Raw genomic sequence first — 123,693 nt, 5'->3', positions numbered from 1 at the left:
AGATGTTTCCAGGGGAACACTGCTGTGTGCTGTTCCAGCTCTTGTCTCTCTCAGGAACACGATCCTGGTTGCTTTCAGGACCAAAGTAACACTGAGACAAACAAGCTGTGCTATTCTTGCATCAAAATCCATATTGCTTTGGCTGTGGGCTGACTTGAAGGAAGAGATCATCCCTAATTTCCAGAATACTCGATGATTAGTCCATTGGAGTCCAATGGATGATAGTCCTTATGTTCCTGTCAAACATATGCAGAAATAGTAATTAAGACAACAACAAAAACACTGTTAAAGAATATGATGACTTTGGACACTGCTGAAGAGCTTGGCCAAGCAGTTGCCACTCAGCCTTGCAGCACCCCCACTCAAGATGGAGTATCAAGTTTTTATGTCACTGAATGTGCTAAGATGGATGGGTATAGACTTTTCAGGACCCGTAGGCAGAGAAGGCAAAGAGGTGGAGTAGCCTTCCACATGAGGGAAGGTCTTGATTTTATGGAGCATACTTATAGTGATGAAAGGGTTGAATGCCTTTGGGTAAATCGGGAGAAAGGCCAACAAGGGAGATATTGTGGTAGAAGGATGTTATAGACCACCCAACCAGGATGAAATATTTTATAAGCAGCTAGAAGTTTTGCAATTGCTAGCACTCATTCCCATGGGAGACTTCAACTTTAAGTGCAGGAAGTTCTGGCTGAATATGAGGGAGCACTTCTTTACTGTGAGGGTGACAACACTGGAACAGGTTGCCCAGAGAGGCTGTGCAGTCTTCTTCTCTGGAGATATTCAAAACTTGCCTGGATACCATCCTGCGCAATGTGCTCCAGGTGATCCTGCTCTGTGGGGGGCTGGACTAGATGATCTTCAAAGGTCCCTTCCAACCTCAGCTATTCTGTGATTCTGTGATTCCCAGTTGTCTTCTAGAAATACAATACAGAGGAGAAGAAACAGACTAAGCGATTCCTGGAATGTGTGTCGGTAACTTCCTGACACAGGTGGTCAGAGAACTGACTTGGGAAGATGTCCTACTAGACCTGTTGTTTACAGGGAAGGTTGATGTGGTTGATATGTTGGTTGGAGGCTCTCGGGCATAATGATCTCAAGATGATAGAGTTCTTGATTCTTTGGGAATCAAGGAGGCAGTCTCATTCTCATGGCTTGGACAGATCTACTGTTTGCTGTGTAGAAAACTATCTGGATGGCCAGGCTCAAAGGGTTGTTGTGAATGGAGCTAAATCCAGCTGTCGGTCAGTCACAAGTGGCGTTCCCCAGGGCTCAGTATTTGGGCCTGTTTTGTTTAATGTCTTTGCCAATGATCTTTATGAGGGGATTGAGTACATCCTCAGTGAGTTTGCAGATGACACCAACTTGGGTGGGCATGTTGATCTACTTGAGTGAAGGAAGGTTCTACGGAGGGATCTAGATAGGCTGCGTCAATGGGATGAGTCCAATTGCATAACTTTCAAGAAGACTAAGTGTGAGGTCTTGCACTTGAGCTATAACAACCACACGGAGTGGTACAGGCTTGGGGAAGAGTGGTTGGAAGCTGCCTGTCAGAAAAGGAACCTGGGGCTGCTGGTCAACAGCTGGCTGAACAGGAGCCAACTGTGTGCCCAGGTAGCCAATGAGGCTAATACCATCCTGGCCTGCATCAGAAATACCATGGCCAGCGGGAACAGGGGAGTGATTATCCCTCTGTGCTCAGCACAGGCAAGACTGTATCTCAAGTATTGTGTTCAATTTTGGGCCCCTCACTGCAAGAAAGTTACTCATTTGCTGGAACATGCTCAAAGAAGAGCAATAAGAGTGACGAAGGAACTGGAAAAGAAGACGCATGAGGAGTGGCTGATGGAACTGCGGCAGCTGAGTCTAGAGTAAAGGTGGCTGAGGAGAAAACTCATGGCTCTGTACAACTACCTGAAAGGTTGCAGCAGGCAGGGTGTTGGTCTCTTTTTTTCAGGTAATAAGTGGTAGGATGGGAGGAAACAGTCTCAAGTTGCACCAGAGAGGTTTAGATTGGATACTGGGAAGAATTTCTTCATGGAAAGGGTGCCCAGGGAAGTGGTGGAGTTCCCATGCTTTGTGGTATTTAAAACACATGGAAGTGATGCTTAGGGACATGGTTTAGAGGTGGAGTTGGTAGTGTTAGGTGATGCTTGAGCTTGATAATATTAAGGGTCTTTTCCAACCTAAATGGTTCCAAGATAATGGTGAATTAACCTTTTGACTGCAAGTTTTCCTTTCAGTATTAAAATTAGAAACAATAAATAGAGAGTAAGAGAAATTAAACAGAACTAAAAGTAGTGAACTTCACCATGGAAACATTAAAGCTCTTAGTCTACTTAGCACATTGAAACAAACGCTAAGACTGATTACAGTGTGCAAGTGTAAAAACAAGGAGAAAATACTATCGCACTAGAGGCTACCTAATCTGGAAGAGAAAGACCTGAAAAGTATAAATGGGACAGAGCTGACATTCCAGCAATTCCATCAGAACAAAACACAAAAATTTATCAATATTTTTAATTTCTTAGAAAGCATAAGGAAAAAAAAAATCAAAGAAAAAGCAGTAAATTCTCCATTGCTCACTGTTTTAACATCATGCTGCAATATATGGCAGGGGGTGCACAAATGGAGAGCAACTTAGCTGTAAAGGACCTGGGGATCGTGGTAGACAACAGGTCAAACATGAGCCAACAATGTGCACTTGCCACAAAGAAGGCTAACAACATCATTGGGCTGCATTAGGCAAAGTATTGCCAGAAGGTCGAGGGAGGTGATCCTGCTCCTCTACTCAACACTGAGGAGGCCACACCTTGAGTGCTGGGTCTGGTTCTGGGCTCCCCAGTACAAGAGAGACATGGACATGCTGGAGAGAGTCTAATGAAAGGACTCAACCATGATGAAGGGACTGGAACCTTTCACTTATGAGGAGACTCTAAGAGAGCTGGGACTGTTCATCCTGGAGAAGGCTGGAAGGGGATATCTGAAGGGAGGGTGCAAAGAGGACAGAGCCAAGCTCCTTCCATTGGTGCCCAGTGACAGGACAAGAGGAAATGGGTGCAAACTGGAACACAGGTGGTGCCATCAAGAAACTTTTTCTCACTGTGTGGGTGACCAGGCACAGGTTGCCCAGAGAAACTGTGGAGTCTCTCTTGTTGGAGATCTTCAAAAGCTATTTGTACATGATCCTGGGTAAGCAGCTCTGGGTAGCCCTGGTTGAATAGATGGCCCTAGTTGGGCAAGAAGATCTCCAGAGGTCCCTTCCAAACTCAGCATTCTGTGATTCTGTGTTATGTGCTTTGGACAGAGAAATTAAAAACGTATAAATGAATGTTAAGCAAGGAATTATGCCTGAAATAATTTAATCATGTTATTATAGTGAAGAGACAGGACAATTGTAATCAGTTGCTAAAAATGTCTTTGAAGAGAAATGGATTTTGTGTGTGTGTGTGGCATATTCACTTTGGCCTTGTATAATGGCAATGGAACCCTGAATAAGCATCAGGAAATTTCTCTAATGTTCACTAAATTGAGAGTGACAGGAACTGACTGATAGCTTGGGGACATTGCTGAATCCTGATCACAGGAGATTTGTCAGAGAAGATCGAATTGTTATCCATGAGGAAAAGCTTCTCACAGATACCCTGTACAGATGCAGGGAGGCAGACATGATGGCATCTTGTTTTGAAGTGTACAGTTTCCATGTCAGAATAGCAGAGAACTACTTCCTTGAGTTTAATTATGTGCAGTACCCCGCCTTGCACTCCAGCCATACCTGGTACTGTCAGTGAAAACCAGTCCAGAACCCAGCAGCAGCTAGAGTTCCTGGCAAAGACATGCTCAGTGATGGTTGCTACACTGGCCAGTTACCTTATTCTCTGATTCAAGAATATTATAGAGCACTAACATAGAATCATATCATAGACTGGCTCAGGTTGTAAGGGACCTTAAAGAAGTAGGGAATTGTGGGGTCACCATAAGTGCAAACAGGAGAAAAAGAAAGACATGCTGGGTCTTCTTCAATGCAGTGGGTGAACCAAGGAAGTGTAGGTTAGTCAGGATGTGCAGTGGTCATGGTTTCTCCTGTGTGACTCTTGCAGTCAGGTCACCAACACTGAATAACACATCTATTGACTGTAAAATGCCACTGTCTGAAATACCTGTATGGGAGGCTTTCGACCGTTAAGGAGATAGGACTAAAGCCATCATACCAGTGAAAGCCTTGCTTTGTGGGTGGGTGTGCACCAGTCCTGTGGCTCACAATCTCCACCTCTTCCCAGTGCTCTTTTCTGCCTGCAGACCAAACCAGCTGGCCCCATGGCAGGAGAGAACCAGACTCGGGTGACAGAGTTCATGCTCCTGGGCTTTTCTCATGGCCAGCCCTTCCTCTTCGTCCTTTTTCTGGTTGTTTACCTGGTCACGCTTCTGGGGAATTTTGCAATACTTGCCCTTGTATCCCTGGATCCCCATCTCCACAACCCTATGTACTTCTTCCTCAGCCATCTGTCCTTCTTGGACATCTGCTACTCATCAGTGACAGTACCCAAGATCTTGTCAAATGTGCTGCGCTCACAGGCAACCATCTCCTACTGCGGGTGTCTGGCACAAATGTTCTTCCTGATGGCGTGCGCAGGAGCCGAGTGTGCACTCCTAGCTGTCATGGCCTATGATCGCTATGCAGCGATATGCCAGCCCCTGCACTATGCCCACACCATGAGCTGGGGTGTCTGCACAGTGGCAGCTGCGGGCTGCTGGCTCTGGGGTATGCTGGATTCAGCTGTGCACACACTTCTGGCTTCTAAGCTGTCCTTCTGCGGGGCTGCCCGTCTCCAGCACATCTTCTGTGATGCTCCCCCGCTACTGAGGGCAGCATGCAGCAACACCCACCCTGTTGAAGTGGCTCTCCATGCTGCTAGTGTTTTTGTGGGCCTCAGCCCCTTCCTGTTTGTCATCATCTCCTACCTCCGCATACTGGCTGCTGTCCTTGGGATGCCTGTGGCTTCTGGCCTGCACAAAGCCTTCTCCACTTGCTCTGCCCACCTGCTTGTGGTCACTCTGTACTTCGTGACAGCCAACCTGAACTACAACCGACCGAGCACTGGCTACTCGCCAGTGGCTGACACAGTGGTCTCTGCCCTCTACTGCATCGTCACCCCCATGCTGAATCCTCTCATCTACAGCCTCCGCAACCAGGAGGTGCAGAGGGCCCTGCAGAAAGCCCTGCGGGGATGGGGTGTGTGGGGCTCCCCAGGCAGCAATGCCGGTGTGGTGTTGGCCCCTCACCAGCTAGCTGTAGGAAATCTGTGATGGCAGCAGTAGGCTTGGGACTGCCTGGGAAAGCAGGGGGTGCTTATGGTATACTGTCATCATGTGTCTGACCCTTGGCATATCACTGATAACAAAAAGGCAAAATCAAGTCGGGATCAAGGCTATAGGATCCAGGTTCCAGGATTATGTACCACATGCTGAGCTCAGAGAAGGACCCACCGCAGCCACATTATCATGGAATCTTAGAATCATAGAATGGCCTGTGTTGGAAGGGACCTCAAGGATCATTTAGTTCCAACTACCCTGCCATAGCCAGCGATGCCATCCACTAGATCAGGTTGCTCATGGCCTCCAGCCACCTACACAAGGTCTGCATGATGAGGGAAGCTGTCACAAGCTGTACATGCAGATGCATGCCTGCAGGCATGGCAATGCTTCTGCATCTGTGCCACAGAGGTGCACAGTGGCTGGAAGAGACCAAAACATGATCATCTATACCTTGGTTAACAAACAGACACAGCAAAATTGGGGTGGAGTGTGTGTGGGGGGAGAGATTAACAAACAAAATTTTGAATTAAAAACGACATCTCACCTAAAACATAGTGTGTCTTTCCCATGATTGGCAGACAGAGACTGTGATTTTTTTCCAGTCTCAAACAGTAAGCAGGGATGCTGTACTGCCCTCCAGGAGCTCATGTTTTTTTTTCTTGTCCAGGTGCAGGATGGGCCACAACAAACCTGTGAGCTATACTGGAAGCCAAAGGTGCCATAATGGGGTCCTCCACAACCCTGCTGCTGGCATTTGGCACTGTATTGGGATATGTTTCTGCAGCTTCTCACAGGCTGCAAGGCTCAGCAAGTCCTTGATTTATTCCTGATGTGATGGTACTCACATATCAACAGCCAACTCCTATAGTGGCATGTTGAGCATCTAACCTGGAACACACTGGGTTAGAGGAGGGCTTCAGTTTTCATCAGGTTGTCACCTGAATGCTGCTTTAAATATTAAAAATAAATGTCATGCACATTTCCTCTTACCCCGCTTTCAATCCACTCGGCCTTTTCCTCATATCTGCAATAAAGGAGGGCTAGAAAGGAGGACCCTTTTCACTGTGTAAGGAATGGAGCCTACAACAGACACCTGACATGTGGTGGCATGAAAAACAGGACACAAATTTGATCATGTCAGAACAGAAGCAGTTTATTATTAGTGCAGTGCAGCAGAAGGACAGACTCTGCTCACATGAACTTAGTCCAAATGAGGCAGTTACAGAATTTATATACCTTTAGGTTATGCAACTTGTTCTTTTCCAACCTGTGCCAGCGAAGCAGGATAGGGTAAATAGCAACAAAAGATGCCCCTAGCCTGTACATGAATAATTCACTCCCTTGTTAATTAAATCATGCTGGCTGGTGAGATAATTAGCTTCAAATAGTCCTTAACTAGTGAGGCCTGCAAGGACCTATGAGGAATAACTATTTCACTTCCATGGTAGGAAGTGGTGGCCTGACTTCAGCACAGAGAGGCAAACCACCCACCAGTACAGGGAAGCTGAACCAAATACTAGATGGAGGAACTCACCTTTATCACTGACTGTAGAACATGCTAGTCTTTAGGCTAGAGAAAAGCTGTGAGTCTGTTTATCCTGCACATGTGTGCTTATTTATACTGTCAGAACTGTTAATAGGAAAAATGGAACTCAAAAATATACCATTGGCTGTATCCAGCAGCACTTATTCTGATTCATTTTCCAGAAGGAAAGGATCTCCCTAGAAGAACATTCCTCTGCTGGAATGCCTGGATGGCGACCAAAACAGTTAACATATTCCTTATTAAGTGAAGCGTTTTGGTATTTTTCTGTTGCTCCAAGACATATTTACCTAAGTCATTGTTCTCAGAAAATAATCTAAATTTTATATTTCCTTTTTCAAAGTTTACCCCAGAAATAACATAGCTCCCAACAATGTTCTTGGCACACAGGGGAAAAACAAACAAGTAATCTACTACCTTAGCAATATTATGCTTCATATTCATCGACCAACACACACTTGTCTTGTTTAATGGAACAGCTCATTACATCGAAGCTTATGTTTGTTTGCAGACAAACTCAGCAGTGTTCACTGTGAGGATCAGCTGCTCCTAGGTGCCAGCCCTGAATCTGCCCAGATAGCCCCAGCTCACATTTCTATACTCTGCACTGCAAACATACTGTGTCTTGCAAGTGGAAACTTCTTGGGAAAAAAGGCAAGTTCAGCCTTCACTGTGCTGTTTTCCCTTGACAACTGGGTAGGATGAAGACCAGGGCCATAGCTCAGGGCAGTATCTCTTTTTCTACAGCTGTATTCTGGACTTAGTCCTATGAAGAAAGAAGGCCTGTCAGATAGAGGTGACAAATGGCAATTCAAAAATAAAATGTCCCTTCAGCCCTGACAAGATTAGTTATTTTTTCTTGCTGTGAATCGCCCTGATGAAACAGAAATGGACACACTTCTCCTGCAAGCTTTCCAGTTGACATATGGGACAGTCTAGACAGAAAAGATGTCATATCACATCCACATGTTCTGAAAACTGTCCCATATAGGACTGGATGGGAAACAGAATATAAATATCTGAGTGTGGGTGTCAAGAGGATGAAGCTGGTCTCTTTTCAGTTGTGCCCAGCAATAGGACGGGAGGCAGTGGGCACAGGAGATTCTGGCTGAATATGAGGGAGCACTTCTTTACTGTGAGGGTGACAACACTGGAACAGGTTGCCCAGAGAGGCTGTGCAGTCTCCTTCTCTGGAGATATTCAAAACTCGCCTGGATACCATCCTGCGCAATATGCTCCAGGTGATCCTGCTCTGTGGGGGGTTGGACTAGATGATCTTCAAAGGTCCCTTCCAACCTTGGCCTTATTGTGATTCAGAATCCATCTTGGGCACAGGCCAAACATCTTGTTAGAAACTGCCAGTTTGCTCACTGGTACTTCTTGCACGTAGACATGCCAGGCTGAGCCAAATTAAGCTAACAATATGTAGAAGGCTGAAGCAGACAGAGGCAGAAGTTTGGAATAAGGCAGCTTGGACAATGTTGGTCTCACTGCAGAAGCTTCACATAATTTGCTGGGAAGAGGCCTACTTTTCCCCGGCACTGACCCCGCCACCAGCCTTCATCTACCATCTCGATGTGTGTGATTGTGTCATCAGGATCAAAAGAAATTTCATCATCTCCATCTGCAAGAATTGATCAGAAAACAAAGTCACAGTGTAAAGATAACCCCAGAGTGAACTGTTTTTAAACCCTCCCTTAACTCTGCCCAGGAGAATACAGAACAAGCAGGTTGATAAATCCCGGAGTTCATCTTATCCCATCTATTTCTACAAACAGCACAGATAGAACAGAGAAGGAGCAGGACTTCACAGATGATAGATGAAGTGTCTATGTTCCAAAGTAAGGTCTCATTCTATTTTTCCATGAGGAAGAAATTGAAACAACCAACTCAAAATCCTTTTACTACTGTTGATGGTGTGAACAACCATCTCCCCACCCCACCTTGGCCAAACTCCCAGTGCCTCTCCTGTCAGGATGATTGCCTTTCCCACATCCTGGATGGCACACCTACCTCCTTGGTAATCATAGAGAGCCACAGCACAGGTCCCAGGGCTCTCCACCTCATAAACATTGTCCATTTCCCCTGCAGAAGACAGGATGGGTAAATAAGAAAGAGGCTGAAAGCAACCAAAAAGATCTGTTCAGTGCCACCCTCCACCCATCTGTAAGCCTTGGTGAGAACCATATCCAAACCCCATCAACAGGTAGAGGTGTTTTATGGTTCAAGGCATGGTGCAATTTGCCTCCGCTTCTGGAATGGGAGAGGAGAGGATCATAATGCTTCCTGTTCCTCCTTCCAAAAAAAACCCAAAAACTGATGTAACTCCAGTTTGCCTCCTTTGCCATTTACAGTACCGGTAAATTTGAGATGGAAATATCAACAGTAGCCTATGCAATTTGCTCAGGTGCTTGGAGAAAGTCTACCTTGCTGCCTCCCCCCTTCACACCCAGGAGACCAGATCAGGTCTCATGAGCACCAGCATTTTGAGTGACAAACTGTGAATAAACAGGGATCCCCGTATCCTCAACACAGCACTGGCAATCAATTGCCAAGACACACTGCATCAAGTTAAAGAGCGTCAGTCCAGGTGCAGCTTCTTCAGAGCCCATGGCAGCCATCCTGCCCTCTTGCCTGAATCCTTCTTCAGCAAAGATACCTGCTGCCTGACACAGCATCCCATGCAGCTGATTTTGCATCTAGGAGCAGGGCAAGGGGCTAGGAGACATAAAGTCTCTATCAGCATGGATTGTTAACTTGACCACAGAAGATTTCAGGACACAAAAGCCCTCTGGAGTCTGTCCCATACACCCTCTGATGCAAACAGACAGATACACTCTCCAAGATTCTTCTCTCTGTACTCACCCACACAGGGCTGGCTGGACGCCTCAGGAAGGATCTCCTCATAGTCCTCACCTCCGTCTTCTCCATGGTTGATGATGGTATCTGGCTTTCCCAAGGGTGCTGGCAGTTCCTCATAGTCAGCACTTGCACTGATGCCATCACAGTAGTCAGAGTGCTCTAGCAGCTCCTCATAGTCTCCACTGACATCCAAACTCTCGCTGTAGATGGGTTGATCCTGGCTGGGAAACTTGCACAGCTCTTCAGCCAGATCTGCTGGCCTTGGTGGCAAAGTGGGGGGTGTTTCCTCATCCTCCCCTTTTGCCTCCTGCCAGGAGGTAAGAAAGTGACAAGAAAGTCAACTGGAAAGCATTCACTACAGGCAGCTCTACCATGACTGCACAGCACCCAATGCAAGCGAGCCCACTCCACTGCATGTGTTTAGTACTACCATGACACAAATAGAACATCATCCACAAAAGGAACTCAGCCACTAGGTCTGGGCTGAACTAGAACCTGGAAGTGCTGAACACACTTTGATGACTCATGTTTTTGAGCCTATCTCACATGCATAGCTACAGTTCACTCTACTGTTGCTGCAGTGACCCCACTCCAAGAGCCTGTTTTGCATGGTAAAAGGTGCTGTGCAGCCATATCCCATCACTATCCCAATATTTCCCCCTTACTCTTTGCAAAGCCTCTTCCATGATGTGGCTGCACCCTTCTTCTTTGTGCATGTCTACCTGTGAATCACAGTCCCCTCATAGGCTCGATCCCCTCTGCTCCCCTTTCTGGCTCCCCCCAGCCTGCCTCAGCACCTGCTCTCCTTGTGACACAGGCCTGTCTTGGACAGCTCTCTCAGGGACCCTTGCTGTCACAGTGGCAGGAACTGTCTCTCTGTGGTCCTTCTCTCTCTGTGGGATTTCCTGCTGGAGAAAAGTCATCACAGCTCCTCAGTCTCTTTCAAACAGGTCCATTCCCAACCAAGCAACTCTCAAGACAATTTTTCTCACACTGAAATCTGTTCCAGCTGCCATAAACCTGCTGTACAGACTGGACACCAGCAGGCCTGTAACTACTACTGGGTCTGCAGGAAGCAGACTCAAGGAGGAAATACATTAGAGAGTGTTATATTGAAGAAACCTTATCTGCACATCAAACATAGCAACAGCGCAATGCAGAAGGAGGTCTTTTAAATATGAAGGTTTGGGTACAATCTCCAGTTTGGAAAACCTTGAGTACATACTGCTGGGATGGCAGTACCAAGAAGGTGCATATTGCATTGTGCTTGCCTGGCACTAGAGGCAAGGAGACTAGACCAAACTGCAGGGTGACATGGTTGGGTGCTCACACATCCTGATCTGTGTGCTGAACCAGGAAAAACTGAATAGCATGGCATTCAATGGCAGTCTCTGGCAGTTACAGGGAAGCTGTTTAGGCAAGAGGTCACTGTAACAAGATTTGGTAGAAGCAGATGGACCTATGTGGTCCTGAGGAAAAGCCTGTTTCACAAGCATTGGGGGACATGGGAAGATGGTCATTTCTCACCTTCTGCCGAGCTGCCTGGCACTCCCGAGCTTGACGCCTCACCCGGTCTTCTTCTGCCTGCCTTTTGCTCTCCTCGTCTGCCAATTTAGCCAGGTTTTCAAATCTTGACCGCAGGCTGCTGGTGCTGCTGGAAGCTGCTGTGGAGATGACAGCTGCTCAAGCCTTCCCAATGGCTTGTTAGACATTGGAACAGGCTGCTCAGGGAAGTGGTGGAGTCACCATCCCTGGAAGTCTTTAAAAGACGTTTAGATGTAGAGCTTAGGGATATGGTTTAGTGGGGACTGTTAGCGTTAGGTCAGAGGTTGGACTCGATGATCTTGAGGTCTCTTCCAACCTAGAAATTCTGTGATTCTGTGATTCTGTGATTCCTTTCCACCACCCCAAGCACCCAGGGGACACCTGGACCTCTGCCTCTGCCAGAGAAACTTGCAATACAGTCACCTTCTTCGGTTTTTCAACACAGGCTAAATCCACAGCCCACCACAGCCCCTGCCTGCCAGTGTGCTGCCACAAAGGGACCATGAGATTCACAGCTTCCCACCAAGCCCAGGACTGGTACACAATTATCTCACCTGCCTCCACTGGTTTTGTTTTCTCATATGAGGAAGTTGGACTTGCCATCTCGTTAAAGCCAGCAGCACTCTGCAAAAGGAAGTGTCCAGCTTGTTAGGCAAGGCCAGTACTGAGATTCCACCAGATGGGTTTGGCTGTTGGTGACCACAAACAAGTCACAGCTTTGTTCCCAGCTATGTCTGCCTTCACCAGTAAAACTGCCACAGCTCTGTGGGAAGGGAGGCTGCTGACTGCAGTCCTGCTCTCCAGTGCCTCCCTGCACTGCCAGAAGTATCTGCTGATCTCCAGGCAAAGGCAAGGGCTGTTCCTATAGAGAGGCAATGCTCCAAAAACTTCTAAAGGCTATGTGGAGCCAAGCCAAGGAGGTTTAACAGTGGCAAGAGGACTCCTGTATGGGACAGGAAGGCTGGGCACTCAAGGCATGAACACTCACATATAATGCTGCAAACAACTGGGGTGATGCCTGACAGTCCACCTCTTCCTGAGGTCCAGTAAGTGGTGAACCAGTCCCCTGCACCCCCAGAGGTATGTGGCATGGAAGCACTTCCCTGTTGAATGCACAACCGCAGCTGCACAACCATGAAAATGGCACTGCCCTTCAGCAGGTCATTGCCTGCAGTATATGTACGCAACAGCTGGGGCTGGAAAACTTTAAGGAAAAAATGTGTGTGTGACTATCTGAGATCCTGATGGCTTTATGAGGCGTGAAGAGATGGCTAAACTGTTAATTAGATGTACAGTACAGTTTAATTCTCTTAGAGAGTTCTTCACTGGTTCTACTCATAGTCACATCACTAAATACTGCCACAAGAGAAAGCAGGTGTGTGACTGGTCAGTCTGAGAGTGGAATGATTCAAAAGCAACTGAGAATGGAAAATATTCTTCCCTTCCTCCCTGTCTCCCCAGGCTGCATCCCTCTATGCCCTCTGGCATTTACAGTTCCCTCATGCGTCCAATGGTTGTGCAGTGACCAGTGGGACCTCATCTCCATCTGGGAATTCTAAACTCCTGCAGCAGTGCAAAGAGCACTGACTAGCAGGAGGCAATAGTAAACTCCTGCATGCAGAGACTTACCTTATCTACCCTGTCCTTCTGGACCCCGTAGCGGCCTCCAAATCCTTTGGCATAGTCTGTATGGAAAAAAATGAGGCTAATTTATATTTTATATTTTATAGGCTCCTCTGACTTCAGCATGCTGTGACTAGTGAAACAAGTTAGTTTTGTCTTAAATTGAATGGCACAATGTCTGGTAGCTAGCTACCTGCATCTCATCACACGAGGAACTATGTAAATGAGGCAAAATGCTCTACATGGAAGATTTTAAGACTAATTTTTTCATTCCTTTCAGTGAAGTGCACAGCTGTTCACTACTGTATGATGGCAAATCTCCTTCCAAGTCACTGGGTCACTTCCAAGTGACTGGGCCAGTCATGCCATTTGAGTGCAGTGTGGCCTTGTTCACTGAAGTTAGACATACAGTGCTAGAAGCATTCAAGCCATTTCCTTCCCATGTGCTCATTTTTTTTTCATGAGCTTATAATCAGGACTGTACCTGACAAGAGAAAGCATAGCACAGTTGGAGAAGCCTGATTCAGGCACTTGTATTCACATCTGTCACTGATCCAACCAAACAAGCTGCACTCTAAACCCTACTCTGGCAGAGTTTATCCTTGTGCTTTGGGAGTTCACAGTGTCTCAGCTGCTCCACCTGCCTGCAATTCCACAATATGCTATACACATTCAGTTTATATCAGCTGGATCTCTGTCAAGTACGAACAGGTAGCTCTACACCTACATGTGCTTCAAGGAAATTATGCTGCCACCTCTGGCAGCATTGCTATACCTGTTTGGGATGCATGGGGTTGTACTTCCTCCTGATGGTCCCAGCCAAGAGCACTCTTGTCCTGTCGATCCCTCTGGACCCCAAACTTCCCACCAAAGCCCGCAGAATAGTCTTCAGTCATGGGGATCCAGACCATGGAATGGAGGCGAACAGAGAATGGAGGGAAAGAGAGTAGTGGTAGAACTGTGAGCACAGGCTGTTCTCACAGAAGCAAGTAGTTTTTCCTGCCCAGGACTTGGAGAGAGATGACGACAGACAGGGAGCAAGGCCAGAGCTCTCCACTGGTGTATACATCAGTAACCCTCCCTCCTCCTGGAGACACAACACCTGCAATCAGCATCTCAGCATAATCAGCATCGGACACGCAACAGTTCCCTTAGCATTCCACCACACATACAGCAGGTTGCAAGCACCAAGTACAGAACTACATGGCCCCAACAGGGATAGTCCCAAGCCCCAGTCCTGACACGGCTGCTGCAACTGGCTTCCCAAGCTCACCTTTCTGAGAGTCATGCTTCTCCACCTGGCTCTTGTAGTCGAACCCCACCGCTGCTTTGTCCACCTTGTCCTTCTCCACACCATAACGGCCACCAAAACCCTTGGAGTAATCTGGGGGGGGGGCGGAAATGACTGAGATTCTACCTCAGGTATGGGACTGGTGAAGGAAAGACTGAAGATGGGGAGGAGCATCAGGGAGAAGGACAAGTAGCAAAGATGGTGGACAACACTAGAAACAGCAGGCACTCAGAGAGAATAGAGTGGAGGACAGGGAGTACCGAGGGCCATTGAGGATGAGGGTCCTTAAGAATGGGTGTATGAGAGAAGACTGGGTCATACCAGCAAGAGCCCAAGAGCAATGGGCAGCAGGAGACATGTCATGCACAGAGGGCAAAGAAGGAAGGTAACATGCCAAATGCAGATAGGGAAGCAGTAGGAGCTCCAGCCATCAGAAGATGCAAAGCCAAGACATGACTTAGGGGCCCTGAGTGCCTGGGTATCCACTCACTCACGCATCTGCACAGCAAGCATCTCAACTTGTGGTCTGCCTGAACAGGTCTTTGAGTAAGCCTTTGAAATCACAGAAGAAATGGCAAACTTTTGTTGTATGGCTTATATTTGCCATAGTGTAGTCTCAACATCTACAAGAAAACCACTGAGTCTGGATGCTGCAGCAAAGGCCGAAAGCCACATTTCTGGAGACATGCTACAGATCCTCTCAGTCTGTCTCTGTCTCTTCTAGAGAAGCCTAGCAAATTCAGCCTTATCAATCCATGAAGATTTTGCCCTAGAGAAACATGCATGAAAACATTTTGGATTCATGAATGGCTCTCAGAATAATATTCACTCAATTTCATAGAAGCTCAGTCACTTAAGGTTGAATAAGACCAGAAAGTAATTATTAAAATCTGTAATTCTGAGAAATTTCTTAAATTTCTCTCACTTCAACTATTATTTACTGATTAGACCATCATAAAACACACCTTTTAGGAAGTTGTCTTCAGCAAATATAGATTTTAAGACTGTTACCTTGATGCTAGAGTTTTCAACATTGAAACATTTTTATGAAAAATAAAGCAAATACGCAGCTGTTCAGTGTAACTTCTCCTTGCCTTGCTTCAAACATTTTCATTTTGTCCTGAGTGATTTCTGTGGTTTTATACTGCCTGACGTTTTATGCCTACAATTTACTACGAGGCCTCTTATACAAGAATGTGTTAATATAACACAATTTTGCTTGAGTTATTACTTTAAGATCAGCTAAGAATGCCTCAAATCTTTTTCCTTCTTTTATAATTTCCTCTGAAAAATAATTACAACAGTCTTCTTTTCTTGGTAATGCAGCATTCTCCACATTTATGTGAAACAGTAACAGGCCTTGTCCTCTCTTCTTCTCTTGTCTGCAGAATATTTAACCTTTCATTTCAATTCTTGCAACATTCTTTCAGAATATAGCTGCTTTTATGTATATGTCAAAGTTTGATTGAATGATCTCCAGAACTCTGCAAGAGTTCGAGTGATGTAAAAGCTTTTGTTTCCTTATCTATTGTTGTGCCTTTTCTTATATACCATTTTTTCAGAAATCATTTCTTATATCCTACAGTGATTGGGTACTCGCTGTAGCAGTTTCTCAGAAGGACTTTTAAAGGAATGGGATAATCAGCCATTTGTCACCAGGTGTGTGTAGGGGTGTCCTCTCTGCTCAGTCAGGACACAGCAAAGCATAACAGAGAGGCAAGAGGGATATACAGCAGAAAGGTGGTTACAGGACAGCAGGCAATGGAGCCACAGTGCTGAATGACTGAGAATAGGAATCTGCAGACAGGAGGATAATAAAGGAGGTTGTTCCACAGCAGACAGCACAGGATATCAGGAGAAGAGAAAATGGGTAAGCATTAAGGGACCAAACATGCCCATGGACTTGCCTTTCTGGGATGAGTGTTTCTCCACCTCACCCTTGTATTCAAAACCCAGTGCTGACTGGAACAAGAAGAGGGAGGAATGTCAGTCATCCTGGGGGCCAAGCCAGATTTCATCCACCCTCATCCAGCGCCCTGGGGCCTGCCTGGGACCCTGCTCCCAGTCCTGTGCTCAACATGCAGATACATGGCCACTCCTCGTCTGGCAAAGACCTCCTCAGACTTGTATTCCCATTGTCCCTGTGGCAGAATGCCCAGGAATGCAACTCAGGTAAAAGGGCCATAATCCTGACCCCACACCCTGTTAACTGGCAAAGCCTCTGGGCAGTGTCTGCATGATATGCACACAATGGAGGGCATCCTGCTGTCACTGGCCAGTCCTGCTGTGGCTAATCACTGCCCATGGCAAAGCTTGTGGGTTTGGAGATGAGAAACACCCCCGGCTCCCAAGAGCAGCGATGTCCATGACACAAACATAGTGCTGCCTAGATAGGACACTGCAGGCATATTAATACACACCAGAGAGCCAATCTGCATAAGTACACTGCAAGTTATCAGCTATTGTCCTGCACACAAGAGGTGAGCTATGTTACAGTGGAGACCATGGTGCACAGCATACCTAGACCTACTCCCATCAGCACATTGAAAACTGCAGCAACAATTCTAAATGTAGTAATCCAAATTTTAGCAGCAGCACTCAGCGTAGGCTGCAAAAACATACTTCAGTTGCTCCATTCAGCACACCTTATCAATCCGGTCCCGCTGGATTCCAAACTTCCCACCAAAGCCCTGTGCTGCATCTGTCTGTGAGGAATGCTTCCCGACATCAGCGACATACTCATGGCCCATGGCACACTAAGGAGAGAGAAAACATGGCATGAGCTCCTTGACACTCAGTCCAGTGGGCTAACAGAGACATGGGCACCAAGTTGTTATGCCCTGCTGACAAAACGCTTGCGGCCATAAGGAGACAGGTCCAAACTGACCACAAGGCAGGAAGGTCCGGGTACGACTGCTCCCTTTTGGCCTGCTGGAAACTCCGCTTCTCACCCTGTCATGCTGGTACCATGCAAATCTACATTGACCCCACAGACTGAATACTATTGCAGTCTTATCATTTCACTTCAGACAAAAAGGTATTAAAAGCTGAAAGCTACAGAGAGAATTATGATGATGATTAGCAGAAAACATAAAACATTTGATATGAGAACAAAGATAACAAAGACTATGGACCAGGGCTTCATCTGGGGGAGGTATGAGAGAGGTCTGTAACAGAGAATGTGAGTGGGGGATTATTATTCATTATTTCTCCAAGCACAAGTAGGAAAGCACCTAATTGTTATGCAGCAGTTTTGAAACAAGCAGTATAAAGTCCTTCTTCACAGAGTAGTTAACTAAGGGGAATGTTGCAAGGAAGCTGTAGAGACAAATTATACAAATAGGTTCAAACACATTGTGGAGACAGACTATGGGCTAGATGGACATGTGTGAATCATGCCAGCTTTCCATTCCTTCCCTTCAGGGTCAGGCCAGAAGACAGGGATGCTGTCTCCTTGATGCAAAAAAGCCTCTTCCAATAAGCCCAGGGAAGTCCTCTACAACTGTTACCTTATCCATTCGGTCCTGCTCTGTTCCAAATTTGCCCCCATAGCCATAGGAGGCCTTGGGGCCAGTCTCCAGCTCCTTCTTCTTGATGACTTCATGTTCCTCTGACACCTTGCTCCTCAGCTGGTGGATGCTGGCAAGACAGTGTCAAGGCAAGTCACTGTGGGATTCTGCAGACCTGTGCATTCAGCTGGAGCAGCCCTGTGCCACTATGCCACACAGAGCCCCATGCACATAAGCACACTGTCAGCAGCCACCATGTGCCCTCAGTGGGCCCTTCTGTGTGGCAGTCACACCTGCAGCCACTGCCCAGTAGCCGGGAGGTGATGTTACCGTGGGGCCTGGCAAAGGACCCAGAGAAGCAGGATCAGTAGATGCACCCAGTCCCTAACCTGCAGTCCCATTCAGGACTTTCACAGGAACCCAAGCTTTCCTTCTGTGTGCTGCAGTACTTCACAATGCACAAGGCAGTACCAAATGTCCCAAGGGAGCTGCTAGATAGGGGTGGCTTTGGAGAGGAGCAGGATGTCTTTACGATCTTAGGAAGAACTTTACCGAAAGGGTTGTTAGACATTGGAACAGGCTGCCCAGGGAAGTGGTGGAGTCACCATCCCTGGAAGTCTTCAAAAGACGTTTAGATGTAGAGCTTAGGGATATGGTTTAGTGGGGACTGTTAGCGTTAGGTCAGAGGTTGGACTCGATGATCTTGAGATCTCTTCCAACCTAGAAATTCTGTGATTCTGTGATTTTACCACAGCAGAACAGCCTCGGTCTGAAGGTATTTCACAGTTAACCCCCGATGGCATCACCTGCAGGCTGTGAATTTTGCTTCTGGTGCAACACAAGCACCTCAAAACAAGAGCCTGGCTGCAGCCGGCCGAGCCTGGACGGGCAGGCGGCAGTGCGAGTGGCAGCGCAGCTCCACGGCAGCCGGCAGGCCGCTCAGGCCGCTGCGAAACCTCTCTCGGCCCCCTTGTACCCATCGGCCTGGCAGACAGCCCGGGGCGGGCAGCGGGGGAGGCCCTGGGTTCCGCTCCGCCCCCGCTGTGTACAAGCCCTTATTTGGCTGCTTTCGGCCCGCGCGCGAGGCCGCGGCGGCCGCTTCCCCTCAGCGGCCGTGGCCGCGCTGACAGCCCGCCGCAGGCTCCCCGACCCGCCCGGCCGCGCTTACTCGATGTGCTCGGCGCGTCCAGAGCCCGCGATGGTCTTGGCCCCCCAGCGCTGCTCCTTCTCAGAGATGTCGTTCTGCAAAGCGAACCGCAGCCGTCAGCTCCAACCCCCGGCTCCCCGCGCGCCGCCTGCTGTCCTCCCGGAGGGCCGCGCTCGCTGCAGCCTCGCCGGGCCGGGCCGGGCCTGGCTTCGCCCGAGACCGGACGACCGGGGCTGGAGCGAGCAAAGGGGGCCCGGAAGGCTCCCGGGCACGGACAGAACGGGGCAGCGGGCGAGGCATAGCGCGGGTGGGCGAAGGTCGTCTGCTGCCCTGCCGGGCCGGCGCCTGGGGACACCGGGAGCTTCCTTCCCTCCTCTGAGGGAAGACCTAGCAAATAAAGCATTTGCTGTGGAAATCAAATGATTAAGAAAATATTAGAAAAACGCCAAAATTGACATTTTACTCAGGGTCGGCTGTTCTGCTTCAATTCTTATATGACAGCACTTGTTCTGCCTTTTTGTAGGTCAAACTGTATTTGATCAATTGAAGCATGAATAAGCTCTTTCCTAATGTAAAGCTAAAAGAAGTATATACAAAATAGAATACAGGGTCTCATTCTGTTTGGGCTTATTTTAAGTATATTCACAAATGGGTGAATTAAGTAAAACAAAATAATTTTGATGTCACAGATTTTATTTTTTTTTTTAACATTAGTAATTTGAGGCATGTGAGAAGGGGACTTTCTCTTTCATTCCAAGCTAGAATTTCTTATTGGAAATTACTAGGCAAGACTGAATCTTCAACACAGAGGGCACTAGTTGTGTCACTGGAGACTGTCCAGCAAAAAACTCTCTTGGAAAGAAAAAATTCACATAGCTCAGAGAGACTTGTGATAGTAAGGCATGGCTGGCACTCAGTACCACAAGGAGCAGAACTTTTCATGTTCCCAAAAGGTTTAGAAAAAGATTATGAAGAATTGATGTTTTTGTCTTGAGTCATGAGAAGATAGTTTACATTGACCAAATACAGGAGACAACGCAGTGCAGAAAAATCTTGTGATGCCATATCAACAGGTGATAAAATTGTAAATGAAAGCTAGTGTTAATAAGTACTAAAAGCATATGGAAAAAAACAATCCTGTATCTGAACAATGATGGTTCCAAAATATTCATTCAGGAATGAGTATGAAATAGGGAATTGCATGCAGTTATGTAGCAGAGTAGCAAATAAGGAATTGGCCAAAAGGCCAAAGTGTGAGTAACTTATTGGGAAAGAAATAGAGAATTAAAAAGAAAGTAAGTGTCATAACATTTTCTGAATCCATAGGGTTCTCACAGGCTGAGCACTTCTACGCTCTCACCATCTCACCTAGAGAATTACAAAAAATACAAGGGGAGAACAGAGCTATTTAGAAGCATGGAGCTGCACTTGTACTGGGTGACAATAAATACTGGGATTTTTCTATTAGGAGAAAAGACAGAGAAGGACAATGTTGGAATCCTGCGCCAAGCCCTCAAGCACAGCTGACAAGCATGCGTCCAGACACAGCGGGACTCAGTGACATGACTTTCTATACCACACACTCACCACAAAATCGGGGTCAGTGTCCCAGTCGTCTCCCTGAGCCTCAACCTTCACCGACACATCGTGTCCCACGACTGCTTTCCACATCTGCACAGGGAATACATTTTGTCACCTGGGGCCTGGCATGCAGGCCCTGCTGGCTCGCTGCCATGGACCTGTCATATCACATGGACGTTTGGAGGCTACCTGCCTCATTGAGCTCGTGCCTCATACAGCACAGGGCACCCCAAAATAGTTTCTCTTGAGCTCCAGCACCTCTTTCAGCAAAACACACAGTGAATCTAAGAGTAAACCACAGCCTTCTAGCCCACCATCTTCACAGTTAAACTGTACACTTTATTTTAATGCATGAATGCACGTTAGCACTAGCATCCAACTATCAGATTCTTTTTTTTTTTTTTTTTTTTCCCTATCATATATTGATTTTCTGTGCTCTGTGAGGTTCTTCCATGCATTAACTTCCCTTTTGCTAAGCACAGTCACAGCATCCCAGTAGAGGCTATGGCTTCCTCTGCTACCACGATACAAAACATGTAATTGAGATTGAACTCCTGAAGTCTCCTGTTTTTCAAACTTTAAATCACTGCTTAGTGTGCTAAAGACAGTTCAGAGAAAAGTTGCATGTTGGTCTTACAATGCTGGTAGAGTGTGGTGTTTATGTCAGCTGTAGAGTAAAAGCAGGAAATGAGGGCTAAAAGCATTAAGCGTGCATGGTGGGAAAGGCTGAAACTACAGCAGTACAGCTCTTACAAGCTGTCTGAAGAGGCCTGGAGGAAGTGATATACCCGGGAAGAGGAAGTTAAAAAAACTAATGTGAAAGCTAAAACTCCTGAATTTCATTTTCAAGGTGACTGAAAAAAAAAAGATGATGAAAAAGCCCCTCCCAAAAAACACAGTGTCTGCAAAATAAGAAACAGAAGAAAGATTACATGGCTTGCTGGTCCGTATACAACAGCTCATTTTCATCAGAGCTCTCACTTCTCACATCCTATATTTCTGCCTGTGGTGTTGAGGAGCCCTGAATTGTTCTTATGGTAGCCCAAAGAAGCTTTTCATTAGGGTAGAGAGAAAGACTGAACAGGATGTGCACCATTGTGCCTGTGAGCCCTGTTTCACACCACTGCAAACATCCCATAAAATAGTGAACAAACCAACAGGAGGGAAGAGAACTGTGAGGACAGAAAATAAACTAGTACACAAGCTGACCCCATGTGCCCAAGACTGTTGCTTTCTGTGCAAGCAAAATGTTTATCATGAACTGGGAATGTATAGTCACAACAGCTGAATGAATAACCTTCCAGCCCAGCTCATTGCCCTGAGTTAAATTGTCCGGACAGCACTGAGAGATCAGGGAGCAGACAACAGGAAATGAAAGAGCAGAGCAGGGACGAATCTTTCATTTGGTTAAAAAAAGCCAGTCAGGCTAAGCTAAGGCAGAGTATTTAGGACTTAGGTAGGTACTGTGAAGATCTGACTTTAGGCCTTCCCCAGGTTGCACCTCGAGTTTAAAAAAAAAAAAAAAAAAAGTGTAATACTCCAGAAAACAGAAAACAGGAGGCCTGGAGACATACTCTGTGCTTCTGTGCTCTGACAACAATCCTATGACAGAACATAGCTACTAGCAAACAGGTGAAAAAGGAAGGTTGATGTGGCCAACATAGCACAATCTAACAATATATTTCATCTCCTTTTCCTCTGCCTAATTTATTAGCATCTCTCACTCCAAAGACTCTTAAAGTTTGTGGCTCATTTTTGTTTGTGTTAGAACAGCAGCAATAACAAATTAGCACAGGGCTGTTCAACTCAGGGCAGCTAATATGATCAGCCAACTCTAATGCAAGTGGTTTAGGGTTTTAAATCCTGCTGTAAAAGGTTCTTGACCACCTACTCTCCAAAGCCACCCACCAGGCATCTTGGGAACCATAACAAACCACAGTCTGTAATCACACCACAGGACTCCAGGCAACCTCTAAGAGACATACTATCAAGAGCAGAACATCAGTCTGCTAGTTTGTTCCATTCTTCCCCCAGAAGCATCCTCTACAGCACAAATACAGGGCTACCGCTTAGCACAGTTGTACCGGATTTGGAAACTTGTTTCTTTAAAGCCTCAAACACAAAAGCAACAATGATGACAATGAATCTATGATTCTAGGACCAAGGAGCAGAGACGTAAATACTGAGCATAATCAGCTCACACTTGCTGGGTCAGAAATCTGTTCTCTCTGCCCACTGAAGTACTACTTTTGTTGTTGATCACTTTCCACTCCCAAAAGCCAGTCTTACCTTAAAAGGCCCACTAGCTCCTGCTGGCAAACGTGCTTCTTTTTGTCCCAGCACCTGATGCTATTAACAGCTTCTAGACTTCCGTGCGTTCTGGGTTCCTGTTTTAACTTCAGCTAACTTCACTTCCTGTGTCCCAGCCCCCAACTTGCTCAAGTAATGAGCACCAAAACCTGCTCTAGGGTGCTGCAGTTCCCTCACACACTGCCTGTGCTCTGGAAGGCTGACGAGGAGTATACACAGGATACAAATTGCTCCATCCATGTGTAGGGCTTAAGGACGCATGAATTTCTTAGTGTGCAAAAAGAGATTGTGATCTCCAGAGTAACATATACTCCACACACACACACACACACACACACACACACACACACAAATAAATTAAAAAAAAAAATCTGACAGAAAAGTACAAGAAAGAAAAATGACTGAAGCCATGGGCTCGACAATTACAAAGAGATCCCAAGAAAGCAAACTGGTGGTTACAGAACTTGTTACAATGCTTGGATCTGTACTTTACAGCCCTATCAAAAATCCATATAAACATATATCATAGAACTGTATCATAGAATCATAGAATGGCTCAGGTTGGAAGGGACTTTAAAGATCATCTAGTTCCAAACCCTCCCTAACATAGGCAGGAATGCCACCCACTAGATCAGGTTGCTCAGGGCCTCATCTATCCTGGTCTTGAACACCTCCAGGGATGGGGCATCTACATTCTCTCTGGGCAACCTGATCCAGTGCCTCACCACCCTCTGAGTGAAGAATTTCTGCCTAACCTCTAATATAAATCTCTCCTCTTTTAGTTTAAAACCATTCCCCCTTGTCCTGTCAATATCTGATTGAGCCAAGTTGCTCTCTTTTTTATAAAAAGTCCGCCTTCAAGTACTGAAATGCTGTAATGAGGTTACCCCTGGATCCTTCTCTTCTGTAGGCTGAACATCCCCAGCCCTCAGCCTGTCTTCGCAGGAAAGGTACTCCAGCCCCTTGACCATCAGAGATCGGACTGTGCACTTAGTCACATGGTCTGAACTTTTGGGTAGACCTGTGCGGTGTCAAGAGTTGGACTTGATGATCCTTAAGGGTCCCTTCCAACTCAGGATATTCTATGATCTTTGTGGCCCTCTGGACTCGCTCTAGCAGATCAACCCTTCTTGTGCTGGGGGCCCCAAAGCTGTACACAGTACTCCAGGTGGGACCTCACAAGGGCAGAGTAGAAGGGGACAATCACCTCCCTCAACCTACTGGACACTCTTCTTTTAATGCAGCCCAGGATGCAGTTGGCCTTCTGGGCTGCAAGTGCTCATGTCAAGCTTTTCGTCCACCAGAACCCCCAAGTCCTTCTCCACAGGGCTGCTCACAATGAGTTCTTCTCCCAGTCTGTACTCATGTCTCTGATTGCCCTGGCCCAAGTGCAGCATCTTGCACTTAGACTTGTTGAACCTCATTAGGTATGTGCATATATATGTATGCATACACATAAATGAAAGCTCTTCCAGGTCAAAAAATGTAAATACTCTTAAATAGGAATATGGAAAGGATGTAGTTAAAGAATCCTAAGCACTTAAAGACCAAACTCTTCAGTATGTTGCTCAGTGGTGGGAAGTGCACAATTTTGGAATGACTAACACGAATTACACTGGTTCAACACCAAACTTCTCAAACCAAAACTACCTCCTTTCCAAAGTGTCAAGTGATGCAAGTGCTTGCACAGACATTTCTACTTGACACAATTACAAGATACTTGGGGCTTTTTGCTTAATCAAAAGAGTGGTCGGGACACATGCATCCACAATGGGAAGAAACAAAAGGCTGAAACATTCAAAACAGGAATCATCAGGTAAAATTCTCCCTTTCATTAGGTCAAATCACAAATCTATTAGGTCTGTCTATGATTATCAGATTAGGAGATTCTTCTGAGGTTTTATTTTATTTATTTATTTTAAGCTCTAACTGTTACGTCTGAAGGTGTAAGATATTTAAGGTCCCCGAACCAGCAAAACGTTGTTTTATTTCAGTTTACAAGAAAAGCAGGTCCTGAATTTGAGTCATGTGCATCATGGACTTTAAGGAAACATATTTCACTTGTAATTCTTGCTCCTATTAAATGCACCAGAACCATCATATACACATACATATCATATACAGTCTTACAATACCCTATTTACCCTATTACTAACTTTTGTTCTAATGGTAGTTAGATTATAGTAGTGAATATTAACAACTGTACCTGTATTTGGCTACAAAGCTGAAAAAGAACAGTATGTTCTAACTAGTCCCACTTAAGTTAGTGGCATATTTCCATCTTGCTGATGCTAATGCCCCTGACTTTCTTGGGGGTTGTACATCTCTTAACAGGGTGCAGAGCTCAGTTAAATCTACGTAAGCATAAACAGAAGTAAGCCCAAGCAGATCTTCAGATTTATTGGAATTGCTTTCAAAACTAAATGCCTCTTTCCTTCTTTGGTCATTACAGATAAAGTGGAAAAAGGCTGGTAAGTGAGATAGCAGAAAAGGTCATCTCCATGGATGTTCAAATAATATGAAGAAACATATGTTCTGTAAATAACACACAAGCAAGTGCACAAAAAAAGTGACATACAGTTCCATGGTGGTCCTGTAAAAGGCATTCTATAGCAGCACTACACCCTCAGGAGACCTCTGACATTTACATGACAACGTTACACAACTTCCATCTGAAAAATAATCTTTATTATATACAGGAGCACATGCCCTGGGAAGCTATAGGCAAAGTATTTGGTCACGGAATTTTATGTAATTGAGGAAATTCACACAAATCATCAAGGATAGTGCAAAAATGGCTATTTTGTGCCAGTGTTCTGCCAGAGATCTAATTATTTTAGCTACAATGATGAATTCAATCCATCCTTAAACAGGGTTTATTCAGTGACTAGAGACTCTTAGGTTACCAGCAATATCAAAAGAAATCTCTATTTCCCATGTGAAAAAATGCAAACATGAATAGTCCAGCAAAAGGCAGATACAATCCTTCTGGCAAGTACTCTGAACAGAGCGATGGCTTAGTCTTTGAAAAGAAACTGAACTAGCACTATCTTTGCATTCAAAATTCTCCCTTTGGAAGAGGGCACTGTCTCAACTCCAGGACATTTTCAGGAGTTCTTTAGAAAAGCACAGCTTTTCGTGTATCCTATTTAATCAAGTCCATTTACATCAGTTTGCTTTAGTCAAACAAGTCCAATGATCACAATTAGCATTCTACACGCTTTTCTTAAAGCAACGATGCCAAAGACCTCAGAACTCTTCCATTCCCCAGCACATAGGGGAACAGTTATAGTTAAGTTCTTCTGCATTTGATTTGGACCCACATACCACATTATGGAACCCTTCAACACAGCCTCTACAGGTTTAATCTTGTGACAAGGGTACAATGGAGCAGAATGCAAGAGTACGGCTGCTCTCTTTTCAAGAAGTATGCAAGCACTTTCTCTCTTCAGGAAGACGTACACTAATGCTATAAGCAGCAAGGTTATTAACTTGGAGCTAAACAGTTTCTTCCTCCTATTCCTTTTCAATAATTACATCTCTGACATTATTTTACAAGCCTGTCAGAGCAGACATAGAACTGTTTTTAAACTGAGTGCTCAGCAGGTCCAAACATACTAATTTTGTCCCTAGTTCAATAGGCAATACAACTGAGCAGGAAGCATGATTTTGAAATTCATATTCCTTAAAGTGTCCACCACCTCCTTAGCATTTCAAATAGCTGCCTATTCAGACAGCAAGCAACTTGTGTTCAGGTTGCTGGGTGGTGCTGCCCCTTAATGGCTGATTTGGAAAGGGAAGGCTTCTGGGAGGTGTGCTGGTTACAGCTAGCTGGTGGATAGGGAGTACAGGCTCAGGGATTACACAGAGGACCGTGGCTCAAGAAAAGCCTGTTGTTCTGTTCATAGGTGGCCTGTAAAGCACAGGAAGAGCAGGACATGGAGAGCAAGCAGATACATGGCCACTAGCAGAGGCAAGTGGGTCCGGGAACGGAAAAGTGAGCGTAACAAGCGTCGTAGTCCAACAATATTCCGAGTCTGGAAGAGAAAAAGAGAGACCAATCAGTATTAGGAATGGCTAAATCCCTAGCTACCTTCACCAAAAGTTCTCCATACCACAAAGATAAGATTGTTTAATCTAAATAAGCACAAATTTTCCCAAACCCATTCCAATGTCAGATTCGACCTCTAGAGCCAGTCCTCAGTGAAATACTCCCCTTTCCCATTTTCAGGTTTACCCAGAAAACCTGCTCTCTTCAGATTTCTCATGACCTTTCTCTCTCTAATTTCAAACAAGAAAGGACAACAGAATGCAGAATGTTTCCCCCTAACATTTTCTCTCTACAAATTTCTAGCCCTTCCCCATGAAATAGAAACAAATTGATCAATAGTACTTCTCTGCTAGAGACTCAAACTATTAGGAATCCTGATTCACCCATCCTCTGGGCTAAAATAAGAGAATGGTTATTTATTTGATGAGATCTTTCATCCTTGCAGCTGACTTTGCATCCTGTTGAATGCGCTGCCCTATGGCAATCTTCAGATCTACAGAGGCCTTCAAGGAATCCTCAGACAATGTAACATCTGCTGGCAAATTTCCATAACAAAGAGAAAACTGTCTATTCTAGTGACAAACCTCCAGCATTAGTAAAGGGTTCCATCCAGTTGTGGCTCTTGCCCTACTTCCAGCGATGCTGCTCTTGGGAGCACCAACCCCAAATGCTGAAGAGATAAGAGGCCAAGCTCTTCAGCAGGGCTTATTCCTTAGCAAAACTGAACAAGTGGCTGTCAGACTCTTATTCAGTACAGTGAAAAAGCATCTCTCCACTTTGGATCCCAGCCTGACACAGGCTGAAAGATAGTGACTGAGGGAAAACTGAGATGGTTGCTAAAGAAAAGGTCAGGCTCTCCAGACATTGCAGATGCTGGGCCAGTAACATGTATACTTTGTATGTAAGATGTTTGCACAGACTTTGCCTGTTGCTCACCACTGGGGCCTTGACTATGCCACAAAGAACCTGGGACCAGATTCTGGGCACAAACAATGCTGTTCTACATTTCAGTGGCTTCTGAAATTTACTCTGTTTCTGCAGATTGTAGCAGAGAAACAATTAGTATGAGGCTTTTGGCATGGAAAGCAGAGCAAGCCAAGAGCAGAAACCTACCAGACCTTTACAGACCTAAATATGCCTACAGAAGGATTTAGCTGCTATTGATTCACAGTTTTCAGTTCACCTTTTCTTACATCAGCCAAGGCTCACATTATTGACAGCTGTGAATGAAAATTCTTACTTTGCTGAAACTATTATCCATGGAGTCAATCAGCAAGGAATGCTCATGACCTGGAGTCATATCAATGCTACCACTTAAGGAAGATGTCCACTCACTTGACTGCAACCTGCCACAAAAACAAACAAACAAATGTTAAATCAATGAGTACAAGGATTGGGTGATCCAAGTAGCAGCAATCCTCTTTTATTTCATTAAATATGGTTTCAAAATTAAATTATTGCCAGATTTTCTGTAGGCTAGTGAAAATGTAACAGAGTTGGTATATTGTATTATTGTATCCATAATTGTTACACTTGCTCAGTGTAGCCTCTTTCTGTGTCCAAAGTCAGAGAAAAATGGAAAATTCCCATATTGCATGATGCACAGATTACCATTCCTCACCCGTAGAGGGAAGTTCAGTTGTTGGCAGTGAAGTCCTTTCTCTCCTAATTTATGTCCTATAAATTCCGAACTCTTGATTTCTTTTTGGTGCTGCTTTTTCTCTTCGGGAATTTCAATCTCTAACTTAACTGAGGTGCCTGTGTTCTGCATGGGGGCTTTCAAGTGAAATTTAATAGCATGTGATTTGAAAGAAGACAGGGCATATGATTTAATTATCTTAAATTCCATGAAAATATTTTGGAAGCCAGCTTTGATCCCAACAGTGCTGGTTCTTGCTAACTATTTCCCAGTAACAGATCTTCAAGACTGGTAAGATACTATTAAAGGACGAAATGCACAAGCAGCATCATCAAATCTTTGGGCTAGTGTTAGTGAAGTGAAATCAATTGTAGGAGGCTTTCATAGACTTCAATGCTAGAAATAGCAAAGGTTATCTGAGTTGTGGAACAACCAGGAAAATTAATCCAGAATTCTTCTATTTAGACCATTATTTTTTGTCAGAATCAGCATTTGTGTCAGAAAGAAAGCCAATGTTTTGTTGTAAAAGATTCCAACAGTGAGATAAATGAAATAAACCTCTAGGAGATGCATGCAGCTCAAGTATCACAGAATCACAAAATCACAGAATTGTCTAGGTTGGAAGAGACCTCAAGATCATCAAGTCCAACATCTGACCTAACACTAACAAGTCCTCCACTAAACCATATTGCTAAGTTCACCATCTAAGCGTTTTTTAAACACCTCCAGGGATGGTGACTCCACCACCTCCCTGGGCAGCCCATTCCAGTGCCTCACAACCCTCTCAGTAAAGAAGTTCTTCCTAATATCTAACCTAAAACACTACCTACAAACAAGTTAAGTGACAAAAAATACTTTTATAGTCAATGATAAGAAACAGGCATTTGACTCACACTGCCTAATCCTAACATCTAGTCTATGTCAGACTCCTTTTCTCTACTGACTGTAATGGTACCTGTCAAGTAACCTGAGCTAAAGTGGGCATAAACGGCAAGGTTTTGGTAACAGGGAGCTGCAGAGGGAGACTGTGTGGTAGGAAGCCATGAATTGCCCTGTGCCATTGACAGATGTTTTCATCTGGCTTGGCAATGGCTGATGATACCTCACTGCATGCCAAAACATCAGAGGAACATACTGTGTGTTTGCTTATTTATAAAGAAAGGGTGGTAGCTCATAGGGGCAGGAGGAGGACATGTGGGCACAGAAGAAGATACAGGAGGTGGTATGTGGAAAGGAACATTCTGGGCGACACAGAAGGAGATTCACTCTTGTAAGGAGACACTCTATGCTGGAGAAGGTATGTCTAGGACTGTGGCTCAAAGACAGGAACATGCTGGAGTAGCTACATCCCCAAAAGGACAGTGGCCTATGGAGGAAGCTACACTGGAGCAGGTACTCCCCTAAATAGCCTGCAGCCATGGTGGGAGCAGTAATGGGGGTAACCTGACTGCAATAACAAAAGGTCTGACAACTTGAGAGCCAAGCCCAAGAACTTGTCTCTTGGCCTAATTAAATGAGCCTGGGAACCAACATTCTTGAAGTGTGGCTGAATAACTCATAATGGGGAAGCATCCTGAGATACCACTGCGTTGATCAGTACAAAACAAGAAAAGAAGAACAACTTATCATCTGAGAAAGTGCGAATTGATGTGAGAAATAAGCTTTAGTTTAAAGCAAAGTAACAGAAACAAGAAATTTTATTTATTGACTCTCTCAGGAAGAAGACCACTACTAACAGCACCTGTTGATTGCGTAACCATGCTGTCCTACTCCTTCTTATGCCTTAATAGTATAAAATGGGCTTGATTTTCACCCAAGACAGTTTTTCTCTTCGAGAAACTTCTCTTTGTTTCCTTTGTTCCCTTTTCCCTCCTTAAACAGGTTGAAGCTTTACTGGAACTTTAGGTTACCTTTGCGACTTGACCAGGTATACTCCTAAACCCCCTAATACTCCTCAAGTGGTGACACTTCAACTTTGAAGTGTGACTCTGTTACTTTATTCCCTTTCTGGGCCCCTTAGGGTTGTCTGTATTTTGGGAAATTGTTTCGTTTTTGACCTGTTTGGTAGTCAGTCTTGGGAACTGTTTTATTGACATTACCACCAGCCCCTTCCTTTGTCCCCTTTTAGGATCTGTTTGATGCATTCAGTACTGGTAATTATATGAATATGTATGTATATAATCTGTCATAAGTCTGGAGTTGATAAGGGTAACCTATCGTAAATCTGTTTGCTATCAAAGTATTGATAAGTTTGTCATAAGTATTTTCACTGTCACAGTAATACTGATAACTTTGTAAAACCTATAATTACTCCCAAATCATATCTGCTGTTACATTACTGATTTTCTTACCTCAAATTGCATTTCTACTACTCCTAAGTGATATTACTATTAATTGGTACTACATCCTTGACACCTGTTGCATATATATATATCTATGCATGCTTGCTTCCTGGTAATATCTGTAATAGTTTGGTATCTATCTTTCATCTTAGAATCACAGAATCACAGAATATCCTCAGCTGGAAGGGACCCATGAGGACCATTGAGTCCAAATCCTGACTCCACACAGGGCAACCTAACAGTTAAACCATATACCTTAAGAACATTGTCCAAACACTTCTTGAACACCAACAGTATATCTTCAGTACAGAAGGGAAGGTCCAACTAGAGAAGGACGTATTTATTTTTTCCCCCAAAGTGAACATCAATCAGTTTTGTCAGAAATACAATTCCATATGTATTTGCCTGATTAATCATAGCATTCTTGATAGTGGTGATTCACGTTGATTAGTAATAAATAGAAATCCTTAGTGAATAAAGCCTGTGTGTCCTTGTGTATCACAGAATCCTACAAACTCACTGTTATGATCATTATGATCATTGGGTCAGGCAGTTTCCTTCTCCTTTTGGATCACGACAGGTCAGTAAAGGAACCTGCAGCAGAGCAGAGGAAATAAGTAAGAAGCAAGGAGCTGCAGAAAGAAATCATTGCATACTGACTCCAACCTCTTGTGCTGCCTTTTGCCTCACTGAAGGGAATGAGTATAATGTAAGGTGCAAACAGGAGTGAAGACTAGGAAAGGGGGAGAAGTGTCTATACTGAAGTTGAGCTGAGGGTAGGAAGAAGTGTTTACCCTGTATTAGTTGCTTCTCAATACCCAAAGTTTATGTTCATTGGCTATAAATTCAAATTCAGTGAAATTCCTCAAGTTTGTTTTGCCCAAGACAGATCGGTGCTTACTGAAGAGACAAAACCCTTGGAAATATTGGGTCTTGCCCTCTGTGTTAGGGAATGGATTGATTTGGCAAAGTTAAGGACCAGACCAATAAAGAGTACCTTGTGGCTGGGGTCTACTACAAGCCAACTGATCAAGGGGAGCCTGTTGATGAGGACTTCTTGCTTCACCTACAAGAAACATCATGCTCACACACTCTCATCCTGATGGGGGACTTCAACCACTCGGATGTCTGCTGGAAAAGCTACACAGCAGGCTGTAAGTAATCCAGGAGATTCCTAGAGTGCATTGAGCATAACTTCCTGGTTGATGTATTAGACAAATCAACCAGAAGAGAAGTGTTACAGGACCTGGTGCTCAACAATGCAGATGAACTCATTAAAAAGGTTAACACTGGTGGCAGTTTGGGCTGCAGTGACCATGCCCTGGTTGAGTTTGTGATCTTGAGGAATACGGGCCCGGAGAAGAGCAAAGTCAGAACCCTGAATCTCTGAAGAGCAAACTTTGAGCTATGTAAAGATCTAGTGGATGAGATCCCCTGGAACACCGTCCTTAGGGACAAAAGAGCTGAACAGAGCTGGCAACACTTTAAGGATGTTTTTATCAGAGTACAAGAACTCTCCATCCCCCCTGTATGTATAAAAGACCATGCAGCGAGGCACAAACAGTCCAGGAGGTTCCTGCAGCGCACTGATGGTAACTTTTTGATGCAGGTGGTCGAGGAGCCAACAAGGAGAGGTGCGCTGCTGAATACTGTGCTTACAAACAGAGAAGGGCTTGTTGGAGATGTGAAGGCTGGAGGCACTCTTGGCTACAGTGACCATGAGATAGCAGAGTTCAGGGTCTTGCAAGAAGGAAGCTGGGCAAGAAAACGTTAGTGTACATGTATAGGAGAAGAAAAAAGAAAAAAGAAAAAAAAAAGAAAAGATGAAGTTAGAGTGAAGAGCTGGGGGAGGGAGAAGAAATTCTAAACGTAGAAGAGGATGTGACCTTTCTCCTCCACCAAGACAGGGACATCTTCTTGGTAAGCTCTGTGCCTTTACCCTTTGTTGAGGAATAAACAGGATAGAATTTTGCTGGTGCTATTATAATATATTAGCACTATTGCAGTAAGTGTAATTATCAACGGCAATGCCAAATCTGTTATACCTGTCACATTATTAAATACATTAAAAACATTGTTGAATGTCATGTTGAACACATGAATGTAATGAAGTGCAGAAATTAACAAAGAGCTATGATCACCATACAGGTAATACTGCTCATTTGGTCAAGCTCCCTCACCTCCTGATCTGATCCTGTGCTGCAGAGAGTGCTTCCTCTACAGCAATACGACGATCCCGTTCTTCCTCCAGTTGCTCCTCTAAATACCTCAGATCTTGCTTTGTGCTGCTGTGTAAATTTTCAGTTTCAGACAACCTGTCAGAAAATAACCAAGCACATGTGAAAAAATGGTCTAATTCACAGACTATTCTGTTTCTATTCAATAATGCAGTATGTGAACAGATTCCAACTCCCTTCAACTTACACAGAAGATGGGTATTTTTCATGAATATATTTAAATTATTTGGAAATAAAGAGTGAGAATGTAAGTCTCTTAAAGATTCTGTGTCACATCTGGAAGGAGCTTCTTGGCTTTGTCATCCATGACCCCACCTTCTGCTAGCTGTTTTGAAAGGGCACAATGAATCATGTGCTAAGTTTCAACTCCAGACATACTAGCAACAACAGTGAGACCGGGCTAACAACTCACAACACTGATACCAGGCCAAATTAATATACTTTGGCAGCTACTGAGGAACCAGCCCATCAAATCAAAGATGGTAGTTCGGCTGGTGATGGTGAACCAGAATTGCTACTGAACATTGTCTCTTTACTGTTTGAAGTTCTATGCAAAGAAACAACTAAATACAGCTGTCAAGCATGTGACAGTACCTCCACTTCAACAAAGTCTTAGGGTGGAAATGAGCTTTTGAAAGCTCTGACAAATGTAACTCAACTGTGCTCTTTTCAGCCTGAAGATCTCCATCAGGACTAACACTCTTCCTGGCCCCAAAGTTTCTTAGCTTTTCCTTACCTCAGCTGCAACTCCTGTAGTTCAGGTGTGTAACTCCCTCCAGGCTCATTCTTTTCTTGGGGTGCTCCAGGAGCAGCATCTGTTGTAAAAGACTCCTGAGAGATAGCATGAATATATAGCATAGGGCACTGAAAGATGATAGAAACTAGCTACAATGCTGCATGCTGAGTGGAGCCATCTGCAGTAAGTTTTGCACTCTCTTGCACCCAGAGAAGACCCTTACCATGCTCTTGTCTGCAGACTGCAGCTCCTGGAGCTGCCTTTCAAGCACCAAGCAGCGGTTCAGAACCTCATTGTAGTGCTGGTGACTATCACTGATGTTTCGACTGCTACCACGCAGCTGGAGGGAGAGGGCATTTTTCTCTTCAAATACCTGAGAGAGCTGAGAAGAGAAGACAACTGTTGAGTAAAGAACTCAAATGTTTTTGTGAAAGTGAAATTTTCTGTGTAACTGAGGCTAATAATTCTAGTGGGAACATAGGTATTACCACATTGTACATTTCTAAGGTTCATACACCAGTGATCATCTCCAACAGTAGCTTGTGGTTAAAGTTTCCAGCATACCTTTACTTTCTGCAACTTGGTGCAACTTTGCCTGAAGACAGGCAAAAAAGTAATTGAGTACCTTGGTCGCCTTCTCTGTATGCTGGATAACTAGGTCTCCCGTTTCCTTCTGGAGAGGGCCTGAAATTTCCCTAGTCATCATTTTATCACCGACAAATCTATGGAAGCTTTATTGCTGCCTTTCTCACTCTTCCTCCTTCCCCTGCTTCCCTTCACTCCCTCTCCCCTTCCCCCCCTAACCCTTCATCTAGCTATCAGTTAGACAAATGAACTGCTACATAGGCCCAAAATTGGTTGGACTCAAAGGTAGTGGTCAATGGCTTGACAGACAGCAATGGACAGAATACTCCTCTGGCCTGCTTGAGGTACATATTGCTAAGTACTGACAGCAACATAAATTGACACAGTATAGCATCAGGAAATTTGCAGTCAATATTGAATTTGTGGGATTGGCTGACATAACAAAGACTGAAATTTCAATCTAGAGGGACCTTGCACCAACAGAAATCTTTAGTCCAATAAAGGGAAGTGCAAACTTCTGCACCTGAGGCAAAACCCATGCATCAATACAGGATAGGAAGAGCCTGTCAAGGCAACAGCTCTGCTGTGAAAGACAAGGGAATTACAGCAGCTGCCCAGCTGAATACAAGCCAAGAGGACACTCTCACTACGGACCAGGAAAATTGTATCCTGGGTTACATTAGGAGAAGTAAGGCCAGCAGCCTGAAAAATGCTACTACCTGATCTGTTTGGTAACAGTAAGACTGTACCTGGAATATGGTGATTAGTGTTGGGTCCTTGTTTCAAAATGGACAGAAAGTCCAGAAAAAGGCTACAGTGACAGTCAAAGGATTGAAGCATATGATGCCTGTGAGAGCTGAGCTGCTTCATCATGGTAAAAGGAGGCTAAAGGGTGATTTTACAGTCTTTTACAGTTACCTTAAAGGGAGTTGTAAAGCAGGCAGATCAAAACTCTTTTTGGTAGTGGCAAAAAATATAACAACAGACCATAGACTGTGGCTTACAGAAGTCAAGCTGGACATTAAGAAAAAACATTTTCATTAAAATTGTAGATTAGCATTGGACAAGGACTGAGAGAGGTTCTGGAATATCTGTTCTTGGTGATTTTCACCACTTGGCTACGGAAGGGCATGGATGACTTCATATAATGCTCCTGACAGTGCTGCTTTGAGCACCAGAAGGGTGTACTAGATCATCTCCAGAGGTCTCTTCTAACTAATATTTCTGATTCTGTGTTTGCTTCAGTGAATGCCCACAAAACCAGAAAGATCTATTCTTGCTCTCTGAGCCTTATTCAAGCCCACCCTCTTCCTCACATTCCTCAGCCCAAACTCTGTGAATAGAAAATATTATTTGTACCTTACTGTTCAAATGCTGAATTCTGAGCTCTTTTTGGTGCAGTTCTTTCAGGCAGTCACTTAACTGGGCCTGGAGATGTTTTGTCTCTGTTTCTAGGCTTGAAAAGTCCCCTCTCAGAGCTTCTGGAGAAATCTGCCAGGGAAAGTACAATGAAAAACATTGTGCCAATCCATTCTCATATTAGTCCTCTTCACTACTTCAAGGTTAAAGCCCTACATTATTCCTAGGCCTGGAACTTGATGGCAAATGGCAAATAAATAGAAATAACCCAAAAGCCATCTGAAAAGCTAAACAATTAGGAACGATCACTCTACGTGCACATAGGATGAGTCCTTCTCAAAAGCTGTCTCAGGGTTGTCTACAATACAGGAAGTAAAAAAATTATATGAAAGAGAACAGGAAAACAAGAAAAACCACAAAGCAATGACCTGACTACTCTCATTCAGCACAGACTAAAAGGTTAGCACTGAAGCATTCTCCTGGGGAAAAAAAAAATCACATGCACATTGTTCTAGCTTTTTCTTCGCATATATGCATGTGTGTCAAAGGGATAAGGAAGGTTTCCTCCCTACTTCACTAACAGAAAAGCTTTTCACTGGATCGTTACAGATATTGTCAGGAGAGTGGTTTCCTTATTCATAATGTTAAGGTACTGCACATGCAGCAGGAAAGTCTCTTTTCCTAAACGAAGCAAAACAGTCAACTTATTCCGCTCTTAGGACTGCCATATGAAGAAAAGAAGGCAGAAAGTGCAACATTCAATCCTCAACCTCTCTGGGCTTGAGTAAGGATTGTAGATTCCTGTCACAGTATAAACAACAATAAAAATTCTGTAACAGACTTAAAAATTAGAATGTGAAACTACAAAGGACTAAAACAGAAAATAAGATTTCAGACTCAAAAACAGTGCAAGAGGCAACTCTAAATAGCCAGATTGAAAGACCTGAGAAGATCCAAACTGCTCAGGGGAACAAAGGTACCTATGAAGCCCCATCTCTTTGACATAACCATATATGCTCTTCCTATTATTCACTTTTCCTAATGTTTCAAGAAAGAGAGTAAAAGAGTATTTTCTAAAAGTTTTCAACAATTCAAGTTACAACATTGGTATAGCCCTTGAAGGCCACATAACTAAATACAATACTATAGTCTGGAAAACGTTTGACCTCCAAGATCTAAATATAAGCAACACACACTACTTCGGCTGAATTTCAAACCTCACATTTCCATGCAGTACAGAATCTGTATATTTCTACTTACCTTCTTTTGGTACTGCTCCTCTACAGTTTGAAACTTGGTAAGGGGCAGCCTCATTTCTTGCACGATCTTTTGTAAATGGCTCAGCTGCTTGTCTTTTTCTGCTATTACCATCAGGTACTGCTCTTTGATGCTGCAGATCTGCTTTTCCCAAGTAATCTTCTCTTGTCTGCAAATCACCATGCAAAGGAAATTACCAGGAAGTTCCTAGTATTGCTTATGACATCCAGACACCCAGCTTAGAATGAGACAAGAAGGATTATAACTATTTCCTACCACTATTACATGCCAGATAGGAAGTTTTATAATGAAGACAAACTGAAACAAAAACCACTGAAGTATAAGAACCTTAAAAGCAAGTGCTGAAGCGAGTCCAGAGAAGGGCAATGAAGCTGGTGAGTGGCCTGGAGATCAAGTCTTACAAGGAGTGGCTGAGGGAGCTGGGATTGTTCAGCCTGGAAAAGAGAAGGCTCAGGGGCAACCTTATCGCACTCTACAGGCACCTTGAAGGAGGCTGTAGCAAGGTGGGGGGTTGGTCTATTCTCCCACATGCCTCGTGGCAGGACGAGGGGGAATGGGCTAAAGTTGTACCAGGGGAGGTTTAGGTTGGATATTAGGAAGAACTTCTTTACTGAAAGAGTTGCTAGGCATTGGAATAGGTTGCCCAGGGAGGTGGCTGAGTCACCGTCCCTGGATGTCTTTAAAAGACGTTTAGATGTAGAGCTCAGTGATATGGTTCAGTGGAGGACTGGTTAGTGTTAAGTCAGAGGTTGGACTTGGTGATCTTGGAGGTCACTTCCAACCTAGATGATTCTGTGATTCCGTGATTAAGGAAGTGTTCTCCATTTGGCTCAATAGTGCAGATTGTTCAAGGCTCATAGTTTTCGTATTCCAGGACATTGTCTTGTTCTTGCTGAACAAAGAGTTTTTTTTCTAGGATGCTATTAACAATGCCTCTTGTCATTATAACATTAGCACTGCCTCAGTCACATATGCACCAGAACCACAGCATGGATCACAACATGCAGACTTGAGGCCTTAGTATCACTTGTGTTGTAAAAGCTATCCAAGAAATAACCCTTTTCTTCTATCAGGTGATACATAAAATTTGTAAGCTGCTTCACGCTTAATGAGATTTGTTTAGTTTGGAGGTCAGATTTGCGGGGAAGGGAAAATGAGCACTAAAAGCTGTTATATAACTTTGGACAAAGATAAGCCATACATCTTTCTACAAACTGTCCCTGCTCCTCCCCCTCCTTCCCCTTTCACTCCAGGTTCAGTCATTCTTGCAGTCATTCTTCAGGATCACTGAAGTATCTGAAACTTTTTTTTCCCCATTTTTAGCACAGAGCCTATTTGATTAATTTTAGTCCAACGAGAGACAACAACTTATTAGACTTAAATTATAGACATTAATATAAGACGTAAATAAAGTGAAACAAAAGATTAGTCATACAGAATGAGTATTTTCTATACAATGATATCAGAAAGATAATAAAGAGTGTTCATTCTATTATCAGCTTTGACCGGAGAGTGCTATAATTATATATAAATAAATTCCAATATAAGAAACAGCTTAAGTTTCCTCTGAAGCAGATGACATTGGCCACCACTGGAGGAAGGAAATAAAAATTAAAAGGCCATTAACTATTTCACACAGGATCTTCCTTCCAGTATGTCAGGTTGTAAATCTCCACCCTAAGCCTGAAGTAAAATGCAGAACAAGGGAAATGTGTGCCCACTCCTGACTAGGGCAGGTGATTTTGTGACAGTAGACACATGTAAGGCTGAGGAACTCAATGCTCTCTTTGCCTTCTGCCCACAATGGCATTTGGAAAGAAAGAAATGATACATTAACATCTCTGAGACAGTAAGAAGATAATTCTCACCTAAGCTGCTGGAGCTCCTGCTGGTAGAAAATACTTTCTTGCTCCAGCTGCTCTTGGAGATGGTGCTGTTTTTCTGCTTCTTGCTGATATTCCTGTACTTGTGCCTTTAAGCGAGAGTTTTCAGCTGATTCTATCCCAACTAGTATGTATTGCTGCTGCAGATTCTTCAGCTCTCTTACCTTTAATTAAAGGGAAATATCAGTGTGCATGACAACTGAGCAAGCAGCTATGTTTATTATTTCCAAGTGTTTAAGAACATTTGTCACTGTGGCATCTGGAGAAAAAGTCACATTCAAATGACAGATAAACTAGAAATTGACATCAGTGATTACAACAGGCTACTAAGAAATGCTCAGAAAAAAAAAAAAAATCAGAGAATTCTATTGTGAATAACAGCATAGTGAGTTTTGAGACCTTTCATGAAGATTTGACACACATCAACAAAAAGACCCTGGACTATGACATTAATGTACGTATTCAGAGGAAACCATAAAGTGAGATAGAAGGAGCTGGTTAAGAAAAAATCCTGAAGATGGTACTTAGTATAAACTAGGGCACTGAGGAACTAAAATCCTTCCAACAGTCTACTCTGACTGGAATTAGAATAAGTTGTCATTACATTGCAACCAGTTTTTGAGGTTTAGATGACATGACTGAGTCTGGAGACATACATGTAGAAGTACTTAATGAGCCAGATCTCTCTACTAAGGCTCTCTCTTAGTATTAGCAGTACTACACAGGTATGTAAGTTCAACAAAACAGTAGTAGAAGAGAAATAAATCTACAAGTAACTGAGATATTAAATGGACAAAAATGGTCCTTTGTGAGGATTTGTGAGGATCCACGAAGACGATCAGAAGGCTGGAGCACCTCTCCTCCAAAGAAGACAAGCTGAGAGAGCTGGGGATGTTCAGCCTAGAGAAGAAGAGAAGGCTCCGGGCTGACCTCACTGCAGCTTTTCAGTACTTAAGGAGGGCTTATAAAAAAGATGGAGGAAAACTTTTTGCTCAGATAATGGCAAGACAAAGGAGAATGGTTTTAAACTAAAAGAGGGGAGATTTAGATTAGAGGTTAGGAGGAAGCTCTTCACTCAGAAGGTGGTAAGGCACTGGAACAGGTTGCCCAGAGAGGTTGTGGATGCCCCATCCCTGGAGGTGTTCAAGACCAGGTTGGACAAGGCCCTGGGCAACACGATCTAGTGGAAGGCATCCCTGCTCATGGCAGGTGGCTGGAACTAGATGATCTTTAAGGTCCCTTCCAACCTGAGCCATTCTGCAGTTCTATAAAAAAAAGTGTTTAAGACAGTATCACAAAGTACATGTATGTGGTGAATTAACAGAACAAAGAGAAAACTAAGACCAAGCATCAGTCGAAAACGATGGTAAAAGTCTGTCATCTGAGCAGCAACTAGAAGTCTAACCGAGCTGCATTGTGTCAGAGAATACACAAAGACAGACACAATAAGTATGCAAGCAAGGATGTTAAAATGAAGTTGCAATGTCTTGTACCTGTCTTGAGAATCAGAAATCACGAGGAGAAACCAACCCTTGTGTTAGGTTACTAGCAGACTATAGCAAAGACAAATGCACGAGCTTCCACAGATGGAAGACTAACAGGGAACACGTACCTTACTTCCACGGTTCCATGTTTTAAAAGAAACTAGTAAGAGAAATTACTTTGCAAAGTTAACTATGAAATCATAAGTTTCCCTGTGTCAGAAAGGGTAAGATAGATGGCACATACTAATTTAATGGGATCCGATGGAGTGCACCCACAAGCAATGAGGTCATTGGCAATTCTCAATTACCTTTGAAATATCATAGTGATCAGCAGAGGTTTCTGAAGACTGGAAGAAGTATCATCCCTACCTTCACGAAGGGCAAGGAGGAGGATATGGGAAACTGCAGGCTGGTCACCCTCACCTCAATCCCTAGGAAGGTGATGAAGCAAAAAATCCTTGAAACCATTTCCAGATACAAGAAAGAACAGGTTGTCCAGGGGACTTGTGGAATATCCATCACTGGAGATACTCAAAACTCAAGTGGACACTGTTTTGGGCAACCTGTTCTAGCTGACCCTCTTTAAGCAGAGGTGTTGGACTTGATTTCCAGAGGTCCCTTCCAACCTCAGTGATACTGTAGTTCTGCAAGGACAATGATCCATTTTTAACACTGTGAATGACAGATTAAATGTGATGAATTCTGAAGATCCTAATCTCCTACGGAGCTTTAAATAAGAGCAAGAAGAGAAAACAAGGACGTACTAATCTGTCTCTGTCATTCTGCAAGGAGGACAGTGCCTTCTTAAGACTCTGCACTTCTGAAGGACTGGTCAAACTGCTCCCTTCTGCTCGCTGCTTCGCTTCTTCAATCTTACGTGTGCTGTCCAATTCATTCAGCAGACGGTCTCTTTCATCCTGCAGACTTGCCATAGCCTTGGAGAAAGATCTGACTTGGTTGGAAGAGCTCTCCAGTTCTGAAGACAAATGGAGAAGCTCATCATCTTTGGCTCTGAGCTTCTTATAAAGTTTCTCAATCTGGGCCAAGAGACCTCTTTCATCAGCGGCTTTCTGCAGTTCTGTCAGCTCAGATCTCAATGTGTCTCGGTCCCTGGCAGTAGAATTTTGCTCCTCTTGTAACTGAACCATCTTTTTCTGAAGCTCCTGCACTAGACTCTGTTGTTCCTCCAAGTCTGCGGAGTATTTCTGTTTCAAAACTTGAAGCTCTTCATTGGCCTGGTCCCTGCTATCTTGAAGAGAGCTCATGGACTTCCCAAAGGACTGAATTTGGGCTCTCAGATCTTTGTTTTCATCTGTAACTGCAAGGAATTTCTGTTCCATTTCCATCAGGTCCCGTGCCAACTCTGCTACTCTCTCCTCTGCTGTTTCTGTTTCATTCCTCATTATCCCTGCATCATGATGCAGGTACTTTAATTCCTTTTTAAGCCTGTCTTCAACCTCTCCCACTCTTTTGGCTGCATCCCTTTGAACACATACTAGTTCTTCCTCAAGTTCCCTTATTCTTTTCTGTGAGAGGGCAAGCTTATGACTGAGTTCTTGTGCCTCTTCCTCCCTGGCCTTCAGTTGTGCTTGACACTCCATGATAGGACCCCCCTCACATAATGATGCCATCTCACTCTGTACCCGGGACAGAGAGGAAGTAAGGGTTTCAACCTCTTGAGACATACTGACTTTATCCTCTCTCAAGACTTCCATGCACTTCCTGAGATTATCCTGAGCATTTTCAGACTCCTTCAGCTGTGTTTCTACTATTGCCTTCTCCTTTTCCAGAGTCTGGATCCGCTGAAGCTGTGTTTTGAGAAGTTGTTTCTGTTGAGAGTCCTTTATTGAAATTACTTGGTTCAGATCTTCTCTGTACCGCACCAAATCTGCACTCAGCTTGGCATTCTCAGAGTTGAGGTCATCCATCTGGCTATGAAAACTTCTGATTTCTTCCTTGAGTTTATTATTTTCAGCTGCAGCCTCTTGAATTAGCTGGTCTTTTTCCAATATTATAACAAGATGACGTTCCTCAAGTTGCTTGTAGTCTCTCAGTACACGATCTCTATCATCTTGCAAAGATGACATGGATTTGGTGAAGGATTCCAATTGTGCCTTCTGCTGCTTATTTTCTTCTCTGATTATCTTAATCTTTTCAGTGAGATGATCAAGTTTGTCAATAAATTTGTTCTTCTCATTTTCCAATGCTTTTTTATCTTCTTCCTCCTTTGTTAGCCTATCCTCCATCAATGTCATTTCTTCAGAATATTGCTGCCGTAATTCAGATAGAGCTGCTGTAACTGCTTCTTCCTTGGCAGACAGCAAACTAATGATCTTTTGATCTTTGGCACTGGTTTCTTCATGCAGCTTATTTGTTAAGTCCTTGGAAGCCCGCAGATCAGCCTCAAGCTGTTCACAGCTGAATTTAAAATTCTGGATACTGGTCTCTTGCTGCTTGACCATACTCTCCAGCTCTTCTCTGACCAATTCACATCTGGCAAAGGAACTCTGCAAGTCAGCAAGTTGGTCTCTCAGGCTCTGGATTTCTGACTCCAGTTTCTGCTGTTCATTCTGAGACTCCTTGAACAGTTTCTGAGACCCTTCTAGCTGAGTTAAAAGCTCCTTTTTTTCTGCCTGCAGTATTTCGCATGTCTTTTGATGATGCTGAATTTCTTTCTTATATTCAGATTCGCAGTCTTTCTTACTGCATTCCAGCCTGAAAACAGAGAAAAGAAAACCAGTCACAAATCAATGAAGTATCTCAGTATTCAAAACCACACAGAAAAAATACACAATTAGTTTTACTGTAAGAAAATTATCTAGAAATATCCAGATTATTAGCTTCCCTCAATCTAAAATTCAAAGTATCAGGCGCTCTTCTGGACCTCATACACACCAACAAGCAGCTTGTTGGGAATATGATGGTCAAAGGCAGCCTTGACTGCAGTGACCATGAGACAGTGGAATTAAGGATCCTGAGGGCAGGGAAGAGGTGAGAAAAGGAAGCTCACAACTCTTGATTTTCATGTCCCCTCTGCTCAAGCAGGGACACCCAGACCAAATTGCCCAGGGCCATTTCCAGATGGCTTTTGAAGATCTTCAAGGTTGGAGACTCCACAGCCTTTTTGGGCAGCTTTTGCCAATGCCTGGCCACCCACACAGTGAAAAAATGTTTCCTGATGTTTAGATGGCACCTCCTGTGTTCCGGTTTGTGGTCATTGCCTTTTGTCCGGTCACTGGGCACCCTCCAGCATCTTCTGGTGTCTGAAGTCATTCTGGCCTGGGTTCAGGACTTTATACTTTTCTTTGTTGAAATTCATGAGGTTTCTGTCAGCCTGTCCAGGTCCTGCTGGACGGCGGTATGACCTTCTGACAAACATAATCATAGAATGTTACACACCTTAAGTAGCAAACAAAATCTGAGCCTCACTGCACATGGAAATGAATTTCTCCTATAAAAGACTGAAGATGAAACAAGCTGTAGCTTGGAATGAAAAGGGAATAGTATTTGCATGGTCTAGAGAGGACTATTGTGTCTTGGCTAATGTAATTACAGAATCATTTAGAGTCATTTATGTTGGAAGAGACCCTTAAGATCATCAAGTCCAATCATCAACCTAACACTACCAAGTCCACCACTAAACCATGTCCCTAAGTGCCACATCCATGTGTCTCTTAAATACCTCCAGGGATGGTTACTTAAGCACTTCCTTAGGCAGCCTGTTCCAATGCATAGCCTCCTTTTCCATGAAGAAATTTTTCCTGATATAGAACCTAACGCTTGTGCAACTTGAGACCATTTCCTTGCATCCTATCACTTGTCTCCTGATAAATGAGACTGACACTCTCCTTGCTGCAACCTCCTTTCTGGTAGCTTTAGAGAACAATGAGGTCTCCCCACACCCTTGTTTTCTCCATGAAAAGGAGTATCAGCCACTCCTCCCTGTTTTGTGTCATCTGCAAACTTGTTGAGTGTACACTCTGCCCCATCATCTAGCACATCAATAAAGATATTAAATAAGACTGGACCCAGTATTGACCCTTGCGCTACACCACTAGTTACTGTCCTCCAACTGGACTTTGTGCCACTGCTTATCACTCTCTGGCTCAGCCATTTAGCTAGTTTTCAACCCACCTCACTATCTGCTCATCCAGACTGTATATCAAGAGCTTGTCTATAAGGATCTTATGGGAGACAGTGTCAAAGGCCTTACCGAAATCAAAGTAGACAATATCCATTGCTCTCCTCTCATCTACCAGGCTGGTCATTTCTTTGTAGAAGCTTATAAAATCAGTCAAGTATGAATTCCCCTTGGTAAATCCATGGTAAGTGTTCCTCATGAACACGAGCCAACAGTGTGCCCACGTGGCCAAGAAGGCTAATGGCATTCTGGCTTGTATCAGGAATAGTGTAGCCAGCAGGACCAGGGAGGTGATCGTCCCCTTGTATTCTGCTCTGGTGAGGCCACATCTCGAGTACTGTGTTCAGTTTTGGGTCCCTCACTACAAGAAAGACATCAAGGCCCTGAAGCATGTCCAGAGGATGATTACAAAACTGGTGAAGGCTCTGGAACGCAAGTCCTATGAGGATTTGCCGAGGGAACTGAAAGTGTTTAGTCTGGAGCAGAAGAGGCTCACAGGAGACCTTATTCCTCTTTACAACTACCTGCAAGGAAGGTGTGAGGAGCTGGGGGTTGGCCTCTTCTTGCAGATAGCTAGTGATAAGACCAGAGGGAATGGCCTCAAGTTGTGCCACGGGAGGTTCAGTTTGGAAATTAGGAGAAATTTCTTCTCAGAAATAGTTAGGCATTGGAATGGGTTGCCCAGGGAGGTGGTGGAGTCACCATCCCTGGAGGTGTTTAAGGAAAGGTTTGATGTGGTACTTTGGGACGTGGTTTAATGGATAATATTGGTGGTGGGGGATGGTCAGACCAGATGATCTTGGAGGTCTCTTTCAACCTTAACAAATCTATGATTCTATGATTTTCTTGTCCCTCATGTGCGTGAAAATGGCTTCCAGGATTAGCTGCTTTATCATCTTCCTAGGGTTTGAGGTGAGGCTGGACAGGCCTGTTCCCTGAGTCCTCCTCCCTGCTCTTTTTAAAGATAAGAGTGATACTTGCTTTCCTCCACTCTTCAGGCACTTCTTCATTTCACCATGATCAATCAAGGTTTATCAAGAGTGTCCTTGCCATGACATCTGCCAGCTGCCTCAGCACTCATAGGTGTATTCCATCAGGACCCACAGTGAATGAGCCCCATGAATGTCCAGTTTGCTTAAACCTGATACAATCTGATCCTCTTTCTTGGTCCATCTTCCTTGCTCTGGCCTTTCATTCTAGTCTCTGGGACCTGGGATTCCTGAAGGGCAGTCTTGCCAGTAAAGACTGAGGCAAAGAATGCATCTGAGTACCTCAGCCTGTGTACCTTTACCCTGTCCTCGGTACCCTGGTACCCCATTTCATACAGCAGCAGACCCACATTTTCCTTAGTCTTCCTTTTATTACTGGTGTATTAATATAAGCCCTTTCAAAGATCTTGGCCAGACTCAGTTCCATTTGGGCTTTAGCTTTTCTGACTTCATGCCTACATGCTCAGACAATCACAGAATCACAGAATTGTCTATGCTGGAAGAGACCTCCAAGATCACCTAGTCCAACCTCTGGCCTAACACTAACCAGTCCTCCACTAAACCATCTCACTATGTCTCTGTATTCTTCCCAGGTTACTCGTGACACACCTCCTGGCATTTTTGCCTTTCTATTCATTGGGGTGGACTGCTTTTGAGCCAAAAAGAGGTGATCCTTGAATATCGTTCAGCTTTCTTGGGCCACTCTTTCTTCCAGAGCTTTATCCCATAGAACTCTTCCAAGCAGATCCTTGAAAAAGCCAAAGTCAGTTTTCTCGAAAACAAGATGCCAGATGTGCTTTCCAACCTCAAACATTCTGTGATTATTTTGCAGTGTTCAGTGAAATAAATCTTTATGTCAATATTGTCAAAAAAGGTGAAGGTTAGATGTTGAGTATTATCACCTCCTTTTTCATCAAAATACTCCTTTTTCTCTCCCATTTTATCTGGGAAATATAAATTAGCGAAGTTGCTGTTCTCAGTTGCTTGATACTCATTTCACTTTCCAGCATACAAAAATAGAGCATTTTGATCGCGAACTTTGTAAAACAATTTTACTCATGAAAGAATGGTTTGTTTTTAATTTTGGAAGATAAAAGATAGCTTTTCATTATATTTCTCTTGCTCCATCTTTCCCTCAAAATCTAATGTGGGATTAAACTGGAATTATGTATCCCAACCCTCTATTGACTTGCCAAATTTAATCTCTAGGAGTAACAATTTGATGCAAAAGAATATTTTGAATTTCAGACTACTAAAGACTCAGGATAGTACTCAGTTGGCTACTGACTGTTACAGGGAATAGATCTAACAGGAGTACTCTCATGATGAGAAGGGGGAATAGTTCACAGTGTTAATTCCCCTGTATCTTTGTGCATTCAACAAATACATACTAACTCCCTGCAGCCTAACTCCAAACCTCTTTTCTACTCAAATGCAAGTGATCCAAGAGATAAGCCTAATTAATTTTTTTTTTGTTTGTTTGTTTGTTTTGTTTAAGAATAATTCTTCTCTCCATCTTAGGCATTCATTACTTTTGCCAATTGTCACATTTAGCATATTTATGTATTCATAATTCTTTCTTTACAGTATGTTGCAAAAGGAAGCGGAAGTCCTTTCTTACCTTTGGTTGCTGCTTCTTAAAAGGAAATACATTAATACCAGCTTAGTCATTATCACCTTCTTTACCTGGATATATGAATCTGAAGTTCTTCCACATGTATAGTCATCTGCTTCATCTGGTCCTTTAGCATAACACACGTTTCCTCTTTTGAACGTATTTCTTCCTCCTTCTTTTGAATAGTTTCTGTGAATTTCTTCTCCCATGTTTTGGATTCATCTATCACTCTATCCCTGTCATCCTGAAGGGAAGACATGCTCCTGGTGAACGCTGCAAGTTGGGCTAGTGTTTTGTTTAGGTTGCCTTCCAATTCCTTGGCTTCTTGATCCTTTGTTGTCAAGGAGTCTTGAACATCACGAACAGTTGTTTCCATATAGTCTTTCTCTCTCTGCAAAGTTGCCAGCTTTTCTTCCATGTTCTTGATTTCCTTTGAGTGCTTGTTTTTTTCCTGTTCCAGTCTTCTTTCAAAGTCCTCATCTTTTTTCTTCATTTGAATTTGAATATTCTCTTTGTTTGCACGTAACTCTTCTTTTACTTTGACACTCTCTGCTAGAACCCTTGCTGCCTCACTCTGTGTGTCATCCAATACTACTCTGCAGAGAGCAAGCTCTTTCTGGGCTTTACTGGTGTCTTCAAGTGCTTTTGCTAAAGTCTCTTTGGCTGCTTCTAGATCTTTCTGAGACTCACTCTGGACAAATTCCAGAGCTTTAACAGTTCTTTCTAAACTACTGATTTTTTCCTGGCTTTTAATACAGTCTTTCTGCAGCTGCTTAATCTCCTGCTGTTTCTGCCTCAGCAATTCCTGAAGCTCCTTTACATGTGTGCTACTGTCTCCCCTCCACGTGTTCTTTAGCTTTTCTACCTTTTGTTTTTCTGAACTTGTTTTACTATTCTCCTTTGCCATCTGACGCTTCTCCTCCTCTACTTCATGTATCATTCTCTGCAAACTCTGAAGCTCACGTTTCAGTTGCTCATTTTCAATTTGGAAGTCTGTTGCATTTTGCTGATAGTTTCCAATACTCCCATTAAGTTCTGCCAGCTGATTCATGAGCCTTTCTTCCAAATCATCCTTCTCAGCCTCTAGAGTGTCCTTCAGTTCAGACATCCTGATAAGGTCTTCTTTTGTGTTTTGAACTGTTTGCTCCATCTTTGCTACTGTGTCCTGGAGAATATTCAGTTCATGGACTTTCACTTCCATTTGGGTCTCTAAAGCCCTTTTCTCACCTGCTAAAGTCTCCACACACACGCGGATGTCACCCAGCTGTTGTTCTGAAGCCCTCCTATTATCTTCTAGTTCTGTGATTCGCTCTGTGAGCTCAGCTATCTTTTTTACATAGATATTAAGATCCTCAGATAAGCTACTATCTTCAAAACCTTTTTGTTCCAGCTCTGCATTAGGAGATTTTGGTCTAAAGCTTAAATCCACTTGATTTTCAGTCCTCTCCATAGGTGGTGGCATGTCAACTGCCTGATTTGTTTCTTCTCCTGTTGTCTTCTGGGCAGCATACTTGTCTATCAGTTCTCTGCTTTCCTTCAGCTTGGATTCTGTTAACTGCAAGTGATGCTTTAAGTCTGTGATCTCTTGAGTAAGAGACTCTTTTTCAGCCATTACTGTTTCAAGCTGAGTAGAAAGAGACTGATAATCCCTCCTAGAGCTCTCCAGATCTTCTTTCAGGCTAATATTTGTAAATAAAGATACATCTCCGGTCCTGTGTAGGTCCTCATCTGTAGAATGTATCTCTGATCTAAGCCTCTCATTCTCCTCCTCTAGTTCCAGGATCTTTTGTTGCTTTGATTTTGCAAATTTCCTCATTTTCTCCTTCATTCCATCAATTTCCTGCCCAGCTTCCTGCAGCTGCTTATCTGTTTCTTCTCTTTTTGCTTCAGCACTTTTCAGCTTAATGAAAATTTCCTGCTTTTCCTGTCTAACAGTTTCCAAAACACGCTGAATCCGCTCAGCCTCATTACTCACATTTTCATACGATTGCAGGAGAGTTTCATATTCTTTCTGAAGCTCCCTATATTTCTCACGCCACTCAGAACTCTCAGCAGCTTGAAAACATTTCAAGGATTCCATCTCCTTCTCCTGCTTCTCTTTCTCTAGAACAACTCTGTCTAGAGTCAATTTAAGGTTTTTACAGCATCCATCAAGATTCTGATTTTCTCTAACTACCTTATCAACTTCTGCAATAAGTTTTTCTCGCTCTTCAGTGAGACCCACTAACTTTTCTGTTAAACTATCTGTTTCTTTAACATGGCCACATATTTCACTTTCCATATTTGTCAACTTGACAGAAAGATTCTCAATAATAGTTTTGGCATTTGCCAGTTCCTCTTTCAGAGATTTGCTCTCCTTTAATGCTTCTTTTCTAGAAATAAGTGCAGCTTGCAACTTTCTCTGCATTTGATTCTTCTGTTTAGCTGCTTCTGCATTGTCATCTTGCTTGTGCTGAATTTCAGGCTGCTCAGTTTGAGATCTCTCGCTTTGTTCTTCATGTACCTGAGCTTGAGTTTCAAACTGACTACAGAGTCTCTTGATCGAATCTTCTTTTTCCAGCAACTGTGCCTCTGCGTTAATGAGAGCTTCACTTTTCTGCCTTAACTGCAAATTAAGGAATTCAATTTCTTCATCCTTTTGATGCATAAGTGTTTTCAGGTCTTCCAGATTGTCTTCTCTAGAAACTTTTACTTGACTTTCCTCCAATTCTATCTGAAGTCTTGCTGTGTCAGCTTCAGCTTGGTCGGAGGTTCTAGTCAGTCCTGTCTCCGGAAACAACTGTGCTATGCGTTCTTGCAAACGAAAGACTAATTCTGATTTGCAAGCTAGTTCACTTTCCATATGGCTGACCTGATGTTCCAATTCCTCTTTTTCCATCTGCAATTTCTCAATTTTTGTCTTATACTCTTCCTCAGAAACACCTGCAACTTGTATAAGCTTGCTGTTTGTAGTATTTTCTGCTTCCAAGCACGAAGAATCCAACCAACCTTGATTCTCAGGAATACTCTCTCTTGATCCTCTCTGTTCTTGGAGTTGTCTGAGCTGAGCTTGGATGCTTTCCTTCTCTTTGCTTTGCATATCAAATTGTTCTTGTAAGATGTTGTAATCATCTTTCTGCTGTTTAAGCTGTTCTCTGTGATGCCTGTCTTTCTCTTGAGCCTTCTTTATAGTGTCTTTGCGAGACACCAGTGCTTCCTGAAGTTTTTTTTGAAGTTGTTCCTTTTCTTGTTCAAGAGTTGAAATCCTCTCTTTCAGAGCAGACTTCTGGTTTTCTTCAAGATTTGTAGCTGCTGAAGAATTTTTTTCATTTTCTTCATAATCTTCTGGGCTTTTATTGGTTTCAGTTAGTTTGTCAGCAATTGTCTGACCTTTCATGATTTCAACTTCAATCGAATCTATGTTTGTCTTTCCTTGCAAGCTTTGCTTCATTTCCTCAATCACTGCGTGTAACTGTGCTTCAGCAGTTTCTTTATCCAGCAGGTCCTTCCGGATGCTCTGCAACTCCGATTCCTTTTCAGAAAGCAGTTGAATTAGATATTCCTCTCTGGGCTGGCTTTCAAGATTCACTTCTTGGCTTATTCTAACTGTCATATTTTCTCCTCCTTCAGCTTCTTGAGCCACTGAGTTTTCTGATTCAGACTCTCTTCTCAGCTCTACTAATTCGTTCTCCAATTTGCTAACCTTCTTCAGGAGCTCCTTCCTGTTAACAAGTGCTGCTTGCAACTTCCGCTTTACTTGTTCATTTTCTTTTTTCAGAAGTTCAAGTTCACTTACTAATGTCTCACTTTCTTTACATGCTGCTTCTGTCCCATACTGCTGCTCAGATGATTCACAGCTCAGGTATGTATCTTTTGCTTTTATGTTTTCGTCTTTTTCCTCCTCGGCTTTTAATAAGAGGCTTGTTTTCTCTTTGAGACTCTTTAACTCAGTTTCTAGAGAAAATTTTTCTTCATTCAGCAGTACTATTTTCTCAGACATGCTGACACTGATCTCTGTCATCTGTTGTTCTTTCTCAAACAAGGTTTGTTGCAGGGTCTCTATACACCTGGTATGTTCAGCAACAAGCTGTTCTAGGCTTGCTGCTTCATGGCCCTTTAAGGTTAAGCTTTGGGAAAGCTCTTCTATCTCAGCTGTGTTTTTCCTCAGAAGTTGTTCCAGGTCAAGTACTTCACATTCCTTGTTCTGGACCTGGCTTCTCATGTCTTTTAGTTGCAGGTCCTGATCAGAAAGCTGAAGTTGTGCTTCATCCAAGTCTTTTTGCAAAGCTTCAATTTTTATCTCTTTGGATTTAAATTCATTTTTTAGGCTTTGGATTTGTTCTCTCAGAAGACTGTTCTGACTGTCTGACAGTCTCTGCTTTTCTGAAAGAGCTAGATTTTCCTCCAGTTGCTTCACTTGCTCCTTCAGTTCTGTTATGGTAGAAAGGTCCTTTGCCTGACAAAGGAGCTGATCTCTTTCTTCAGCCAAAACACAAAATGCACTCTCAGAATCCTCTATCTTTTTTCTGTATTCCTCAGCCAACTGGTTTAGCCTATTTATTTCATCATCTCTTTCTCCCAGATCTTTCTTATAGGATTCTTCTGATTTCTGCAGAATTATTTGCAGTTCTGTAACTTGATTTTGCAGCTTTATCAGATCTTCACATTGAGAGGTGCCAGGCTCTGAAACTGTTGTAGAGACTACCTGTGTTTCTTCCATTTCCCTTCTGTCATGAACAGCACTCCCCTGGGGCACTTCTTGAAGACTGGTTTTGTTTTCCTGAAGTGCACTAATTTGCTGTACTTCTGTTTCTCTCAGTAATGAGCTATTGATCAACTTATTTTGTGCATCTGAAGCCTTTTGCTCTTCCCCGTCAAGATGCTGTATCTGGGAATTATCTTCCAGCTGGTTAGCTTCTTCTCCTGCTTCATTTACTGTAGAAGTTTGACTGTTTGGGTCCTTGAGCTGCCCTTTCAGAAATGCTATTTCTTCTTGGGCTTCTTTCAGTTCCAGCAGCAAAACTGACAGCTCCTTCTGTTTCTCTGCAGCAAGATATTCTAGAATTCCAGACATACATTTTTCCCCAGTAAACTGCTCACTTCCCCTGGGAAAGCCATCTGTTGTTGCCTAAAACACAACAAAAGGTTTCAATTTTCCTTTGAATCCTGTCAAAGGGACACTTTTCATTGTTCTCAAAGTATCTGCGTTCCACATTTTGCAGTTTAAGGTTACCCTTTCTTGTGCTATCAGGTGCAATACCCTTATTAAAAACAGGAGGACTCCTCAGGTCATTTCAGTTCCTGAATATATAAGGACAATATAAGAAGGACGCGGTTGCATTAGAGAAAGTCCAGAGGAGGGCCACAAGGATGATCAAAGGGCTGGAACATGCCTTTCCTATGAAGACAGGCTGAGGGAGGTGGGGTTGCTCAGCCTGGAGAAGAGAAGGCTCTGGGGAGACCTTATAAGGGCCTTCCAGAACTTAAAGAGAGCCTACAGGAAAGCTGGGGAAGGACTCTTTATCAGGGAATGTAGTGATAGGACAAGGACTAATGGCTTTAAACTAAAAGTGGGTAGATTTAGATTTGGTGTTGGGAAGAAATTATTTACTATGAGGATAATAGTAAACATTATTTGTTTACTGGAACAGGTTGCCCAGAGAATTTGTGGATGCCCCATCCCTGGAATTGTTTAAGGCCAGGTTGGATGGAGCTTTGAGTAACTTGGTCTAGTGGAAGGTGTCCTTGCCCATTGTGGGGAGTTGGAATTAGATGATCTTTAAGGTCCCTTCCAACCCAAGCCATTCTATGATCCTATGAAGCAGCAGCATGAAAGACTGTTTTGAGGATTAAACCATAAATGTAACTTCCTGTTACCTTATTTCACATTCTTTCTTGGTTACAGGATAGTCTAATTCTGAAATGTCTCAGTTCTCCTGTGATTCTCAGATGTATTCCACTAGACTTATCTACTGTATCCATAGTCTCCGAAACAGGAGGTGTTGTCCCCTATTCTACTTGCCCATTTAATGTGGTTAAGAAATAATATAGAAACACATATTCCAGTATGCGTCTATCTCCAACGTATGAAGACTAAACAAAACATCTCGTCTAAAGTGCTTGAATTTTTCCAAATATTAAAGTTTCCTCTTACCCCCCAACACAGATGACAAGACAAAAACAGTCACAAATCCTGGCCATAAAGCATGGATCACCAGTACACAAATAAGTCAGTATCTCGTATTACAAAGACTGTCCATTCTACCAGGTTGGAGGGCAGAAATAATTTATGAGGAACTATTAAAAAAAGCTATGTATTAAATTATGATTACTACACCATTGCAACAACTAGTTGTTATTATGGGATGCTAAAACAAAAACAAAAACTGTTCTTTGGGGCTTCTGAAATTACAAGTAGTTACCATATCCATGGATTCATACAATATTGAAAAGTAAAAAGTATGGGGTAAAATTTGTACCTCAGGTAGCACCGAAGTATCATCAAAAGGCTTTTGCACTTCTGAATTCACCATCAATCCTGACACACCTAGTCATAAAATGTACATGTCACCATAAGTAAATGAGTTGTAAATTAATTCAGTAGGTAATCAAACAGACAATTTACAGGACTGGAGTTTCTCCAGTTTCCAAGGTAGGAAATAAAAAAGGTCAATAGTTTGAAGCTATGGACTGGGTCCAGACATCCCCAAGCTCTGCAGATGCAAAAACTACTGCATTTACTGCATGCTGGCATCACCCAAGTCTACAGTATATCTAACCTCTACAAAAGGATGAAGAGACAAAGAGAAAAGTGAACCAGTACACTTGCACCCTTAAAAAAAAAAAAAAAAAGAAAAGAGGATTTTATTATGAACCCTGCAATTACACCTCTTCTTTGAGAAAATTACTTTTTTTTCTGATAGCTAAGTTAGCTCTGTCACACTGCTAGAACTACAATTAAAAAAAAACTCTGAAACCTCATTTTCTGTTTTGTTTTGCATTTTCTTTTTTTTGTTGTTTTGTTTGTTATTGTTGTCAAAAATGAAAAAATCCTAGAAAATTATAAATATGTGCATTAAGAAAAGCAAGGTTGTAAATCTAAGCTCTTAAATGCTAAGAAACACCAGAGATTATAGTAGTTGCCCATTCAGGTTTGATTTTGCTATTTTGCTCATATTGTTCGCTCCAACTACCTGAAAGGAAGTTGTGGGGAGCTGGTGTTAAGCCTCTTCTCACAGATAACTAGTGACAGGACTACAGGGAATGGCCTTAAGTTGCACCAGGGTTACTTTAGGTTGGAAATTAGGAGAAATTTCTTCTTAGAAAGAGTAGTCAGGCATTGGAATGGGTTGTCCAGGGAGGTGATAGAGTCACTGTCCCTTGGTGTGTTTACAGAAAGGTTGGACATGGTGCTCATGGACATGGTTTAGTGGGTGACATTGGTAGCAGGGGGATGGGCGGACCAGATGATCTTGGACATCTTTTCCAACCTTAATTATTCTATGATTCGATGATTGTTGGCAACAGCTTAAGCTTTCAAGCAATTAATCAAGTGATCATCTCTTCATGAAGTGCAAGAAGGTAGAGATATGAGCATTTAATCATAGCATTACTAACTTTTAGAAGCCTTACTCTGCAACCATCCAGGTAACAATTTTTAGTTGGTGGTAATGGTGTTTTTTTTTTTGTTTGTTTTGTTTTGTTTTTGATAATTTAGAGGTAGGGTGGGAAGGGAAGGCAGTAGTACCAGAGACAAAAAAAAAAAAGCTTGCTAGTTTGAAGACAGGAACCCAATCCTTCATCTTACCTTAAGTCTCTTCCACGTACTACACATCAGTCTCTGCATCAACAAATAGCCTCCTTCAAAACGTTCTCCCTTTCTCACAGTATTAGGGACAGTAGTAGGGACTACTTTTTTCTTCTCTTCTGATGCATTACTTCTTGCCTGCAATAGTGTTTTCTCTTCTAACTCCTGTGTATCTTTGCTAATTCTTGTGTATCTTTAGATTCTGACCTGAAAGCTCTGCTTTCCAAATCACCTTGGATTTTTCCATGACGACTCTCGAATTTCCACAGTTTTAAGGTCAATGTAATTTATTCTATGTCCTTACCTCTCAGTGTAGGAGAGCAATCTACATAAGAGGCTGGATCTTCCAGAGTCTGCAAGTCTTGCATTTTCACCTCAGATCCAGCATTTTTGTTCTATTGGTGGAAGAAAACATACTTAGTTTTGAGCTACGATCTTTGCATTGGAAGATAGCTATCTGAGCTGCTGTTCTGCCAAGCTTTGAGTAAAAACTGACATTCCCTACTTTAGACCAATTTCTGATGCCTAACAGAAATAAAATTAAAAAAAAATAGATTATTTATGATGGTAAGCGGAAGACTAAGACATCTTTCTAAGATGAAAGACTAAGACTAAGACATCAGGTTACGGTATCTGATCAGAATTAGGGGATGAGTTCAGGATATTACTGAATGCAATTAACCTCCTTTCCACCTTGCTTACTCTTTCATCTTCAGTGCTTCAAAGCAACTGACAATAGATTTTTAACTTTTCACTGAACCACCCAAGCAGTGCATGTGAGAAATCACGTGTTTGTCACTGTATGCTTTACTGTTGGAGCAGATAAAGAACCTGCAGTCTCTCAAGGAAAGTTATACTAGGCTACATAACGTAAATGAATTAACTACTCAACAAGAATCTATTAACTTCTATACCTTACCCGCAACACTAGAGTAAAACGTCTTTAAAAAAATCTACTCCTCTCTCCTCTTGAAAAACAAAGACAAAAACAACATCCCAGTAATGTAAGGACATAAAACAAAATGAAGTGAATAGAATTAACACTTGCTGTAACTATCTAGAACATAAGTACATGGGGTGCTAACAGGTTACCCAGTCATACGGAAGCAATCTCCAGACCCACGTTCTAGAGTACTTTTGCCTTTGCAAGCGGCACACATTGAAATGAAATGTACGGGCTGCATTAAAGTAATTTGTGTACACAACACAAACTGCATGTATTGGAATTGGATTAATCTTTGCCTAAAGTAATGGGTCAGGAGCGTGAGTTGCAGGATACAGCTGTCCAAATGTGAACACTGGATAAAAACTATTTATATAGGCATATATATGTATGAAGGCACTGAAATGGACACTTCCAGAGTTGGATTCGTCCACTGTTTTAAACACCCACCTTGGTCAAGGTGAATCATATGCTAAAGCACCTAGTCTCACCAATGCTTATAAAGGGGCTCTATAAAATAGCTCAGAGGCATACAGCTGCCCTTGAAAAGACCACATGCATGCGTTTACACGTGTATATACCTGTTGATCCACTAGATTAGACCTCAAAAATAGGCAATTGGAACGTAAGGCTCTGAAGTCAAGCAGGATAAACTGACTCAGAATGCATGAGTCCCAAATGTCAACTTTTGCCCTAATTACTCCATAGCAATACAAACTTAAGGAAACAGTCTTTGGCATTTTCATATGTAACACCTTCCATCCTCATTTTTAAATCAAAAGCTAATAAAAAATTCAATAAATACATGTATGAAGCTTGATCTTTTACTATACAATTACTGGAGAAGGAGAGAAGCTGGAAACTTCAAACTGCCAACTCTCTCAGTTGGAGAGGATTGTTTTAGATAAAACACAGCATCATCTTCTTTCCCCCTGCAGGCAGACTGGAACAGAGTGCAGCAGTCTGGAAAGAGCCCAGACCATGCCCTAAGCTGACAAACAATTCTACAACAAATTCTTATTACAGATATACATTGGCAGCTATCTCCATCACCTGGCTGACTGAGTATAAAGCAAAGGAGAAGGTAGGCAATCCTGCACTCTTCTCACCAATGGATTACCTGCAACTGTACCTAAACCTGTTCACAGTGAAAGAATATATAGTCTAGTCTCCTGTTTGACAAAGAGAACTCAGCTTCTTCCAGTCAGTCTGCCAGATCCCCAAAAGGGCAGCGGGGATAAATAGGGTTTGAAAGGTATCCTATAATGACAATTGAACCTTTGGAATCGTGTTTCCTGAGACTTCCCTCAGTTTAGCCTATGATTTAGCTGCAGAACTAACTCATAAGAGGTATAAAATAGCAAGAATATGGATTGGGTGAATGAAGGACACAAGAATTCCACACAGACAGCAAAGGGAAATACAGTCTGATAAGAACACAGGACAAGCAGTATTTGGAAGCTATTTCTGTCTTTCGCCATTAATCCGGTTAATAATAACCTTTCAAAGAGGATTGTTAAAAAAGGCCATAACAGCTTAGCTGTTTTAAGGCCAGTCCTTGACCTGTTTTAGTTTTGGCTTATTTTTGCTGCTTAATCATTACCTCCTTTGAATTTTCTGCAACCATCGTAGCTTCCTGCTGAGGCTCCTGGAGAACAAGTTGCAAGTGTGGTATCTCTGAAACATTCAAGAACGCATGCACATGAAACAATTTATTTGAAAATTGAAACTCTCATTTAGAGAGTGACATGATATACTTTCAGGAACTTTAGAGAACAGGACACATGGCTCTAAGCAGCACTTCTGCACTGAAGATACATAACATTGTCATTGGATAATGTGTTAGTGATTTTTTTCCCTGAAAGATACAAACTACCAAAATAAATTAATGATTTAAAAAAAAAAAAGAAAACTTGCTGTTCTTTTCCCTTTCTCCTTCCCCTGAAGAGGGGAAATAGAGAGAGATGTGATGGTCTTTTCTCCCTGGTAACCAGTGATACAAAATGTGTGGGAATGGTATAAAGCTGCACCAGGGAAGATTCAGACTAGATATTTGGAAAAATTTCTTTACTGTGGGGATGGTCAAACACTGGAGCAGGCTTCTTAGCAAGGTGGTTGACGACTAACGGCTGTCAACATTCAAGAGGCATTTGGATAACGTCCTTAATAATATGCTTAAACTTTGGTCTAGCCCTGAAGAGGTCAGACAGGTGGACTTGATGATCTTTGTTGGTCCTTTCCAACTGAATTATTCTATTCTATTGTTATTTAGATTGAAATTAAAGTCCAAAGAAGGGCGACGAAGCTGGTGAGGGGCCTGGAGAACAAGTCCTACGAGGAGCGGCTGAAGGAGCTGGGCTTGTTCAGCCTGGAGAAGAGGAGGCTCAGGGGCAACCTCATCACTCTCTACAGATACCTTAAAGGAGGCTGTAGTGAGGTGGGGGTTGGCCTGTTCTCCCACGTGCCTGGTGACAGGATGAGGGGGAATGGGCTAAAGTTGCGCCAGGGGAGTTTTAGGTTAGATGTTAGGAAGAACTTCTTTACTGAAAGGGTCGTTAGGCACTGGAACAGGCTGCCCAGGGAAGTGGTGGAGTCACCATCCCTGGAAGTCTTCAAAAGACGTTTAGATGTAGAGCTTAGGGATATGGTTTAATGGGGACTGTTAGTGTTAGGTTAGAGGTTGGACTCTATGATCTTGAGGTCTCTTCCAACCTAGAAATTCTGTGATTCTGTGATTCTGTGATAGCTGATAGAGCTTCAAGTTTTGAAAATCATTCTTAAAAAGGAGGGGAAAGAAAGAATTATTGTAGCAGAATGCTTCAAATTTCATTAGCATAAAAATGAAAGAGAAATTGTCAAAGCTGGGAGAGAATAAAAACACTGGAGGGCCACTGTCCAAATCAAGAACAGTACAAGAATTCATCTGCTGTTTGACTCAGGATATTTTTATTTTTATTTCTGAGAACTGGCATGTAAACACCATTCATGATAGGTATGTCACTATACTGTATATGATGAAATAACTGAATTGGTAGATAAGGGGAGAGCATAAGTATTGTCTACACAGACTTCAGTAAGGCTTCTGCCACAGAGCAACATAAAATCCCTACAGACAAGCTCTTGAGGTATGGGCCAGGCCCAGAAGATGGTTTTTAGCAGAATGAAGTCTATCTGGAAGCCAGTAACTAACCACAGAGCCAATGTGTCAATACTGGGTCCAAGGCTGTTCAACCTCTTCCTTAATCATCTGGAGACCACCAAAGGCCTCTAAGATGATTAAAGGGTTAGAGCATGTCTCCTGTGAGGAAAGGCTGAGAAAACTGAGACTTTTTAGCCTAGACACCTGAAGGGGGGGAGGGGTCGAAGAAGATGGAGTCAGGCTCCTTCCAGTGGTGCCCAGTGACAAGACATGAGGCAATGGACACAAATTTGAAACACAGGAAACACTGTCTGAACACAGAAAAAAACATTTTTTGCTGCCTTTTTTTTTTTTTTTTTTTTTTTTTTAAACTGTGAAGGTAACGGAGCAGTGATACATGTTGCCTAGAGAGGCTGTGGATTTTCCCTTGGAGATATTTAAAAGACAGCTGGACATGGTCCTGGATAAGCAGCTCTGTGTGATCCTTCTTGAGGAGGAGAGATGGACAAGATTACCTTCAAAGGTCCCTTCCAACCTTAACCATTCTACAATACTCAAAACATTCTGATACTCAAAAGCAAAAGAAAGGCAAAAACATGTCCTGTACCATATAGAATCATAGAATGGTTTGGGTAGAAAGGCACCTTTAAAGATCATCTAGTCCAACCCTTGTGCCAAGGGCAAGGATGTCTTTCACTACAATTACATCACTCTAAGCACGATTCAACCTGACTTTGAACACTTCCAGTGACTGGGCATCCACAACTACTCTGAGCAACTTGTTCCACAACCTTCATCATGAAACATTTCTTCCTTATATCCAATCTAAATCTACCCTCTTTCAGATTAAATCCTTTGCCCCTCATCCTGTCACTACAGTCCCCAGTAAAAAAGCCTTTTTTATCAGCCCCCTTTACAAATTCAAAAAGGTCTCCTCAGAGGCTTCTATTATTGTCCAGGTTGAACAACACCAACTTTGTCAAGCTTTCTTCATAGAAGAGGTGTTCCAACCCTCTGAACATTTTAGTAGCCCTGCTCTGGACCTAATTTAACAGGTCCATATCTTCCTCGTACTGGTGATTGCAGAGCTAGTTACAGTACTCCAGGTGAGGTCTCACCAGCAGAGTGGAAGGAGAGAAACACCCTTGACCTCTGGCCACACTTCTTGCAAAGCCCAGGATATGACTGGTTTTCCAATTTACAAGCACACATTGCAAGCCCATATCCAATTTTTCATCCACCAGTATCCCCAAGTCCTTCTTTGCAGGGCTACTCTCAATCATTTCATCATCCATTCCATGCTGATGTTGGGGATTGCTGTGATCCAGGTGCAGGACTTTCTATTTGACTTTGTTGGACTTCATGAGGTTTATATAGGCACAGTTATCACACCTGTCAAGGTCCCTCTGGATGGCATCCCTTCCCAGTAGTGTATCAACCGCACCATTCAGCCTGATGTCATCCGCAAACTTTTTGAGGTTGCACTCAATTTCACTATTGATTTTATTAGTAATGTTATCTTGTATTGGTCCCAGTACAGACCCTTAAGAGACAGCACTCATTACTGGTTTCCATTTGAACACTGGGTTATTGACTGTAACTCCCTGGATGCTGTCATCCAGTCAATTCCTTATCCATCTGTCAGTTTGTCCATCAAAACCATTAGCTACCCAATTTTGAAGCAAGAGTGCTGTAGGGGACTAGAAAGGCATTATAGAAATCCAGGTAGATGATAACAGTTGTTCTTCCCTTGCTCACTGATGCAATGATCAGTTATGGAAACTGGGGTCTACAGTAACTGAAAAAATACAAATGTTGTATTTTCAAACAACATTCAAAGTACTTCAAACAAAGGAACAAAAAGATGATCTGGAAAACTGCAAGCTGGTGTGCCTTACTTTGGTCTCTTGGAAAAATCACAAAATGCATCCTCTTGGTAGAAAGAATCATAGAATCATTCAGGTTGGAAAAGACCTAAGATCATCTAGTCCAACTATTCACCTAGTACTAATGTCCACCACTAAAACATGTCTAAGGTCTAAATATACACGTTTTTGGAAGACCTTCACAGGTGGTGTCTCAACTACTTCCCTGGGCAGCCTATTCCAATGCCACACAACCCCTTCAGTAAATAAATTTATTCTAATATCCAACCTAAACCTCCTCTGTTTCAACTTGAGACCATTTCCCCTTGTCTAATCACTTGGTGCTTGGGAGAAGTGCCCAATACCCACCTCACTACAACCTCCTTTAAGGTAATTGTAGAGTATGATAAGGTCTCCCCTTAGCCTTCTTTTCTCTAGGCTAAACAACCCTAGTTCCTTCAGCCACTACTAATAAGGCTTGTTTTCTAGACCCTTCACCAGCTTCATTGCCCTCCTTTGGACACACTCCAGCACCCCAATGTCCTTGTAGAGTGGGGCCCAAAACTGAATACTCAGTTCAGTTACTCACTAAACCATGTCCCTAAATACCATATTGAACCTTTCCTTAAACACCCCCAGGGATGGTGACTTCACCACCTCCCTGGGCAACCCCTTCCAATGCCTAACCACTCTGAAATAAAGAACATAAACCGAAGCAAGCTTAGAAGACCACTGAGATGGTCATGTGAGGACCATGTGAGGAGAGGCTGAGGCAACAGGGCTTATTTAGCTTGGATAAGATGCAGCTTTGTAGACACCTAAAAGAAGCCTTCCAACACCTGTGAAGAGGTTCTTGGGAAGACAAAGCCAGGGTTTTTAGAGTGGTGCAAGTTACGAGGATGTAAGACAACAGGCATATGCTGAAACAAAATAGGTTCCAACTGGATATCATAAAAATCATTTCTTCCATGAGGACAGTGAAGTGTCAGAAGAGGCTGCCCAGGAGGTTGTATAGTCACCATCCTGGAAGTTTTCAAGACCTGACTAGATAAAGGCCTCAGCAACTTGGTCTGATCTCATAGCTGACCCTGCTTTGAACAGGAAGCTTGACTACAGTCTGCCTGAGATAACTTCCGGCATAAATTATTCTGTGATTCTATGATTCACCTTAGTTCTAATTCTATTAGCTAGCGGTGCTGCCTGAACCCTTCAGTATAAGAGCTAATAAATTCTACTTTTAACAACTGGAAAGAATTAGCATTTTTTAAGATCTTGTCAACAAAAGCATATTGAACCAGTAACTGTGGACATGTTTTTTTCTAAAATAGATAAGAAGGAGGATAATTATACCCTCTTCAGTCTTCTGTCTTTCCAAGTTTTCTGTGGATAGTAGTAAAGTCTCAGTCCCATCTTCCTTCTGTATCATTTTTTCCTGTGAAGTTGTTTCATCCTGTTTAAACATAGGATGGAGGAGAGAGACAAGTTTGCATACAGTTTTTACAAAAGCATTAGTCTTTGATTTTTCAGTTAGCCCTTTAACATATCAGTTGGCAACTTCTGAATTAGTCAGATTGTGTCCTAGTTTTGCCCAGCCTCTTATAGTCATAACATGTCTGCCCATGAGCTGAGAGAACCCAAAACAATCTTTCTGAAGCAACACCACATTAAAAAGAAATTTTAAACATTTCACTCTGTTTCAGTTCCTCAACATATGGGAAAATTTTACAAGACTTATGAAAATACCATACCTCTTTCTTCAATTCAGAGACCTCCAACACTGGCCAGGATTTCAGCTTATTCTGACAGCATACAAATTCTTCAGATTTCTGTATAAGTTCATCTAAAGGAGGAAGGAAAAAAGGGAGTTAAGGTGTACCTTTTTTGCTGAAATATACCCAGTTTACATGTATGCACTATAGTACATGGAATCTCTGTATTTTCTTATGAGTCATCATAAAAGCAAAGTCAAGTAGAAGGCAACCCAGATATCCTTCGGTTCTTGAAAATCTGCTTCACCAAAATACCATGCTTACTCACCCTGTAGTTTCTTTATTGTAGTACTGTTTTCAGCAGACAGCATCAACAGTTGGTCAACATCCTGTTTCAGCTTATCATTTTCAGCTACAAGGGCAGCATAGCTAGACTGGAGCTCTTGTTCAGCCACCTTAAGACAACCGATCTGTAGGTTTTTCTCTTCCACCTCCTGCCTTTGTTTCTTCTCTAGGCCTCTATATCTTTCTAATTCCACTTGCGCCATTCTTGCCTCTTGTAGCTGTTCTGAGAGACACTGTACCTCCTCCTGCAAGTGATGGCAGGACAGCTTCCTCTCGGCTAGTTCCATCTCCATTTTCTCTCTAAGACTCTGAGACTCTTGTCTCTCTACATCTAGCACATCTTTCAGAGAGCTTAGATCCACTGACATCTTCTGGCATTGATCTTGTAACATCTGTAAAAAGATATGGAAATTAATTTAACTCTTATCTAGATCAATTCAGCACCAAAGCAAAGTACCTGAAGTAAATCTTAAAATTGCCATTATATCCTCCTCAGATATTTAAGTAGCAGAACAAATGAAATAAACATGAGAGAAATCTCAACTTCTTAGAGAGAACCTGCCCTACTACATCCTTCTTGAAAGGACATAAAGCTGGGGTAAACATGAACTCACAATTTCAGTTCAACTCCCAAAACTAAAGAAAAGAAAAATCTAAATTTACTGCAGGGGAATAGACAAGAAGAAAACAGTAGAACAGTTACCATGAATTCTGTTTTAGAGGAAAGAAAGCTTCCCAAAAAGGGGAAGAAGCACGACAACAGAAAAAGGAGAATTAAGGAGGACAATTAACAAATGGAACAAAAGTGTGCATGTGAAATTGGGTTAAAAATGCTGAAAAAGGAAACCATAAGTGACAGAGCACTCTACACAATGCCCAGCGTAGAGAAGGAAATTCACCAAATTTCCTTCTCCTGGGCCTATGGATGATCAACATATTTAGTTTCCGGAGGAGGCTGATGAGGAGCTCCCTTTACACTATGGGTAGGAAGAGAAGCTTCCACCGCATGGCCCATGGCCTTAGGATGTAGGTATACCTGGATCTCCTGATGACCATATAATGGGCACAAGGGGATTCAGAGCGTGGAAGAGGAATCAGGAGACCCTAACAACCGTGCCATGAAGATATTGTCCTGGTTTCAGTTAGAACAGAGTTAATTTTCTTCCTAGTAGTTGGTAGAATGCTATGTTTTGGCTTAGGATGAGAAGAGTGCTGATAACACCCCTATGTTTTAATAGTTGCAGAGCAGTGCTTACACCAAGCCAAGGACATCTCAGCTTCTCGCTCTGTCTTGCCAGTGGGCAGGCTGGGGGTGCAGTAAGAGCTGGGAGGGGACAGACCCAAACTAGCCAAAGGGGTATTCCATACCATCTGACGTCATGCTAAACAATATATAGGGATGACCAGCCGGGGGAGGGGCACCGGACTGCTCGGGGTTAGGCTGGGCATCGGTCAGCAGGTGGTGAGCAACTGCATTGTGCATCACTTGTTTGTACACATTATTAGTAGTAGTACTATTATCATCATTGTATTATTATTATTATTATTATTATTATTATTATTATTATTATTATTTTCCTGTCTTATTAAACTGTCTTTATCTCAACTCACGGGCTTCACTTTCCATTTCTCTCCCCCATCCCAGAGAGGGAGGGGGGAGGGTGAGCGAACAGCTGCGTGGTGTTTAGCTGCCGGCCGGGTTAAACCACGACAGGTATCCATGCTACCACTCCACAAAACTCTCTGGCAAGCAGTAAAATCAACAGTGAGTACAAGTCAGTTCACTGAGGTTCCTCACCTCTTCTTGATAGTAAGAGGTCCCACCCCTGTGCCTGGTTGGGATACATGAACAAGAAAATAGAGTGGTGCATAAAACTTTTAAAGAAATTAAAAAAGTTTCCAAAATGAGGCTCAGCACTGGACAGGCTTTGCGGAGTGTGTGTGCGTAGAAGCTATGAAGGCTTATAAAACAGATGTCCATGAGGGACATCTGGGTATCAGGTAGGAAATATTTTCTCTCGGCATGTGACTGAAGCAAGACAGGAGTCCTGGCCATTGCTGGAGGAATTATTGGGCAGGCTACAATTCTGATTCATTATGGTGACTCCTATGAGAAGAGGTCCATAGCATTTTGCTTACTTGTAAACTGTATTGTAATCTAGCATTACTCTACCACTGGGGACTGGGCTATAAGGGGTCAGAAGAAAGCCATTGTGAAAGAGCTCCAAATTACGTTTACAAAACATATTGAAAATCAGAGCTCTTCAACCAATATACATGAAAGGAACAAAAAGTGTTTTTTTGCCTCCTCATCAAAACTACATTTCATCCACTAAACACCTTATGCAAATTCTGTAATAATAATGATAATAACAAAATACATGTACATTACCAAGAAGAATCACCAAAATAAACATGCTTCTTTGTTCATTGTCTTCAAGATCTAAACAGGAAGAAACTATTTCCAAAATATTCAAGAAGTTTCCAGCATTTTGGTCAGAAGTCAATTTCTTTCTGCTTCTCTCCAAATGTACAAGACAATGAATCAGCTCACATTTGCTTCCTACAAATACCTTGAGACCTTTCAAAGCCTGACCAACAGATCTGGAAGTAGATCAACCTGTTGTGTTCTGATAGAGCATAATTATAAATAAATAAAGGACGAGAGGTGGTAGAATTAGATATTGCTTTGAGACCAAGGATATTTATAATAAAAGCTATCATTTCTCCAGGAAGAACAATATTAATGTTCAAAGCTTGAATTAACTAAGGACACTGGAGAACAGCACAACCAGTGACAACAGTAGAGGTCTCTTTTGTTTGTATGTAGAAACGATGAGCATTTGAGCTTAAAAATTAGTTTGTTAAATATCTGCTTGTTTGACCAGAAGCGCAACTGATGTACTGCACCACTCTTCCACGAGACTGATAAAGCAGAAGGTCATTCTGAACGGTGGAGATTTTCAGAAGTTGTGTTATTGAGGGGGAAAAAAAAGGTACTCATCATACATCTGCAAACAAATCTTTTAAGGGATCTCATCTCAAGGGGCATATGTATATATAGTCATATATGTAGAGACTTGATCTCATTTTATTCACACTCCAAAATGATTAGGTAAGAGCCAATACCACTGCAGAAGCTGTGTCATAATACCAAGTCCTTAGGAAGCTGCACCAAAGAACATCTGCCTTTGATCTGGCCAGGACACTGTAGTCCAGAACAGTGTAGCTATATTAGCACCATGCTAGGTACTTTTGTCTTAGGTGAAGCACTGTGTATTTGTCAGCTTTGAATGCATGAGACAGCAGTGCACAGTGTGGTTAGATTTTGTCCCTGTTCACATGCACATAAACCACACTGCTAGAGAGGTCTTCCGAAGCATCTTTATCCCTATTGCTTGGCTGGACCAACTGTAAGCAACGCACAGAGACCTGTAGCTCTAAAACCTGCCTTAGAAAAAGTTCAATTTGAGTGCAGATGCTCATGTTAGTGTGGTGGCTAGAGCCCCCTAAAAAACTATCACCTGGAAAATCTATAGCTAGCCACAAAACCAGATTACAGAATCACAGAATCACACAGAATCACAGAATTTCTAGGTTGGAAGAGACCTCAAGATCATCGAGTCCAACCTCTGACCTAACACTAACAGTCCCCACTAAACCATATCCCTAAGCTCTACATCTAAACGTCTTTTAAAGACTTCCAGGGATGGTGACTCCACCACTTCCCTGGGCAGCCTGTTCCAGTGCCTAACAACCCTTTCAGTAAAGAAATTCTTCCTAACATCTAACCTAAAACTCCCCTGGCGCAACTTTAGCCCATTCCCCCTCATCCTGTCACCAGGCACGTGGGAGAACAGACCAAGATTAATCGTTACAGAGCCTTGTAGTCCAATAATATAGCATTGACACTACTAGTAACAGGGCTCAAAGCTTTACATTGTATTTACAAGTCCTCAGGAACAAGGCTCATCAAGCCTGCTGTCTGCCCATGCCTTAAATTCCTGGAAATGATTTTACTTAGTTTAGCTATAAAAATTTTTCTTCTTACCATGTAAATAAGCAAAATTTGTTTTACTTATCTTCATATGGTATTATTGCAGCTTTTTTTATTTTTTCTGTAATAGATAGCAGCTACAAAGACCTACTCTTTGTAAAATGAAATAGGTATGACTAACAGTGTAGAGTAGAAAAGTGTAGGCCTGGTGAGACAGCAGAGGCATTGAGAAGCAGGAACACAGAATGGGATGCAGGGAAGTACGTGAAGGCAGGGAATGACAGAAGGTGAGGCACACATTGGAACTGGAGACCCCAAGGCTATAAACATTTCACCAGTGGTCAGTTGAAAAAATGCACACTGAGAACTGGAGAAAATTGGATAGAGTAGTAACAAAATAGACAAAGAAATAGAACTCTATTTGATGACATAAAGCATGACATGTAGACAATATCTTTTTATCTCTACGACATAAAACACACCACGTATAGTAAAATCAGATGCAGCATGAACTTGTTGTCTAATGAAGACAAAACAAAGTGTAAAACCATTTTAGCAAACATAAAAATAACTCCAAGTGGATCCTGGATTGAGGAATAAGCCACGGACACAAAATTCCTCCTGTTTGGAGATTTGTGATGCTGTCAACTTGCTGTAAGCCCTTATCCTCAACCAGGCAGAATCCATTAACTTTTGGGGAGACTGTACAAGGCTGAGCATAAAGCCAGAAGTAAGGTTAGAAAGTGTGTATAGTAATTTTTAATAGCAATATTTTGAAATCTTTTCTGCATAGTAGTAATCATTTTGTTTTCTTTTCCGGAACCAAAAAATAATCTGTCCTCTTCTTTGAAAGGGAGGAGTATCTTAATTTTGCGGTAACAATCACGTGATTCCCCATTCAGACTAAATTGCCTCTTATCCAAGAATTAACATTTTTTCTCTCTGAGCTGAGGGAGTTGCCAGCTTGATTTCATGCTGGAAACTTGGTGTCAGAAATAAGCTGATCTGGTAACTGGCTACTGACAAAAGTCCAGTCCACTGCGTTCAGTCTGGTGCACGAAAAGTTTGACACGAGCCAGCAGTGTGTGCTTGCAGCCCAGAACAGCTGCATCCTGGGCTGTATCAATAGAGGAGGGGCCAGCAGGTCAAGGGAGGTGATTTGGCCCTCTCTGCTCTGCCCGTCTGAAGCCCCACTTGGAGTGCTGCATCCAGGTCTGGGACCCCCACAACAAAAAGGATGTCCACCTGTTAGAGCAGGTCCAGAGAAAGGCCACAAAGATGATCAGAGGGTTGGAGTGGAGCACTTCCCCTATGAAGAAAGGCTGAGAGAACGAGGTCTGTTCAAACTGAGGATGAGAAGGCTCTAAGGAGACCTCACTGCAGCTTTCCAATACTTAAAGGAGGCTTATTAAAAAGGTAGAGAGCATCTTTTTGCTCAGGCAGATACTAATAGGATAAGGGTGAATGGCTTTAAACTAAAAGAGGAGGAATTATATTAGATGTTAGGAGAAAATTCTTCACTCAGAGAGTGGTGAGGCACTGCAACAAGTTGCACAAAGAAGCTGTGGATGCCCCATCCCTGGAGGTGGATGTGGCCCTGGACAGCTTGATCTAGTGGGGTGGCATCCCAGTGCATGGCAGGCGGTTCAAACCAGATGATCTTTAAGGTCCCTTCCAACCCAAGCCATTCTATGATTCTATGACTCCACTAAAGAGACATGACAGTAAAGCAAATAATAAGCAAAACATGAAAAAGTACCTGTTTTTGTTGTTCAGCCATATGCAATTCCTGCTGCAGAAATTCTACCATCTGAGTTTGTTCTAGCAGAGCTGTTTCCTTTTCCTGTAGCTTTCTCTGAAGTGTATGCAGGTTCTGTAAGAGAGACAGCACTGTAACAGTAATCTGGGAGGCTAATATAAGAAGGCTAGATTCCCTTATTTCATCCATAGACCTACTTTTCATAACACAGTTAATTTTACAGCCTAAATAACTTTGTTCTTTATTGACATTTATTCTGGAACCATGGTACAGTAAGAAGAGCACACCACTGTTTCACAAATAGGGAAACAGAGCACAATAAATGAGTACTTCTTAACTGTGATAGGGAAGGTTTTATAGCAAATCAGCACATTGCAGCTGGAACTCTGAAAGTCAAAGATAGCATCCTAAAAATAAACAACCAAGAAAAGCAGACAATCAAATCAAACCCCTTCTCGTCCCTTCTGACTTACTTTGCTGAGAACTGCCTTCCCAGTGAGTCCTCAGACTAATAAAAATTATTTTATTTTCTCTTCACCTTCATAAGATTATTATGACAAATATACCTGCTGCATCTCTACATCCAGATTTGACTCAGCTGCTATCTTCAGCAATTCAGCTTGGTGCTGTTGAACCTGCTCTTTTAGGAAAGCTTCCTTCTCCTCAATTACTTTCTGCAGGTGACTCAGCTGAAAACATAAGCCACAATATATATATATATATATATAAAAACAAACAACAAAAAAGACAAAAACAAACAAAAACCTGCACAACAACAAAAACAAACAAGAAAGTTATGAGCTTAACAAACGTGCATGCCAGCTTTCAACATCAGAACACCACATGTATGTGTGATGATGTCTTCAGCTTGGTAATCCTTTATGTCACCTTGGTTACATGGTATCTTTAACCTTGTAATATATATACATTAACTGATATTTCAGATTCCAGAAAGCAGAAAATGTAGAATTTTCATTTACAACTACACAGAATTATAAAAGATGTAATTTCTACATAAGTGCAACTTCATAAAACTTCTGGTTTTGTATTTGCATAGGACACAGTCTATTTCACACACCAAAACCTAAAACTGACATCGGTAGTATTAACATAAATCATGTTATAAATAAATACAATAGCAGCAACAGCTGTTATGTGATAAAAAGCTTATCTATGCATCCATGGCAGAGCAGAGAGAATCAATGGCAGGTGTGGGAGTCAAAAATAATACTGTGTCCCAGCTGCTCCAAAGCCCATCATAGGACAACAATAAGCCCACCAAAAGCCCACCTACACAAGCCTAGAAGCACAACAGCAGGCAGACAATAAACCAAATTCTGACTCAGAGTAAGGGACACCCTTCCAAGGGCTGCTTCCGTAGTACTTCCTCCTCAGAGAGCCATCACTCCCATTATTCAAGCGTGAGACATAACAGTAGAGCACTTTTAGCAGTGGTTACTGCCTAGGGATACAGGATGTATTACTGGAAGCAGCCAAAGAGGACTGCAATTCTGGAATTGTGCAAGACTTATTATGGGATGTTTAGAAGAGGAAGCAAGGGCAGGGAAATTGATGGACCTAGGGTATTTGGAGAGGAACAAGCATGAAAAAAAAAAAGGGCAGTAAAGGTATATAAAAATAAAAATCAGTTGTGTGTGTACTGTTTACACAAACGCCTTGCCTGCGGTGCCTCCACCTCCCCCCGGCTAGCCACCCCTATATATTGTTTAGCATGACGTCAGATGGTATGGAATACCCCTTTGGCTAGTTTGGGTCACCTGTCCTGGGTCTGTCCCCTCCCAGCTCTTACTGCACCCCCAGCCTGCCCGTTGGCAGGACAGAGCAAAAGGCTGAGATGTCCTTGGCTTAGTATAAGCACTGCTCTGCAACAATTAAAGCATCGGGGTGTTATCAGCACTCTTCTCATCCTAAGCCAAAACACAGCATTCCACCAGCTACTAGGAAGAAAATTAATTCTGTTCTAACTGAAACCAGGTCACCATGCCCTGTGCCTGATCAGCAGTTTGTTTCATCTTCTTATAAAAGTCCATTTCTCTTTTTCTCTTCTGTGGGAAGCACCCTCTATCCAGTGTGCACGTGTGTGTATTGGGGGAGAGAGGTCTGAGTACCAGTGACTAGAATCAGACTGTGGGTCAAAGGGCCCATGTGTCTGTGGTGCAACTGTAGCAAGTGTCAGCATGCAAATGAGTGTATGTTCACTAGCTAATACCAAGCCAGACTATCTGGCAAGTAGGTGAAGAGGCCTGGGAGCCAGGACAGAGGGTATACGGTGCCCAAAGACAAGACCACAAGCAGACTTGACAACTGGATGGTCAGGGGAGCTTTAGCTAGCTACCAGAGTCACCACTGGGTCCTGATGAGGTTCTCTAAGAGCAAGACCTGCCTTTGTGTATTTGCATGTCTCTGAGGGTGAGACGACAGGGAGCTGGCTACTGGAAAGACCAAAAGAGTCCTGGTCAGGGTGTGCATTAGTGTATGTTATGTATGTCCATTAGTATGCCTGTACCTCTCCAAGGCAGGTACAGAGTTAGCAATTGGAGGGACCAGGGGAGTCCGAGTCTGTCAGGAATTTTCTGCCAGAAATTGCATTCTCAGGCTGGACCTGGGATCATGGAGCTATGGTAGCCTTACTTCTGTCAAGACTGCCATATTTGGCCATATACCCTAAGCAGCACCATGCCCTCTGGAACAACTATCCTAAATTATGCCAGCGTCAGTGGTGGAGTGAGAAACACAGAAAAATAAAAGCCTTTTTGTGTACCTGTGTTGCATACTTGATTTCAGCATCATTAAGATTCATCTTGGCTAGAGCCAGCTGTTCCTTCAGATCCTGAACAGTATCCTCTTGTGTCCTGAGCTGCTCTATTAGTCCTCTGGCTTCATCTCTATGCCCTTCATTTGTATTTTGATTACTCTGATATTGCAAGAAGAAAGAATTTAGAAGAAAAAAACACAAGAAAGAAAACTGATTAGTACTACTGCTCAATTTTAAAAATAAACAAAACAAACATGAAACGCTACATCACTCTTTACTCCTAATCATAAATCATTTTTTGTTTCTTTACTTATTCTTTGTTTCTTAAAATGAAGTTAGTTTTCATAAAGTAACATTTTTCCTCGTTTCTATATAGGTATGTACAAGATGTCTTTAATTGGGAAGTGTTTCCTAAGTATTTGCATTGACAAATCTGGTGGCCTTCTACAATGGGGTTACAGCATTAGCAGATAGGGGAAGAGCAACTGACATCATCTATCTGGACTCGTGCAAAGAATTGGATACTGGCCCACATAATGATTTGACAGATGAGCTGCTTGGTGGGTAATGAATTGGCTGGATGATTGCACTCAAAGTGTTGCAGTCAACAGCTCAATGTCCAAGTGGAGATCAGTAATGACTGTTCTTCACGTGTCAGTTTCTTTGTCACTGAAATGGACAGTGCACAAGCAAGCCTGCCAATACCACCAAGCTGTATGGTGTGGTCAACATGCTAGTGGGAAGGGAAGCCATCCAGAGGGACCATGAGAGGCTTGAGAGCCTCATGAAGGTTTGTACAGGTTCATAAGGCCAAGCGCAAGGTCCTGCATCTGCAAGCTGTACATACCCCATCCCTGGAGGTGTTTGACATCAGGTTGGACGAGGCCCTGGGCAGCCTGATCTAGTGGGTAGCATCTCTGTGCATGGCAGGCATTTGGAACTAGATGTTCTTTAAGGTCCCTTCCAGCCCAAGCCATTCTGTGATTTTATGTCTAGGTCTCTCTTGTACTGAGTACAGGGTAAGGATCACCTCTCTCGACCTGCTGGTGGTAATTTGCCTAATGCAGCCACTAGCCTTCTTAGCAGCAAGGGCACATTGCTGACTCATGTTCAACTTGGTGTCTATGGTGTCTACCAGAAGTCCGTGGTCCTTTTCTGCAGATCTGCTTTCCAGCTGAGTAGCCCCAGCAGGTACTGGTGCCTGGGGTTATTACAGGGAGGAGAAAGCCCCTGTCATGGAGAGGAGAAAAAAGACAAAAAAAAAAAAAAAAAAAAAAAAAGTTTTGCAGTGTAGATCCCTCATGATTTCCTAGTTGAACCACTTATGTTCAACACAACATGCAACCCTAACCTGAATGTGTTTTTTTTTTTTCCTTCAAGTAACAGGATATCTGCCTTGGAAATATCACCATTACTCAAGGCAGCATCTTCTTAGGTAAATAATTATAAAGGAATCTGTAGCTTCTCAGTAGGCATAGCCTTAAAACAAAGTATTTGGCAAGTTATTTCTGAGTCAAATAATGAAATCCAAAAAGATTACATCAACTGGCTTCCCTTGGTCAGCTAGGTGGGTAACTTGTCATAAAAGGAAATTACATTTGTTAAACGGGTCCTTCTCCTAGTGAATCTGTTTTGGCTGTGACCAATGACTGGATTGTATTTCATGTGATTTTCAATTAATAGCCACTCTTTACCTGACAGTTCACCATTAAATATCACTTACACTCACCTTTTAACATTTTCCATAATCTTTTGATCTTTCTTTCAACGTTTCTATTAGCCCTTATCTTCTCTAGTGTAATCAAGCCACCATCTGCAGCCAGTTCTCTTTAGTATTTTTATCAATGAAACGGACAAGGGGATTAAGTGTAACCTCAGTAAATTTGCAGACAACACCAAGTTGGGTGGCAGCATTGATCTTCCTGAGGGCAGGAAGGCTCTACAGAGGGATCTGAACAGACTGAATTGATGGGCTGAGGCCAGCTGTATGAGGTTGAACAAGGTGAGATCCTGCACTTGGGGCACTACAACCCCCTATAACACTACAGGCTGGGGGTAGAGTTCATGGAAAACTGCCTGGCAGAAAAGGAACCTGGAGGTATTGCTCAATAGCCAGCTGAACGTAAGCCAGCAGTGTGCTCACTTGGTCAAGAAGGCCAAGAGCATCCTGACTCACATCAGCAATAGCATAGCCACCAGGACCAGGGAAGTGATTGAACCCCTGTACTCAGCTCTGGTGAGGCTGCACCTCAAACACTGCGTTCAGTTTTGGGTCTCTCACACACAACAAGGACATAGAGGTACTGCAGTATGTCCAAAGAAGGGCAACAAAGCTGGTAAAGAGTCTAGAGAACAAATCTTATAAGGAACCATTGAGGGAGCTGCGCTTACTTAGTCTAGAGAAAAGGAGGCTCAGAGAAGACCTTATTGCTCTCTACAACTACCTCAAAGGAGGCTGTAGCAGGATGGGGGGGGGTTCAGTCTCTTCTCCCAGGCAACAAGCAATAGAACAAGATGAAATGGCCTTAACTTGCACCAGGGCAGGTTTAAACTGGATATTAGGAAAAAAAAAAAAAAAAAAGTCCTCACTGAAAGGGTTGGGAGTCATTGGAACACATTTTTCAGGGAAGTAGTTGAGTCACCATCCCTGAAAGTCTTCAAAAGACGTGTAGATGGGCACGTCACAGTACAGGGACATGGTTTAGAGCTAGACTTGACAGTATGTGGTTAACAGTTGGACTTGATGATCTTAGAGGTCTTTTCCAGCCTAAATGATTCTATGATTCCAATGTCCTGTGATCTGTTTGGACTTCTATCACATTTCCCTTGCCTAGTCATATTAACATTTTAAAGAAAAAAGTATGTGGTCAGCAGAACGATTTCAAAATTTTTCAAAAATTGCCAACTCCCATGATAATTTCTAGCTAGTAGCTAATAGCTTCTTTCTAGCTTGTAGTTTATTTCTCTCTACACTCTTTCTCCCTACTTTTACCCAGTTTTATATAAATAGGTCTTGTTAATCATAGAACTTTGAGGTAGCACAGCAAGCTACATGGCTTGGAAATATTTTCTTCTTACATTTAAGTTACTGCCTTTCAAATTTAATGACCTTCTTGTTCTTGTATTCCAGCCAGCCTCATCTTTCCTTTTCTGTACTTACATTACAGGTAATCTTTTGAAACTTACAGCTTAGACACAGATGTGATTTCTACAGGGAAAAACTTTACTGTAACAGATTACCAAAGATATGGGAAAGGTATGCAAAGTGAAACTGGCCCATACCCTTGAGGACATCAAGCTGTGCACCCCAAGGACGTCTGTAGTACTAGAAAGCTAGACAGACCAGCTTCCTACAGGACAGACATCTTTGCTGGAACTATGAATGACCTGCTATTAACAGAGATAGGCCCTACTAGATCACTGGGACCTAAGACGTAGGAGAATACCAGACTATATCTAGAGGCTAACATCTTTTAAGTAGTGCTGTTCTCCCAACCTTAGAATACAATTGCTCTTCTGATAAGGTCTGTGCAGGCATTGGTGATCCTTTCTCTGTCAACTCCTCAATGCGTTTGTTCAGAGATGCCAGTTTGGCTTTGGCCTGAAGTTTCAGCTTCATCAGTTTTGCATCTGCAGCCTCCCGCTCTTCCTGTAAAAGAAGGATTCAAAGGGATTATGCTTAAAATACATACGTATCTTTGGTTAAATGCCATAAAACCACTGGACCGCTGGATGGCTGCAATACAGCCCATTCTGTCTCAGAGATTCTGAACTGGAAAAAAAAATCACAAGAGACATTAGTATTTTTTTATACTAGTATAAAAGTATATATGAGGACTCCATGTGGGCACAGAGGAGCTCCAAGACAAAATACATGGCATGCAGTGTATCTACTCTAAGGCAACTACACCTAAGCTAAGTGTAATCCTACATCTCATTGGTTAGCACACATTCTTTGGAATTCAATCATTCTCTGAAATTGATGCATTTAGTAGTGCAGACATCTCTAAGGCTTGGAAGAAAACAGAGACTGACTCGCACAGAAAGCTGATGCAGCATTTCACTCTTGTTCCCAAGTCCCCACTGAAAGAAATTATACCTTGAGTATGGTTTCTTTTTGCTGGAGCAGGGCATCCTTTTCTCGGATCAAATCTTTCAGCTGGACAACTAGTTTTTCTGTTTGAGCTAGGCGCTCCAGTAACTCTCCAGGTGCCTCCTCCACGCTTTCTGCTCCTGACTCTGAAGTTTGCACCTGAAATAGTGAAATGAGCGCTCTGGAGGAAAAAAGTCTAAAGAGACTGAAGTATAGCATCCAAATGGTATCTTCAGTGCCATTCCTAAACGCTGCACTCTTTCATGCAGCCTACAGAACTGTATGCAATTACGTGAAACCAGAAGAAAAGCTCGGGATAGCCTTGACAAAAAATATACAAGAAAAAAAAAATTGCTAAACACAACAGCAAATCTGAAACAGTTTGGGGAAGATGCCTCACATGTTCTGCACTGTCTCAGGTATCAGAGAGCAACATGTAGATCAACCCTCCCACTGTAACCCAATTATGCAGAGCTCCCTTTTATACTATACAGAATATTTAGCACTCTTATAAGTCTTTCTTCACTCAGAAAGTTTTTTTTTCTAGATGAGATGCTGAAACTAAGATTATTGTCTTCATCACAGAAGTGTTGACTTAAGAGGTCAGAAATATAGGAAACAGAGTGGAATGCCAGTTCAGTCTAGCACTCAGCTGCAAAGAAACAGGAAATGGTTTTCAATGAAACCAAATACTTTACACTCCCCAACTAACTCTCAATAAGATGTGAAAACCTTTCCACTACAACATACTTACAGTCACGGAGGATTCAGTAACCGCATCTCCACCATCACCTGAGAACTCCTGTAGAACAGTATTTGCTAAACCTGACAAACGGCTCAGCATCTTCAGCCTGAAACAAAACAAAGAGTCAGAATACAGTTGCAGTCAAAACTGACTAGGATAAAGCAGGTATCCCTCCAGGCTGATTTTCAGTGTTACAGAGGAAACCAGTCTTACAGAGAATACATCTCATCTGCCAAGAGAGGGTTTTGGATGGGACAGAGTTAATTTTCTTTGTACAGGCTTCTATGAGAATGTGTTTTGGATTTTTGATGAAAATAGCGGTGGTAACACACCAATGCTTTTCGTGGTTGCAGAGTAGTGCTTACATAGAGTAAAGGACCTTGTTTCTTATGCTGTCCTACCAGCAACGAGGCTGGAGGCACACAAGAGACTGGAGAGGATGCAGCTAGGACAACTGACCTGAAACGACCAAAGGAATATCCCTTACTATATGACTTCATGCTCAGCAATAAAAACTAGAGTAAAGAATCATAGAATGGCCTGGGTTGAAAAGAACCTTAAAGATCATCTAGTTTCAACCCCCCTGATCTGGGCAGGGTTGCCAACCACTAGAGCAGGCTGCCCAGAGTTGCATCAAGCCTGGCCTTGAATGCCTCCAGGGACGGGGCATCTATAACCTCCCTGGGCAACCTGTTCCAGGGCCTCACCACCCTCTTAATGAAAAAACTTTCTCCTAATTTCCAACCTAAATCTCCCGCCTTAGTTTAAAACCATTCCCCTTTGTCCTATCACTACCAACACATGTAAACAGGTGTACCCCCTCCTGTTTATATGCTCCCTTCAAGTACTGGAAGGCCGCAATGAGGTCTTCCTGGAGCCTTCTTTTCTCCAAGCTACGCAAGCCCAGTTCCCTCAACCTTTCTGCATAGGAGAAGTGATCCAGCCCTCTGATCATCTTAGTGGCCCTCTTCTGGACCCGTTCCAAGAGTTCCATATCCTTGTGCTAGGGGCCCCAGGCCTGCACACAGTATTCCAGGTGGGGTCTCACAAGAACAAAGTAGAGGGGGACAATCACCTCCCTCTCCCTGCTGGCCACCCCTTTTTTCATGCAGCCCAGGACACAGTTGGCCTTTCGGGCTGCAAGTGCGCACTGCCAGCTCATGTCCAGCTTCTCGTCCATCAGGACTCCCAAGTCCTTCTCCGCAAGGTTGCTCTCATGTTCCTCTTCTCCCAGTCTATATAAATACCTTGGATTGCCCCAGCTCAAGTGCAACACCTTGCACCTGGCTTTGCTGAACCTCATTGGGTTCTCATGGGCGCACTTCTTCAGCCTGTCCAAGGAGGACAGCAGAGATGTTTGGAGCGATGGTGTTTGTTTTCCCTGTGTGATGAGCTCTGCTTTCCTGGAAGTGGGTGAACATGCTGATGGAAAGTAGCAAATTGATTTCTTGTTCTACTTTGCTTGTGCACAAAAGTTTTGCTTTATTTAGTAAGCTGTCTTTACCTCAACCATGAGTTGTCACACTTACCTTTCCAATTTTCTCCCCCATACCACATGGGGAGAGTGAACAAGAGACTCTGTGGTACTTAGCTGCCAACTGGGGTTAAACCACAACAGAGAGAAAAGCCAAAGCCAAGCCTCAGGAGTTGTGTTGGGTTTACATGGCAAGGTTTTGGTAGCAGGGGGAGGGGCTGCAGGGGTGGCCTCTGTGAGAAAAGTCCAGAAGCTTCCCCATGTTAGGTAAGAGCCAGTTCCAAACAAACTGGTCCAGCTCCAAAAGGGACCCGCCATGGGCCAAAGCTAAGCCAATGAGCAACACTAGTTGCACCTACGTGAAAGCATGTTTAAGGTTAAGAAATGCTGTACAACAGCAGCTGAAAGAGATGAGTGAGAAAATGTTGGGTGAAACACCGAGGTCAGTGAAGAACGAGGGGGAGTAGGTGCTCCAGGCACTGGAACTGATCACCTGCAGCCCATAGAGACAACCATGGTAGAGCAGGCTGTCCCCCTGCAGCCCATGGTGTATCACAGCAGAGCAAATATCCATGAACCAGCCCACAGTGGAATAGGTAGGTACGGCTTGAAGGAAGTTGCAGCCCATGGACAGTCCACGCAGGCAGACTCTGGGCCAGAACTGCAGCCTCTATAGACAAGCCAATGCTGTACTAGATTGTCTGGCAGGAGATGCAGCCTGTGAAGGACCCATGCTGGAGTATGTCCAATCCTGAAGGACTGCACCACATGGTATAGACTCATGTTGGAGCAGCTCCTGGAGAACTGCAGTCTGTGGGAAGCCCATGTAGAATCAGTTCAGGAAGGACTACTTTCTGTGGGAGGGACCCCATGCTGGAGCAGGGAAAAAGAACGAGGATGAAAGAGTGGCAGTGACGAAGCATTATAAACTGACCATAACTTCCATTCCCCACACCCCTATGCTGCTTGGAGGGAGAAGGCAGAAGAAGGTGGATGTGAAGGAGTATTTAAGTTTGCTTTTAGTTCTCACTGCTCTAGTCCATTTTTAATTGGCAATAAATGATATTCATCTCTCTTATGCTGAGTCTGCCTTGCCCGTGACAGTAACTGGTGGGTGATTTCGCTGTCCTCACTTCAACCCACAAGATTTCTTTCATCGTATTTTTTCTGCCTGTCCTTCCAAGGAGGGAGAGTGAGGAAGCAGTGTTGTGGTGTCTGGCTGTCAGTGTTAGACCACCACAGGAATACATAAGTGATCACGTAACCAAGAAAAGACAGACTCTTTAAACACATCAGCAGATGTATTGTTAAGACAAGATGATATTTTTACCACTGTACATGCATTATTGCAAAATACAATTTATACAGGATTTCAATTTACCCTCATAGTTCATTTCTTGATCTTCCTTAACAATGTCATTACAAAACCACAGACAAAGAATCAACAAGGTTGGAACAGACCTCTGAAGATCATCTAGTCCAACCCCCCACAGAGCAGGATCACCTGGAGCACATTGTGCAGGATGGTATCCAGGCGAGTTTTGAATATCTCCAGAGAAGGAGACTCCACAACCTCTCTGGGCAATCTGTTCCAGTTCTCTGTCACCCTCACAGTAAAGAAATGCCCTCTCATTCAGCCAGAACTTCCTGTGCTTCAGTTTGTGCCCGTTAGCTTCTCGTCCTCTGAATGGACACAACTGAAGAGAGACCAACTCCAGTTTACTGAATTATAGTTATTCAAAAGAATAACTGACTCTTACATGAATAGACACTTCTTTCCAGGCCATGCATATATACGGGCAACAATACCTTCAAAACAAACTTTCTAGTTATATTAGTGGGAATGGTGAACTCAGTCTTGATGTTTAAGTTGATGAAGGTATGTCCCATGAGAAAGAGGAGACCTTTGCATAACACATATATGACAGGACCTTGACAGAGAGATACAGACTGGAGAGGGCATATATGCCCTGGCTGACACTTAGTATACCTTCTTTCCTTTCCTTGAAACTCAGAAGCAAAAATGGGGCTGAAGAATGAGAAAACGGCAGCTGTAACACCCAGCAACACAATTTGCCATCTTGGGATAAGTGGCGGAATATGATCTTCATTAATAACCTGAAAAGGGGATGCAATCCACCCACAAAAAAATTCTCCAAATTGTGAGGAGCAGTTGATAAGCCAGAGTACAGAGCTGACAATCAGAAGAATGTCAGCACGCTAGAGAAACAGACTGATGAAGTTCAGAAGAATAGACCTCATGAAGTTCAGCAACTTCAAATAGAATCCTACACACAGGGTAGAATAAACATATGCAGAAGCACAAAATAGGGGCCAACTGGCTGTAAAACTGTGCTGTAGAAGACAAACTGGGGATGCCGGCAGATAAGTTTAAGGTAAATCAGCAGTATGCCCTTGCAGTAAAGAAGACCAAGTACATACTGATTTGTATTAGTAAGACTGTACCAAGTAGGCTGAGGGAAGCAATTCATCCTTTCTGTTCAGCACTTGTAAGACTACATTTAAAGTACAGAGTCCACTTTCAGGCTCCCTGGTACACAAAAAAGGTCAGGAAGGAAGTGGAGCAAGCACAGCAGAAAGCTCCCATGATGATCAGGTTCTGGATTTCAAGACACAGAGAGGCTGAGAATGCTGGTTTGTTCAGCTTTGAGAACAGAGGGTAAAAAGGGACATATGATAATTGTCTTCCCTTTAAGAGAAAAGGACCAAAGGAACAGCAAGAAGCTACATCAGGTGAGGTGCATATTGGGTATTAGGAAAAGGTTCTTTACTGATAGGGTGATCACTCACTGGAACAGCCTCCCCAGAGAAGTGGCCACAGCACCAAGACTGCTGGAGTTCAAGAACTGTTTGATCAACACTCTCAGACATATGATTTAGATTTTAGTTAGTCCTATGTAGAGCCAAATGTTGGACTCAATGATCCTTGTGGGTACCTTCCAACTCAGGATATTTTATGATTTTCACAGAATGGTGTTTTCTATCCATCAGGTAGTTGAAGACAGAGCCAGACACTTCTAAAAGGTGCACAGCAAAAGGATACGAGTCAGTGCACACAAGTTGCAGTATATGAAATTTCAATCAGAGAAGAAAAAAAAAAAACAAACAGCAAAAGGTGACAAAAGAAAACAAAACACACAAAACCACACTGGAATAGGCTTACAGCAACCTGATCTAACTTTAAAGTTAGCCAGGCTAAAAACAGAGGGTTGAACCAAATGAACTCCCAAGGTCCCTTATGACCTAAATTATTCTAACATACTATGAAAACCAGGCCACATGGGACATCTGACATTTCTCTCTCTCAAAAAAAAAAAAAAAAACAACAAACTGTCTGTACCAACTGTAAGACATATGAGTATCACATTAGATATAAACTCTAGTTTATATTAGAATAATTATTTCCACCATACAGAACCTTTTAGTTTGACAAGATGTTTTACCTAGAGGTAGGCTTCTAAAGCTGGCTACAATGATCTACTCATTCTTGCCCCCATTTATCTTTGTAAGCTTATCTTTCATATTACATTGCCACTTAAAGCATGGAAATACTGACAGTTGAAAGGACACTTTTTGTGGCAGTCACACCTTTTAATTACCTGATTTTACAGAAGTAGAAAATCATAGAATCATTGTAATAATGCACATTTCAGTATCAGTTGCAGAAAAAACACCAACCTCTTCCATGCACTGAGTAGCTCGGAGGTATGCTTATTCAGTAGTGAAGAGACTTCCAGACAGTACTATTCATCACGCACAGGTCCTTCACACCAATCTTTTTTTTTTTTTAAATCTCTTGGATACTGACAGGTCGCAGGAGCCAAGATTCTTGGGGAGAGAAGAAAACAATTTAACAGTAAGGAAATAAGCACATTATTCATCCTACACAGCACACTCTTGGATTATTACAATCACTCATTTGGAATAAACGTAAGAAGTGAAAAGTCTTCCTTATTCATAAAACACAATTTCTCCCATTCTTGCAAACACACACTGATTCCTAATGCTTAATGGCATGAACTTAATCTCTGCAGCCTACAGAATAAAATACTTAAGAAGCAGTTAGTGAAGAAAAAAAAAAAAAGAGCCAGGCCTCAGACAGTCTTTCCTGCAAAGAATTCTGGAGATGGCACTGCTGCTGGAGAAGGACACCATCATCATAAAGCTATGTTGCACATGTTCTGTATCAATATGATAGTCAGTGAAAAAAAGTACTAGCATTTTGCACACGTCTTAGCTGGCCCTGCATGAGTCTAAGTCATAGAACTCCAAAGTAATATAGGCTATATAATTTCTACCCGAGACATTTCTTCCTTCAGCATTAACTGGTCACCAAGTCAGTAATACAAAAGCCTCATTTAAAGACCTGAAATCGATGGTTCATAAGAACAATAAACTATTAAAGAATAAAAATAATAAAGGTGGTTTGTAAATCACCACCCCCACCGTCCTCCATTGAGGAACACGCCCTACTCTCTTGGCAGCGGTAAAAGCATATTTCTAAAATGTCAGCCAAAGGCAGAAATGCCTATTGGTGACAATCACCAATAGTTGAAGAGGATGACTCTGATTTTCCTACTAACCATTAAGCCACATCTCAAAATCACAAATACACAATATGCAGCTGAGAGGTTACATGAAATAACATATAACATGATTCAGGATTGATAGAACTTAAATGCTACCTGAAAGAGGAATTATTAGAAGTGCTATTAGATACATGGGGAAAATACATAAAATCTAGGCATCTGCAGGCATTTGTTGTAAGTAGAATGTGTTACAGGGCTCAACACATATCTGCAGTCTACAGGAATTACAATTTCAAGCATCTGTACATGGACTTTGAGGAGAAACTTAATATTCCCTGGCCTATGTCCAGACTGACTGAAATAACCTGATACTGAACTACAGGTAATATGCCTTGCCAGACTTGGCTCAAAACCGGGCTACTCAAAATGCAAACAGAGGAGCTGGTACCTATTTGCATAGACACGGAGTTTAATAACCTGAGCTCAAGTCTTAAAGATTCATGTCTTTTGAACTCACTTTTAAATTATTTTCTCAGGCGAGTTGAATATGGCAAGGGATGCAAAGAGCAACAAGAAGGGATTCTGCAGATACATGAACAGCAAAAGGAAGCCTAGGTAAAACATGGGCCCACTGCTAAATGTGGCAGATGTCCTGATGACAAAGTGCACGGAAAATGCTGAGGTACTCAATGCCCTCTTCCCCTTGGCATTTACAGGTAAGACCTTCAGGAATCCCAGTCCCCTGACAACAGCCTGAAAGTCTGGAGCAATGCAGATTTACACTCAGAAGAGGACCAAGTTAGGGAGCACAAACTGGTCATACACAAGTCCACAAGAACGTACCCACAAGTGCAAAATGAGCTGGCCGATACTATTGCAGAGTGTACCCTCAGCAAATTTTCACAACACACAATGGGGAAGAGGTGCTGATACACCAGAGGGTCATGCTGCCATCCAAAGGGATCTGGAAAGGCTGAAGAAACACATTGACAGGAACCTCATGAAGTTCAACCAACAGAAATGCAAAGTCCTGCACCTGGGGAGGAAGAACTGCAGGCACATGCTAGGGACCACCCAGCTGGAAAGCAGCTCTGCAAAGAAGGACCTGGGAGTCATGGTGGACAACAGGTTGACCATAAGCCAGCAACGTAGCCTCATGACAAAGACAAACAGCATTCTGGGCTGCATCAGGAGTGTCACCAGGAGTGAGGTGTTACCCTTACCCCCCACTCAGTACTGGCAGAGCCGTAACTGGAGTACTGTGTCCAGTTCTGGTCTCCCCAGTACAAGAAAGCTGTGAACTTGATGGACCAAATACAGCAACTAAGAGAACAGTGAGCAGAGGAGGATCTTTTTCACAGAATGGCTGAGGTTGGAAAGGACCTCCAAGGGTCATCTTATCCAACTCCAATGCTAAAGCAGGGCCACTCAGAAAAAATTGCTCCAGACTATGCCCAGTTGACTTCCCAAGGAGGTAAACTCCGCAGTCTGTCTTTGAAACCTGTGCTACTGCTTTGTCACCCATGCAGTTAAAAAAAAAAGTGTTTCCAGATGTTCAGAGATAATCTCCTGTGTTTCAGTTTGTGCCTTCTGCTTCTTATCCTGTCACTGCTCACCACTGGAGAGCTTGGCTTCATCCTCTTCGCTCTCTCCCTGAGGTTAAATCCAAGAATAAGTATAACACCGTTAAATACCATCCCAAAGCCAAGAGGCAGCAGACAAGCTGGTAGCTGTCCTTTACGTTAGCCCAACGGACTTGTAGCAGAAATAGCCTGGTGCTCACACTTCACATTTACTTAGAATCATGTAATAGTTGAGGTTGGAGAAGTCCCTTAACATTAAACCATATTAAACCATGTCCTTAAGTACCTCTAGGGATGGCAACTCCACCACTCCCCCAGGCAGCCTGTTCCAATACCTAAATACTCCTTCCATGAAGAAATTCTTCCCAGTATCCAATCTAAACCTCCTTGCTGCAACTCAAGACTGTTTCCTCACGTCCTATCACTTATTATCTGAGAAAAGAGATCGACACCCTCTTTGCTGCAACCTTTCAGGTAGTTGTATGATGACATTTTCTCTCAGCTGCCTTTACTCTAGACTCAACAATAACCTTCTTGCAGTGAAGTGCCCAAAACTGGATACAATACTTGAAATGCAGTCTTGCTTGTCCTGTGTCCTGAAGGACAATTCCTTCCCTCCCTAGTTCCCTAGTCCTGCTGGCAACACCATTTTTGATACAGGCCAGGATGGCACTGGCCTTATTGGACACACCAATGGCTCCTGTTCAGCCATCTGTTGAACAGCACCCCCAGGTTCCTTTTTTACTGGACAGCTTCCCAGTCACTCTTCTCTAAGCCTGTACTGCTGCATTGGTGTTGCTATGACCTACGTACAGCAGCTGGTACTCAGCCTTGTTGGGCCACATCCAACTGTATGGCATTCATCTATCCAGATCCCCCTGCAAAGCCTTCCTTTTCTCAGGTAGATCAATACACCCACCCAACTTGGCATCATCTGCAAATTTGCTGAGGGTGTACTCAATCTCTTCATCAAGATCATTAATAAAAATGTTAAACAGAACTGACCTCAATACTGAGCACAACAGAACACCACTTAAAACCAGACACCAACTAGATTTAACTTCATTCACAAGGACCCTTTGGACCCAGACATCCAGACAGTATTTTTTTTTTTAACCCAGAGAACAGTACATCTGTTCAAGCCATGAACAACCAGCTTCTCCAGGAGAATGCTGTGGGAAACTGTATCAAATGATTTGCTAAAGCTGGGCTTATAGCAGTAAAGCATGACATAGTGCTGGCCAATTTCCTTATAAACAGTAGACAAGCACAAAAGTACACAGGTTATTCTGTGCTCCACTGCCTCACCCACATAAGTAAACAGTACAGCTGGCAGAGACAAACATATTGCTCTTCTGGTATCACACTGACTTGGATTTCCATTTTTGCAATATATTAGGCATAATTGTATCCATTTCTACCTCTACATATCAACTAATGATGAAAGTCTTGATAGTATTTGTAAGTGATGTATTCAACTGTAACTGTATTATATGTAAATTAAGTTTAATTCTTCTTTTTTTTTTCCCCCCTCCTTTGGGAATCAAACAGGCATTGAAAGCACTGTTGCTGTACAGAAGCCCTGGGACAAACCTCTCACACTGAGCTGAGGGTCCCTAAAAGGAACATGGAACGAAGGAGCACAACAGACACCAACCACCACCGCCTGCCCACAGCTCCAGATCTCAAGGAGCCGGCAGCAACCCCTGCCAGCCGGTTCGCCCGTGCGCCCCAACGATGGTGCAGCTACAGGAGCTCCCGGCTGCCCCGTCAGTCCCGCACTTACTGGCGAGGACACGGTGACCGCTATGCCTCCAGCGGGGCTCACAGGGCAGAAACCTTCCCAAAAAGGGCTCCGCTGCTGGTTAAAGCTGGGCACTGAGCTCAGACCCCCAGCAAAAGAAGCTCGGTCGTAGAGCAGGCACCGGCGTACCGAGACCGGGCCGGACCACAGAGCCCGGTGAAGGCGGAGACGGCCGCCGGCCCAGCCCACCCGGCCGTTCCTCACTGCCCTGGACCCCAAGGAGCCGCGAACCCGCCCCAATTCCCCCCACACACCAGCGGGGTCGCTCCCGCCAGAGCCGGCAGCGGTGCCCAGCGCCGCACAGCGGGCCGTGACCGGCCCAGGTCCGCCACCGGGAGCCGCGCGACAGCCCCACAAGACCTCACACAACCGCAGGACGGCACCAGAAGAGAGGAGGCACCGACCTACCGGCAACCAGCAGCGAACCCGAACAGCTGAGCCGCCACAGCACCGAGCCCGCCCCCAGCCACCTCAGCACCGGAACGCTCCGACGTGGCTTCCGCCTCCCGTCCGGCCCCGCCTACCCGCCGGAGAACAGCCAATCGGCTGCGGGGCGCAGGAGACCGCTCAGCCAATCGCTGCGAAGGATCCGCCTCGGCGCCGCGGTTGCGCTGACACACAGCACAAACCCACCAATCGCGAGGAGGCCTCGCGGGCCCGCCCGGTAACGAGGAAGCAACCCGTTAGCCAGGGCTTTCTGAGGCGTGCCGAGGGGTGCGGTGGGACGGCGGGCGGGGCTGTGCGTCTCGTCCGCGCGCGGGGGCGGGGCCACTCCGACGCTTGGACGCCCGGTCCCCGGCCGCCCCCGGCCGCTCCCGGCCAGCCGTGCGCCCGGCCTGCCCCCCCAGGCGGCCCCGCCCCCGGCCAGCCCCGCTCTGAGCGCTGAGGGGCGGCTCGGCTCGGCGTTGTTTGCCGGCTGTGTTAGGGGAGACGCTCGAACACGCTGGTGTTTCTGCTGCCGATGTGACCACGGTGTAACAGGGCATTGCTATAGCTAGGAACAGAGCACAGGCTCTGTATTGAGCTCATCAGGCTGCAGGACTGAGGCTTGTCTGAACCTTTGCGGTCTGCCTCTGGTTTTGTTTCACTTTGTTAAGATGTGAGAGCAATTTCTATAATTATCAGGTGTCTATGGCTAATTTGTTTTACTTTTGTTTGTCTTTGTGGGTTATAATTATAGTTTCATATAGGTAGTAATAACAAGCAGTTATTCTAGAAAGATATTTAAAACTCGTAACATTAGATGCAGAGTAGAGAAATACAGGTCTGGTACACCAGCTGAGGTCTTGAGAAGTAGAGACAGTATTTGGTGTAGAGAATAGGTGCAGGATAACAAGAGGTATGGCTCAGGCTCCAGTGCTGGAGACTCCTTGTCTATAAACAAGTAACTAATGATTAGTTTAAAAATGTACAGCTGGACAAAACAGGTTTTGATACGTGTGCAGGGCACCATACCAAATAAATTCAGATGTAGTGGAGCTGTGGATCAGTGAAGAAAGGTGTAATGTAGGTTCCAAAATGTAGATAAGTAAGCCTAAGGGGAAGGAAAGAGAAGAAAGGGAAAAAAAGGTGAAGGAAACCATCAACAAGGATGTCATATTCCTCCCAGTGAAGGGCTCAAGATGCTGACAACTGACCATGACACCTCCCCACCGCTAACACTACAGTGAACCGCAGACCTTAGGACCCAGAGCAGCGGTCTGGTGAATGTAAAACCAGAAATATTGTTGAAACCATATGTGTGTTTTGCAATATTGATTATATCATTGCTATTAGTACAACTTTTACCTGAGTATAAGTACTCAAACATTATATTATTTTTTTCTGTATTTAGATCTAGAGTTATGACGATTCTTGAATTAGACTATTAAAATTTCCATTAAACTAATAATAAATTATTGGCTTTACATACTTACATAAAGTGTTCTTCCTCTTTGCCCATAAACAAGATTTTGAATGTGACACTGCAGTCTAAGTTTAAGAATGTTTAGTAATGTTTTCTAACAGAGACAGAAGCTATCTTCTTCATGTACTTATGTTTGTCTTACATGAATTACCATTGATATTTTTCAGGGCTCAGTTCCAATAGTATCTCGCTACATTCACTAACACCAACATTTTTGAACGGTTACAATGATGTTGTGGTGTTTTTCTTTTTTTTTAATTATATAATGCTTCAGTGTAAATAACTGAAACATTTGTTATGCATAGTTTTGTTGCATTGATTTAATACGCTCCTGAGTGTTGTGGTTCCGCTCGAGTGGGCAGCCAAGCTCCACCACAGCTGCTCTCTCACTCCTCCTCCTCAATGAGGAATGGGGAGAAAATAAGTGAAAAGGGCTCAAAGGTTGAGATAAGGACGAGAAAATCATGCAGTAATTATTGTAATGGGCAAAACAGACTTGGCATAAGGAGATAGTAAGATTTATTGTGTATTACTAACAAGCTAGAGAAGTGAGAAACAAAGGAAAGAAACCAAAAGCACCTTCCCCCCCCCCCATCCACCCTCTTCCATCTCCTCCCCCCAAGTGGTGCAGGGGAACAGGGGAATGGGGGTTATGGTCAGTCTACAGCACTTTTCTGACACTCCTCGGTCACTCTCGTCCCCTGTGCTGTGGGGTCCCACCCACGGGATGCAGTCGTTGATGAACTGATCCTGCATGGGCTTCCCACAGGCAGCAGCTCTTCCAGAACTGCTCCAGATATGGGTCCGTACCACGGGGTCTGTAATACACAATAAATGTTTGTTCATTGTCTTTTGTATTATAAAAACAAGGAGTTCTGTTTGAGGAACAGGAGTTGTGAAAACTCCCTGCTGAAGTAAGGAGCTGTATAATGCTTGGCTAGACACTATGAAAATTCTTTTGCTTAATGTAACAAAAAAGAGAACCGCCCCCTCTTTTCTCCTTCTGCATCTCAGTTGCCTCTTTTGTTTAAAGACACTGCTGCAAAGCTCATGTAACCATCTCCTGATAAGTTGCTAACCTAGTGTATCAACATCCTGCCTTCCTGTCTCACGCTGGGCCAACACGACCAAATAAAAAAAAATAAGTTGAACCACAATGCCGAGGAAGACTACGGCCTTCATCTTCACGACCACCAGAGGGACAGAGACGACCTCCTAGCAACAGCGCGCGCAGTCGCAGAATATACCAGGATGTGCTGCGTAATCCCGGAATTACCAAGATATAAAAAGGGACCCTGGCGGGGGTGAGGTGCGCGCCGTTGGCGGAGCCGAGACTCCCCGGCCGCCCAGCGCTGTTTTGCTTGCTGTTGCTTACTCAATAAATTCCTTTCTATTATTAATGCAATGCTCTCTGAAAATTAATTAAGGGGGCAATTTATAACAGGGTCCATCCCTCAGGAGAAAACTGCTCCAACCTGGCTCCCCTACGGGCAGCAGCTCCTGCCAGGTCACCTGCTCCTGCGTGGTCTCCTCCCCACGGGCTACAGGTCCGGCCTGGAATCTGCTCCGGCAGGGGTCTTCCGCAGGCGGCAGCCTCCATCGGTGCAGGGCCACCTGCTCCACCGTGGTCTCCTCCACGGGCTGCAGCGTGGAACCCTGCTCCACCGTGGTACTCCATGGGCTGCAGGGGGACATCCTGCTTCACCATGGTCCTCACCACAGGCCGCAGGGGACTTCTGCTCCGGCGCCTGGAGCACCTCTCCCCCTCCTTCTACACTGACCTTGGTGCCTGCAAGGCTGTTCCTCACTTTCACTCTCCCATCTGCTGTGTGGCGCAGCGTTTTTTTTTCCCTGTCTTAAATATGCTCTCACAGAGGCACAAAACAACATCGCTTATTGGCTCAGTTCTGGAAAACAGTGGGGCCCTTCCCAAACATGGGGCAGCTTCTAGATCCTTCTCACAGAAACCACCCCTATGGCCCCCTGCTACCAAAACCTTGCCACGTAAACCCACTACACTGAGAAAGTGAATTTATGTACTACTTACATTGTTATACAATACTAGCCATAAAAGATAAGTACATGGATTGTTTAGTACTGTTAATTGTTTCATCATCTAAAATTACTTCTCTGTGTTTTATTAAAAAGTCTTTATGTTTGAGGAGTTGTTTGTTAGGAAATTACACTATAAAAATAAACTATTACTGTGTTTTAACAGAAACCAGTTTTTGAGGAAAAAACTTGGAATTGCAACTATTCCTAAGTAAAGCAGGTAATTGTCGCTGATTCTTCTGTGCTATTGCTAGGAGCTGTCAGATCTCCTGTCCTGATAGAAGAGAGGCTGCTACAGCTCCATGCTCCTAGGCCCAACTGAGTGCTCTGGCTGCCAGAGCACTCTGCTTGCTCATGTTGAGCCTGCTGTCAGCTAGCAATCCAAGATCCCTGAATGTTTAATTAGAAGACAAGAGTCTTCAAGCATCCCTAGAACTCTAGAGTTCAATAAGAAGTCAGGAAAGACTGTGCTGATCTGGTGCAGGGCATGCATACTAAACAGCAATGTTTACATTCAACCAGCCCCTTTAGTCCATTTTCCTACTATTTTGCCATGCTTGTTCCTTCCCAGACCACCTAGACCCATCCCTTTCCCTACCCTTGGTTCCTCCCCTAACCATCTCATAGTCTTGTGCAATCCCCCCAGTGTGCTTGCCATGCAACCCACAATGTTTTCTATGCTCCTGTGCAGTAACTCTCCAGTCAGCAAGGTACTCTGACAATTGACTCATGGTGAGGGGTGTCACCTTCAGGCTGATGGGACTGATGGGAACCCTATGACAGCCTTAGGAGAAGCTGAGGCAGGGGCTTATTTTCTCTTACTAGGTTAATGGGGTTCCCTCCCTGTTATTGTCTCGTTTTGCTCCTTCTTGTTTGTGCAGTTGAGTCTTTTATGGGTTGATTGCCGCTCTGTAGTGTTTCTGGGGCTAGCCAGATCAGATTATTTTGGTTCCCTCACCTGCTGTTGTTCTTCTGTGTCCCTTCATGTGTGTGGAGATGAGTTATTTTTCCCACATAGCCTAATTCTTATGAGGAGACATTTATGTGAATTGTTTTGGTCCTATACTCTAAATTATTCAAGTTCTCTAGCTGAGAAGACTCTCAAATTCACTTAGAGGAGCAGATCTTCACATCAAACCCCCCATCTTGTAGCTTTTTCCTCTCATCTTCATGTGTACTTATATTAATGTTAAAAATAGGGTAGTGTACAAAACCAGTATAGCTCCTGATGTATCTGCTTAACCTTCTCACCCCTTCTGATTTGTCTCCTGAAATAGCAGTGATTTACTAGATTATCTCACACCTTCTTTCCACTCTAAGAAGACTGTTTGTATCATTGAAACTTTCAGGTTTGTAAATCAGCATTTAAGAAGATTAACATTTATAATTGGCTTGGGGAAGGTTAGATCTTTACTTATCTAAGTCTAATGTTGAATGTGGAAAGGAGCAAACGGGCATTGCTGTGAGAGCTACAGGACGAAGAGGATCATTCCTATAACATCCATTCTTCTGAACACACGTACATATGGGGAACAATAGCAGCTCCACAGTGGATGATCTGCAGGCTGTTGAGATCCACCACTGGTACAAAAAGTTCATGACGGAGTGTCCTTCTGGACAGCTGACAGAGCATGAATTTAAACAGTTCTTTGGGCTTCGAGGGCTGGATCCACAGGCCAATGAATACATTGAGCAGATGTTTCGCACATTTGATATGAATAAGGTGAGTTACATAGCAAGAAAATGAAATGCCTTGTACTGATTAAAGTAAAGCAAGTCTTGCAAATTTTGGGAGTCCCTGTGTTTTTTTTTATTATTTTTTATTTTTTCAAAACTGCTGAGGGATGTCAGTGTAAAGTAGCAGAATGTAAGGGGCAAGTTAACATGTATAGATAATGGCATAGATAACAACCATAGGTAATAGCACCGCATTATCTACCTGCCTTGTTCAAGTTCACCTTTGAATTTTAAGAATTCCTTATAGTGTTTTAATTGGTTTGGCCTTGTTTGACTAGCAAAATGCTAATAGAAAGAGATGATGCTGAAATCTAGAGCTTCTATAGCCTTTTACTATTCTTCAAAAATATGCATGTTAGATAGTAGAGACTACATGATTCAAAGACAATAGAAATCTTTATAACATTTGTAGAGGAAGTAATTTCCAGTTATTTCACAGATGAAATAAGTCTTGCATGGGGAGACAATCTGTCTCAATGGCTCTCCTCAGCAGTAGGAGGTAGAGCACATAGCAGCAGCTAGGAGGCAGGTAGAATTTCTCACTGTGACAGGTGACCTCTGGCTGTCTCATGTAAAAAACAGTAGCTCCCATAATGTCTTTAATCATTAAATGTCCCTTATTTTTGCCTTTTTTTTTTATCTGTATGTACTTCATCCTGTGCTTGCAGGCCTGCAATCTCAATGGCAGATAAATTTGCTCATACAGCAACACAGGAAAATTCAGCTCTGCTCCTTGTTCCAACATTCTGAAATAGCCCAAATCAAGGAGGAACTGGGTGCTGAGACATGTGAAACAGGTGGTAAATCTCAGGGTAAATTTTGAAGAAGGAAAGGCTGGGGACTGAGGAAGGAATGGCAGTTTGGACAATGTAAGAAGGCATATGGAGTTAAGGAATGCTAAAGAATATTGGAAAATTACTACAGAAAGGTAAGAGAGGAGCAGCTAGACTCCATTAGGATTGCTGAGATATTGTGGTGGATGTAATGACTGCAAGTGACTGCAGACATCAAATAATATTCTTTCTCATTCTAATGTTCTCAGTGCCCAGGATAGTGATGAGAAGCAGTTTTATAAACTAAACCAACACGTTTACAGTTCTTGCACAAGCTTTTCCCTTTACCTCTGTCATTTCTTGAGAAGTTTAAGGATTTGAATATTTGTTCAAAAATGTTGCACTGTTCAAAGTTCCTCATGAGCTCCAAGTTAGGCACTGAACAATGTTTTAATAAAAGTTTCAAATTCAAATGAGATCATATCAAGATGAAGAGCTATCATCCAAAGAAAATGATTTCAAGGGGAATGAAATAGGAGTGTGACAACCAGTGGGGATGGACCTAAATCAGTTAATCTTAGCTTGTTAAAAGCCTTTTAATCTAACTTCATTTTATAATCAATGTCAAGGAACAAAAGCACCCAGGGGAAGAGCCACCCTGCAGTAATACAGATATCGACACTGGATGAAATCACCTACCTGGACATTCAGATTCTGAGAACTCTGCTGAGGGCAAAGAATAAAAATTTTCAACTGAGCTATTTTGTAAATTACAATTATCCTCTCCTTCCCATATTGAAAGTTGGTTATCTGTGTTTTCTGTTATTTTGCTCAATGAAGTTATGAAAAACACATGTAATGGGAATATGGCAACGATCCTGAATGAATATTCTAAAATATTGTGGTCCTTGCTGTAAAACAGTAGTGCTCTGCTAGTCTACCTACATTTGCATTTTACATATATTTACATGTATTCCAGAAAGGCATCTGACTTTGCCTAAATACCTCAGTAAATAAAAGTTTCATTTTTTTCTTTTGCAATGTGTTGAAGTAGTTACTCAGAACTGAGGAACATATGCACTTTATTTTTTTCTGTCTTAACTAATATAAATTTTAGTCAGTGTAAAATCTAGGGATTACGAACCCTTACTGTAAAAAGAGCACTGGCCACAAGGAATGACATGTTCTATCTGCAATTGGTGATGACAGAGTATCCTAGACATGTAATAGATCATAAGTACAGGAATCCAGATGTTTAGGACATCTTAAAGGCGACCAGAAAATAAGTGTGTGTACATATACTTGTTCTAAAGCTTGTACATACATATGCGTTTCTGTGACATTTGTTATTCTCTTTTAGCTGTAAATCTACACAGGAATAAGGTAAAGCAGCTCCAGAGACACAACTCCCCCTGTTCCTGTCACAACTTGGTTTTTGTTTTGCCACAGGATGGATATATTGACTTCATGGAATATGTGGCTGCCCTCAGCCTTGTTCTCCGTGGGAAGATGGAACAGAAATTGCGGTGGTATTTCAAACTGTATGATGTAGATGGCAATGGCTGCATTGATCGACATGAATTGCTGAACATCATTAAGGTGAGTCTCCAGCGGTCCCTCCCCTCCCCTCCCCTCCCCTCCCCTCCCCTCCCCTCCCCTCCAAGAGAAGTTCCACCACACAAGTAGGACTTCTGACATTCCTCACATGGATGATCATGGTTGACATCTTCTATAAAAGCATTTTTTTAGCAGATTTCCCTACAATCTCATAGTCCAATAAGCAGACTTAGCAGTCTTCTTTACCACATTACTGCATAGCATCATAGAATGTCTTGGTTTGGAAGGGACTTTAAAGATCATCAAATTTCAAACCCCCTGCCATGGCCAGGGACACCTTCCACCAGACCAGATTGCTCAAAGGCCCATCCAGCCTGGACATAAATACTTCCAGAGGCAGGGCATCCACAACTTCTCTGGGCAACCTCTCTTACTGCCCTCATAGTAAAGAATTTCAGAATGTCAAATGCAAAGAATGTTTGACAGTGTTTATTGAGCTTAGTGCACCATAGGGTACTAGAAGGTGGATTATCAAAAGAACAAGGCATGTAAGGAAGTTAAATTGTGTCGTTGTATCATGTTTAACTACAGAGGAATCTAGGAAGATTCACACAGAAAATAGAGTATTTTCATGCTTTTTCTCAATCAATTAATGTGTGGAATACTTCAAAAATGCATAGCATCCGCAATGATACTAGATAATATGAACTGTTAGCAAGATTTTCTGTGTGGAGTATGAAATCCCAAAGGGCTGCGAGTGATCTTTTTATATCCAGTGCTTCACAGATAGATTTGAATGTTTTGCTTTTAACCTGTCAGATTCTGAAGGGGTAATTTATTCCATCTTCACTTCACACCTGAAAAATGATAATCTACTTTTAGATCTGGCACGGTTTGGCTGCAGTGGATGCATTGAAATGGGCATCTGTAGAGAGACATTCACGATATCCATCTAATAGTTCTCAGTACAGAGTAAATTGGTCTCCAGAAATGTGTCTATCAATATTCTTATTTTGTTGAGAGGTAGCACAGATGGTCATCTTATATCTGTGAATATAGGTGGCTTAAGTTAGGTGTGTCTGGGTAAGTGGCCGTGATCCTGATTCTGCCATATCTGCAGTGCCTAAGCTCTACCTAAGCAGATTTAGGGCAGTCCTCTGGTTTTAACTGCTCATTACATGCTCCAGAAGCACTCTTCTTTCATACCCTTCAGTGCAAACCATAAGGCCAAATGATTTCTGCTGTGTTTTTCCTATGATTATGGCATGGAAAGGTACCATGCATGACTACCTTGTTCTGAATCTATGCCGACAGGCTGCAATGAAGTAGTCTATTGTTCTGGGAGTCAATAGGCAGCTTCCCATTCTTGCTTTTTTCTTTTAGGCTATTCGGGCTATCAATGGTGGTGACCATGAAACTAGTGCAGAAGAGTTCACCAACAGAGTCTTCAACAAAATTGATGTGAACGGAGATGGTGAGAATGCTATGTCTGTCATCCTACTTAGATAGTCTCAGTGCTAAAGAGAGAGATCCATGTTTTCTTTCTTGAACTTTATGGTTCTTCATTTTATATTTGCTTGTTACATTAATCCAGTTTTCATGAATTTTGCTAAGACACTTTTCTCCTTGAATCATACATAATCACTACTATAGAATTTGTTCCCTGGTACTAATTCTTAGCTACATTTTCTCCACAATAGTTTTGTAGGGTTTGTTTTTTCTTTCCTTTTTGTACATTTCTGTGTAACTTATGTCAGAAGTAGAAGTGGGCTGGGCTATCAGGTGTTCCCAGCTGCTCCTAATTCTTTCAGCAACAGGAGAAGGAAGAACTGGAATTTAATGTTGAAGTTCTGAATTCCTTCCCTGAGACTGTTACAGGCTGTACAGCAAGTACTTTAAGTGCTATGGACCAGTCAGCCAAAAGATACTCAGTGGCACTGTAATTGTTGCATGTCTCTGAGAGGTACTTCTTTCCTTGCTACTTCATGTGCTTATCTTATCATATGTTCTTGTTATTCCAGAAGAATTCTGCTGAGCTGCTTCCCTTAACAAGGTCTTATTGGTCTAGGGCAGAAAACCTATTTCTGACTGGCACAATTTCCTACTGTCACTTCACTTTTTCATGAAAAACAGCAATTATGGGACAGGTTTAGCAGTATGACAGGTTACACCAAAAAGAAGTATACTAATCCAGCCTTATAAATAGGAATCTATGACCCTGTTCCTTAGCCATAGACTTCTTGTATTTCTTGTAATGTATAAAATTATTCCCTTGAATGTACAAAATATTTCCCTTGGAAGGGAAAAACGTGAGAGTTGGAGTTCCTGGATATTGGCTAAGTTTCAAATAAAATTAAAATGACTCTCAGGCCTCTTGGTGCTTGAGAACAGTGTATGTATACCATGTTGTCCCTAATGTCAGATTACTGTACTTTTTTTTACTGTTCAAATGTGGATCGGCATGATTCTGAGGTCTTCTGTTTGTGCCTGACACAGGTGAACTTTCTCTGGATGAATTTGTGGAAGGAGCAAGGAAAGACGAGGAGTTCATGGAGGTTATGATGAAAAGTTTGGATCTGTCACACATTGTGGCCATGATCAACAACCGTCGGCATAGTGTATAAATCAATCTGGGAGAAAATGGTGTGCCAATAGACTGAAGAGTGTACACACACCAGGAAGGACAGAAGTTTTTAAAAAACAAACAAAATTTCCATAAGCATACATATGGAAGTAGGAACAGAAAGAAACTGTTATATGTGTGTACCTGAGTCCATGTTCTTGGACAAGTGTTGAAACAGACACACATATGCAGGGGAGGTTCAGAAAAACTGGGTCTGTGTAGCAGTATTCAACATGACTTCCTAAATGCTAAAGGGCAAGTTTCAAGACACAAATTACTTCCTTCTGTGCCCCAGATTGTCACTTTGCAATGGACTAAAGGTAATCCTAAATTTGCAAAGAGCACTGGGAGAAAGGAGTGATGGGCTGTGAAAAATCAGATGTATACAAAACAAGAGCTACAAATTGTTGTCAATGGAAAGAACTGTCAATACATTGTAACATCCCCTGTTCTTGTCATGGTATTAGATCATAAACACCAGCAGGCTTGTCTGTTCCGGATTTGCTCATATTTGGTTGTCTCTGATAGCCTTGGTAGCTTTATTAATAAGAGCTTGACAGCTGGAAGAAACATCAGTCTTTAAGGCTCATAATGACTATTCTGTTCCCAGCTGCACTGTCAGTAATGCTGCCATTTGCAGCTTTTTTTGATAAAAGTACTCTTTACCAAACTAGTCAATCGTTTAGGAGCAACTTCAGTAATCAGAGAAAACATGGCAGTCATGTTCTCAGAGAAAAAGAATTACCTGAGATATCAGATCATTTTTTGCATTCCTTGTAATTCCTACTACTCTTCTCTCGTACAACTGAATAAATGAAGTATGTGAAGATGATCCTAAGTATTGTTGCTTCACACATCCTTATTGGTCATTTTTTTTTTATTCTTGGGGAGAAAACCTGAGAAGCAAAAGGCAACTCGGTAAGGTGACTTGTGAATTCTGCTGTTCATGCAATTGTTGAAGTTCATACTATAGATCAGTGTTGCCACGAATGACTATGTGTCTTTGTAGATGGTGGGATGAGTAATGTAGCATGGATAGAAGCTGAGCCATGTAGCATGGATAGAAACTGAGCCAACTCTTTCCTGTTCACTAATGTTAGGTAAGGTCAGAATCAGAGGCTCCTTTGAATCTGGAGAGAGAGATAGAAGGTAAGAGAATGCAGGAAAAGTTCAGCAGAGTGCCTATGCCACAGTTGTTTATGTGATTCCTATGCAGAAGGAAGAAGTTGCAGATCTATAACAAGAAGTCTTTAGACATTAGGAGGGGGATTCATCTTGCATATATTTTAGCTTCCGTGATGTACCGATATATACTGAGCAAAGTGTCTAAGCTTTCACCTGAGTCAAGGAAGATTTAGTCAGTATTGTCATTAGAGCTTGAGAGTGTGACTGATCATTTTTAGCCTACGTGCCAATATTTTGCCAAGGGGGCTCACACTCTGGGTCCCAGTGGCATGTACCCATCTGCAGTCTTAGAACTGCTGAGAAGAATCACAACCTGCATATTGGCAAACATTGTTCAGTTGTCCAGAGGATTATTATGAACATATGCTGTTGGATTCTGCTGTCCCTTTGTACTAAGAAAGGCAGACTTTTTTTTTTTTTTTTAAAAAAAAAGAAAGAAAAAAAAGCACCTCTATTAAACATGTCCTGTACCTGTTACAATTACTCGCTCTATTGTACCTTTGTCACTTAGCTACATGTAAAACTGCATTTTTAGTATCATCTGACATACAGAAAAAAAATCTAATTTTAGTTCTTAGAAAAGAAAAGAATTTTTGTAAGTTTATTTGTAATAGACACAAAAAAATGTCCAATATGTTATCATTACACTCAGCTGCAGACATGCACTGTGTTCTCAATTTCTCGGTTTTTATGTCCTTCTGTTACTGGATGATTTCACTTATTTTTGGCTTTGCAGCAAGCATATTTTTTTGTGAGACAATTCTGACAGTGTATGTGCCTTTGTCAGAACCTACAGGGAAGAAAACTGAGGGTGTGGAAGAGAGGAAATCTCTGTAAAGGGGACGATGGTTGTTTTCTAACCTATTTGTCTTTCTTTGTATATAAAGGATTAAAAAAACCAACCAAACAAACAAACAAACAAAAAAACCCCCACAACAATAAATCTATCTTGGAACTGTTACCTTTGTTAGAAGAATAGAATCACAGAATTGCAGAATCACAAAATCACAGAAGGTTAGGGATTGAAAGGGACCTTGAAAAGATCATCTAGTCCAATCCCCCTGCCAGAGCAGGAATACCTAGATCAGGTCACACAGGAATGCATCCAGATGGGTTTTGAATATCTCCAGAGAAAGAGACTCCACAACTTCTCTGGGCAGCCTGTTCCAGTGTTCTGTCACCCTCACTGAGAAGAAGTTTCTTCTCTTATTTAAGTGGAACTGCCTATGTTCCAGCTTGAACCCATTGCCCCTTGTCTTATCATTGCATATCACTGAGAAGAGCTTGGATCCATTCTTCTGACACTCACATTTATGTATTTATAATCATTGATGATGTCACCCCTCAGCCTCCTCTTCTCCAATCTAGAGACCCAGTTCCCTCAGCCTTTCCTCGTAAGGGAGATGCTTCACTCCCTTAATCATCCTTGTGGCTCTGCGCTGGATTCTCTCAAGCAGTTCCCTGTACTTCTTGAACTGAGGGTCCCAGAACTGGACACAATATTCTAGATGTGGTCTCAGCAGGGCACAGTAGAGGGGGAGAAGAACCTCTCTCAACCTACTAACCATAGCCCTTCTGATACACCCCAGGAAGCCATTGGCCTTCTTGGCCACAAGGGTGCGTGCTGGCTCGTGGTCATCCTGCTGTCCACCAGGACCCCCAGGTCCCTTTCCCCTAAGGTCAGTCCTTAACTTATACTGATATCTGGGGTTGTTCTTTCCCAGATGCAGGACTCTACACTTGCCCTTGTTGTATTTCATTAAATTTCTCCTTGCCCACTTTTCCAGCCTGTCTAGGTCTCGCTGGATGGCAGTGCAACCTTCTGGTGTGTCGGCCACTCCTCCCAGTTTAGTGTCATCAGCAAACTTGCTGACAGTGAGCTCTATTCCCTCATCCAAGTTGTTGATGAATATATTGAATAGTACTCGTTCCCGTACTGACCCTTGAGGGACTCCACTAGATACAGGCCTACAACTAGACTCTATTCTACTGATCACAACTCTCTGTTTTCTTTCCTTCAGCCAGTTCACAGTCCACCTCACCACCCGATCGTCCAGACCATGCTTCCTCAGTTTAGGTGAGAGGATGCTATGGGAGGTGGCATCAAATGCTTTACTGAAATCAAGATAGACCACACCCATTGCTTTACCATCATCTATCCACCTGGTTATGTCTTCATAAAAGGTGCTCAGGTTGGTTAAGTATGACTTCCCCTTGGTGAAGTCATGTTGACTGCCCATAATGACCCTCTATCCTTGATATGTCTAAAGACAGTGCCAAGGATAAGTTATTCCATCATCTTTCCAGGGATAGAAGTGAGGCTGTCTGGTCTATAGTTACCTGAGTCCTCCTTCTTGCCCTTTTTGAAGACTGAAAAGAGTGACATTTGCTTTCCTCCAGTACTCAGGCACCTCTCCCATTCCCTATGACTTACCAAAGATGATGGAGAGTGGCCTAACAATGACTTCTGCCATCTCCCTCAGCAACTACAGGTGCATCCTATCAGGACCATGGATTTATGGAAGCCCAGATTACTTAATTGGTCCTCATCAACCAAGGCAAACTCCTCCTTTATCCTGGCTACCTCTGGGGACTCAGGGGTTTGGGGCTCTTTAGGAAAGCCTCCAGCAGTATAGACAGAGACAAAGAAGCACTGGACTTTGCCCAACAGTTCCCTGTTTAACCATGCAGGTCTCCTGGCTCCCTTTCTTGACTTCCTACGGGTTGGGATGCTCTGATCTTGAGCTCGGAAGAAGCAGTCTGAGGTGGATGGCTGGGCCCAAATAGTTGTGGTGAATGGAGTCAAATTCAGTTGGAGGCCAGTCACTAGTGGCGTTCCCCAGGGCTTGATACTGGGGCCAGTCCTCTTTAATATCTTTATCAATGTTCTGGATGAGGTATTGAGTGCAACCTTAGTAAGCTTACAGATGACACCAAGTTAGGTGCGTGTGTTGATCTGCTCGAGGGTAGGAAGGCTCTGCAGGAGGATCTGGATAGGCTGGACGATGGGCTGAGGTCAACTGTATGAAATTCAACAAGGCGAAGTGCCGGGTCCTGCACCTGGGGCGCAATAACCCCAAGCAGAGCTACAGGCTGGGAGATGAGTGGTTGGAGAGCTGCCTGGCGGAGAAGGACCTGGGAGTGATGGTGGACAGTCGGCTGAATAGGAGCCAGCAGTGTGCTCGGGTGGCCAAGAAGGCCAACAGCATCCTGACTTGTATAAGAAGCAGTGTGGCCAGCAGAGCTAGGGAAGTGATTGTCCCCTTGTACTCAGCTCTGGTGAGGCCGCACCTCGAGTACTGTGTTCAGTTTTGGGCCCCTCGCTACAAGAAGGACATGGAGGTGCTCGAGAGAGTCCAGAGAAGGGCGACGAAGCTGGTGAGGGGTCTGGAGAACAAGTCCTACGAGGAGTGGCTGAGGGAGCTGGGTTTGTTCAGGCTGGAGAAAAGGAGGCTCAGGGGTGACCTTATCGCTCTGTATAAGTACATTAAAGGAGGCTGTAGTGAGGTGGGGGTTCTTCCATGTGCCTGATGACAGGACAAGGGGGAACAGGCTAAAATTGTGCCAGGGGAGGTTTAGGTTGGATATTAGGAAGAACTTCTTTACTGAGAGGGTTGTGAGGCATTGGAATGGGCTGCCCAGGGAAGTGGTGGAGTCACCATCCCTGGAGGTCTTTAAAAGATGTTTAAATGTTGAACTTAGCGATAGTGTTAGGTCAGAGGTTGGACTCGATCTTGAGGTCTCTTTCAACCTAGACAATTCTGTGATTCTGTGATCATCAAGCCCAACCTCTGACCTAACACTAACAAGTCCTCCACTAAACCATCTCACTTAGTTCAACGCCACCACTTTTCACCAATTTACCCCTTTCATCTGCAAAGGGTAAGTCATGGATTACCTGTGCTGAGGCTGCTGTGTGTGCATGTGCAGAGCTCAGTTTTTTTTTGTTTTTTTTTTTTGGTGTGTGTGTGTGTATGTTCTAACTTTGTTTTTTTGAGGGGCAAATAGTGTGTGTGCTGAGAGTGGTTGGCAGGAGGAGGTGGGGAGCTGCTCAGGACTGCTAGGTTTGGTTTCTAGGAGTGTGTGGCATCCTTCCTGTGTGATGCGACTGATTATTGGGCAGGAATATTCCAGCTGGTGTGTCTTAAACAATGTAGCCTATGTAGTGTGTGTTGTGTGGTGCAGGCATAGTTTGCTGTGGCACTGTGAGTGAAGAATCTCAGTTAGAGTTGGTGAGCAGCTGAAGTACCGGAGCTGGGAAGAGAGAGGTCTTGCAGCAGGTACACTGTGGCTGTGAGGTGTCTCTGAGTGTGCTTTTTTCTTGTCTCTGCAGGTGCTTCATGCAGTCGTGGACAGGGAAGGCAAATCCACATGTCATGCATCAGTGAGGGAAGGTGAGTGTTGTCAGCCTGGTCATCCCTTATCTGAAGCGAAGGGAAGACACTCAGGTGTTTCCCTCAGAGGGTCCGAGGTGAGTCTGTTTGGGATAGAGGAGCAGCGTGGCAGGTGGGTGCTTGCAAGCACAGTGTCGTTTTGTCCTTTTGTGTTCCCCGGTGGTGTGGATGATGCTGGCCGCTCCTTTCAAGCTTGGACCTAATTTGCAGGTCCAGAGGCAAGTGGAGTGCTGTTTTGAAAGGATAAAAGTAAAGCTGGGGTCGCTTATGTTGTTGAGGGATGGGTGCTACTGCTGGCAACTGAATGTTTATCTTCTGCCTGGGTTTTGCCTTTCATTAGGCTGAAATGCAGTGTGCAGTGCAGGATGTCTCAACCAGCTGCCTCTGCAGTGACTCTGGTGTGTGATGAGCAGAGGTAGCTGTTAATTTTGGGGGTGTGGTTGTCACTGCAGTTATTTTCCTACATCCAATAGAGTAAAATTCCAGTTTGCCTTTTAGAGGTGCTATAAGTGGGTAAAGAGAAGAGATGGAAGCATGTGCCACGTGGGGCAGGCAAGCGGCTGAGGTACAGGAGGGGATGAGAGTATGTGATTTTTTCCTGGGGGTGGAATGGAATTGATTGTTTTGGTGTATAGTCTGTTTTGCTCCTAGATCTTTCATTCATTGTAAATAACAGTTTGAGCCAATTCCAGTTAGGAATGTTCCAGTTACGACCCAGCAAGTATCGTCCTTTTTAATATTAAAAAAAATGCAGCAAAAGCATGGGTGCAGATCTGTTTCAGGTCTTGTGCATCATATTCGGTTTGAGATCGCGTCTGTTTCCATCCTCACTCTTGCAGAAGTCATCTGGGCCGCATCAGGAGCTCTTGCTTGGGAATTGATTTCCTGAGAGTTGTCTTAGGGGGTTTTCAGTCCCCATCCTTCTGGTCTCTTGTCTTGAAGGCAGGCTTTTTAGGCCTCCATCATCCCAGTTCTGGCAGTTGCTTCCAGTCACGTGTCGTGACATTTGAGTCTCTCCTGGGGTCTGGTGCAGAGCACCTGTTCTGACTTGCTGTTGCTGTAGGGCTTTCTTTTTGGGGGTCACTTTTTCTTGTGCCTTGTGTTGCGTGTTTTGTTTGTAGTGTTTGTGGCGTGCCTGTGTGTGTGTACGTGTTTGGTCTGGAGCTGTCCTGCCTGGCAGTTAGTGATGACAGGTAACGTGGCAGTGCATGGGTGTACTAATACATCGTCTGGACTGTTTTGGTAAAGATATCCAGTCTGCCTCTGGGCACGTACTGAAGGGCAGCTGGCACAGTCATCTCTGTGGTGTTTGGCAGACTGGAGGGGGGAGAGTTGAGCTGCTTGCGAGCAACTGCTCGCATAGCACTCGAACGGTGTGCTTGAGGAGGTCTGTCGAATCTTGAAAGCTTACAGATAAGGGGTTTTGTATTTTTTCTTTTTATTTCTTTCCTGTCCCCAGTAGAGCGTAAACCTTTGGAGGAACCTGTCACAGGAAAGAGCTCCTTCTGGAACTGTTCAGCACTCGGTAGGCAACTCGGTGACTGGCTTGATCTACTTCTGAGGTGCTGAGGCAAGGGGGCTGCTGTTTTGAAAGGATAGTATTGTAAATGGGGTCCCTTTTGTGTTGTTGAGGGATGGGTGCTAATGCTGGCAGCTGAATGATTGATTCTCTTGTGACTGTTTTCATTTGTTAAAGCTGAAACACAGTGTACAACACGGGACTTGACGACCAGACCTGCTTTTGGCAAGGTGAGCGATGAACAGATATAGAAGGTAATTTAGGGGTGCAGTTGTCACTGCAGTTACTGAACTACACAAAGTACAGTAAAAATCCTGTTTATATTTCAGGGGTGTTGTAGCTGGCCTAAGAGAGCAGATGGAAGCGTCTGCCTCGAGGGGAGGGGAGGGCACGGAGGTAAGGCAGCAGATGAGAGTAACTGTCCCAGCTGTGCTGTGTCTTTGGATGCTGCTTCAGCCTATGCTTTTCTTTTTGTTTCACATTTGTCTCACACAGGCTGAGTGGGGCCAAGCTGCACTCTGAAGAGCAGCACGAGAAGGGCGGGCTGGTTGTGAGCTGGATTGGAGCAGAACTGCCGAGTAGCACGAGGTGAGTGCGAAGGGTATCCATCTTGCTTTGCAGGTGCCATGGCAGGCTCTCCGCAGAAGCGGTTGAGGATTGGAGAAGAGGTTGCAGATGATCAAGGAGCGACACGTGCAGGGATGGCTTGAAAACGGTATGGCTGCTTTCTCTTCTGTTTATCAGGTGTCCCAGGCAATGTGGGCTGTGATGTTAGTCTTTAGAATCGGAACAAAGCAGGTGCTGAAATGCTGTGTCTGTTTTTTTTTGTGTTGGGGTTGCACCTTGGTGAGTGTAGGGATGGGTTTTAAGTGGGTGCAGCGGAGGGCCTGGCCCCAGTGTCCTGTAGTGTGTTTTGACCCATTAGCATAGCCTTTTGGTTCTCAGGTAGCTTACTGAAGTAAGTGATTTTTCCTGCGAGTGGAATGGAATGAATTTTTTTTATTTTTTTTGGCGTGTAGTCAGTTCTGCTCCTAGATTTTTCTTTTCATGTAAATAAAAGATTGAGCTAATTCCAGATGGAAAAAAAAATCAGTTACTTTCTTGGTCGGTTTGTCCTTTTAATATTCAAAGCTGCAGCAAAAGCATGGGGATTTTTGTTTCTAGAAACACCCTAGCTCTCCTGTCTGCACTCTGCATGCTGTTGAGCTAAGCCATATAAATGAGTAAAGAAACCACAGCTACTGCTCCTTTCTGATTTTTTTTTTTTTGTGCTTTCCCCCTTGCACTTTCCCAGGTGATTAGCTTCAGGTTCCAGGTGGGACCTAGTGGTAACTGAGTTGCAGGTATTCCATGACAGAGCTCATTCTGCCTGGGCTGCTTTTTGGGGTAAGCGCTTTGTTTTTCCTTCAGTCGGTTGCAGGGTTCTTTAGGTGGGTCAGAGTCTATGGACTGATGCGTTTTCCAGTAGAAACCGGTACGCATATCTTTTTGAGTTGGTAACTGGTAGGATCTGTCACTGTAAAGCAATCTAGTAGTAGGTGCCTGTATTGCACGCAGCTCTTCCTCAGGTGAGTAGTTGTTATGGCAGTTTTACGGATGGTATGGTGATGTTACTTTGTGTGTTTGCTTTGTGGTTCTGGATCCCTTCTGATTTTTGCAGAATTACGGGGCTTTTTGTGATTCTTTGCCTGTATGTCAAATATTATCAAAGTTACAACCTTGCTGTTAAAGTGATGGAGCAGGGTTTAGTTGAAATGTATCATGGAAGCTCCCTGTGTGAGCATGTGTCTGAAAATGGCAGCAGTGGGCACGTAAGGGGTAGTCTGTTTCAAGTTTAGGGACAGTTTGTTATATTTCTGGAGCTTTTGCCTGTGTGTTTTCTGTCTGTCGAGTCTTTAGACCATAAAGCCTTCTAGGCTTTATGTCCTTGAATTTACGTATTAGAAGTACATTTATGAGGGGTTGCCAGGTACGTTGTTTTTGGGAAACCGTGGGGTATGGTTCCTTGAGTGCGTAAGTGCAGTAGTGCCAAGAGAGTGAGCAGGACCACCTTCTTCATCTCTGCAGAATGAGTCTGTTCGGGCACGCTTCTCAGGTAAATGTAGTGAGCAGCTGAGGTAAAGGAGCTGGGAACAGAGAGGTATTTCACAGTAGCATGTTGCATCAGTAGTAGTCAGTGTTGCGGAGGAGGTGGGTGTCAGGGCTGGCGTGCTAGTGAATGCTGGTTCTCTGTTTTTGCAAGTGATGATGAACCTGTTTGACGTAATTCCATTTGAAAAAGTTCCAGTTACTGGCCTGGTCGTGTCGTCCTTTCAATGTTAAAAGCTGCAGCAAAAGCATGGGGATCGTTGCTTCTAGAAACACCACAGGTCACCTGTCTGCTCTCTGCATGTTTTTCAAGTAAAGCAGATCTTAAAAAAAAAAACAAAACAAAAAAAAAAAAACAAAAAAAAAAAAACAAAGAAAATAATAAAAAACAGCTGCTGCTGCTGCTCCTGCTTTCTTTCTACTTCCTTGTGCTTTGCCCCTCCCCTTTTCCAGGTGATTGGGTTTGGGTGCTGGGCGGGGCCGAATGGTATATGAGCCCCAGGCATGCTATCAGAGAGCTCGTTCTGCCTGGGCTGCTCTTTGGGGTAAGTGCTTTGTTTTTCCTTTAGTCAGTTGCAGGGTTCTCTAGGCAGGCTGGAGTTTATAGATTTCTAGAATTTTTAAGTGCTTGGAATTCACTTAGGAGAGGGATGTTTAATAGAGGTTTCTGGCTCACTGTTTTTTGGGATGGTGGGTTGCTCTTCTGTTTTTGAGCTATATTTTAATCTCTAAATGTATAAACCAGCAGTAGGTAAACATTAGGAGGAACCGGTCAAAGGTAACAGCGCTTTCTGGAACCGTCAAGTTCTTGTTCGGCAACGTAGTGACTGGTTTGATCTACTTCACAGATGGAGAGGCAAGTGGACTGCTCTCTTTGAAATAATAAAATTGAAAACATAAAGTTTGTCAAAGATGGCAGTGCATGTTTGCAGTCTGTTTATTGCTTTTGCCAGTGGTAGATAACATTTATAAGGAATCGGTCAAAGGAAAGAGCGCCTTCTGGAACTGTGACGCTCTGTGTTGGCAACTCGGTGACTGGCTGGACCTACTGTCCATCTCCAGAGGGAAGCGGACTGCTGTTTTGAAATTAAAAAATACTAATAAAAAAAATAAAGAATAAGGTGCTGCTCTATGGCGCCCGGAGGACTGCCACTCTGCATGGCAGTTAAAAAGAATGTGGTTTGGAGATGGAGAGCCACAGAGATGAAGCAGCTGGGAAGAGAGACACAAGTATTGCAGTAGGTAGGCTGTGGTTATGAGGTGCCTCAGGATGTGCTTTTTTTCTCGTTTCCGCCCTTCCCTCGTGCAGCCTTGGAGAGATGAAGTCCCCATGGTGTGGAGTGGTGCAAAAAGGTAAGAGGGTTGTCAGCCGGGTCAGTTTCCTTCACCAATGCTAAGGCAAGTCTTTGAAGAGAAACAGCCTGGTTGCTTGTGCTGCACCCTGTTGAACTAAGCCAGACCAAAAACAGGGCTGCTGTTCCTCCTGCTCTCTTTACCTCTTCTCATCTTGCAGAGGAATGGTCCAGCAATTCGGGTTAATAGGGGACAAGAGAACAAAGGGGTTTCAGAATAACTGCTAACTGTTATGACTATTGCATGGGGCACTATGCAAGTCTCTGACATCCAGCCAAGATGGACAAAGGAGAAGGACAAGGGAAAAGCCTGGGAGGAAGACTGTGAGCCTTCGGTACGAGAGACCCGCAGAGGGACCACCAGAGACTGATAACACATGCGCCAGTGGGCGGGTTCGGATTCCAGGAACTAGTTATAATAACCCTGCCTTTTCTAGAAGTAGTAATGAATATGTATTAGCCTAGGAGCATAAAAACCAGCCGCCTGCTGTGACTTGTGTGCGTCTCGGTGGAGCAGAGACTCCCGGCGCACCCAGTGCTGTTTGCTTACCTCTATTCATTTAATAAATTATAAACTTTGATTGTAATCCTATTTGGGACTTAGTCATTTATTACAACAGACAACCTTGTAAAATGCAGACAACCAGAATCCTTACAACAATTAAGTGGAAATCACGGTGTAAGAAACATTACCACCTCAAAGAGTAAAAGCCTCAAAAGAAATGTGACTTGTAACAGGCCAGCAGCTGTGTGTTTTCGGTGAAGCACCAGGTAGAGTATGAACCTGGATTGCACAGTTAATGGGGAAACGGGAGGGTCCTGGTCCTTGGGAGGGGAAAAAAAAAAAAAGGTATATAAACTGTGTATGGAATCGGTAGGTGCCCTCCTGCTCGCGGGACACCCGCCATTGTAATCTCAAATAAAAATGCTACTGTACTGAGATCCTCTCCTGAGCCTATGTTATTTCCCAAAGATTGATTCACGGTTTTAAGGTTTCAGGGTAAGCGTTCTCAGGGTTTATGTTTAGGATTTTAAGGTTTTTAGTTTTAGGGTTGGAGTTTTAACGGTTAGGATTTTAGGGATTTGAGGGTTAGGGTTTTAAGGGTTTCAGGGTTAGCGTGTTAGGGTTTTAGAGTTTTTTGGGTTGTAGTGTTGATAGTTTTTTTAGGGTTAGGTTCTTTGGGTTTTATTTTTGGTCAGTTATTTACGGTTAGGGTTTTAAGATCTTATTTTTTTTTCAGGTTAGGATCTCCTGGGTTAGGGTTTTGAGCGTCTTAATATTTTGGGTTTGGGTTTGGGATTTGAGCGTCCTATTTTTGGGGGGTTTGGGATTTGAGCGTCTTAATTTTGTGGGCTTGGGCTTGTGAGCGTCTTAAGTGTTTGGGATAGGGCTTTTAGGCATAGGTCTTCAGGGGTTTAGTGTGGTGGATAGTTTGGGTTAGGTCTGTAGGGGTTTCGAGGATTTTTAGGGTTAGGGCTTGCGGCTTTTTTGTGTAAGGGCGGTAAGGGCTAGGGTTACAGGGAGTGCTGTTAAATGGAGTTCTCGACAACTCGGCCTCTGATTGGCCGTGCCGGCTGCCCAGGGAATGCTGGTAGGTGTAGTTTTCCGGCACAAGGCTTCCAGTAGGCTGCGTTGCGTGCCCAGAGCATGCCGGGAAATGTAGTTCTGGGACTCCGGACTTCCGGGAGGCCATGTTGGGCGCCCAGAGCACACCGGGAAATGTAGTTCTGGGACTCCGAACGTTCGGGAGGCCATGTTGGGTGCCCAGAGCACACCGGGAAATGCAGTTCTCGGGGACTAGGGCTGGGGCTAGGGTTAGAGCTTAGGGTGAGGGTTGGGGTTAGGGTTAGGGCTAGTGAATGCTGGTTCTCTGTGTTTGCAGATGACGGTGAGCGTGTGTAAACTAATTCCAGTTGAAGAAGTTTCAGTTACTTGCTTGGTGACATTATCAGTTCAACATTAAAAGCTGCAGCAAAAGCAAAAGGGGAGTTTTGCTTCTAGAAACACCACAGGTCTCTTGTCTGCTCTCGGAATGTTTTTGAGATAAACCAGATTTTAAAAAACAAAGGAAAAAAAAAAACACAGCTGCTTCTTTTGCTCTCTTCCTACTTTCTTGTGCTTTGCCCCTCCCCTTTCCCAGGTGATTGGGTTTGGGTGCTGGGCGGGGCTGAATGCTATATGAGCCCCAGGCATGCTATCAGAGAGCTCCTTCTGCTTGGGCTGCTCTTTGGGGTAAGTGCTTTGTTTTTCCTTCAGTCAGTTGCAGGGTTCTCTAGGCAGACTGGAGCCTATGGATTTCTGGATTTTAAGTGCTTGGAATTCACTCAGTAGCGGGATGTTTAGTAGGGGCTGCTGGCTCACTGTTTTTTTTGGGATGGTGGGATACTCTTCTGTTTTTGAGCTATGTTTTAATCTCTAGATGTATAAACCCACTTGTGTAACTCTCCAGAGGACTAAAACCAGCTTGATTGAATGCTACGTATGGCTTGGCAGCGTAGATGCAGCATTACCAAGACACTGAGCAGAGTTGTATCAGAGTCACCTCTTTCATCTGCAAAGGGTAAGTCTGCGACTACCCCTGCCGAGGCTGCTGTGTGTGCATGTCTTTTTGGCATTTGTGGAGCTCGGTTGTTTTTTTTTTTTGTGTGTATGTTTTAACTTTCTGTTTTTCTGAGCAGTAAATAGTGTGTGTGCTGAGCGTGGTTGGCAGGAGGAGGTGGGGAGCTGCTCAGGACTGGTAGGTTTGGTTTCTAGGAGTGTGCGGCATCCTTCCTGTGTGATGCGACTGATTGTTGGGTGGGAACGTTCCAGCTCATATGTCTTAAGCAATGTAGCTTGTGTAGTGTGTGTTGTGTGGCCCGGGTGCAGCTTGCTGTGGTGTTGTGAGTGAACAATCTCAGAGCTGGTGAGCAGCTGAAGTACCGGAGCTGGGAAGAGAGCGGTCTTGCAGCAGGTACGCTGTGGCTGTGAGGCGCCTCAGAGTGTGCTTTTCCCTTGTCTCTGCAGGTGCTTTGTGCAGTTGTGGAGAGGGACGGGAAATCGTCATGTCAGGAAGCTCTGAGGGAAGGTGAGTGGTGTCAGCCTGGTCATGCCTTATCCGAAGCAAAGGGAAGACGCTCAGGTGTTTCCCTGTGAGGGTCCGAGGTGAGGCTGATTGGGATAGAGGAGCAGTGTGGCAGGTGGGTTCTTGCAAGCACCACGGTCATTGTATCCTTTTGTGTTCCCAGGTGGCGTGGGTGATGCTGGCCGCTCCTTTCAAGCTTGGACCTAATTTGCAGGTCCAGAGGCAAGTGGAGTGCTGTTTTGAAAGGATAAAAGTAAAGATGGGGTTGCTTATGTTGTTGAGGGATGGGTGCTACTGCTGGCAGCTGAATGTTTATCTTCTGCCTGTGTGTCCTGGTTTCAGTTAGAACAGAATTAATTTTCTTCCTAGTAGCTGGTGGAATGCTGTGTTTTGGCTTAGGATGAGAAGAGTGCTGATAACACCCCAATGCTTTAATTGTTGCAGAGCAGTGCTTATACTAAGCCAAGGACATTTCAGCCTTTTGCTCTGTCCTGCCAATGGGCAGGCTGGGGGTGCAGTAAGAGCTGGGAGGGGACAGACCCAGGACAGGTGACCCAAACTAGCCAAAGGGGTATTCCATACCATCTGACGTCATGCTAAACAATATATAGGGGTGGCTAGCCGGGGGGAGGGGGCCGGACTGCTCGGGGTTAGGCTGGGCATCATCGGTCAGCGGGTGGTGAGCAATTGCATTGTGCATCACTTGTTTGTACATACTATTATCACTTTCATATTATCACTATTGTATCATTATTATTATTATTGTTATTATTATTTTTGTTATTATTATTTTCCTGTCTTATTAAACTGTCTTTATCTCAACTCACGGGCTTCACTTTCCATTTCTCTCCCCCGTCCCAGAGAGGGAGGGGGGAGGGTGAGCGAACGGCTGCGTGGTGTTTAGCTGCCGGCCGGGTTAAACCACGACAGTCCTTTTTGGCGCCCAACGTGGGGCAAGAAAGGTTGAGATAATGGCAGATCTGATCAGAGTGTGTTAAACTAAAATTGGTGTAAGGATTAGACCTGCTTAATAGTCACCTGTCATGATGCTGATTGCTTTAATCTCAACTCTGCTGCGCCTGTTTTCCAAATTAAGTATTATAGTACATTATTTTCCGTATTTGCTCTCTGTAGTGTTGTTTATCCTCTCCGGGCCCTGGTTTCAGATCATTATGGTACTGAGTGTTATAGCAATGGCCTATGAGACGATAAGATATCTGGTCATGACTCTAACTTGGTATTTGTACTCAGTAACATCGTGGACTCTGTACTTTGGAAACAGTATCTTGGGAACTATTAGCAATTATACCTATTGTTTTTCTCCGTTAGAGAGTCAATCTGTGGAGGGGAAAGGGGAAGATATTTTTCCTTACTTGCTTACTCTCCCTTTCTCCTTCACCACCCCTGTATCCTCCTGGATCACTCTGCCTTCCTCCTTCACCACCCTCTTATCCCCTGAGCTTGTCACAATAGCTCTCCAAGATATTGAATATTTTTGGAATACTCAGAATACCATAGTCTTGTTGTTCTGCCTCATGAATGCACTTCAGGTTCTGCTTAAAGTTAAACAACTACTTGGGAAGCTCATCCGGAGATCTGCCCGGAGGCAGTATAGTTGTGGGTGGCAGGGAGTATGGGTGGATATGGGCAGGCATCTAGAGCAGTTGGCACCCCCAGTGTGTTGGAAATTCACCCCTGAACAATGGCAAAATCCTCAAAAACTGGGATACGCATTTGGCAAAGGCCACCTGGTTAGTCAATACTAGGGGATCTACCAACCGAGCTGGACCTGCACAATCAAACCTGTTACGTACTGTAGATGGGGATAAAGTTCCTGTAGTGCATGTAAAAAATATGCTGGGTAAAACAGTCTGGGCTTCTCCTGCCTCAGGAAAAGGCAAACCTATTCGTGGAATTGTTTTCGCTCAGGGACCTGGATACACTTGGTGGGTGATGCAAAAGAACGGAGAGGTCCGGTGTGTACCTCAAGGAGATTTAATACTGGGTGAGAATAGCCCATGAACTGAATTGTACCATGTTAATTAGTATATTATACTATATGTTATCACTACCATGATTACTATAGGTGACTAATTAGAATGTATGGAAAAGAGTGTAACCTGAGCATGACATAAATGGTATGGAATAAGGGGTGGATAGATGTCCTGGTTTCAGTTAGAACAGAATTAATTTTCTTCCTAGTAGCTGGTGGAATGCTGTGTTTTGGCTTAGGATGAGAAGAGTGCTGATAACACCCCAATGCTTTAATTGTTGCAGAGCAGTGCTTATACTAAGCCAAGGACATCTCAGCCTTTTGCTCTGTCCTGCCAACGGGCAGGCTGGGGGTGCAGTAAGAGCTGGGAGGGGACAGACCCAGGACAGGTGACCCAAACTAGCCAAAGGGGTATTCCATACCATCTGACGTCATGCTAAACAATATATAGGGGTGGCTAGCCGGGGGGAGGGGGCTGGACTGCTCGGGGTTAGGCGGGGCATCATCGGTCAGCGGGTGGTGAGCAATTGCATTGTGCATCACTTGTTTGTACATACTATTATCACTTTCATATTATCACTATTGTATCATTATTATTGTTATTATTATTTTTGTTATTATTATTTTCCTGTCTTATTAAACTGTCTTTATCTCAACTCACGGGCTTCACTTTCCATTTCTCTCCCCCGTCCCAGAGAGGGAGGGGGGAGGGTGAGCGAACGGCTGCGTGGTGTTTAGCTGCCGGCCGGGTTAAACCACGACACTGTGTCTTTCCCTTGTTCAGGCTGAAATGCAGCGTGCAGTTCGCAGTGCAGGACGTCTCGACCCAAGCTGCCTCTGCAGTGACTCTGGTGTGTGATGAGCAGAGGTAACTGTTGTTTTTGGGGTGTGGTTGTCACTGCAGTTATTTTCCTACATCCAATAGAGTAAAACTCCAGTTTGCCTTTTAGAGGTGCTATAAGTGGGTAAGGAGAAGAGATGGAAGCATGTGCCACGTGGGGCAGGCAAGCGGCTGAGGTACAGGAGGGGATGAGAGTATGTGATTTTTTTCTGGGGATGGAATGGAATTGATTTTGTTGGTGTATAATCTGTTCTGCTCTTGGATTTTTCTTTCTAAGTTTAAAAAAAATAATAAAATTTGAGCTAATTCCAGTTAAGAAAGTTTCAGTTACTTGCTGGGTTGTATTGTCCTTTTAATATTCAAAGCTTCAGCGAAAGCATGGGGATTGTTGCTTTTAGAAACACCTCAGGTCTCATCTGCACTCTGCATTCTGTTGAGCTAAAGCAGATCCCCCCCAAAAAAACAAACAGGTAAACAAAAAAAAAAACCAAACACACACACACACAAATGAAGAACAAAATAAAACACCATTGGTAGACTTGTTGTGAATGCAACGAACATTTAATCCCTTTGTTTTCCCAGGTGGTGTGGATGATACTGGCTGCACTGTTGGAGCTTGGATTCGGAGAGGAAGAGGTGAGCAGAACTGTATGTTGCATCAGCAGTAGTCAGCATCGTGGAGAAGGTGGGCATCGTGGCCGGCGTGCTAGTGAATGCTGGTACTCTGTTTTTGCAGCTGATGATGAGCCTTCAGTTGACTAAGATGACAATCGGTGCCTGTGTATTTCTTGAGGCAGAGGGACTTTACCATGCAGCAACCTGAGAGCTAAGTTGGGGGGCACCTGGTATTTGCATATCTGGGGTGGCTAATGGGAGCTGTGAGCCAGAGCAGCGTGGTGCCTGCTGGCTGAATAGACTTGGTGCCACTGTGAGGGTGGTTGAGGCTGAGTCACGTTCAGGCTGCTTGTGGCTGGGTCACCAGGCTAATAGGAGCAGCGGGATTATTTTGTAGCGTGAGTGCGTGTGCCAGGCAGGACAGTTTCCTTCAGTTTGTCTGTCCTGTAGTGTTGCTTCTGCAGTGTCTGTTCTGTGCTTCTCGGGTCTTGATATCCTCCTGGCTTTTGACACTGGACTGACCAGGCAGGCGACTCGGTAGCTGTGCTGAAGGGCCTCAATGCTTGTTTTGTCATCATGACTCTGATCCGAGCACTTCTTGTCTTGCAGTCGCTGCTTGAAATACAGATCTGTTTCAGGTCTTGTGCATCATACTCGGTTTGAGATCGCGTCTGTTTCCATCCTCACTCTTGCAGAAGTCATCTGGGCCGCATCAGGAGTTCTTGCTTGGGAATTGATTTCCTGAGAGTTGTCTTAGGGGGTTTTCAGTCCCCATCCTTCTGGTCTCTTGTCTTGAAGGCAGGCTTTTTAGGCCTCCATCATCCCAGTTCTGGCAGTTGCTTCCAGTCACGTGTCGTGACATTTTAGTCTCTCGTAGGGTCTGGTGCAGAGCACCTGTTCTGACTTGCTGTTGCTGTAGGGCTTTCTTTTTGGGGGTCACTTTTTCTTGTGCCTTGTGTTGTGTGTTTTGTTTGTAGTGTTTGTGGCGTGCCTGTGTGTGTATGTGTTTGGTCTGGAGCTGTCCTGCCTGGCAGTTAGTGATGGCAGTTAACGTGGCAGTGCATGGGTGTACTAATACATTGATGGGACTGTTTTGGCGAAGACATCCGGTCTGCCTCTGGGCACTTGCTGAAGGACATCTGGCACAGTATATCTGTTTGCGAGCAACTTCTCGTTTACCTCTATTTATTTAAAAAACTGTAAAATTTAATTGCAATCCAGTTTGGGACCCAGTCATGTATGACACCAGGGGGCTTGTCCAGGAGGGCTTTGGTTCTTGGAATCTTATTTGATGTAGGAGAGGTGCCCCAGCATTTGGTGGTTGCTGTTCGAGTCTGGTCGGGACTAATGGCATCTCGAACCTGAATACAGGTAAGCTAAGGTTTTGATTTTTTTTCAGCTCCCTTGCTGGCTGCAGCAGTATATTTTGCCCGTAATTCTGCGTGTGAAGATCTGAATGAAGACAACGGAGTCGTAAGTGTTTAAAGCGTATACTGTTCTGTTGGATGGGTTTTGGTTGCCTGTGTGTGTAAGAGTGTGACTGAGACGGAATTTAGTTCCGAAGCGATTGTGGAGGTCTTCTTTACCACGGTTCCAATCTCCCGTGAGGGACTTGGCCGGTGAAGGACCGAAGGGATTCCCAAAGAATTTGTGGGTGGGTGATAGATCTTAAATCCTCTTTAAGACACTCTTATTAAGGTAACCAAGGGCTGTGGGAATTGCCAGAGTAACATTCCTAGATGGGTGAGACAAAACCGAAGACCAGGGACCAGAAGAAAGGGAGCAAATTACCAGACATACCACCAGAAAGTCCATTAGGAATAACAGTTAGAAACTGGAACGAGAGAGGCCCCAGTAACGTAAAAAGTAAATAAAAAATGGTTCAGTCTTGTGTGATAGAATGGCCAAAGGAGCCTTTAAGACCGCATGTCTTTCGGCCCGTTTTTGGATCCTCTGAAGACTGTATTTGTCAGGCCTTAAATACACATGTTAATTCGAAGGAACCTTTCTGCCGGGAAGAAAGTGATGATGCAGGATTATGGATCAGGAGGACTTCATGTCCTTTTACAGCCTTAATATTTACACTAAAAGCAGGTAAGAAATTTTGAAGAAGAAGAAGAACAGGAAAAATAAAAAGATAATAAACGGGAGCCGTTGGATAACCTACCATCTCCATATCGTAACAATCCACCTCTGGTGGTGTGCTGGGTCTGGCTGGAATGTTAACTTTCCCAGCAGCAGCCCATACAGTGCCGTACTCTGCAGTTGTAGCTGGAGCAGCAGTGTTATCACACCAGTGTTGTGTCTACTGCTGAGCAGCAGTGGCACAGCATTGGGCCTTTCTCTAACCCTCCTAGGGGATGGGCAAAAAGCGAGGAGAGAAACATCACTAGGGCAGCTGACCTAAACCAATCAAAGGGATATTCCATACCATGGGATGTCACACTCAGCAATAAAAGGTGGAAACAGGAAGAAGAGGGGAGGGGTGGGCTCTCGTTGAGAAGACGTCGGTCCTCCTCTCGAACACCGGCTGCGTGCGTTGAGGCCTTGCATCAAGGACGTGGTCAATCATCGCTCATTTGTGGGAAGTAGAGAGCAATTTCTTTCCTCTGCACTTCCATATAGCTGTCATTTATTTTGTTTGTTTGTTTTCGTCCCTTCTTTTTATTTTCCCTTTTCCCCTTTCCCTTTTTATTTCCCCTTAGTTAAATTGTTTAGTTCATGGTAGTCTTTATTTAATTATTATAATTATTTCCATTTAATTAAATTATCCTTATCTCAACCCGTGAGTTGTTCTTTGCTTTACTTCTCCCCCTCCTCACCTAAAGGATGCATTCATGAGAAGTAGGACTGCCGTATCTGAGAGAGCTCCTCTATATCCTTTAAGGGAGGTAACTGGTGTATAACTGGGTTGGAGTTTTAACAGGGTTTTAAGGGTTTCAGGGTTAGCGTGTTAGGGTTTTAGAGTTTTTTTTGGGATGGAGTGTCGCTATGTTTTTTAGGGTTAGGGTCCTAGGGTTTTATTTTTGGTCAGTTATTTAGGGTTAGTGTGTTAAGATCCTTTTTTTTTTTTTTTTTTTTTCAGGTTAGGTTCTCCAGGGTTAGAGTTTCGAGCGTCCTAATTTTTTGGGTTACGGTGTTGAGCGTCCTAATGTTTTGTGTTAGGGCTTTGGGTGTTAAGCATCTGAATTTTTGGGTTAGAGTTTTGCGCGTCCTGATGTTTTGAGTAAGGGTTTTGAGCATCCTAGTGTTTTGGGTTGGCTTTGTGTTTTGAGCATCTTAATTTTGGGGTTACGGCTTTAAGCGTCCTAATCTTGTTGTTTAGGGCTTTGAGAATCCTATTGTTTTGGGTTTGGGTTTTGAGCGTCCTAAGGGCTTTTAGGCATAGGACTTCAGGGGTTTAGTGTGGTAAACAGTTTGGATTAGGCCTGTAGGGGTTTCGAAGTTTTTTAGTGTTAGGGCTTGAGTCTATTTTGAAAGGGCAGTAAGTGCTTGGGTTCCAGTGAGTGCTGGTAAATGTATTTCTCGAACACTGGGCCTGTGATTGGTCAAGCCAGCTGCCTGGGGAATGCTGGTAGGCGTAGTTTTCTGGCACTGGGCTTCCGGGAGGCCATGTTTGGTGCCCAGAGCATGCCGGGTGGGGGTTGGGGGGTAAGGGGGTCGGGGGTTAAGGTGGGGGTTATATCTGTTAGGGTTGGGGGGTCAGGGTTGGGTGGTCGGGGGTTAGGTGGTTCCATGGGGTGACCCCCCTATCTCTGCCCCCCCCCAGACAAGGAGGAGACGAAGCTGAAGGGCGTCATCTACTTCCAGGCCATAGAGGAGGTGTACTACGACCACGGGCGGGCGGCCTGCAAGGTGGGGGGGCCATATGGGGCCGGGGGGGGCTGTATGGGGCCAAGGGGGGGGTACTTGTGGGGCTGGGAGGTTGTGGGGAACATCTGGAGAAGGTGCCTTGTAGGGTTTGGGGGAGCACCTACAGGGTTTGGGGTGGGATCTGTGGGGCTGGGGGGGGGTCTCTGTGGGGCCGGGGGGTTTTGGGGGGGTTGTGACCCTATGGGGTGCCCCCCCCAGAGCCCCAACCCGCGGCTGACCTAGCATTTTAGCGTGGCCGCCGTCCACCAGCAGCTTCATGCCCGTCTTCCGCTCCCAGTGGCCCGCGGGGCGCCCGGTGGCCCTACCGGTGTCACCAGTGGCCACCTTGGGGTCAACGGTGGCGGTTCTGGGGTTTCGGTCTGGGGGGTGCTGACATGTCCCCCCCGCACCCCCCCCAGGCATCCTGGCCCTGCAGCTGCCCCCGGGGGGGCTCGACGCCGAGTTCTACAGGTGAGAACCAGTCCCCTTTGCCCCCTAAATGCGCCCCCAGACCCCCCCCAAATTGACCCCCCCCCAATTTATTCCCCCCCCCCAGCGCCTGCCTCCACCTGGCCGAGATGCAGCGTCGGGTGCGGGAGGCGCTGGCGGAGCGCGAGCGGCTGCTGCGGGCACGGGTAGGACGGGGGGGGGGGCGCCAAGAGGGGGGGGGTCCATTGGGCTTGGGGGGACCCCAAGGGGGGGGGACCAAAATGAGGGGGGAACCAAGTGTGCGGGGTGCGTTTGCCGGGGGGACGCATATGCGGGGTGCACCGGGTGGGTGAACCAAACTGAGGGGGAAACCATATGTGCGGGGTGCGGGTTCTGGGGGGACACATTTGCGGGGTGCACCAGGGGGAACCAAAAGGAGGGGGGAACCAAGTGTGCGGGGTGCGGGTTCTGGGGGGACACTTTTGTGGGGCGCACCGGGGGGAACTAAAATGAGGGGGGAACCAAGTGTGCGGGGTGCGGTTGCCGGGGGGACGCCATTAGGGTTAGGGTTGGGGTTGGAGTTGGGGTTCGGGTTAGGTTAGGGTTAGGGTTAGGCCGCCCCCTGCTGGTGGAAAAGGGGTACTGCAGGCGGCCGGGGGGAGCTCATGCCCGGTGACGCCCGAGGGCGCCCCTCTGCCGCCACCTGCTGGTGGAAAAGGGGTACTGCAGGCGGCCGAGGGGAGCTCATGCCCGGTGACGCCCGAGGGCGCCCCTCTGCCGCCACCTGCTGGTGGAAAAGGGGTACTGCAGGCGGCCGAGGGGAGCTCATGCCCGGTGACGCCCGAGGGCGCCCCTCTGCCGCCACCTGCTGGTGGAAAAGGGGTACTGCAGGCGGCCGAGGGGAGCTAATGCCCGGTGACGCCCGAGGGCGCCCCTCTGCCGCCACCTGCTGGTGGAAAAGGGGTACTGCAGGCGGCCGAGGGGAGCTCATGCCCGGTGCTGACATGTCCCCCCCGCACCCTCCCAGGCATCCTGGCCCTGCAGCTGCCCCCGGGGGGGCTCGACGCCGAGTTCTACAGGTGAGAACCAGTCCCCTCCGCCCCCTAAATGCGCCCACAGACCCCCCCCAATTTATTCCCCCCCCCCAGCGCCTGCCTCCACCTGGCCGAGATGCAGCGTCGGGTGCGGGAGGCGCTGGCAGAGCGCCAGCGGCTGCTGCGGGCACGGGTAGGACGGGGGGTGGGGCACCAAGGGGGGGGGGTCCATGGGGGTTGGGGGGACCCCAAGGGGGGGGGGAACCAAAATGAGGGGGGAACCAAGTGTGCGGGGTGCGGGTTCCGGGGGGACACACTTGCCAGGCGCACCGGGTGGTGGGAACCAAAGTGAGGGGGGAACCAAGTGTGCGGGGTTCGGGTTCCGGGGGGACACATTTGCGGGGCGCACCGGGGGGGGGGAACCAAAATGAGGGGGGAACCAAGTGTGCGGGGTTCGGGTTCCGGGGGGACAAATTTGCGGGGCGCACCAGGGGGAACCAAAAGGAGGGGGGAACCAAGTGTGCGGGGTGCGGGTTCTGGGGGGACACTTTTGTGGGGCGCACCGGGGGGAACTAAAGTGAGATGGGAACCAAGTGTGCGGGGTGCGGTTGCCGGGGGGACGCCATTAGGGTTAGGGTTGGGGTTGGAGTTGGGGTTCGGGTTAGGTTAGGGTTAGGGTTAGGCCGCCCCCTGCTGGTGGAAAAGGGGTACTGCAGGCGGCTGGGAGGAGCTCATGCCCGGTGACGCCCGAAGGCGCCCCTCTGCCGCCACCTGCTGGTGGAAAAGGGGTACTGCAGGCGGCCGAGGGGAGCTCATGCCCGGTGACGCCCGAGGGCGCCCCTCTGCCGCCACCTGCTGGTGGAAAAGGGGTACTGCAGGCGGCCGAGGGGAGCTCATGCCCGGTGACGCCCGAGGGCGCCCCTCTGCCGCCACCTGCTGGTGGAAAAGGGGTACTGCAGGCGGCCGAGGGGAGCTCATGCCCGGTGACGCCCGAGGGCGCCCCTCTGCCGCCACCTGCTGGTGGAAAAGGGGTACTGCAGGCGGCCGAGGGGAGCTCATGCCCGGTGACGCCCGAGGGCGCCCCTCTGCCGCCAGCTGCTGGTGGAAAAGGGGTACTGCAGGCGGCCGAGGGGAGCTCATGCCCGGTGACGCCCGAGGGCGCCCCTCTGCCGCCACCTGCTGGTGGAAAAGGGGTACTGCAGGCGGCCGAGGGGAGCTCATGCCCGGTGCTGACATGTCCCCCCCGCACCCCCCCAGGCATCCTGGCCCTGCAGCTGCCCCCGGGGGGGCTCGACGCCGAGTTCTACAGGTGAGAACCAGTCCCCTCCGCCCCCTAAATGCGCCCACAGACCCCCCCCAATTTATTCCCCCCGCCCAGCGCCTGCCTCCACCTGGCCGAGATGCAGCGTCGGGTGCGGGAGGCGCTGGCAGAGCGCCAGCGGCTGCTGCGGGCACGGGTAGGACGGGGGGTGGGGCACCAAGGGGGGGGGGGTCCATGGGGGTTGGGGGGACCCCAAGGGGGGGGGGAACCAAAATGAGGGGGGAACCAAGTGTGCGGGGTGCGGGTTCCGGGGGGACACACTTGCCAGGCGCACCGGGTGGTGGGAACCAAAGTGAAGGGGGAACCAAGTGTGCGGGGTTCGGGTTCCGGGGGGACACATTTGCGGGGGGCACCAGGGGGAACCAAAAGGAGGGGGGAACCAAGTGTGCGGGGTGCGGGTTCTGGGGGGACACTTTTGTGGGGCGCACCGGGGGGAACTAAAGTGAGATGGGAACCAAGTGTGCGGGGTGCGGTTGCCGGGGGGACGCCATTAGGGTTAGGTTTGGGGTTGGAGTTGGGGTTCGGGTTAGGTTAGGGTTAGGGTTAGGCCGCCCCCTGCTGGTGGAAAAGGGGTACTGCAGGCGGCTGGGAGGAGCTCATGCCCGGTGACGCCCGAAGGCGCCCCTCTGCCGCCACCTGCTGGTGGAAAAGGGGTACTGCAGGCGGCCGAGGGGAGCTCATGCCCGGTGACGCCCGAGGGCGCCCCTCTGCCGCCACCTGCTGGTGGAAAAGGGGTACTGCAGGCGGCCGAGGGGAGCTCATGCCCGGTGACGCCCGAGGGCGCCCCTCTGCCGCCAGCTGCTGGTGGAAAAGGGGTACTGCAGGCGGCTGGGAGGAGCTCATGCCTGGTGCCGCCCGAGGGCGCCCCTCTGCCGCCACCTGCTGGTGGAAAAGGGGTACTGCAGGCGGCCGAGGGGAGCTCATGCCCGGTGACGCCCGAGGGCGCCCCTCTGCCGCCACCTGCTGGTGGAAAAGGGGTACTGCAGGCGGCCGAGGGGAGCTCATGCCCGGTGACGCCCGAGGGCGCCCCTCTGCCGCCACCTGCTGGTGGAAAAGGGGTACTGCAGGCGGCCGAGGGGAGCTCATGCCCGGTGACGCCCGAGGGCGCCCCTCTGCCGCCACCTGCTGGTGGAAAAGGGGTACTGCAGGCGGCCGAGGGGAGCTCATGCCCGGTGACGCCCGAGGGCGCCCCTCTGCCGCCACCTGCTGGTGGAAAAGGGGTACTGCAGGCGGCCGAGGGGAGCTCATGCCCGGTGCTGACATGTCCCCCCCGCACCCTCCCAGGCATCCTGGCCCTGCAGCTGCCCCCGGGGGGGCTCGACGCCGAGTTCTACAGGTGAGAACCAGTCCCCTCCGCCCCCTAAATGCGCCCACAGACCCCCCCCAATTTATTCCCCCCCCCCAGCGCCTGCCTCCACCTGGCCGAGATGCAGCGTCGGGTGCGGGAGGCGCTGGCAGAGCGCCAGCGGCTGCTGCGGGCACGGGTAGGACGGGGGGTGGGGCACCAAGGGGGGGGGGTCCATGGGGGTTGGGGGGACCCCAAGGGGGGGGGGAACCAAAATGAGGGGGGAACCAAGTGTGCGGGGTGCGGGTTCCGGGGGGACACACTTGCCAGGCGCACCGGGTGGTGGGAACCAAAGTGAGGGGGGAACCAAGTGTGCGGGGTTCGGGTTCCGGGGGGACACATTTGCGGGGCGCACCGGGGGGGGAACCAAAATGAGGGGGGAACCAAGTGTGCGGGGTTCGGGTTCCGGGGGGACAAATTTGCGGGGCGCACCAGGGGGAACCAAAAGGAGGGGGGAACCAAGTGTGCGGGGTGCGGGTTCTGGGGGGACACTTTTGTGGGGCGCACCGGGGGGAACTAAAGTGAGATGGGAACCAAGTGTGCGGGGTGCGGTTGCCGGGGGGACGCCATTAGGGTTAGGGTTGGGGTTGGAGTTGGGGTTCGGGTTAGGTTAGGGTTAGGGTTAGGCCGCCCCCTGCTGGTGGAAAAGGGGTACTGCAGGCGGCTGGGAGGAGCTCATGCCCGGTGACGCCCGAAGGCGCCCCTCTGCCGCCACCTGCTGGTGGAAAAGGGGTACTGCAGGCGGCCGAGGGGAGCTCATGCCCGGTGACGCCCGAGGGCGCCCCTCTGCCGCCACCTGCTGGTGGAAAAGGGGTACTGCAGGCGGCCGAGGGGAGCTCATGCCCGGTGACGCCCGAGGGCGCCCCTCTGCCGCCACCTGCTGGTGGAAAAGGGGTACTGCAGGCGGCCGAGGGGAGCTCATGCCCGGTGCTGACATGTCCCCCCCGCACCCCCCCAGGCATCCTGGCCCTGCAGCTGCCCCCGGGGGGGCTCGACGCCGAGTTCTACAGGTGAGAACCAGTCCCCTCCGCCCCCTAAATGCGCCCACAGACCCCCCCCAATTTATTCCTACCCCCCAGCGCCTGCCTCCACCTGGCCGAGATGCAGCGTCGGGTGCGGGAGGCGCTGGCAGAGCGCCAGCGGCTGCTGCGGGCACGGGTAGGACGGGGGGTGGGGCACCAAGGGGGGGGGGTCCATGGGGGTTGGGGGGACCCCAAGGGGGGGGGGAACCAAAATGAGGAGGGAACCAAGTGTGCGGGGTGCGGGTTCCGGGGGGACACACTTGCCAGGCGCACCGGGGGGGGGGAACCAAAGTGAAGGGGGAACCAAGTGTGCGGGGTTCGGGTTCCGGGGGGACACATTTGCGGGGCGCACCGGGGGGGGGAACCAAAATGAGGGGGGAACCAAGTGTGCGGGGTTCGGGTTCCGGGGGGACAAATTTGCGGGGCGCACCAGGGGGAACCAAAAGGAGGGGGGAACCAAGTGTGCGGGGTGCAGGTTCTGGGGGGACACTTTTGTGGGGCGCACCGGGGGGAACTAAAGTGAGATGGGAACCAAGTGTGCGGGGTGCGGTTGCCGGGGGGACGCCATTAGGGTTAGGGTTGGGGTTGGAGTTGGGGTTCGGGTTAGGTTAGGGTTAGGGTTAGGCCGCCCCCTGCTGGTGGAAAAGGGGTACTGCAGGCGGCTGGGAGGAGCTCATGCCCGGTGACGCCCGAAGGCGCCCCTCTGCCGCCACCTGCTGGTGGAAAAGGGGTACTGCAGGCGGCCGAGGGGAGCTCATGCCCGGTGACGCCCGAGGGCGCCCCTCTGCCGCCACCTGCTGGTGGAAAAGGGGTACTGCAGGCGGCCGAGGGGAGCTCATGCCCGGTGACGCCCGAGGGCGCCCCTCTGCCGCCACCTGCTGGTGGAAAACGAGTACTGCAGGCGGCCGATGGGAGCTCATGCCCGGTGACGCCCGAAGGTGCCCCTCTGCCGCCACCTGCTGGTGGAAAAGGGGTACTGCAGGCGGCCGAGGGGAGCCCATGCCCGGTGACGCCCGAGGGCGCCCCTCTGCCGCCACCTGCTGGTGGAAAAGGGGTACTGCAGGCGGCCGAGGGGAGCTCACGCCCGGTGACGCCCGAGGGCGCCCCTCTGCCGCCACCTGCTGGTGGAAAAGGGGTACTGCAGGCAGCCGAGGGGAGCTCATGCCCGGTGACGCCCGAGGGCGCCCCTCTGCCGCCACCTGCTGGTGGAAAAGGGGTACTGCAGGCGGCCGAGGGGAGCTCATGCCCGGTGACGACCGAGGGCGCCCCTCTGCCGCCACCTGCTGGTGGAAAACGAGTACTGCAGGCGGCCGAGGGGAGCTAATGCCCGGTGACGCCCGAGGGCGCCCCTCTGCC

The 123,693-nt window shown here is 44.9% G+C and overlaps 4 protein-coding genes across 11 annotated transcripts; 2 read left to right on the top strand and 2 right to left on the bottom strand.

The window, feature by feature from the left end:
* The first annotated feature begins 4,184 nt into the window (after positions 1-4,184).
* LOC101796225 (olfactory receptor 5AP2) lies at positions 4,185-5,452 on the top strand. Its single transcript, XM_005016080.6, has one exon. It carries the CDS (start codon positions 4,318-4,320, stop codon positions 5,305-5,307), a length of 990 nt encoding a protein of 329 aa, XP_005016137.3. The 5' UTR covers positions 4,185-4,317; the 3' UTR covers positions 5,308-5,452.
* Positions 5,453-6,443: 991 nt separating this feature from the next.
* On the bottom strand, positions 6,444-22,843 carry LOC101793940 (hematopoietic lineage cell-specific protein). Of its 5 annotated transcripts, none has more exons than XM_072035401.1 (15): positions 22,707-22,843; positions 20,424-20,507; positions 18,858-18,931; positions 17,690-17,819; positions 16,826-16,936; positions 16,088-16,142; positions 14,163-14,273; positions 13,665-13,775; positions 12,896-12,951; positions 11,821-11,890; positions 11,249-11,385; positions 10,519-10,629; positions 9,725-10,028; positions 8,873-8,944; positions 6,444-8,483 (listed from the first exon to the last, which is right to left on the bottom strand). In XM_072035401.1, exons 2-15 carry the CDS (start codon positions 20,505-20,507, stop codon positions 8,347-8,349), a joined length of 1,563 nt encoding a protein of 520 aa, XP_071891502.1. In that variant the 5' UTR covers positions 22,707-22,843; the 3' UTR covers positions 6,444-8,346. The 5 variants fall into 5 exon arrangements, with proteins under 5 accessions (XP_071891502.1, XP_071891581.1, XP_071891545.1 ...); XM_072035480.1 differs by having other exon boundaries at positions 10,519-10,626; XM_072035444.1 differs by having other exon boundaries at positions 11,249-11,382.
* Positions 22,844-25,393: 2,550 nt separating this feature from the next.
* On the bottom strand, positions 25,394-86,161 carry GOLGB1 (golgin B1). 4 transcript variants are annotated; one of them, XM_038173293.2, is made up of 24 exons: positions 86,043-86,161; positions 81,397-81,546; positions 76,233-76,329; positions 75,485-75,637; positions 74,882-75,034; positions 71,392-71,544; positions 69,176-69,298; positions 68,610-68,723; positions 62,837-63,245; positions 62,548-62,639; positions 62,150-62,249; positions 57,399-57,472; positions 55,157-55,247; positions 53,525-53,592; positions 47,138-52,173; positions 41,086-43,036; positions 38,823-39,001; positions 36,937-37,102; positions 35,677-35,808; positions 33,956-34,114; positions 33,733-33,827; positions 32,940-33,074; positions 28,019-28,124; positions 25,394-26,764 (listed from the first exon to the last, which is right to left on the bottom strand). In XM_038173293.2, the coding sequence occupies exons 3-24, from the start codon at positions 76,320-76,322 to the stop codon at positions 26,630-26,632; spliced, it is 9,714 nt and encodes a 3,237-aa protein (XP_038029221.2). In that variant the 5' UTR covers positions 76,323-76,329; positions 81,397-81,546; positions 86,043-86,161; the 3' UTR covers positions 25,394-26,629. The 4 variants fall into 4 exon arrangements, with proteins under 4 accessions (XP_038029221.2, XP_038029224.2, XP_038029227.2 ...); XM_038173296.2 differs by having other exon boundaries at positions 86,039-86,156; XM_038173299.2 differs by lacking the exons at positions 55,157-55,247; positions 57,399-57,472.
* Positions 86,162-90,962: 4,801 nt separating this feature from the next.
* LOC119714907 (guanylyl cyclase-activating protein 1-like) lies at positions 90,963-96,718 on the top strand. The gene is made up of 4 exons (XM_038172012.2): positions 90,963-91,315; positions 93,552-93,701; positions 95,043-95,133; positions 96,156-96,718. Exons 1-4 carry the CDS (start codon positions 91,118-91,120, stop codon positions 96,281-96,283), a joined length of 567 nt encoding a protein of 188 aa, XP_038027940.1. The 5' UTR covers positions 90,963-91,117; the 3' UTR covers positions 96,284-96,718.
* Positions 96,719-123,693: the final 26,975 nt, after the last annotated feature.

The sequence above is a fragment of the Anas platyrhynchos genome, chromosome 1, assembly GCF_047663525.1.
Source record: "Anas platyrhynchos isolate ZD024472 breed Pekin duck chromosome 1, IASCAAS_PekinDuck_T2T, whole genome shotgun sequence".
NCBI classification, from domain to species: Eukaryota; Metazoa; Chordata; class Aves; order Anseriformes; family Anatidae; genus Anas; species Anas platyrhynchos.
This window is presented reverse-complemented; position numbering and strand designations above follow the sequence as displayed.

What these genes read in the sequence shown, in the direction of transcription:
- LOC101796225 (XM_005016080.6), top strand. Translation starts at nt 4,318, where the DNA reads ATGGCAGGAGAGAACCAGACTCGGGTGACAGAGTTCATGCTCCTGGGC.
- LOC101793940 (XM_072035401.1), bottom strand. Translation starts at nt 20,507, where the DNA reads ATGTGGAAAGCAGTCGTGGGACACGATGTGTCGGTGAAGGTTGAGGCT. An exon ending in AGCGGGACCGGATTGATAAG is followed by an intron (nt 16,143 to 16,825) that starts GTGTGCTGAATG and finishes TTCTTGTTCCAG; the next exon opens with TCAGCACTGGGTTTTGAATA. An exon ending in AACAAAACCAGTGGAGGCAG is followed by an intron (nt 11,386 to 11,820) that starts GTGAGATAATTG and finishes TCATCTCCACAG; the next exon opens with CAGCTTCCAGCAGCACCAGC.
- GOLGB1 (XM_038173293.2), bottom strand. Translation starts at nt 76,322, where the DNA reads ATGCTGAGCCGTTTGTCAGGTTTAGCAAATACTGTTCTACAGGAGTTC. An exon ending in AAAAAGAAACCATACTCAAG is followed by an intron (nt 75,035 to 75,484) that starts GTATAATTTCTT and finishes CTTCTTTTACAG; the next exon opens with GAAGAGCGGGAGGCTGCAGA. An exon ending in GCACAGGATCAGATCAGGAG is followed by an intron (nt 28,125 to 32,939) that starts GTGAGGGAGCTT and finishes TTTTTGTGGCAG; the next exon opens with GTTGCAGTCAAGTGAGTGGA.
- LOC119714907 (XM_038172012.2), top strand. Translation starts at nt 91,118, where the DNA reads ATGGGGAACAATAGCAGCTCCACAGTGGATGATCTGCAGGCTGTTGAG. An exon ending in GCACATTTGATATGAATAAG is followed by an intron (nt 91,316 to 93,551) that starts GTGAGTTACATA and finishes GTTTTGCCACAG; the next exon opens with GATGGATATATTGACTTCAT. An exon ending in AATTGCTGAACATCATTAAG is followed by an intron (nt 93,702 to 95,042) that starts GTGAGTCTCCAG and finishes TTTTTCTTTTAG; the next exon opens with GCTATTCGGGCTATCAATGG.